Source organism: Motacilla alba, chromosome 3, assembly GCF_015832195.1.
Source record: "Motacilla alba alba isolate MOTALB_02 chromosome 3, Motacilla_alba_V1.0_pri, whole genome shotgun sequence".
In the NCBI taxonomy this organism is placed as follows: Eukaryota; Metazoa; Chordata; class Aves; order Passeriformes; family Motacillidae; genus Motacilla; species Motacilla alba.
The window spans coordinates 48,880,866-49,007,762 of record NC_052018.1 but is presented as its reverse complement, the minus strand read 5'-3'; the positions used below and the strand labels follow the sequence as shown (position 1 = coordinate 49,007,762).

General features: G+C 41.2%; 2 protein-coding genes across 6 annotated transcripts; one reads left to right on the top strand and one right to left on the bottom strand.

Annotated features, from left to right (window-relative positions):
• The first annotated feature begins 10,785 nt into the window (after nucleotides 1–10,785).
• ROS1 (ROS proto-oncogene 1, receptor tyrosine kinase) lies at nucleotides 10,786–79,508 on the top strand. 2 transcript variants are annotated; one of them, XM_038133005.1, is made up of 44 exons: nucleotides 10,786–11,075; nucleotides 12,779–12,832; nucleotides 14,691–14,750; nucleotides 15,438–15,464; nucleotides 18,618–18,678; nucleotides 19,253–19,401; nucleotides 20,559–20,697; nucleotides 21,176–21,377; nucleotides 22,047–22,123; nucleotides 24,229–24,351; nucleotides 25,315–25,499; nucleotides 26,591–26,688; nucleotides 27,242–27,753; nucleotides 28,342–28,554; nucleotides 29,395–29,505; nucleotides 30,007–30,188; nucleotides 31,154–31,345; nucleotides 35,830–35,930; nucleotides 37,496–37,710; nucleotides 38,120–38,277; nucleotides 38,849–39,011; nucleotides 39,774–40,036; nucleotides 40,851–40,914; nucleotides 41,488–41,690; nucleotides 42,157–42,368; nucleotides 42,781–43,067; nucleotides 43,983–44,159; nucleotides 46,000–46,217; nucleotides 46,641–46,782; nucleotides 50,737–50,969; nucleotides 51,797–51,973; nucleotides 52,981–53,155; nucleotides 53,632–53,749; nucleotides 55,741–55,928; nucleotides 56,557–56,649; nucleotides 56,988–57,123; nucleotides 57,536–57,698; nucleotides 57,950–58,014; nucleotides 60,699–60,828; nucleotides 61,632–61,729; nucleotides 62,348–62,551; nucleotides 63,670–63,804; nucleotides 68,955–69,118; nucleotides 79,214–79,508. In XM_038133005.1, exons 1-44 carry the CDS (start codon nucleotides 10,953–10,955, stop codon nucleotides 79,357–79,359), a joined length of 6,936 nt encoding a protein of 2,311 aa, XP_037988933.1. In that variant the 5' UTR covers nucleotides 10,786–10,952; the 3' UTR covers nucleotides 79,360–79,508. The 2 variants fall into 2 exon arrangements, with proteins under 2 accessions (XP_037988933.1, XP_037988934.1); XM_038133006.1 differs by lacking the exons at nucleotides 10,786–11,075; nucleotides 12,779–12,832; nucleotides 14,691–14,750; nucleotides 15,438–15,464 and having other exon boundaries at nucleotides 20,669–20,697.
• Nucleotides 70,407–98,640, bottom strand: VGLL2 (vestigial like family member 2). Of its 4 annotated transcripts, none has more exons than XM_038133007.1 (6): nucleotides 98,428–98,640; nucleotides 95,951–96,242; nucleotides 93,743–94,261; nucleotides 89,525–92,823; nucleotides 73,105–73,162; nucleotides 70,407–72,988 (listed from the first exon to the last, which is right to left on the bottom strand). In XM_038133007.1, the coding sequence occupies exons 1-4, from the start codon at nucleotides 98,506–98,508 to the stop codon at nucleotides 92,780–92,782; spliced, it is 936 nt and encodes a 311-aa protein (XP_037988935.1). In that variant the 5' UTR covers nucleotides 98,509–98,640; the 3' UTR covers nucleotides 70,407–72,988; nucleotides 73,105–73,162; nucleotides 89,525–92,779. The 4 variants fall into 4 exon arrangements, with proteins under 4 accessions (XP_037988935.1, XP_037988936.1, XP_037988937.1 ...); XM_038133008.1 differs by having other exon boundaries at nucleotides 89,525–92,661; XM_038133009.1 differs by lacking the exon at nucleotides 98,428–98,640 and adding an exon at nucleotides 98,143–98,298.
• Nucleotides 98,641–126,897: the final 28,257 nt, after the last annotated feature.

Sequence of the window (126,897 nt, the reverse complement as noted above, 5' to 3'; positions counted from 1 at the left end):
GCTGTGGATCACAACTGTATATATAGTTTAAAGATTCATTGTGAATTGCTTTTGAAGCCAGGCTATTTATTGAATGTAAAAGCCTGATCAAATGTAATCTGCCTCTGTAAAAAACTTTTTACCTTTTTGCAAATAATTAGAAAAATGTGAGTTTGAGTGAATATTTTTCTCATATTTTAATTACTTTAATTATATTAATGTACTGTTGTGCTTGTTTATGAAATACAAAAAATTAGAGCCTGCTTTAGGTTCCTTGTCAGAAAAAACTGCACAACAGAAGGTAAATATATCATGTTGATGAACACTCAAATCAGTTTTGAACATTCTTTCTTCATAAGATAATAAAAGAACACTAATTCATATTTGTTGCCACCTAAAGTTAGGTTTATGTGGACAGTATAATTTTTCAGATATTCCTTCCCGAAGCAAGAACTTTTAGCTTTCTTCTGTCTTCTACTTTTCATTAAAGATACGGTATTCTTAGTTATGTCAGACATGCATGCTGGTAGCTGTTCTTCGCCCGGGGGTTCATAAATGGTCCTAAAGGCCTTTTTCCAAACGTGATAGACATAGTTGAGCTCGAGTTAGGTCTGCCTCCAAGACTTAAATTCAGCCTGTATTTTGATTTTTTGCTCTATATCCAGTATGGCATTTGTCCACAAAAATCAGATGTTCTTACCCTCTTTCCCTTGAGCATGATGAAGGTTTTGGTGCAGGGTGGTGGGGTTGGGCTGACTGTCCATGTGGATTCAGCCCAGGCATGCTCCTCCTCTGGGCTGCTTGCCTGCACAGGTGGAAGATGTAAGGGCCAGGGCCAGGCATTCACTGTGTGAGCAGCTCTGCTGCCTAACCTTAGTTTCTATCTCCTGCTGCCTGGGCATGCTGAGTTCCCACACTAACATTTATCTATTTCATACACATTTGTCCTCAATAGCTTAAAAAGTTTGAGTGAACCCTTCATGGCTTCATTCTCCAGTGGATGAACAGAGCATCTGGGAACAAGAAAACCTTCATCTGGCGTGAGCAGCCATGGCAGAGAACAACTGTTTGTGGCCAAAGTCCCTGTAACAACCCCCACCATCCAGCCACAGCTCCTCATGTGTGCAAATAATCAGGCAGCTTCACAGAGGAGATGCCTTTGGGACAGTTGGGATTAGTCTGGCACAAAAGGATTCAGGCTGCACACCCAGAATGCCAAATGGTGAGCAGGGTGTTGGTGAAGTCAGCCTCAGCTGAGACTGTTATCGACTGCTCCAACCAGGCCAAAACTAACCCTGGTAATAATTACCTGCTCTCTGCTCTCAGAGAAGATCTGAGTCCCTGCAGTTTCTGGCTTTCTCATGCAGCACCCTGCTCGTGAGCCATTTACAAGGACTCAGCACCTTTTCAGGAGTTACCATAAGCTTTTAGGCTTAGACTTCTGCTGTGTACATTTGAATACTGTACCATTTATTGGTATTTGACTTCCTGTTTCAATAAAGATGAGCATGGTATAGTAATCAATCATTTGGATTCATGTTAGCATGTGTAACTGTTTCCTAGCTGACTTAAAAACTTTTACTTGGAAAAGAGAGCAATCAAATGGATTTTGATTAATTCTCATGGCATGATCTGATTCCTCTCCCACACTCCCACCAATTTTCTCCTGTTACCAGGGATCTAGAGAGGCAAGTCCTGTCCTCTAAATGAGCAGGAGCAGGAAGCCCAGCTGCTCTTCAGCCTGCCTCTCAGTTACAAACCACTCTGGATGGAGCACATGCAGGTAATTTCACATTGGCTTCTGCTGGTTGTAGCCTGGATTTGGTGGAACATGAACTTTCACTTACTTCCTTGCATCTTATGCCCAGTATTTTTTCTTGATGTTCCTTGTTCTATGTTACTGTCCCAGGATTTTTTTTGTTGTTGGTGCTTTGATCTGTAAAATTACATTAATGCAATAAAATAGCAAACACTGAAGCAAAGGAAACAAAAAAACAGCATGACAGAGATACCATAGTCAGAAAATAATTATAACATCTGCAGACAGCCATTCTATCAAGTAAAGGCTAACTTGTTGCTACATAAAGGAAATATTTATAGCTGTTTTGTTTTACTAGCCTTATAAAGACACACTTTTAGACAATTTCTCATGTGTATTACATTTATCTGAAAAGCTTGTGTGAAAATGCAGTGAGCTATTTTTACTGGCATACAAATATTGGAGTAGATCTACCTGGGCACTCTGTGCACCTGGAATCTCCACTAAATGAAATATTACCGCTGTAATACAGCGGTAGTCCTGTAATAAACAGTAGTCCTGTTTGGGCTGAGTCTCTTTCTTCAGATTAGTTCTTGGACCTAATCTAAAGTACCTTGAAATTACTGGGGGAGCCTCTCTTGACAGCAGTGCCAAGTGTGTTTTGGGCCCATGCTTTCTAGATTCTAGTGCTGTAACATTTCAAGAGGTTGCTGTATGCATAGCTCTTCACTCTGCTCAACTTCTGCAGCTTGCAGAGCAATGGAAGACAGCATGTGTCTGCACCTAATTTAAATTGCTGTTAGGATGGGTATTCCCCAGGACACTGGGCTGAGAACACAAATGCCCAGGGAGGTTGAAGGATATGGTCTTTACTTAATCTCTGCATTACTGAAAAAAAGCACATTAACCTTTTCAGAGAATAGTCTTTCTCTGGTTTGTGATTTAGTAGAAATCCAAAACATGGCTGGAAAATAAATTTTAAAAAGACCAAACAAAAAAATTGCCAAAACCAAAAACCAACAACAAAAAAACCCCAAACAAACCCCCCCCACCCAACCAAGCCAAAAGAATCTTCTCAGAAATAATTGCTGTAGTTATTGTTTTAAAAGAATTCATTCTCTTATATCTGTTTTGGTATAGAGATTTTTTAGTGCATCCCTTTCTTCTCTGAGGTCCACGGAGTCCTTTCAGCCGTAGAAAAGGCACATAATTGTGTTTGTGTGTGTAAGTAACACTGGAAAAACAATGTACTTCTCATAAACCAATTTAGATCTTTAATCTTGGGAGCATAAGCATATGAACCTGTATGACATCCCTTGTTTAATGTTTGTCCTGTCTTTGCATTGAGGTAGTGTTTGTCATTACAGCTTAAGCATGTAATTGTTCTGCAAATCTTTTAGGAGTCCAGATGCACTCGCAATTAAAGGCCACCTCTTACTATTTGTGTTATCATGGTGCAGAGAGAGGTCACTGCTCTGTTGTGCAGGATCACGAACATGTCATGAGCAGCAGACCCTGATCCCCAGGCTTCCCTCTATTAAGAGACAATGATAAATCAGACCTAAATTTAGTTAACAATAGCAGTTGTTAGAGTGAAGGCTCAAACCATCTGGGTCAACGAGTTCCTTTCTTTGCCTTACTTCCCCTCTTCCTGGAGCTCACCTGATGTTGTGTCGAGCTAATTCAATTTGCTGAGGTAGCAGAACTAGCAGAACATTTTCTTGACAACAAGGTGGATGGCTTTCCTCTGTGCTGGGGACCTGAATCAGCTCAGCAGAGGATCAAAACAGCGCCAGAGCCCGTGCAAGGGGGAGGGAGGGACCGCACTGCGAGGGCAGGAAAGGAGAGGAAAGCGGGTCTGGGACCATGTCAGCGAATGCCAGGGCTGATGTCCTTCACAGGTGATAAATGTTCTCCGCGTTGCGATGCACCCTCACTGGCCGTGTGCGGCTGTGGCTCTGTGTGCCTGTCCCCTCCTTGCTCCGGCATCTGCCCGGCTTCCCAGTAAAGAAAACTTCCTGAGGAAGGAAACTTCCCTAGGCCTGAAGGAAATTTCCTCAGCAAAAGAAAATAAAAAAGCTCGTTTAACACCCAAACCGCCATCTTGGTGTGATTCCGGCAGCAGGTCTGTGCCAGCTTGGGGGTCAGCACATATGGCTGAGGGCAGATAATACTCTGGCTGTTTAAAAGCACTGCAATTAATTTAAAATCAATACATCTAAATTCGAGTGCCTGCTGCTGCAGACTCAAATCAGTGACCTTTTGAGATTCTTGGATGACCCCTCTGGCTCCTCAGCTACTGGTCCAGAAGGGCAGGGGTTCCCTGGCTCCGGGGTGACACCGGCCAGCCCGGCCCTGAGGACACACCTGGGATGGGCTGGCTCTGCTCAGCTGCACCAGGCTCCCCCATTCCCCCAGGGACCCGGGCCCCATGCCGGCCCCATAAGCCATCAGCCCCTGCCCCAGTGGTGCCACATCAGGGCCACTCTTCAGCCCTGGGCCACATCCCAACCGTGGCCTCTGTGTCCCCAGGAAGGTGCTGGATGATGGCCCTGGCTGCCCTGCTCTTGGCTGGGGGTGGGATGGGCTCTGCCCTGGGAGCCCCTGCCATGGTACCTAAGCGCTGCTCGTCCTGGGTGAACATCTGGGGCTCCCTGCAACAGGGAGGCTGTCACTGGGGACCTGTGTTTAGGGAATGGGACCAAGCCCCATGTTCCCCATAACAGGGGACTGGGTGCACAGTGGAGGAGCTCAGCAGGGGCTGGCCCTCATCCAGTTAATCTGAATTTGGGGGCTATGGAGGTGTGCGCAGGCTTTCCCCTGCACCAGAAGGGCAAGGAGCAGACTTGTCTAAAGTCATGGCAGCTGTCGGTGTTCCAGAGGAGTTTGTTACCCTTAGAGGATAAAGCCTAAAGCTGACTGGGTCGCCTGTGGTTGTTGGTGCATGTTAGCAAGTCGAGACAAAGTGTGTCTTGCCCACAGCATTTACCTTCTTAGCAGTTATTGCAGGTGGAAATGATGTGCTGGATTGCCATCCCCAGGATTTCTCCTGATGGTAGATCCCAGCTAATTATGGTCTTCCTAGGGAATGTTTCCCTCTCCTTCAGAAAAGAAGGGATTAGAGATATCTCCAACTGTTAGCAACAAGCCTGTGTTTTAGGGAACATCCTTATTTTTTTATCCCCCACTGTGAGGAGGTTTGCTCTTGCTTACATGGAGAAAGAGATCTGCTTCTTCCTGTGCACTGGGATCAGTGCCTGTACCCAGTGGTGCTGCTCAGTCAAGAAGAGGAGGGTGGGAATTTATGGGGGGAGGAGGACTGGGACTCTAGATACGTACCCAAAGGTTAGTGAGCAGTCCAGCAACACACTTTCTCAGGCTGGTAATTGAAATGGTCAAATCCAGCCCCAGTTAATTCCTGTCTCCACAGTGGGCACTGTTGCTTCTCAATCTGTAAGGAGCGCAAGGCAGATGGGCTCTCTCCTGGATTGCTGGATAAGCAATTTCTTTTTTTGGAACTACTGGGTGATGAAATGTTCAGGTATTTGGGAATGCCATGGAAACCAGGAGGTGTTAAAGGTAGGGCCTTTTATGGGAGATGTTTATGCAAACTGAACACCTGACTGTTCTGAAGATCTTTACAAAGATTGAAGGCTGTGTAATCTGCACTACTGCTTCTGCACCTTTTGTCTTTTTCTCCTAATCTTGATTTTATATCTTCTTACACACTGATCTACATGCTCAGAGCGATAAGTCACTCCCTCTGTGGTATGCAATCTTCTTTCCTTCTGTTTCCCTCTAAAACCCTTTGTACATCTTGTTCACGCAATCCTCTTCAGACATCCTGCATCATGCCATTTTACACTCACACTGCTGCATTGCCTGCTACTTGTGTATGTTGAAATTTGGTTTTCTTCCAATTTCAGGGAGCACATTTGATTAGTAATAATCAGGAGATATCTAATAGATAACACAGTTGAACAAATCACTAAATAGCTTTGCAAACACTTTGCCAGCTCACCCTCTTTAAAGCAATACAAAAAGAAGTTCAAGCTTTACCTACTTAACAGCAAGGTTTTTATTGTTGCTTTGTGCTTACTGTGTCTCCTAATGTTGTGTATGATGATCACACAAACATAGTTTAATAAGCTCTAATATATTATTTTTCTTTTAGATTTGAATTTTAGCAATGTATTTATAGATCTATGTTACCCTTTAGCATTCCTTATTTTTACTATCCTGGCCTAGCTTTTACATCTCCTCCTGTTAATCTCCACAGCTCAAATTTGCCTAGTCTGAAATCCATCATTGTGCATCGTTTAATGAGACATTTCTCCAGTCATCATTACTGCAGATCAATAGAAGCAAATCCCTGTCTCCTGACTGGTTTAGCTAAGGATCTCATGCATGACTGTCTTTCCAATTTGATCCAGTTTAACAGTCTGTTTCTCCCCCCCTCCCCAACCCCACTTTTCTAATCTGCAGAGACAGATATAAATCTTGAGCCAGACTCCAGGGGGTTTCTCTTGTATGGCCTTCCCTCTGTTTGTGCACAGCACTCCCTGACCGACTGGCTGCTATTGCCAGACAAACAGCTGTGTTAGCAGTTGCACCAACAAATAAAAGGGGAAGGAGGGAGGCCAAGGCAGTGGAGGGAAGCTTTTTGCCCTAAGGGTCCTTGTTCACTTACTTTACTAAGAAATTCAAAATTTAATGGGGGCCCATTGCTGGAGGGAAAATGAGAATAATCTATGATCTTTGGAAAAGAGTGAAAATCCATTATCACTTAGTACTTCACATCAGCATACCTTTTCACTATGACCTCCCCAAGACAAAGAAGATAGAAACTGATAAGTAAAAGCTGAGATTTTCCTTTTCATTGCTCTGCCCTGTAGGCTGGTTGGGGATTGACAGTCTCTCCTTTCTCACCTCTCCCAACTTTCTTTCTCATCAGGATGAGAAGGACTCACGAACGGTGGTCTACCTTCAAAGAATTTTTCATGCTGTGTGACTGGACACAAACAGCCCAGATTAGACACAAACATCTGCAGGCCTTTGGGTGCTCCTGCCTGCCTCCTCAGCCATCTAGTGTTCAGTTTTTGTTGTCCTGCTGATTCCTGCTGTGCACTGCTGTTTTGTGAAACTGTGCACAGCTGTGTTCAAATGGCAGCACATGGACGATTGTTTCATTTGATGAGATTTTAGGTGTCTGACTCAAACGTGGGAGGAGATCAAAATTAGATTGCTGGAGTGGGTATTACGTTGAGTTTTTTGGCCAAACTTTGTGATGGAAGTTGCAGTCACAAGGGCGGGAATGATGGCACAACTCCAGGTCTGGATCAGCTGGGAGCTGACCATTTGAGAGCTTTTGTCCTGTACTATTAAAATAAGCTGAAGTTGCCATCAGTTTATGTCCATGTGTTGGGCTGTAACCTTTTGGCAGGCCAGGAGATGTTTCCCAGCTGATCTTTCTGGCTGTATGTGCAACAGCCTGTGGCTGTGCACTGGGGTGAATGGTAGAGGAGGCTGCCAACCCACCTCGAGCCAATAATTTTAATCTTCTGCTGTAAGTGCAGCAAAGCACTAAAGCTTTGTGTCTTCGATCCTTGGTCTGCTTATATTATACCATCCATGTGTACATATGCACAGTCTTGTCCATGTACAGGAAAGTTTTGTTTTTATGGATTGTGATAATTTCAGGTATAAAGAAGCTGTTAGTTGCTCACTTTACTGACAGTAATAATGTATGTGTTTCTTCTCAAAGTGTGATAGCCCTTACCCCTTGCTGTCAGGGCTGACCATTTGTCTGTACATAGTTCTATTTCTCTTACAAGAGACTCGAAAGAACTTGAAAGATGAATCCATAGTTTGTAAAGAGCTCTGATATGGACTTCTGTCCAGGTAGGAAATTATGATTAAGTTTTCTTTTCCCTATTATTTCTCTTAATTCTCAGTCTTCTTCCTTGCAGATGTGCTGGTCTGCAAGCACATCTTCCTTGTGCTGCTCTCTGAGATAAAGGAAATTATATTCTGTAAGGAGATCTATAATATAAAGGACTAGGTTTTTTTAATGATACCTCACAAAATCTGGATCCCTAGTTCCACATCAGGGTGTAGTGTAATGGAAGTGATTTACTTAAAAATTACACTTATTTCTTTGTTATTTACAGATATTGCAAACAGTCCTTTTAAAGTTCAGCTTATAAAGCCCATAAATGCTCTCTACTTGTAGAATTCCTGAAATTCAGGCTAAAAACCTAAAGGCTCAGGTGACTGTTACTATTTGTTCTCCCAATGTGTTCAAAGGAAGGTAAACAAAAAAAGAGAAATTTCAGCACTTTTTTTCTTTGAAAGTCGTGGTTTATGGGATGTTACAGTGACACCTGGTGGAAAACGGTGTTGGAAGTTTAAGAAAAATTTCTGCACCATTTGAGTAGTTCGTTTGTGTAGTGTCTTTAATATTACTATTTTATTAACTAACTGCAATGGTTAGAGCCCATTTGTGCAAAGCATGTGTGCACTACCCCTATATGAGTGTGCAAGGACACACACTCAAAGACTGACAAGAATTATCCTCATCAGTAACAGCCAAGCTTTCTGGTCACAAAGGGTTCATTATGTGTATTTGATAGTAACCAAATTTCCTTGTCCGAAAAGCCAAATACTGTTTTGTTATTGTTACGGTGCTGTTGACTTTTTCTTCAGACTAAGATGCACTCTGATTATATTCCTCACCAGGAGTTAACCTGGTTCTTAACCTGGTGGAGTCACTGTCCCTGGAAGCATTCAAGAAACCTGTGGACATGGCATGTAGTGCTATGGTTTAGTTGGCATGGTGGCGTGCAGTCGAAGGTTGGACTCAGTGATCTTGGAAGTCTTTTCCAACTATAATGATTCTATGATTCTGTGTTTCTCATCTCCCTGTACTTCTCCCTATGCATCCTGAAAAAACACCCTAGATATCCTAACAATCAAACAGTTCCTTAAAAAAAAAAAACCCAAAACAAATTTTAAAAAATATTGACTATTTAAATGCTATTAAAAGATTTTTTTAAAAAAGTTTGAATTTAGGCATATTTTTTTTTACCTGTGCTACATCTAAGTTAGTAATTTAAATCCATGCCAGACAGCACTCTTAAGCCAGACATCACTTAATCCTGAGCGACCACATAGATGAATTGTTGAACTCTGTCTGATTTTGATCCACATCAGCACTAGCACAAATAATACGCAGGAATAGTTTGGGATATGGTAAATCTAAGAGCCACTGATCATAGGTATTTCAGCTGTGCCTATCTTCTCTTGGATTATGAGAGATTTTTAAAGTGTGGATGCGGGTTATCCCATGCCACTTGCTGCGGTATTGATGCGTGTGCATTGAATTTACTAGTATAGACCTAAAAGTCCTAGAGACCAAATCCTGAAGGTCCTAAATGTCCTAAGTATCCAAAGCCAAAGTTCTTTGCTTAAGGAAGAAATTGCAGCCTCCATCTGCCTGTCACCAGCTTCCTCTTCAGTGTTGCTGGTCACGTGAGCTCTGATGAAACTTCTTCAGCCAAGATGAGCTGGATTAGCAGAGACCTACTATTTAAGCAGTCAGACTAAACTGCCTTATTTTGGCTGGATCTAAGGAGCTCCTCCTTGGGCAGCTTTGCTTATGGGCTGGAGTGGGAGCAGCACCCTAATGGAAGTGGAGAAGTGACAAGCAAATTGGGCAGTAATTCCCCCACACCTGCATAGCTGAAAGCCCTTAGCTGAAAGCAAATGAGCCTTACTCTCATCTGGAAGCTGCCTTGAATGGTGGTGAGGAGACTGAGATAATGCACAAGGAAACCCCCCAGTGCTTCCCATGCAACTGGAAGAAAAGGAAGGAACCTACAAGCCTTTCCTTCCTTGGACCATGTTGACCCACGTGCTTCTCAATATTCATTGTCTGTCTCCATCCTGGCTTTCCCTTTCCTCCTGCCTTAGTGCATTTACTCTTTTCACTGCATGGACAGAGCAGCACAGGGGATTCTCCTAGAGCCTGAGCCAGAATAAACCAGCATCAGGTTAATGCCAACCAATTCACCTCTGCTGTTGCTGGGTTAGTGTTAACCAGGTTCTAAGCCTGTTTTATTGCATGACTGCAGAAATGTTTCCTTGGCAAGTCAATGGGGCTTGGAAAGGTATGGTGGAAAAGCAGGTACCCTTTCTAAGCAGTAATAACAGGATGTGCCAGCCTCAACTGATTATCAAAATGCTGTGTTATTTATAAAGTAGCACATTTGATTTATAATGAATAATACACATGCAGAAAATGATGTAGCATTTGTTTATATATATATGTGTGTGTGTGTGTGTTCAAGCTGCATTGATCTTCTACTACAGAATTACTCTGTGGATATCTCTGCTGGTACAGCACCAATGTGCCACAGACCAGAGCCTGGATGTGTCTTAAGCTTGACTTTCCGTGCACCTCTTTGACGTGAGTCTTCAACTTTCAACTTCAACCACTCTTTAAATCAGTCACACCATTTATCTATCAGCTTCATTTTTCTTCCATGATATAGATTCAAACTTGTACAATTGTGCCTCCTCATCTAGAGAGCCCCTAGCAAACTGGCTGTGGTTAGTTTGTGTCTAGATTGCATCTGAAGGCAGACACAGGTCTGTTCTGTATGGTATTTTGGTGTGGAAACAGCACATTTGGAAACAGTCATTCAAAAAACGATTAATTAAAATTTTTGCCATGTCTGATATGACCAGTGATGTTCTAACAAAGTTATTCATCATCACCAACAAATTTTCTTAGTTACATCCACGTACAAATACTTAGAAATAGCTTGATCTAGTCAAAATTGACATTAGGCTGGGTTTTTCCCACCATTTCCTGGTTCCCATGTGGCTCGGAGCACCTGATCAAGCATTGCCCTTAGTTTCCTTTTTACGTTAAGCATATTTGTGTAAGTTGATACACTGACTTTCATTTGTCAGCTCTTTTGTTTCAGTGGCTTAATAAGAAACTATGAAATAGCAGTTGCGTAACTTCAAGACAAGTGCTCCAGGAAGCTGAGAAGTTGTTGAAGAAGCGGAGTGTAAACGAGGATTCAGAAAATATTTTAATGATCTGACATGCAGAAATTTCAGTTGTATCTCCGTCACCTAAACTAAAAGGAATTTGTAAGGCCGAGTCAAGGGAAGAGGCAGATTACCAGATGAAATTGTTTAAGTTATGAAGAACGCTTGCCTGTGGGTCTTCCCCCTAAAAAGGCTTGTTGTTCTTTGCTGTCTATGGATTTCTGCGGTGTACTGTGCTTTCTCAAGGAACTGTCAAAACTTATGTACAAGTAACCTGGTAAGTTTTCAAAAACCTGTACCTAATCTTTTGAAATACAGATTGTTGTTAGCACTGTTAGAACTTTATATTGCATATCAGTGTTTTCAAAATTTCTCTAAAGAATGTCTTTTATTAAGAGCAGAATTTGAGAATTAACATATAACATTTAAATTTGTGGAATCTGGTAAGGAACAAATTCCGCTACTCTGACTGTATGCAATTACTACAAATGCTAAAGACCCTGGAGGGTGGGGAAGTTAAACTTTGATTCTTTCAGTTTATTCACTTTACTTATTCATTTCAGTCTAGTCCAGGGCTTTTGTTAGATAATCGAGGAAAACTGTAAAGTCACAAGAAATTTTCTTTCTGTGACACACAGCTATCCTGAACCTAGTTGCAGCTTAATTTTTAAGTTATCTGGTTTAAATTGTGGGTAATTCTGTAAGTATTAAAATTGTGGGTAATTCTGTAAGTATTAAATGAGATCCTTAGTTTTAGACTTTTTTAATATTCCTTAGAATAGTGTGCAATACATTCTACAAATGCAAGACAAAGATAAGCAAAACCTCTGAAATCTAGACAGTTATTATACCTTCAGGAGTTGCATCCTTTCTTCTATTTGCCAGAAATGTTGATGTGTTTTAGAGTACTGTGTGTCTTTGCTTTGTAAAAAGGACATTTTGTGCCTTGGTGCTAATTGTGGAAACCTGCTGCAGAGAACTATCACCTGCTCTATTTTATTTCATACACTTCCCTGACAGTTCCTTTAAAACTATTTGGAGCTCTTGCACCAGTGAAAGAGTTAATTGCCTTCCCTGATGGAAACCTATCATGCAATGATAACTTTAATAGGAATCCTTTGATTTGAGTTTAAATTAATCCAGAATAAGAAATAAGCTGCTCTTCCTTTCAGTTTTGAAAGACAGGAAAATCACATTTATGTTCAGTGAATGTATTGATTCAGGTGTGAAAAATGTAATCTTTGAGTCTGAGAGTTGTAAATATTATTTTTCTTCTCTGGTCTACTTGTTGTGTTCAATTTTTTAAATTTTGTGACAGCTTTGATTCTCACTACTGTCACAGTGTATCTAGCGTGCTGAAAATTTCTTCCTGAGAATTGTTTTATTAAGGCTGCTCTTACCTGGTTTCAGGTCAAAAATTTAAGAGCTGCTTTTCAGCTTCTCTAAGGTTGTTGCATACATCCTCAAATCATTTGCACTTCAGTGACAGTGATAGGTTTTGCACACTTTGAGTGATGTGAAGAATCAGGCATGTTTGCTGGAGAGCACTTTTGGCAGGAGAGGAAGGGTGGTGGCGATCACCATATGGCTGCATAAAACTCCTTCAAAAGGTGGCCAGACAAAAGGCGTTTAGCTTGAAGGAAGGTGTTTCCGCTCCCAGGAGGTCAAAGCCACTTGGCTTTGTCATTTCAGCCCAACATATTTGTGAAGGATTTGTTATTGACTCAGTGAACCAGAATGGGGAGGTAAGAGCCAAATTCCTACCTCAGACAAACACCAGCTGATTCTGCCAATGTCTTTGTTTGATGATATCTTGGAAATCAAGTGAGAAGCTACTTCTCAACAGTAAATTTCTCCAGATGAGGAAACATCAGCCAAAGAAAATTTGGTTTGCAAGAAGCCAATGACTTAGTGTGTTTTAATCAAAGAATTTTGGGGAAATATTTTGATACTTTTTAAAAATTACATCTTTTTCTACAGGAAGGAGAACTTGGAATTACTAACCTTTGCAATGTTAGTGACATCACTGGAGCAGTGAGTAATGGTTTACTTTGTTAATTACTGACATTTTATGTTCCTGGTACTTGAATAGAATGGGTAAATGATCATATTTTCAAAGAATTCATGAAAAAGTGCACAGATGCCTGTCTAGCATAAGTAACTAAGTTGAGTAGGTAGATTTGGTTCAAATTATTTGAGACATGGCTATATTTTTTATTTAAAGAAAAGGTGTAAAGGGTGATGATCTCTGCTGTGAGTTATGTTCCCATTTGTGATCTACAAAGTTCATAACCTCTCATTTTTGAGACAATTAGTCAAAACTAGTGTTCTGCCCAACATGCAAATCATTAAGACTGTCTTATTGAGTTACCTCTGTACAGTTAAGTAGTTTATTTTATTTTCTCAGTGATTCAGTGTAAGAAAACTTATAACTGTTGAACATTTAGAGTTCTCTAAGACTTCAAATGGTTGTGTCCGTCATGGGGGTTTAATGTGAGCTTTTCATGGGAGCATTCTTGGAGGACTTTAGCTGATTTCCTAGTTCAGATTGCAAATGCGATTCAAGCTGGTGGTGATAAGTAACATAGAGAATAAAAATTTTCAACTCTCCTGAGGCTGCTGAATAGAGCTTAAAGACTCACTGGCAAAAAAAAAAAAAAAAAAGATAAAAGAATATAAAGGTATGCATGCAGGATGATAAGCATGATTGGAACCAGTGGAGAAACAGATAAAGAGGACTACAGTGGGGGTTTTGCAAGTTATGTAACAAGAAGCAACAGTGCATGCCCAAAGAAAAAGTTCATGGAAGGGTCACCTTTAATATTGAAGCATTCAGTGAATATGGTCACCAGAGACCCCTCTTGATAAAACTTCAGGACCATAACAAGACTTCCAGTAGGAGGCAGATACATGGAAATTAGTTCTAGGATTAGACAAGGAACACAATTCATAAGTATGATTATAGTGGATAAATTCTTTGTTGTAAACCTCACAACACACACAGAAATAAGGAGATGTCCTTCTGTGTATCCTGTACAGATAAAGAATGCCTGCTTTTTAATGGCCCAAATTGTGTTAGGAGGCTTTTTCCTGCCAGTTTCAGTATCAGTGATTATTCACATTCTTTGAAGAGTGGTGGAGAATTCAGTCTCCAGTATTTGCCACAGACTAGTGTCAAGCAGCCTCTCAGCACCTGGTATCAAACAAGGCTGGGCCGTTTATGATGCTGGGACCACAAAAGTCTGTGTTGTCAGTGACAATACACAGCAAGGTTGACTCACCTGTTTAAGTTACTGAGTATCTTTACACAGTGTTATCAAGTATTCACTATATTTTTCATGAGGTTTTGCAACACTCAGTATCAGTCTTCTGCTTCTAAAGTTGTCCCAGCTTCCTTTAAAAAGAAAAACCCTCACAATCACTAAGAAGTAGATGGGACAGCATAAACAAGAGAGGTCCAACATCAAAACTGAACAACATTATATTTATTACCTCTCTGAAAACTCATGGTTTTAAAGCCAATGCCTATTGGCATGCACGTGTGGGAGGGCTTGTGCTGAACAGCTTTCCTCTGGGCTTTGCTGTCCTGCACACTGCATATCTGCTGCTTCTGCACAGAGAACAAGTGGTAAAACAAAGCTGGGATGGTGGGAGCACTGGCCACATCATAGCTGGCTGAGTAAACTCATTCCCAGAACAAGACTGAATTTGTTTTGCTTTGTATTTGGTTTTACATGGAGAAGGGCACTATACAACATAACTCTCTTACTGTAGGATCTGAGTACTTATAATACCCATGTGTACCTTTAATGTATTGCTAATGCTGGAGTAACCCTTGCCTTTGGAATTCTGCTTTCAAAGTAATTTTTAGAGCCATCCTCTGTCTTTGCAGTGTACGCAGGGATGTCAGTTTTGGAATGCAACCGTGCAAACTGACTGTCCACTGAAATGTGTGAGTATCACCTGAGTGTGAGTATTACCTGAGCTTTGACTCTAGAGCACTTGTCTCCAGCCTGTCAAGTATCCTATCCAATGGCAGATGTTCAAAATCCAATCACAGCAGTGTTTCTGTGAAAAGATTTAATGCCAACATTTTTGCTCCGTTCATTATAAGTTCTGTTGTGGAAAATTAATAATTCTTGTTATGCAAGTTGCATCTAATATCAAAGGTTTTCAATTAGTTAGAATATATGTATTTTGCAGTTCATTAAGCTCAACACAGGTTTTTAGACAGTGAGAATGCACTAGTGCTTTTCAGGATTTTACTCTGCTGGAGCTGTTTCAGAGTTGCATGCAGATGTAAATGAGGCACATGGCCCTCAGTAAACTGATTTCTTGTTTTTACTAAACCAGGTGGCTGAGAACTAGCTTTGGTCTGGGAAAACTGCCATGATAGCTTTCAAACTTCTAATTTTTATGCATCTCTTGAACACCTGAGTCTTATTCAACCTTAGCATCACTCTAATGTTGACTTTCTGTTTTTCAAGTGTGAGTTTTCCTTCTTTCATTATTTGCCATTGATAAGGTTTTGTAATGTACTTTCACTGTAAGTAATTCTAATAAATTGGTATTATCTGTTTGAAATACTCTGTGATTATATTTTGCTAACCCCACATTTTATTAATTTGTTTCTTGGCAGAATGAGACGTACACTAGGACATGTGAGGTAAGTTAAATGCCATCAGAGCAATACAAAAGAATCACTATTTCAGTGATTGCTGTGTCCACACAGTGCTAAGAAATACAAGGTAGATACACAAACTTATCAGTTCAGGTCTAATTGTTTTGTACTCCCTAAAGCTGAAGAATGAGTTACCTACCTTTTCGGCAGGTGACCAGGGACAGGTTTGCATTAAGAACTGCTGTGTGACAGAGAACATTGCTGTAAAGAAAGCAGATTAATCTCAGTATTAAGAAACAGGACAGACCTATGTAAACAATGTTTTAGGCTCTCATTAGAGTGTTGTTCATCCAGTTTTTCATTAATTCCACCAAAGACTATCCAGAGAGTGTTGTGATGCACTATATAGGTATTTAGACATGATTCTCCTTCCCCTCAGATGTTGTATCCCTCGGATAAGGTGGTCTGTCCCCTGCAGCTCCTCCCTTTGCCCTTCCTCACTGGTGTCCCCTTGGCTGCGGCCTTCCGTCCCCACCTCCCATTCCGCGGGTATAAATGTCCCTTGGGTTTGGAGTTCTTCCTCTTTTTTCACCTGGATGGTCTCCGATGCAGATGTCCCTTTCCAGCTAATAAAACAGGACATCAGAACCATGTGGAGAAAGAGCGCTTCTCGTCCTTTACTTCGTCCATGTAGGATCCGTGCAGGCCTAAATCCCAAACTAGCCGGGGGGATTTATAGCCCGAAACCCACGGGATCCTTCAAGAGAGAATTCTTTTTAAGGGCTGGTATGATACCAGCTTGGCAAGAAGTGGAAAGAAAGTGGGAGCTAGAAGACAAAACTTTTGCCCGGATAGAGTCAAAATGAAACAAAATGCTATTCCAGTAGGGGGCAACCTGTGGCCCCTTAGAAAGAGACCTCAAGTGGGGAGTGCTGTGGGTGGACTGGTGTTCACCGTGATGAGTTTGGGTCAGCAAAGTGCTGGTAAAGAGATGGGCGCTTTCAGCATGAATATAGAGTGTAGGACAGGATAGGATAGGATAGGGTGGGGATGACATGATTGAAAGATTGTGTTTGGCACTGTTGAGACCTCAGGATGAACGTTGATCCCAGATGGAAGCAACACATTTCAAGGAGGTGATGGAGGGGTTGGAGAGAGTCCCAGGTAGAATACAAACCCATTGGCAACCTGGAAATTTGATCCAAAGGATTTTTTTTTTTAATGCTTTTTAGTCTGTCCAATTGTGATGATGACAGAGATTTACTAATGCATGAAATGGTGGTTTTTGGAGTGTAGGACCAGTCCAAGAAGTAACCCTTACTACTTTTGTAGAAACATAAAATGAGTGTAGGGGTTTTGTTGCTTTTGTGTTGGGGTTTTTTTCTTTGCCAGTCTGGCTGCACAGTATGTCACTTAAATGTGCTGACTCTGCAAGGGCTTTTTGGGGATTATCTTTCCACTGGATCAACTGACTTCACTACCCACATGTCAGGCACAAACTGTGTCACTGCATCCCGAGGATTAGGTCATTGCAGCCTGCATAGCAAAGGAGTGGGAGTAAAAGTGGGACTTTTTCTTTGGCATTAGCTCAGTTCTGTTGTCTGAATACACCTTGTGACTGAAATCTGGCAGTATTTCTCCTTCCACCTAGGAAAAGGGGATTGCCGCTAGATTTCATGGGAACAGTCACAAGAAAAGACATCAGACTGTGGCTTATATAAGAACATTGGTGATGGATGGAGAAAATATGAGGATTTATTGTTCTCAAGTAGAGAAGCTGGCAAATTTCCCTCAAAATTTAAGGTTAGGAGCCTTAGCAATCCTCTTACCTCAAGCAAAAATTGGATTTATGGTTCAGGTTCAGACAAAAATCAGAAGAAAGAATAACACAACAGATAACAAATGTTCAGAAATACCTGTGTTGAATGAAGCAGAAGGCACTATGAATCAGCGTGAAATCTGGGGACACTACCCCTTAAAACAAATAAGTATTAGTCATAAATTAATGCTCCACTAGGTAACTACTAATACCTGAATTTTCACCTGCTAACAGTGGTGATAATTTACCTGGAATTATTTTATTTCTCTGAATATGAAAATATTGGAAAAAAATTATAAGTGGTTGCACTTGGCACTGAATGCCTAGATGTGACATAATGTACATAGGAATATACAGCTAAGCAAGTTTTCAAATCTGTCTTGGTTGCAACTGTCTCATCTGAAATAACATGTCTTATCAGTTTCCATAGGGTGCTGGAAGTGTGTTGCCTCAAATCATAGGAAGAGCAATTAAAAAACTTCCCTCACTTGCCATAATGAATTGCTTCTGAATGTTCTAAAGGTTGATTATCACTTGAAAAGTTGCTGCTGTATGGAGCAAACTTCAAGATTTTAAAGGCTGAATGAACTGGCAGAATAAAATGAGCCCAAATAAGCCTCCTGCCTGGAAAATCTCAAATCACCACTTCTCAAAAGGCTTGGATTTCCAGGAGACTATGTAATTTTAAAGCTACTGAGACCCACCTAGAACATGTTTCTACTTCTTCTTAAGTTCTCTACATAAAGAGCAGGATGGCACTATATTTATCTTCCTTACCTGAAGTGAAAACTCAGGAATTTTCTGTTCTTAGGATGTTAGTGTGGAGCTCACTGCCCTGGGGTATTTGTTATATTTGCAGCTTGTAGGCACAACTGTAACAGAAGGAGTACCTGCTAAAAAGAAAGTGTGAATTAGGCCCGGCTGCTCTAAAAAAATTGCTGATTTCAGCTATTTTGAAAATTCACTGGTAATACATTGTAAGAATGTGCCTCATTCATAGGGAATGAAGCAGGAAAGGGTGAAATGCTACATGTGGAATATATTACTAACTAGTCAAAAACCTTGTCTTCCTACTCCATGGTCATTGCTGAAGTCTATTTCCAATGGTAATGTAGCCCCGTGTTCATGCTTTCCACAAAGGGACAGTGTGTAAGGAGGAAACCTTTAATTCAGGGCCCAGAGAATTGATAGAAAGGCTTTCAAAAAATATTTGGAGTGAGTTCATGGTATTTTTTTAATTTAGTGTAATTATTTCCACTGGGTTTGTGTATGTGCAAAATGTCCACAGAAATTTTATGTATTTAAAATGTGTCTGCATGATTCTGGAAGGAAGTTTGTCTTCACACAAGGCTAACCAGTGAGTTCTGTGCCCTATACAGACAGTTTCCTGCAAGTTTGGCTGCAGCTGTGCAGAGGATGCATATGGAGTTGAAGCACTAAGTAAGTCTGAATAGAGTCCTGTGTCCAACTGACAGTCTGATAAATTCTTAGTCTTGTTCTGTGATCTATATTTATTTAAAAAACAGGAATGTCTTGAGTATTTTCATTAATCAGAAAACTACCACTCTTTATCTTGGAGTAAAACATTTTCCCCTCCCTTTCATGGACGTGAGACTTTTTGAAACCAGCCTCAACTGTTTAAGATGATACCTTGGGTCAATACAGTGCTATTGAAATAGACCCCTTGAAAATATTTTCAGAAGTCTCTCATGCCTTCTCTATGTTTCTTTTCAGAGAAATTTTACTAAGTAGCTGTAACTAAAAATGCACTTAAACAAGTATGGGATAGTAGTCGCAACTGCTCACATTGAACCTGGCCCATTTCTGTATGACTTATCAAACTGTCTTTAAAATGCCATGCAAGTTACTCAGCAACATTTTCAATATATTCTTTTATGTGTTTTTATGGGCTTTGCAGCTTTTAGGTGTGTGAGGTGAAAGGTTTTTACCTTTGAGATGTGGGGATTCCCATGAAAGATTTTTTTCTTACTGTTATATTGTATTTTCCCCTCAGACTACTTGAACAGACCTAGTCCACCATTTGCATCTGTCATTGGAAACCACAGTGTCACATTAGGGTGGAAGGCAGCTAACATCTCTGGGATGAAATATGTTATCCAGTGGAAGTTCAACAAGCTCCCTGGTGACTGGAGGTACACAGAGGTAAGGGAGGACACCTCCTTTTACTTTTCAAGGAAATTGGCTCTTCTCTGCTCTCTTTTTTATTTTTTAGAATGATATTGGATAATCTGTCAGGTACATGAAAGAGATTTTCAAAATCATGAGTGGCATGGGGAAGCTGAGAAACTGGAGATTATTCCCCATTTCCTCCAGCATAGGAACTAGGGACCTTGATGGAAACTAGCAGACAGCAGGTTCAAAACTAGCAAGATGTATTTCCTCACTGAATGGGTAGTTGAAATGTTCAGCTACTTCCTGGCACGTGCGGATGTTAAATTGCTAAATTTAAACTCGTGAATATTAAAATTGCTTAAGTTACTAAATCGGGTTTGAAAAGTGACTGGAAAAATTAGCAGAAGAAAAAATTGAGTTCTACTAAATGCAAATATTCCCATTGTTTCATGTTGAGTCATACTTGTGAAATGCCAATGAGAATATTCAGGAGAAGTATGGCTGTAGGCTTTCTTCTCTTTTTTTTTTTTTAATACCTTTCCCTAGAGAACTTCTTTTTGCTTCTTGTCAAAGCACAATACTTGGCTAGAAAGACCTTTGTTCTGACTCAGTAGAGTTGTTCTCATAATTTGTTCTTTTACGTCGGCTGTACACTTGTTATCTTGCCATCATCTCTATTGGACCAATTTACAGGGCATGACAAGTTGGTGCCACAAATCAAAGGTAAAGATAATTTGCTAAGCAGGAAGTAATTCTGAATGAATCATTGATGAAATAATAGGGAGCAATTACTTCAGACAATAAATATTTCAGTGTAACTAGGATCCTTTGTATCTGAAACCTGTGGTATATATTTAAAATACATTGCTTGTAATATGCTACTATTTCAGTTTTTTTTTTACTTTTTTATTAAAAGATACTATTATATTGCATCAATCCTTTGATCTACCTGCTCATTGTTGAGATTTGGTGCCATGTTCTGAGGAAAGAGAAGAGAAAATGTTCTGAAGAGATGGAAAATCAATGTCTATGCTGAAAATAACTTTCATTACTTCTTAATTAAACTTAGGATGCTGACCTTTTTTATCCTGAAATATGTATATTGTTGTATGACACCTCTTTTGCCCTCATGAAGTAGCTGCAGCTGGAGGAAGGAAAAGCCCAGTTGTGTTTGTGCATTAATCTAGGTAGTATCTGGCACTTCATATACTGTCAAAGATCTTCAGGCCTTCACAGAATACGTGTTTCAAGTGGTTTGGATCATTACATCTCAGCTGCAGCTCCACTCTCCACCTAGCCCCAGCTACCGGACCCATGCTTTTGGAGGTAATGAATTGCACTATTAATTCCATCTTTCAGGACCTTAACAGAAACATTTGAGTTTCATTGCTGTTTCTTTGGCAGAAGACATTGGTGCCTAATCTTTAGAATCACGTGTATGTCGTCTCTTGGGTAGCTGCAGAAAACCAAACTAAAAAAACTATTGGTTCTTTTTGTTTGACTGAAAAGATTTAGGGCTTCTCCCTGCTTTTGGTTTTAAAAACAAGCACAGAAACATGGACAAAATTGTGAGGGCACATGAGATGCTTTTGTACATAATTATGCATGTATTTGATTGAAACACGGTCTTGTTTTCCTGAACATTAAAAAAAAGCTGAAATGGTGCTGAAATGTTAATAGTCCCTAATAATATTTATTGGTGTATAAATGAATTGACAGGTGTGAAACCTGAAAATATATTTAAAAATCAAAATCAATTAATATCCTAATCAAATACTAGAGTCACATATTTTCTGTCTTGCAGTTCCTGCAACAGCTCCTGTCATTAAAGACATTCAGAGTTCAAGTCCAAACACTGTTGAAGTTAGTTGGTCTCCACCACTTTTTCCGAACGGATTGATTATTGGATATAACTTGCTCCTGTCCAGTGAGAATCATGAATTGCTGAGAGCCTCAAGAGGGCACAGCTTTCAGTTCTACTCCACCTTCCCAAACACCACTTACAGGTACAAAAAGAAAAGATACCAACGTGGCCAGGTGTGAGGTCACACTTCTTGCCCAGATAGCACCAAGTATGCCTTAATGCCACTTCTGCACAATTTTGCTATTTACTTACACCCTTGCCAAAAGCAAGGGCACCTTCCTTGAGGTAGCAGAGTTATCCCAGGTAACTTGGCTGCTTTTGCAGAAGTCAGATGGTAAGGAAGGAAAAGCACCTGGATATAGGGCTGGGAGGCTCCATTTTCTTAGCTGATGTTTTTAATGTTTTAGGCTTGTGTGGCATGTTTTTAGTATAGAGGGAGAAAGATAGAGGGGTCTTCTCTAGTTCTGTAAGCATCTGGAAAAAATCCTTCATTTTTATTAAATGCATAGGTCTGCATTCTGCTTGCACTGGTAAATACACATCTTCATTTGAAATGAAGGTGAGTTGCTCTTCTGAATCTGAAAATTTATTTTGAATTGAAATTTAGAAGATTCTGTTGTTAGGCCTTTGGGCAATTCAGATTTTGGTTGGTTTTGTTTTATTCTGAATTTTCCCAGAGCATTATATTTAAACAGGCATTTTCTGAAAGTCAAACACTTCTGTAGCAGCTTCCCTACTGGATAAAATGTTTCTCAGGCAAACTTTCAAAAGGAACCTGCCAACCAAAACCTGTCTCTTTGGTGTGCCATAGGTTCAGTATTGTAGCAGTTAATGAGGTTGGTGCTGGACCCCCTGCTGAAGCCAACATCACAACCCTGGCATCCAAAGGTACAAGAGCAGCAGAGTCCTTACTCCTGTCTCTTCCTGGGGACAAACTCATATTCCCTGGCCTGCCACATTCCTGGCAGAAGTACAAATATTAAGACAGTTAACGTGTCAAGGAGTTGTACACTGAGCAGTCAATAGCACATAGAAATAGAAAGGGTCCTGTTCTTCAGCTGTGGATGTGGTAAGGCAGCACAGCATGGGAATGATCATTTAATGGGAAACTCTTACATTAAAAATTCTCAGTTATCTCAAGTCAAGTATGAGAAATCATACCAACTTTTTTTTTTGCTCTTCCATGGGGGTATTTGTTTAACTATATCAACTAATTAATATTGAAGGTAATGATGCACTGTAGCTATTACTCAAAGAATTGCAGAATTATTAATTAATTGGCAGAGAAAGATACATGTTGAGATAGAACACAAATAAGAGTGAAATCGATGTCATCAAAATGTTCTTTTAGGAAAGAAAATAAAAGACTTCCCTTCTCAGGAAAAGATTCGGTTGTCAAACACCTGGAAATGCTTCAGCTTTATGAAAACACTTCAAGACTGTCTCTGAATTGCCAGTTTTCTGCTATTGGTTAGAGAAACTGAACTTGCTTCTCTAGTGCTTTTAAAAATATCGGCTTTTTTTTTTTCTTCTGTGTGTATTAGCTCATACACACTGATGTTCCCTTACTTACAACTCCACAGAGATTTGCTCTAGGGTTGGCTGACCCTGAGTTATAAATATTTGTGTCCTTTTTGAAAAGTCTGGACTGTGTTCACTATGTCAATCCAATTAATTTAAGGTAGAAAACAAACAAACAAATAGACAAACAAGCGCTATCGCTCCCCCAAACCCCCACCTTATGGGGGAGGGGAACACAAACAGGAACAGCCCTTCATCGTGTATCATGTCCAGAAATGGTGCTACTACATCAGGCCCTGAGCTGTGTAGATCTGAGCCCTGAGAAGAGTCAGGGAAAGAATCTGATTGCTGCTGTAGATTGCAAGAAACGTTACTTGAAAGGAGACAAAGAGGTAATATTGGCCTCTTGTACTTTGCTCTGAAGGCATCATTATTGAAATTGCTCACAGTGCATCATGTGAGAAATACACGCAGCTCAATCTATGCAGATTATCAGAATAAATTAAAACAGCATTTGATCCCAGTTTTGTGATATCCATATGAGGAAATGATATCTGATTGCAAACAGCTGCTTAAGCTGGAGAAGAGAAAAAAAAGGGAAGGATTGTTTGCTGATGGAAATGAGCCAAAATCATACTTGAAATAATACAACACCTTTAAAAATGAAGGTAACAGTCAACTTAGCAGGGTGTGTGCTAGATTTCCAAGGATCTGAGATTCAGAAGCGAGGCAAGCTATCTTTCCCAGGGCTATGTATAGCCCAGACAGAAGGTACAGATTTACTGCAGAGGTTTTGATGTAAATTACTAGGGCCTTTATAAGCATGAAATCAGTTTATGTTTATAGACCAAAACTATCCTTGTTCACCTTAAATTCTGTGACTTTATTAGAAAACAACCACATTAGTAAGTTTATTGCCTTTGAAACAGATGATATTATCCCATTATCATCTGTATCTGTAATAAGTACTTGTTTTTGAATAAATCACTAATCATTACAATAAAACACCCGAAATAAACATACTTGCCTTGCTTTTCTCCAGCACTGTGGGATAATATTTTAGTTTGACTGGGGTTTTCAAAGAAGTCCGGAGGGGTTAAATATCCTATTTCTGCTGGATCTTGAAGTCACATGGATGTCTTAGTGCCTTCATTTCCTCGAGTCAGTAAGGCTTCATTTACTCCAGCTTACTTTCCCTCACGAGGGAACTGACTGTTGTTGCAGGAATGATGGTGTGAAATTCACAAGGCCTGTTCTCACCCTGTGTGAGGAGCCAGAATCAACTGTGATGGTGAATAACTCCGTATACTTTCAGCACTCAAAGAGTTTAAGTTTTGGTCGCTGCTAATGCAAGAATGTATTCATACCTACAGACATACGTGCGTTTGGGCACACATGCAAGTCTACTAATGATGTATCTGAGTTAGTGATGTGCAGTGGTCATCTAAATTCTGAATTTCTTTGTTTGCTAGTTAATGAAAAAGCAGCATGGCTCTTCCTATCCAGAAAAGAGTCTTTAAGGAAGAGATACATGGGACATTTCCTCGAAGCTGCTCGGTGCCTGCCAAATGGTGCTATACACCACAACATCACAGGTAAAATTGGATTGGGCTCTCTCCTTTTCTGTCAAGTGCGACTAAGACCTCTTTACACCAAGGACAGAATGCACCTCACATAGCTTGAGACAGTATCTAGTCTCCATTTATATCAGTCAGGAGAAATGGGAACTTTCAGGACATAATTTGATGTATTTGAAGTGGCAGGCATTAGGAAGCGATAAATGGTTCTCCCCAGTGCAACCGTTTCTTCTGGGTATCTAGGCAGCTGGTTCATTTTTTACATTGTAGGTATCTAAATTGAGGTAAGATGAATCCACGTTTCCCCGTGATTAATATCTACTTGTTCTCAATGTGAATATGGGGAAATGAAGTGGTTCAAACTTCTGAATAAAATAATGCCAAGTGCTAAAAGATAGTGCTAGTGTGTTAGCATCCTAATGAGGCCTTTAGTAGCCGAAGTCAGCAGATAACCATGTTATCTCAAATTACTCACCACTCCAATGTTTCTTATCTGCACTGGTCCTTGGTGACAGTGTGGAAATCGGACTTTATCTACCAAATTTTTCAGAGCCACAAAGGCTCCAGGGAAAGAATGTTGCCCCTGACTAAATAGCCTTGGACAGTGCAGAGGTGGCACAGATTATCTCAAGCTTGAATTCTAGAGTGCATGGTGCTTTGTGAGGAGATGCCAGCTGCATCTGTTTGACCTGTAGAGGGGCAATCAGTGTCAGTTTGCATATTACATGTCCTCTCTTTGTCTGATTACCTTTCTGAAGGGCAATTCTCTATAATAATGTCACTCACATAGCAAATGGGAATGTTTCCTTGTTATCTGAAAGAAGACTAGAAGTGAGCAGAAAAAACAGTTAACTTTTCTCTGATGATGATGATGGTAGGTTGCAGACTGAAAAATATATGTTTCAAGGCAAGGAGAAAAATTAACTGAAAAATGGAAACCTTTCTTATATTATCTGTGTGCACATATCTTTCTATTTTTAGGTATTTCTGTGAATATTTATCAGCAAGTCGTCTATTTTTCTGAAGGGAATTCTATCTGGGTGAAAGGAGTTGCAAATATGTCTGATGTATCTGACCTAATGCTCTTTTATGCTGGCTTGGGGAATATTGTGTCCATCTCAGTAGACTGGCTTTATCAGAGGATATACTTTGTCATGAATGAAAAGGTAATGCTCTAGTGCTTAATTAATTTCTTGCTTAATTTGAACCATTACATGATTAATTTTACATTAGAAAAATATGATTTATGTATAGATAAGTATGCACAAAATATGATTGTTAAAATATATTTTAATATAACATTAATATTCACATATTTAGTAATTTAAAAAAGAAGAAAGGCTTGACTATCAGGTCATATTTAAAGCAAACACCCTACGTGGAACTCTGGCTCCTTGCCTCATTTTTCTCCTTAGGACATAAGTGTTTTGGTTTTAATTTGTTTTTGAGACTTCACACCCTCCTCATACCCAGTATTGGCACACTGTTTCTCTTGGTTACCCATCTACTCTGCTCATTTCCTACTCTGTGTCAGGAAGGAGGTCAGATAACTAGATAGTGATTTTGCTGTCTGTCATAAATGACAAAATATGTTAAGTGTTTCATACAATAGCAACAGCTCAGATTACAGCTGCTTCAGTTTGAAATAAAAATGGAGATTAACCCTGAACTGGATTTCCTACTCATAAAACATCAGTTACACTAATGGTCAGACTTTGCATGTACCCATGTAATCCTCTAATACACAAAGGACTAGAAATCTGCCCATAATGGTTAGTGAGGGATTTTTATTTTTTTAATCCTCTTGCCATGTTTGATTTTTGCTTACTGCACAGGGAACAGGGAGCAGAAAAAGCAGTAGTGATGAAAAGATACAAATGAGCTGTAGATGAGCAGACCGATGGCAGAGATGTCTGAGTTCCAAGGTATTGCTTCCAGGAGCAGAAAAGCACTTCCCTTCCCTGCCAGATCATTTTCAAAGTACAGCTTGCCTATACCCTCCAAACTGAGTATAGGCAGTTGGATAACCAATTTTCCCTCCAGCTTAGAGGTATGACTGACAGCTTCAGGGTAAGCTGTCATGGCTTTGTGTACAAGGGTTGTACTTGGCTGACTGAACACTCAGGAGCCCAGAAGGACCTAGGACTGTGAGAGGTGTTTCACTGTCTCCATCCCCTGAAGGCATCTCGGGTCAGCTTGCCTGCTCATTAGCAAACACCCTATGAATGCATCACCCATTTTTCTTCTCGTTGCCCAGATACATGTCTGCCACTTAGAGAACTGCACGGTGGCTGAAGACATCACTCCCCTTTACGTGACGTCCCCTAGGAAGGTTATAGCTGATCCCTATAATGGGTAAGTGAACTCCTTTGAGCACTTGCTGTCAAAGGTGCTATAAAGCTCCTCTCTAGTTTTCTCCATTTCATTAGTCATCTAGGCTCCTGTTTCAAGCACTTAAGTTAACAAAACAAAAGTGGAACTACAAACAAGCTACAAAAGTAGAACTACTAACAAGCTACAAAACAATTGGAACAAGAAAGATGCCATGCAGTATTGTTTCATTCATTTTCTTCTTTAGGGCATTAGCAGAAGAGATAAAGCTTTTCCAATACAGAAATTTGAGTTTCAGAAATTTTATGCTTTTATGAATATGAAGCTCTATGAATTTTAAATGTTCGTGCTTAGCATTTAAGGTATTATAGAAGAATATTCTCCAATAATCTGCTATGCAAATTCCCAGAAGGTAAAAACTGATGTGTCTACTTCCCCAGCATATATATACTAATAGTGCCAAAAGCATTTTTCTATTGTGCATAAAGACAGGCACATGTCTTCGCTGCTAAAATATTTGTGGCTCTGCAGACTTCTTGCACTGTAGTTATTTGAGTTTATTTTGCTCTATGGCCAGTTATATCTTCTGTCTCCTGGAGGATGGCATATACAGAGCAAACCTTCCACTCTTTCCTGGCACTGCCTCCTCAGCTTCACCAGTGGTGAGATCCAATGCTCTGAGAACCTTCACAATCAACTTCCAATCTAAGAGACTCATTTTCTTCAACACAACAGAACAGGCCTTTGTGTCAGGTTTTCTTGATGGTTCAGAGTTTCACACGCTGCGATCACACGTGCCATTTAATGACATGGAGAGCTTTGTTTATGAGGATAACACATTTACAGTCACAGATGGCTTGGCAGTTTTCCATGAGGAGGTCTCTCCAGTGGGAAGTTCCAGCTTCAATGAGTACATTGTGGACTGCTATTTGGTGTACCCAGAGTACTTTGGCATTGGCAACTTGGTTTTGTATGGGCCATCAACTCAGCCTTTTCCTTTACCAACTGCTCCTCATCTTGTCACGGCTCTATTTGGATTGGACCAAGCCGTGATCAGCTGGAGACCACCTGAACACACCATTGGAACTAGTAAGTTCAGCTGATTGTCTCTGAAGGCCCACTTCTTTTCTTTCTACAGAAGTAGCTTTCTGGCTTCCCTTTTCTTGATTTGGGCTTTAGTGACTTCAACAGCAGATCCTGATGGAAGTTATGGAATTACCTCTGCTTCAAAAATTCAGCCCATAACTTGCCAGTAAAAGAGCTAAATTGTCTAAATTAACACAAGTTTGTGTTGGCAACTCATATGCCCCCTGCAAGGATTTTAAGCAAAGCTTGATCTTAAGTATGTTATGGAGTAACTGTACACAGAAAATGCATGGCAGAGATGTGATGACTTTTGATCAGTGACTATGCTATGGTTTCTACCCTCTGTGCATGTATCTTTGAATACCAGAAAATCACCTGGCCAGGGAAAATTTTGTTCTAATTTCATTCTTCATGGGGGATTGAAGCATGGGGCCAAAAGGGAAGACTGTAAATGTTTAATGTATCCCTTTCCTAATTCCACTGATATTGGCATTTTTGAAAGGAGTCTCCAATATACATCTTTCTCAAAGGATGTGTGTCACCAGTTACAACCATTTACACTGTACTAACATGATTATTTGCTTCACACAGGTTTATCTGCTTGGCAGAACTGGACCTATGATGTGAAAGTGTCACCTCAGCACGCATTTGAGGAGGAATGGGTTGTCTCAAATATTAGTGACACAAGGCTTACAGTTAAGGGGCTGGCCAGCTTCACAGCACACGAGGTGTCAGTCAGAGCTGTGTCTCCTGCTGGTGCAGGGCCATGGTCAGAGTCATTTAGAGGTACAACTTTAGAAGAAGGTGAGAATTGCTTTGTCACACGGGAAAAATGAAGAACAAAGTGTGTATAAATCTTTCCACCTAGTGAGGCACACACTTTTGGCAAAGACTGCAAAATAAGGGGCGCAAAAAGGTTTTTCTTAAAAATATTAAAGAATACAAGTAAATTTGCTTTTATTTAAAGTAGTAAGATTTTCAAACTAGCCTAATGATATTATTTATGCATTAACATTGGTACTTATCTACATTTTTCTAATGCAAATACTCTGTCAAAATATTATTTGATATGGTAAAAGAGGTGTTATCCCTTTTCATTGCTCTGTAAAGAACTTTCTATAATGAAGTGGTTTGTGCAATGCCCGAGGGTTAATGACAATTCATGGAAAAGTGCAGCTCACCAAATGCTGAAAATCCTTGGTTTGGGCATAGATAATCAGGGGAAATGGATGTGTGCAAAATATCTGAGATTTCCATGTCTTTGGAATGTTTTTTGAAACCTCGTTCACCCAAATTAACCTGTGTCTGAGGGGAAAATTCTTCCAGTTTAAGGTGGTGGACTGGCTTAGGGGTGACTTTTACCTGGCTTTGGTAAGGACAGGTCCAAACCCACAGTGCTTTTTCAGCATCTAATAGGATTCCAAATTGCCTTATTGTTCTGGATCTGAAGCTGCCCTGAATGTCTGAATTTCTCAAATTATGATATTTTCATGCATTTCTTCTTTGTCCTTTATTCCTTAGGACAGGGACAGTTTTAAAGGTGCTTTTGTAACTTTCCAAGAACAGGAACCACTGCTACTGAAATACAAATATTAAGATAAATTGCTTGTTGGTGTGCACAACTGTAGTTTTCTTCCTTTGTAGCTGAAGAAGAACCATACATATTGGCTGTGGGGCCGGAGGGTCTCTGGAAGCAGCGATTGGATAGCTACAGGCAAGGAGAACTCCTCTATCCTCATATAAGAAATGTTTCAGGTACATACTAAACAAATTGCACGCTGCTGCTATGGGCTTTTTGGCATCTGTTAGCTCTCCATAAATTTCACCAACAGCACTGAAAGACAAGTTCTGTAGACTTGATTGTTGTGCAGTGCAGTACAGCAGCTTCACTGAGCCAACACTTTGGGTTCATCCCCTTTCTTCTATTTCATGAGTCAAATTAATCCTTAATGAAACCCTTCTAACACCACCACAGTTACAGCAGAGCTAAAATCAACCCTCTGAATTAAATACGTCTGTCTCTAGCATCCCAATATATGTCATACATGTATAATAATCAGGGCTATATATGTACAATACATGTACATTATTTCCTCTAACAAAGCATCTACCTGCACATTAGCTGAGCCTAACTCTGCATTTGTATTGATTTTTAAAAAGCTGAAGTGCCTGACTGCTTTTTATTCTCCAAAACAATGGAGTTTTTAAAATTTACCTGTTTGTGTAATGCTTCATATCTCTCTTTTTTTCTTCAAGACCTCGACTGGTATAATAACACTCTTTATTGGATTAATTCCATGGGGGAAGTTCAGACCTGGACATTGAACAAAAGAAAGGGTACCAATGAGAACACTTATGTATCTGACGTCAGAAATGCAAGGATGTTGGCCTTTGATTGGTTGGGTCAATGCTTGTATTGGGCTGGCAAAGCAAATACGGTAGGCATAGCTGCATTTCTTAAAAGAAAAAAATCCCTTAAGTCAACATTAATGACTGTAAGGCAGTACATGGGGAAATAATCCCTGCTTCTTGCAACCTGAGATACATTTGGAAATTTGCTATTATAGTGTAGAACAAGGAGGTCTTTCTTTACTTAAGTGATTTTCCACAGTTATACAAAAGTTTGGGGTAAAATATTCACTAACATTCACTAATGCAGGATACTGAATTCACCAGGTGCAAAACAGGCAAATCAAACATGTTATCAACAGTTTTGTTGGATTCAACATTGTGAAAATAAATGAAGATAGTGAAAATGGAGGCTGCCCTGTTGATCTCAGCCAAGAAGTAGATGGACTTAATTTTAATCAAATTTGGCACTATTTGTTTACACAGAGATTTTCAAGATTGACCTCTACTCTGTGATATTTTGCAGATCATTGCAGTTAAAAAATAATTACAATTGCACTTTGTACACTCTCATATCAGGAACACTGACATGTGAATTATTTAAAAGGTATCTGACTTCAAAATTGTAGTGCTAATTTATGCAGTGCTGTCAAATTATGCCTTTCATTTCTTGTAAGTGCAAAGTCAGAAGCTGTTTTAAAAACTGGAGCTAGGAGGCCAGATTTCACACTGCCTTGCACCCTCATTTACACTTGTGAATAGTGAATATGAAGTGGGTGAGAAGTTCTGTCAGACAGAAGGCTGCCAAAGCTGGGAAAGCGAAGGGAAAAAGCTATTTCAGCTTTTTTCTTTTGTTACTTTCTGGCAAAAATGAACTAATAATTTTGCATTATTCTTCATCCTTTTACTTTGAATGCAAAAAGGTTTAGGCTTCAAAAGCTGAAGGCTTGCACAGTCTTTTGATAAACAGCTGTGGAAAAGTCACTAATGTACACTCAGCTGATCATAGCTGATGATTTAGATGTGATGCTGAAGTCAATTCTTTTGTCCCTAGATCTACAGAAAATCACTGTGGGGAGGCCATATAGATGTTGTGGCTCATGTTGTGTTCCCAGTGAGGGATCTAGTTGTGGATTCAGTAAATGGCTATTTGTACTGGGCCACGATGTATTCAGTGGAGAGCTCAAGATTGAATGGAGAGGAGTACCTCATGTTACAGGAGCAGCTACAGTTTTCTGGTAAACAGGTGACTGATTTTTTACTTTTCTTTCTTTTTGTGAGAGATGGGGTGGAGAGGTGGTGTGTGTTTTAGTATTTAGATCTCTTGAATATAGTCAGTGTCCATAGCTGTCAAAATTGTGGTTGCAACGCTGCTCCTTCCCACAAGTGGAAAGTTCTTTTTTCCCAAATGATTTAACTCTAATGGTCACTTCTGTCTTTCACATCAAAATATGGATCCAGAGCTTCATAGCATCCTGCCTCTTTTGTGATGATCCCCAGCTTACAGGACCTGACAGGGCCAGTTCTGAGGCTTGGCACTTGCCAGGGATACCAGGGTTGCATTTGAGGTTGCAGAGGACTGTTACAGAAACAGGTTTTACCCATGGTGATGAGATGGGGGGAATGGCATCTGCCCCTGCTGCAGCCTGGCACTGCTTGCTGCTGCTACTGCCACAGTGCAGGTGAGGGTGCCACATCTGCCACTGACGGTCTCCATCTTGCCTGATCCTGTCCCTTATGTGGTGGCAGGAGCAGCAAGTTCTACACCCTGAGGATTGTCAAGGCTCTCCTTTCCCAGCCCACCCCTTCCTTTCCCCATCCTGTCTTTATCCCTTGCCCAAGTCAGACTCAGGCCTCATCCCGGCTTGGCCGCTGTTGCTTTGCCCCAGGCTCACGAGGAGCTCCAGAGGGCTGTGAAGAGGCTGGTGCTGACCAGAGCAGCTCCTCAGAGAGAAGGGGGCTTCTTGCAAGAGTGGTAAAGACACTGGGCAACATAGAGGGGGAAAAAGTAATGGGGGATTGTTGTTTTAGCTGTATTAGGGTAGAGAATGGGTCCCATGCAGAAGTAGAAAGAATAGGGAAAATAGAGATGCTATTTCCACCAATAGCTCACCAAAGATCCTGTAGTATGTGGAAGCTCACTAGCTCCCTTTTCCTACCTGGAGACATGTTGTTATGCTCTGAGGCCTGCACAGACAACCTCCATACCTCTGCTGACCTCTCTGCTGCCTTTCTTCTACATTCACCCCCCTCTGATGTCCTATCAAGTGTCTTAAAAACCTGGTTCACTGCTGGCTCCTCATAGGTCATTGTGAATTTCTCCAAATCCATCCTGCCTCTGCTACCACGTGAGATTTGACCTCATTCTTGGTAGGTGGAATTTGGTGTTGCCTACACAATAGAAGAACTCTGAGACTGAGTAGTCTCCTCATCAAAATATATGTCAGGGTCTTAGAATATTCCTTCCTCCCTCCCTCCCTTCCTTCCTTTAAAACACAGCCTTTGCTTTTATTCCACCTGTCATACAAATTGTACTCCCATTTAACCTGAAGCCAGGTTGTCCATTAAAGACCTTTTCCAGTTTTAGAGATCTATATCTCTTAGTTAGCTTTGTAGCATTCCCCAGAACATTTAACTTTCCTTTCCCCAAAGAAATGAATTTGGTGTTTCTTTGACTAAAAAAAAAAAAACCCAGCATAGTTTAGTCCATGAGAGAGAATTAATATTCTGAAAGGCCCACTAATCTCACAGGTGTTTTACTTTCATGAGGGCTTGGGAAGAAGGAAGGCAGGTTCTGGTGTGCCACCTGCTATACTTGTAGTTCTGCATACAGAGGAACTGTAAAACTTTAGTACATGAGAGAAAGGTCTGTGCTGCAAAGGACCAATCTATCTTCCAGTACTAGCCTCCCTACCTCTCTATGGAAGCTGGCTGGTGTGGACTGTCTCCATGGAAAGATATATGTTTTCCAAGCTCAGTGGCACACTTGGACTTGGCCATATCTTCTGGATGATCTGTGGCAAAGGCCTGACATGTTCCAGTTTATTCTAAGTGGCAAGCCTCAACTTCCTTGCCCTTCTCTTTTGATTCTCTACTTGCTTCTCTGGATCGCCTCATGCTAACCTCAAATTTCTTGTTCTTGCTTTCAAGAACCTTGGCAGCGGTAGGACTGCTTGTCTGGTCCTGTCATTTTTTTTTCTGCACCTTTCCCTATGTCAGTGATACCAGCCTTCAACCATTCACTTATTCACACCTCCTACAAACAAATATCTCCTCTCCTGCTTCTCTGCTGCCCTAATCTATGCACTGACTTCTGAACTCAGCCTCCTGCTGTGATGCACACAGGCAAAAAGCCAAGCACAAATGTCTAGATGGAGAAGTGACCAGTTGTAGCTGACAGGTGTTTCTTTATTAAAGTAAAACTCTGAATAAAACTGTCAGAAAAAAAAGGACAGCACAACAGTCTGTGATGGTGGAATTGTTGAGCTGGTTGTTACTGTCTCAATATCAAGAGGCAAATATATGTTTGCACGGGTACTAATATGTATCTTCCTTGCACAGTGAAGTCCTTTACCTGAAAAGAGCATGTCTTACCTCAGTGTTAAAGCACAGATGTAATAGTTAATTGCTGTTATCCAACAGTTAAAGTATGTTCTCCATGTAAGTGGTTCTTACTGGTATTCACCATCTGTTTTTCTAATAAAGAATTGCTGTTCAGCTGGATCTTCACCAGTTTATAGCTGAACTTCCTTTTAGCTTGAAATCTGAATGCTAGGAATAGGACTAGAAGAGCCTACTGTTAAAATGGCAGGTTTCCTAAACAAATACAAAGGCAGAGCTTTAAAAGTCTAATTTCTTTGGCAGGAACTAAATCCTTCTATGGCAATTATTTTATTTTCTGATCAGTTGTTTAGCTCAGCTGGTGTGGATTGACGGAGCTTGATTGATTTTAGCAGAGCTCCTCTGATTTATTCCAACTTAGGATCTGGCATAGAATTTCCAAAGCTCTTAGTGAGTTGTTTACCCTGCACAATATGACTAGAACAAAAGTAATTTTATAGGGGAGCGGCGAAGTGCATTATATGGAAGTGGGGCCAGGACTCTTTAGGTGTGATTTCAATATTTTAAGTCAAAGGGTATTTCAAATAGCTAAGTTTATCCTGCATCTCGTGATGTTCAGTTACATTGCACCATCACAAATACATGTTGTGCCCAGAAACTAGTACCTCTCATGAGCTGGGAAGTGCTTGCCTGTTTTTGAAGCATAACAGAAGGGAGGTGTTAAACTGCTGTCTAACTCCTGAAAATGAATAGTACAAATATTTATTTGCCTTTTAATAATGGTGATACAGGGGTCAGGACAAAGAAGATGGACATATCCATAGGAAAATGTAATAGCTGCAGGAAAAAAAATGGGGCAAGGAAGAAGGACCCAAATGTTCAAAAAAGCAACATAAATTCAGGAAGATGTCATTTAGTGTGGAGCATGGGAGGGAGAATAGGTAAATGGGATAAAATATAGCACGGCTGACTAAATATACACTTGGGCACATACACGCTGTGAGATATTTTTAACAGGACAACCTACAGGAGCAATCATTCAAACCTTGATTTTCTGACATACAATGTCAACAGAAATATGTCAAGAATGTGATTACATAAGGAGCAACAGACAACTTAGTGATATAGCATTTGCTTTCCTGTCATCATCTTCTGCAGTTTATTAATGAAGAGTTAGGAGAAAAAAAGGCTGTTCCACTTACATACATAATGGAAATTTAAGCTAATAAGAGAATAGTTATGACTGGTGTTTGCATGAGTAGTTTGAGAGCTGCTGGAAAACATGTTCAGAGAGGCCCCAAACAACTTGTTAGCAGTGCTAATGATATAAAATAGACTAAACTTGATAACATTTAGCAGACTAACTTATGGAAGCAAATTCTATTTAATTCACAGAACAGATTATTAAATATCTGATTTTTATTACTGTTGCATATGGTATTGAATCTGTTGTTTACTGCAGAAACAAGAAAACTCTATTCTGAATATTAGAACCTACTAAAAAGAAGCAACAAATCTTTCACCTCCCTTAAAGGAAGATGAAACATTAAAGTAATGAACTGGAAGATTGCTCAATTTCCTCCCTCACTTTATTTAATAATAAATTATTTACAAAAAATTAAATATTCAAATGTCCTGCTCAATCAAATAAATGAATTAAAATTTTGCGTCTATTTTCCGTAAGTAATGCAATATTTTAACTGTTTATGTATAAAATCAAAGCTGGAAAACAAAGACAAAAGACCTGAAATGCTTTTTTCGAAAGGTGATTCTGACTTTCAGACTGGATATCACCCACCTGTTTCAGACAAAGAATGTTAAAATACCAGAGATATTTTGGAGATTTTGATAGGTAGTTCCACTAAGCACTTGATACGCTATTGCCATCATATCTGAGGTACTCAGATACTCCAGGGATGAACACTGTGACAGGTGTTAAAAAAATGTTATCTAGAAAATCATCAGCTGCTATATATAGGTGTCCACTAGGGACCTGATTATTTTCTAGTGCTATTTCTTTTTGTGTTAGAATAAACATTCATGGTAGTAATGCTATTTTTGCCAATTAAGAGGGACTCATGGTGTTGTCTAGACAACTGTTATGCCTAAGGGTGCTTATCTCAGAAGTGAAGATGTGTTCAAATTGCTATTTGGACTGTTTTTTCTTAGGTGGTTGGTGTAACTTTGGATCTCACCTCTGGTTTTCTTTACTGGCTTGTGCGAGATAGTCTATGTCTAAACCTATACAGAGCGTCTCTCTGCAAAGAAGGGTAAGTGAACATATAGCAGAGATAAGAAAGTCTGTGTTCTCTAGTTTTTGTCATACTCTTTAAGAATAAAATGTCATCCAGTGCTGGGCACTATTTACTATTTTAACAATAAACAAAAAGAAGAGCTAATGATCACGGCTAGCTGATGGCAAGCTACATGTTGTGGTGGTTGGTAACACAGTTTTACAGTGAGAGAAACAAGGTATGGAGCCTCAGCTGAACTGAGGTCATGCTCATCAATTTTTAGACTTAGCTGAAGGAAATAATTGCTGCTTATTGTCTGTTTTATCTTGGCATTTACAACACTTGACAGTTTCCAAGTGCCTGGAGCTCTGTAGCTGGCTCATCTTTCATGCATCTCAGGACTTGAACTGACACCACTTTCTCACCTGAGCAAACAGTACTCAGCTGGCTTTTCTCTTGATCATCCTGAACGTGAAATGGCTGCATAACTCCAGAAAGACAAAGTTCAATAAGACAAAACATAACAATGTTAGCTTGATTATGTACTAAAGCCTTGAGAAAAATGGTGGTTTGTTCTCTAAGTGCAAGGTGTATAATGCATAGTAGTTTGTGAAACTATGTTTTTGCTCCCTTCCATGTGGAGAATGTGATTATATTAATTTTTTTTTTCAAGCATCAGATTAAACTGCTTAAACTTAATTGAGCAGCATCTGTATTTATATGTGCCCATAATGTTGCAGGCTGGCTTTGTGTGGAATCAGATGAATTTTCTGACTGACTTTAGACTTGCTATGATTGGTAGTAAACACTTAAAGAATCAAAATATGTTGATTAGTTTTAGCTGGAACATACAGCTCCATTATGAACCAATTGGCAGCCATAAATCATTGTCCCTGGCATGCCAGAATACAGAGATTAGAAATGATCCATCCTAATGGACATGGATTGTGTGTCAAAGCTTTTCCAAATTTGTTTTGGATGGCATGTGTCTAAGCTCAAAAACATTTCTGAGATGGCAAAATGACACCTCTTACAGCATATTTAATCTCTTACTAAGATAAATTGGGATCTAAAAAGGCCTGTAAATTTTGACATACCACATGCAAGGCAGATGAAATCACCAGTGATCCCAGTGAAGAAAAATGTTAATAGGTCTTAGTAAATAATGGAAGAAAACTAGCAGGGTCAAATAAATCTGGGTTCCTGATCTAGTGAAGTAGAATGAATCTCATGCTCTGAGGTAGACTTCACTATTTCAGTGGAATTGCTGAGAGAAGGTGGGCTGATTTTTCAAAATATTCATTTTTCTGCATCTGTGCAGCAGAATTTTAAACAATTTTATTATTGTTTTCCAATGAAATAAAGGGAATAAAGGTCTTTTTGTTCTTTCTGCAATATCTCATAGTCTGAAAAGTGTTCCCCTTCAAAGAGCTTAAAGAAAAATTTTTGATTTGACTTCCTGCCTCCTACATTTTAGATTTTGAATTATAAGTATTAAGAACTTGAATTATAAGAAACTTAACAATATGTCAAACATTGCATAAATCTGTTCCCTCTACATGTGGTTTATCAGTTTGCTAATTTCATGTATGTTTCCACAGTTGTAGCAATGCCATCATCACAGAATTTGCAGCATGGAGTGCTTCAGAAATATCTCAGGGTGCACTGGAATACTACAGTGGTCGTCTGTTCTGGATTAATAGGCTTCACTTCATTACAGTCCAGGAAGTCAATCAGAGCCTTAGCATTCCCTTCTCTCAACCAGCAGAGTTTACAGCCTTTACCCTTGTTCAGGCATCACTTAAACCTTTGCCAGGTACGTTATCTTCTTTATCTAAACTCCTCAATAAAGATATTCACTGTCAGCCTGAATTCTTCATTCTTGAAATTCTTTAGTCATTTGACAAAAGATAAGGACAAGAGCAACTTATTAATAAATATATTAATAAACATATCAGGATACACCTGATATATATATATATATATATATATATATATATATATATATATATATAAAATACCACCTGATAAATATATCAGGATAATATGTAATTATAAAAGCTGATGGTATACGTATGGAAAAAAAGAATATGTGGTTTTGCTATTTATTGCTTGTATTTAATGTTGCCATACAGGACTTACTTTCACATTCTAAGTCACGTTTGAATAGTCTACCTTTTCCTCACATTCCTTAGATTGTTATTACTTCTTCTGTTTATGGACAGGAAATTTTTCTTCTATGCCAAAAGCGATTCCAGATTCAGTGCCAGAGTCTTCTTTCAGAATTAAAGGAAATTCCACAAGTTTCCACATCAGTTGGAGTCCCTCCACAAAAGTGGAATGGGGAACTGTCTTTTACTGCGTGGGATCAAAAGCTCTACAAGTGAGGATATTGATGTAATCCCTCTGTATTATCTACATGTATTGCTGCATCTACTTGCTGATACATCTATTTTTTTAAAAAATGGAGTTTGTTTCTTCTCTGGCATTTAAAAATTGGTCAAGAACTAAACTAAATTGCAAACACAGTGCAAGTTGTCCAGTTTCTCCACCGCTACACCCAGAAGTGGCTCTGAGCTAGTGGCTGGGATGTGAATAGCCAGGCAAGGAGATCACAGTGATCAAAAATTCATGAGAAAGCCTCTCAGTTACTCAGAGAAAGAAATGTCCCCTGAGATGACAGTGGGACAGGCTTTGCCTGAATGTGAAATGTAGCTTTCATCCCCCCTTTAGTGCATTTGGCAGGCTTTACTTTAAATTCAAAGGGCAGATTGCTGGCACATCGCTACCCATCACTACAGTGCCACAGGAGCTAGTGAAACAGCGACCACTCACAGGAAGAGAAGCTGTGTTTTGATTTAGTTGACCAATTTGGTGAGGGGATTTTAGAAAACTGAAGGCCTTTTGCGCAGGGGAAAAGTCTTGCTTTTTGTTCTGTTTCATTTCATTTGCAGCCTCTGGAGAGTGAAGGATGCCTTCACCCCCATAATCTGACAGTGCCGTCCTACCGCGTGGATTGGCTGGAACCATTTGCACTCTTTGATTTTACTGTCACTCCATACACATACTGGGGCAAGGCACCAATGACATCTGTATCCCTTCGGGCCCCTGAAGGAGGTACTAAAATTTTATATCCTGTTCCTCACGTGTAATGGGTACTGGGAGCAGCTCAATGTCAGCAAGTGAAACCCTGGTGAAGGATGAGCAGCTTCAGAGCTAGTTAGCTGCAGGCAGAGTTGCAAGGACATGTTTCTGAGTATCTTTGGCAATCATCTATTGCATACATAAATGCAGACAATTGAGGTAGTTGAATTCAGAACAGAAAATGCAGGACAATATATCCAGCATGTGCGTGTGACTACGAGCAAGAAAGAGAAACTGAATTCATTACAATGACCACGAAAGGCTGCATGCAATATCTAAACCACTTAGTATAGTTTAAAAAAATTATGCACATTTTACTCTTGCTTCAGTGTTTATTTTTGCTCTTATGCATGTCAAAATTAAGTTAGCTAAAATACAGTGTTGAGTGACTGAAGCACTGAGAAAGCTTATGAGATGCAGTAGATTTTGAAGTGAATAGGAGAGGGAATAGAATATGCTCTGTGTTGTGAAAATTTTTACAGCCCCATAGTTACATACAGTATTTGGCTAAATAGATATGTCCCAATCTCAGTGCAGGAGTTCATTTTTTGCCTGTTTATACAGCTCTTTCTTTTGGCTAGGCAAGCTAAAATCAGATAGTTTCACATCAATGAAAAACAGAAAGGAATAACCATTAAGTTTTAGATAATCTTCTGTAGAGTTACTTATGAGGTAGGGTTTGTGTTTTAACAGGAGTATTTTGTTCTGTGTATTTTATCTTTATTTTTTGTACAGTTCCTTCAGCCCCTAGGAACCCTAGAATATATGTGTTACAAAATAACCTGCACAGAAGCGATGGAAAAGTGATTGTGGAGTTCAGGTGGGACAGACCTGAAAGGGATAATGGAATATTAATGCAGTTCAGGGTTTACTATCAGCTAGTGAATCAGAACAGCACTGCTGGCACTTTCATGGAGTGGATTGAAAGCAATGTTAAACCCACCCAGATGCAGTTTTCTCTCAAGGATGTGCTTCCCAGCCTCACAGTAAGATTTCAGGTATGAAAAATTTCTAGGCTTGTCTCGTGCTAGATGGTAGATGTTATCTGTGCAGTCTGATGTGTTTGCCTGGGAGATGTTTTTTTGGCTTGGGGCAAGAGCTTGTGGTTTCTGCTTGTAGAACTGCTGATTTGCTGACTCACCCATGGATACCTGGCTTAACCTCTCTTTGTATCATGTTGTTCACTAAATGGTGGAGCCCAAAAGAAATATTCTAGAGGTTTTCCCAAGCCATTGCTAGAAACTGCAAGTTGAACACAGATTCAACTGACCTGGTGGAGAGTGACAGGCCTTTTGAGCAGAGCTACAGTTTGAGAAAGTCAAGGACTCATGTGACTTCCATGAAAAGAGACTTTCAGTTCAAAACTTGTCAAGAATTCATATTTTCGTTGGGACAAGAGTTTTGGAACAGAAAGAATGTGTGCTTGAAAGACAAGTTAAAAGCAAGAGAGCATGTACTAGACCAGATACTAATAAGAGAGAACACCATGTTGGTTGCAAGGTCAACAAGTAGCAGAAATTGTTTCTGGCTGGGAAACTAAACAAAAAGACTGTCTGCAGTGCTTTGAGCTCTAACTATTAGATGCAGCATGGATCTTTGATCTCTGGGCCACTGGTTAAAGTTCTCTTCATAGCCACAGTCCCGACTTGAATATTGCCTTTGAACTGACCAGCCTAGCCTTGCATCAAACAGAGCACGCACTTATGTTCCTAGATGAGCAGACAGGGGTTTTGTCTCTATTGACTCCACAGGCTCTCAAATGCTGTCATTTATGCTGTTAGTTAACATAAGTATCAATCTCCTGTCCCACAGGTGCAGGCCTTCACCTCTGTAGGTCCAGGACCTTTGTCTGATATTGCAGAGAAGAATTCATCAGGTACGGATGATTTAGTTGCCACCTCATGGTTTGTGTGTAATAGCTGGTGAAATGACAGTACAAGAATTTGGCAATCTGATCAATAGCGTCCAACATGTTATGTAACATACAGCAGGCACAACAGAGGAAATGGTTGCATCCTCTGATACGAAAGATTAACATATTCCTTATTATTTGACTAAATTTTGGGAATTTCAAGCCTTTCCTCAAAACTATGCTAAATTAGCTTTTCTGTACAAGTCCAGGTTTGCATGGAACAGTAGTTTTTCACCTGTATACTGCTAGAGATCATAACATATTTCTAGTTTGGCTGTTAAAGATAATTAAATGAGCAAATCTGTTTTACTGTGCTCAAATTTGTTAGGTAAGCATTCACAATGCCACTGTAAATATCTCAGTAGTTTGAATGTGATGACAAGAGGGCATCTCATTGTTTTGTTTATTTACTGTTGCAAATACAGTAAGTTCAGACCCATAATTTATTTGTATCTTGTACTTGCTTTCCTTATGAACGACTGTGTTTATCTAGGATGGGATTTTTTTGTTAATTGTGCTGCGCCCTTTTCCTTCCAGATCTTTTTCCTATCCCAACTCTAATAACTATTTCTGCCAGCAAGTTGTTTCTTAGCGACATAGACAGTGGTCATACCATCTGGGAACTTTCAGCAAAGACTAATGTAAAGGACATCTGTTATACTGCTAATGATGACAAAGCATACCACATCACTGAAGATTCTCTTTTTATTCTCAATATACAGAATGCTTCAATGTTTCAGGTACTCCTTTGGTCACTCCCTTGCTCGAGAGAATCTAGGAAAATTATCATTACGTGACCTTATTGCCATTATTTTATGGCCAACTGTGTTTTTTAAAAAGTAAAGATGACCAGAGTATGCCATTGTTAAAGTTGTCCTATTAATCATAAATGGTTTACTGACATATACTTTGTTGATATTTTTATTAGATGTTCAATTAAAAATTCATACTAGTAAATACAAGAAACTTGTATTTTGTATCACATTTAATTTAATTTTACTTTATTTACATCATTCTATTTCAAGAATGTGGAAGCAACAATTTATATTTGTGAAACAATAATTTTGATTTGTCTAAAAATATTGCCAATCTTTGTATTTTGACTTCCACTTCCCAAGTAGACTTTTTCTTTCAGAAATAAATTGGTTTTCATAATGTCTTAACATGAGGTAGGACAATTCTGTCCTTTTAAATTTTTTTCTCAAGTTTTTCAGAGATGTGCATCTTCACAATGTCACAGCCATTACAGTTGACTGGATTGCAAGACATCTCTTTGTTGCCCTGAAAACACCACAGAATGAAACTCAAATATTTTTTATTGATCTTGAGCTCAAGAAAAAATCTCTAAAAGCCTTGAACAAGCAGCTCAGCAAAAGCAATTCAATTGTATCCTCTCTATTGTCATATCCTTTCTTAAGGTAAGGCACATACTACTAATAACTTTTTAAAAACAAATTTTAGACATGATATTCATTACAACTTGAACTGTTAAGGACTAAAAAAGGACTTTTTTTAGTGGATGAGTTTTGGCATTATGGAAATCACAGAAATTTTTGAATGTAGTGCCACTTTAGTACTGCTAGTTGAGCTTGGACATACCTAATTTCAAAAAGATATTTTTGTTTGAGAATAAATTTTAAATTATGGTTAAATACTCATAAGTACTTCTATATGTGTAATGTAAATGAAAGTCAGCACAGATAACAGTTTTTTTTTTTTTTACATTTAACATTTTATCCAGAATATCCAGTTATTGTGTCAGACTAGGATTGCATTTAGATTGGTCAGGTTGGAGTTTTCCTACTGAAAGCAGTGCATTTTCTTTGATAGCCGCTTGTACTGGCTGGAAGAGCTTGATAATGGCAGCCGTGTGTTTTATTATGATATTCTGAACAACACCGTGCACCACATCTTGGGACACAGAATGGTAGAAAAACAGATGAGGAACTACTGCACCTGTAATGTCACAGAAGCAGAGCTGGGAAGACCTTTGAGTATAGATCTGTCTGACTCCAAAAATCCCCAGCTGCTTTTCACCAGAGGAAGAGGCGAAATATGGGCCTCAGATGTGGATGGTTGTCACTGCTGGAGAACTATCAAAATACCAAATATTCAAGGTCTGAGTGTCTTTTATTTTTCTAGGTAGTTTGTGATTCTTGCTGTCTCTTACTTCGAGCAACATTCATTTCAGAAAATAGCATTCATGAAGCACTTTGTTTATAGAACTGACTCATCTATAGTCAAATGTTTGTGTTCTGTGTTTCCAGTTGTATACCCTGCTCATACAAACTAGAAGAGCAGTGTGAAGATGTTTACTGATGCAAGTATGTATTCTAGTAAGATATAAAAGAAATGCTATGGCCTCAAGTGCTACTTGTCAATAGATTGCACTTAGAATATTAACACATTATTTTGCTAGGGTTTTGTATTAGCTACACTTTTTGCAGTTTATCTCAATAAAAAGATACCATAACAACTTATGCCTGAAAATGGCGTTGCAGACTTCATCATGTGGGGAAGGTACTTCACGCAGGTAGATAATTTGTTTTGTATGACAAACTACCCATGTTTCTCTTCTTGTGATAATAACACTTTCTCTTGGTTGCTCAGTTTTCAGCTCAGTTCTGGAGGCAGGCTGGTAAAGCTGCTCTGTTACCAGACGAGCTGTATTAGTTGTTCCTGAGAGATGGCCGATCAAGGTGGTTTTCATCTTGGAAAAAAGAGCAAAGTTTCTTTAGACAGCTCTTGCTTTCGTGTTTAGTTTTTGTGTTTGTTAATTGAATAGCAGTTCTCATAATTATGGGTAATTAAACACCTTCAAATCTACACCTGTAAACTGGAATAGCAGTGTCTCAGCTTCATGAGGCCTGCTGGAAAATATCAGAAATCTCTTGTCAAGGGGGGTCATTGGGGATATGGTATGGCCAAAATGGCTGCATTGACTCACTGTGAATACAAGCACCCATCTACTCTTGTAAAGTCATTTGCCCAGGGTTGACTATAAAACTTATTTATGCAATGTTTTCCTACAGGTAATAAAATTGGCAGCGTGACTGCAGATAAGAAATTTATATACTGGACTGCTGAAACAAAGGAATACACTGAAATTTGGCTAACAGATAAAGAAAGCAGAAGACATTTTCTTCACAAGAGAGCAAACCACACACTGAAAATCTTAGCTTACAGCTCAGCAGCACAATCATATCCAGGTAGAGGGGATTTGGGTTGTTTTGTGAATGTAACCAGTTTCTACCAGAGCGTGTATTTAAATTGCAGATGTGTATTTATGTAAAGTACGCTTCATGGATTCAGGTACCTTCTACGGAGAAACAATTTGCACGTTTTAAAAAGGCTGAATATAAGGACTGGCTTTATGTTGGATACAATGGAAGGTCATGATGATGAATATTTTCCCTGTTTGTTAATGCTATGTCTATAACTATGCCTATTTTCAAAGTTATGTCAGACATGGAGATTTAGAAAAGGCGGTGCATGTTACAGCACAGAAAAAGAGCAAATATGTTCCACAGTGTTGTAGCAAGAGTTTGAAAGCAATCGCAGTTGTGACCCAGATTTCTGAGTTTATTCACAAGTATATAAAACTAAAATAAAAGTCTGTCCTTCCAAAGATAAAGAGATAAGAACTCTGCTTATTAAAGTGATTTATAATGAGGTACACAAGAGACAACTACAGGTTACATTATAGTAGACCCAGGTTTCACTTAGAACTCCTGATATTTTAAACAAACCATTTTAGAATGATAATGAAATAAATAAAATATTAGTTTTAATAGAAAATTAGGATTCATAGTACCTATAGGGATTATCTTTGTAAATGCAGAGGTTTAGAACAGCTGCTAGCATGATGAATATATTCAAAATAATTATTGAACTCCAATTTTGCATACAAAACCTGGCAAATATACAACTGAATATTTTAACAGGATGAACTTCTTTGGAATAAAAAAAAAAATTACATTCTTTTGGGTAGTTGGTACAGTCGTGCCTGCCTGTGGCTGCTCTGACCATTGTTCAGGCTATTCTTGCCAACACTCTGGGCATGTTTGTTCTCATGAGATCTGTGTGGGCTTGGCTTTGATGTAGGAGCCTGGTTTGGCCCTGGTACAGAATGTGCCAATCCCTATCCCCAGGGACAGGGTTTCCTGCAAGAGCCCCAGGCTTGGCTGGTGCAGAAAGGGAAGAACCAAATTTCAGTCCAAATGGATTATTTCTATCCAGAGATCCCCATGGAGATTTTCTAATTTACATTGACAGCTGCAAATACATTTGGAAGAATATGCATGAACCTGACTTTGGTAGCAATGGCAGAGTTGCTCACTTAGGGAGAAAATATCTTAACTGTGAGGTCAGTTGTTGTGGCCTAAAGGCAAGAATTGTTCCTTGTACTTCTTCCCTGTGCACATGCCTAAATTTCTTCCTTCTTAGCAGGAAGTCCATTTAATATATTTTTGTTTTTGAAAGTACAACAGTTTTGTTACTTTTCAGTAACTGTCAGAGTAGTTTTCTATAGTTTTCTCCCTCCAGACTCCTTTTCTACCTCCCAAATTATCTCATTATCTGTTGTTACATTACGCATGGAAAGCTGTTTGGAAGAAAAAGCAGATAACATTTGATTGCTAGAGAAAGGCAATGTCTATGCAGCATATCTGTCTTTCCTGTAACAGGCAAGAATGAGCTCATCAATATATGCTGCCCTGACAACACAGCAACTGCAATTTGCTACATCTTCTACAAAGATGTAGCAAATTGTGCAAACTATATCTTCTACGTCAAGAAAAACCTAAATTCTTTATTACAGTTATATCTTGTCAAAGATAAGTAAGAGTTTCTCTGAGGCCACTATTTTTGTGTCCATGAAAGTAATCAAATAAAGTAGTTTCAGGGGGAATTTTCTTCTGTTTCTCTTTGTGAGAGCAGAAAGAATACTTTGTAGTTATACTTTCTCATATGAATGGTGGCAGAATCCCATGCAAGTTTGGATTGGTACAGCCATAATTTTAATTTCTAATCTTTTAATGTCTTTCCTAGATAAAAGATGCCTGAATCTCTTGCCAGACACTGAGAAACCTACTATCCTTGCTAGGACTAACACCAGTTTCACATTAAGCTTGCCATCTGTCACACCACAGCATCTCTGCCCTGGCATATCCCAGCCTACGCCGACGTACCTGGTATTTTGCAGACAAATGACAAACATCTGCAGGAACTCAAGACAATGTTTGTCTGCTCCACAGCAAAAAACATTGGTATGGCTACTTCACACAGAAATGCATGTGATATCATCTATAAACAGGGAATGTGGTGTCACTTCTAGTGATTTTATGAACCATTCTATAGCTTTCTGTCAGCAAGTTTTTCCATTTCTACATGCCAACAGTAACTGTCCTTTCTCTATGGTATTTGGTAAGTGGTAGATTCCTTAGTTTTTCCTTTGTGCAAGAGCCCCCCTACTTTTTGTCTTGTTTTTTGGTATGTGCTTTCTTTTTTGTAGGGACCTATTACCAAAACTGTGATTCTAACATTCTTTTTTTTTAAACATTGGAGTATATTGAAATGCAAAAACACTACTGCATTACTTTTTAACCACACATTTCATTGACAGATGATTGGGTTGACATATGACTCTCTTTTCTAAGAATGCATGTTTATTATCTGATTTTGACTTACAGGAATATCAGGATCCTATTGCTGTCTTAGAGAACCTACAGCCATTTTCGAGCTATGCCATACAAGTTGCAGTGAAAAACTACTATTCAGATGAAGAAGTGCTGCCTGTGGGAGAAGGCACAGTTGGCACAACTCTATATGGAGGTTTGTTTCATATTTTTTTCTGAATTTTAGCAGAGTTCTCATCTCAGTTAGAGGAAGATGTATGCAAATTTGGGCTGTAAATCAGAAAGTGGACAAATAGTCTGCTTAAAATATAACCTGTGTAGGTCTTTGCAAGGTTTTGGCAAGAAAACTTGATGAATTTGAAAGAGTCATTCAATATATTTGTATATATTCTTTAAAGCTTTGGCTTATTTGCTTCCTGAGGAAAGATAAATTATGATTAAAAATGGCTAAACAGTTGCAGTTTCTGCCTTGGACCACATATTTAAGTAAGTTGTATTTGAATGTGTGTGTGGTTATGTACGTTTAAATATCTGTGTTATGTATTCGTTCAGTGTTAAGATTTTTTCCCTTGGCTTGAAGTCACTCTCACGATTGCTGTTTCTAGGGGTAATGCAGATTTGTTTTGTTGTGAACCAGGCTGAAAAGGCAAGGCTTCATTTTCACTTTTGGCCTGAATGAAAACAGCTCATTTTCAGTTGATTTCGAGAATTTTGATGTGCCCTTTCAGTCCTTGTTCTTTGAGAATACTACAGTCTGAGCTGGATGCCTCCTGTGCTTGTAAATGCCTCATTTAGGGCAGGAAGATGCTTCTACTCATTCCCTGCTTCACTCTACCTGTTTGCATCTGTGGGGCAGCTACTGTGCCAGTTTTCTTGAAGCTCTTGATGTCTTCCAGAAAGAGAAGGATCATGCAAAAGGTGCATGTTATGCTTTTGCACGTGTTGCAGCCCAGCCCAATTGAACTACCTTGCTCAGCATTTTTCCTGTTTTGCATGTGCAATTTTGTACATGAACACTTGTCTTTATGAGGGGCTGCCTTTGTGCTCCTCTTCAGATAACTTTCTCTGTGCTTCTGCTGAACTCCCTTGCTGAAAACATGGAAAGCCATTACAAGGTGTAGCTATCCCCCATAGTATACATAGTGCTTGCTCTTCTGCTGTGTCAGTTTTGCTCTGTTGTGCCTGGTGTCACCAGCTGGTGTCAGCTTGATCCCCATAAACTCTTCACTTGCCATCAGACACCTCTCTTAATTCCTAAGTCAGAGAGTCAGAATTACAGCCAAGTCTGCATGACAGCATATCTGTGTTTGGCTGAAAGACTGGGGAGGTGGTACCTAGGGGTACTTGGTGTTGAGCTCACTGGGATGTGGGGATGCTGTGGCCCCCATCTTCATTAGTTTTCTTGCCTGGGTCTTGTCCTGCAGAGTTGGAGCAGTTCTTTTTTTGAGGGAGGGTAAGGGAGTGAAACTGAGAGGCACAGCAGCCTCTGGCCCTTGGGCACTGGCTCCCTTAGCCTGGCTGCATCAGGGCTGGCTGTGGCTGGCACAGAGCCGTGCAGCCTGCACAGCTGTGCATGTGGATATTGCTGTGACATGCAGTGAGGGAGCCACAGCAGGACTCCTAAGGTTTTCGTTTACCTCTTTTTACCTCTCTGTGGATTTTGGCTGCTGCAGAAGTTGACGGAGTAACTGGAATTAAAGTATGGACAGCCACCACTGAGTTTTTCTTACTTTCCTCAATGTCTCTTTCCCCTAGTGATCAACTGTGCCCAAGGAAACATTTTATCCAGAATATCTGGCAACAAGCACAAGCCAGGAGTCCTGATTTCCCTTTTTCTTTCCTTAGGGATGCATTCTTTAAAGGTTTCTTTAAGGGTTCATGCATAGAATAATCAGCCTCTCTTTTTTGCCACCATTGTCCAGAGGAGAGCATCACCTGTGAGCCCCCAGTGGCTTCTCTTATGCACAGAGCATTCCCTGTTCTTTATGCTGGGAGCAGTCACATTTTTCCCCTTAAAAGCTCTCTGTTTAAGGTGAACTTCTTTTCATCTTTCAAACGGAAGTGAAACAAGAGGTGCAGGCACATTACCACCCTTCTTATGGAATCCAGACATGCTATACTTTGAGAGTTCTGTCTTAACAGTCAGATCTCTTGGCACCTGCACCATCAAGCAAATAGGCTCCCATCCTATGTGGATCTCTGAACATTGTGAGCTGGTCTCTTCTACCATGCCTGCAGTGAGAGAACTGGAGGCAATGGCCTTTATTTGAGATGGGAGATGCAGATTAGATATCAGAAAAAATGTTTACACTGTTTGGGTGGTCAGACACTGGAATCGGTTTCCCAGGGAGGTGGTGGAGTCACCATCCCTGGAGGTGTTTAAGAGGCACCTGGTGTTGGGTGCTGTGGTTTAGGGGTTACAGTGGTAGTTTGACAGTTGGGCTTAATGATCTGAAAGGTCTCTTCCAACCTTGATGATTCAACCTTCCTATGCAGTCTATGGAGAAAAACAAACAAACAAACAAACAACCCCCCCCCCAGACACCAAACAATTCTAGCCTTCTATCAGTAGATTTCAATTCTTAGCATGGGATTCCACATCTGTAATATAAAATTTGTGTGCTGCATTGATTTAACAACATTACATACTATTGGGATGTGGAAAGAATTGACACAACTATTTTTTGTATGGAAAACTGTGCTATCCTGCAACAATGTGTATCCTTTAAGTGATGAAACATAAAGGTAGAGTATAAAATGGGAGACTGGATTGCCCCACTCAAATTGAATTATTTAGTCTCATGTTAAAATGAAATATGAAACTCAGAACACATATCTCTAGTTGGGACAAAATGAAAAATCTGGATGAAAATCAAGTGTTAGACAAAAAGCAAAGCAAACCAACAAGAAACCCTGACGCCACCCCAGCCTACAAACCCTGAGTATTTTGAATAGATATTTGTATCAGCATTCAGAGCTTTTCAAAGTTGTTGAAAAACTTCCAGCCAGCTGTAAATAGAAGGTATATGTGTCCTGACACTTATGTTCTCAATTTCATGAATGTAACTGCCAGTTTAAATTGTAATCAGATGCTGCTAGAGCCTCTTGAAGTGTGTACACTATTTAACACCTCTGAAGCTGTGTGAATTCCCTCAATGCCTTTTTCTCAATTCTCTAATGAAGTGAAAGAAGCTTGGAATAATTTGTGCTTTCCATCAAATAGCAAGATAGAGGGAATGAAAAAAGAGGAAGACAATGCATTGCTCTTGCCACAGAGTGTCACTCTTACTCCACATATGTTTTAGCTAGACAAATAAGAAATATGTCCTTTCCTAGTCTAGTTTCTGTATATTTCATTAAATAATCTGTAGTCTTGCTACTAGGATATGAATTAAAACATAAGAACTCTTCATTTTGATATGTTGGGAATGTAAGTAGTGTAATGACTTGTTAGCTTTTTACCTCTCTGGACAGCTCAATAGGAAATAAAGAAATTTTTACACAGATTAGGGACATGCCATATACCGATACAAAGTCTGTGATCTCAAAGCCTCAAAGGAAGGCTCAAGGAATTCCTCAAAGGAATTAGTGAGTAACCAGCTGGCATGGACATCTGAACAGCAACCCTATTTCTTCCTTACACAGCTCAGCCAGACTCTATTTCTGAGAAAAATTTTAAATTATGTGAAATAATGGATTTTCTTCCCTCATAAGTTTCCGTTCAAGAAAAGACTTTCCAATTGGAATAGTGCAGAGGTATTTGTTCTTCTGTGTGTGTGCATATTCAAGTAAACACCATATTAAACTCACATCTGAGACCCTCATTAGGAAGCTAAGAGGGAGCAGGAATTCAGTGATATGAATATAAATGTAGAGGTGTGTATATATATATATGTTTTCCTGTTGTTGTTTAGTTTTTTGGGGTTTTTGTCTGCTTGCGTATTGGGATAACCGAGAAAATACTAAAAGTCCCTGAAAATATTTTGAACTTGCCTGCAGCTGACTGACTATACCAGAATATGAGTTTTAGATATGTAGAGTTTCAGTCCTGTGAATGAATCATATTAATACACTTACACCATTCTTCTCTTTCCTTGGTGACATTTCTTGACTACTCTAAAAGGGAGATTAATTTTTCTTTCTGTTTCAGTACCAGAGGCAGTTAACACTATTAAAACATTAGTTTTGTCTGACACCACCATCAACATATCCTGGAGTGAACCTCTGAAGCCAAATGGACCTCTTGAGTCCATCCGCTATCAAATCTCTGTCAATTTATTGCCTCCTGTCCCAGCGACACCGTTGCGAAAAAGTGAATTTTCAAATGGGATGCTTGCCTGGTCTGTCAGCGGGCTCCAGCCTGGAACAAACAATTCATTCAAGGTATAATTGCAAGTAGTTTTACTGCTCTGTTCAACCTGCAAATCTTTAGACTTCTCTTCTGCAAAGTAGAGAAATAAAAGTATGCAACGTGGATTCATAAGAACAAAATGTACTGCTTCTCCCTTTACAGATGAAGGCTTAAAAGCTAATAAATGATGTATCTGGACAGCAGGTCTATGATCAGAGTGACATTTTCAAAAGTAATCAAATAAACATGTTGTCTGCAGAATGTGCACTGGGTATCACAAATAGAGTGATTTACACAGGTGGGAGAACTTTCACATGATAGCAGGAGGCGGATCTCTAGGTCCTAATTTGATTTTGGGCTTCTCTTAATGATTTGGATAATATAATGGACACTATATACACACACACATACCTAAACATCTGTATGTGTGTATGCAAGTATGCATACCTAACAGGTCGTATTTGCCTGTGGCTTAGTGAAAAGCAATGTGCTAAGGCACTTCTTGACTTTGTGTTTCTGTGATTCTAAAACACTGCCTAATATGTGATGTGACATCTTCATGGCTGTGTAAGAGCGTGTGGCAAATAAGAAATATCTAGAAAGAGAAGAGACTTGGTAGGAATCTGAGATGAGAAACTAAGAAGAGTCTCTGAGGAAGGGTACTCCTGGACACGAACTTTCAGCCTGAAGGTATATAACCTTGCAGCTATGAGGGGCAAAAATCTTTCTACACCTTAATCTCTATTGCCTGAATACTGTCTTGTTTGAAACGCTGGTCTTCCAAACACTTGAGGCTGCAAAAGCAAAGCTGCCTTTCCAACTGCTCTGGTATTGTACAATTCATCCATTGCCTTACTAGGTTCTTGCTTTTCATCCTGATGAGAACTGGTTTTCTGAAAGTGTTTCTGTCATTGCAAAAACGTTTGAGACTCCAGCTGCACCTATCAACGTAGTCCCCAGAAACACCAGTTTCCAGCTAGAATGGAGAGCTCCTCTGCACATCAGTGAAACCAGTTTCTGGTTTGAGCTGCATAAGGTAAAAATACCTCTAAGTTTTGGGGTGGTTTTTTTTCAGATCAGAGAAAATTTAACCTACTCTGCCCTGGTAAGCAGGACAGGGTGGGTGGCAGGATGTACATGAAGAGACTCAGTGGATAATTTGGGCATGGTGATGTCAGTCTTAGCTGCTCAGCAGGGGCAGGATGGAGTCAGCATTTGCCAGGAACAAGGAGGAGTGCAGCTGTAGCATTTAGTACTCCATAGTGCCAAAGGACATCCTGGATGACCTCACCAGAATTCCTTCTGAGTCTCCTGTTTCAGCAGTCCTATCCCTGTTTCCTCACTGCCCTGCCCCAACTGGGTTTGCGGTTGCAAATCCTATGTCTGCCCTGCACAAGTAAAGGAAGAAAAGGGTTTTCAGCAATATTTATTTGCTACAACCTAGTATCTGGATTTATTTTCCTGTGATAGAGGTTAGGAGAAAATGCCAGAGAGAAGACCAGGTCCAAGGAGTAAGAAGTAAGCGCTGCAGTGAGAGCAGCATGCATGGAAACTTCAGACTTCAACACCTGAACCACTGGACGCAGAAAAATTCATGTCCTAAACTGGATCATGCAGATTCTTTACTATAGAGAATCAGATTCAATAGACCTACAGCAAACATTTCCCTGCCCTAAAATAAATGTCATATCACAGTTCAACTAACTCACTTCCTTTCAATTGCATCATGGCAAGCTGAATTCATGGGCACGGTGATCCAGAAATTTAAGGGGAAGGCTCCTTTTGGCTGTGTAAAGCAGGCACTTAATCTGTTGTTCTTTGTTACTGCCAAGACTTGTAGGTCTCCTGAACACAAAGAAGAAAATTAGGGTTTGTGTCCTTGGTCTCTGAGAGGACAAAGTTCCATGGTTGAAAAAGCACCTGCGTCATATTTCCACTATGATATTAAGAGGTGGCAAAATAGTTAATCTACCCAGGAATAGAACTGTGACACACTTTCAGCAGAGCAAGGAAGTTGACCATAATGATATTTCATTTCTCTAGTGGCCAGCAAAAAGTGACTGGTTTTCTCCTGCGAACACTACATGCATAGGAAATCTTGTTTACAAATGCAACCTCACAGGAACTCTTCCTTGGACCAACTACTTTGTAAGAGTAACAGTAGTTTATGTCACAGGAGTGAAAAGCACTTCCTCTTCGACGAGCTTTAGAACTACAGGTAAGCACTTAGCACAGCATAACAAGATTTTAAGACTCTTTGCAGGATGTGAACATTAAGCATAGTATTTCCAAAAATTTAGCAGGGAATTTTCTTATACTAAGACCCAATAGTTCTCCTTGTTTGAAAAATGAATAACACAATACCATAACTTAAGAAGTAATAGGGGGAAAGAAATGAGATTCATTTTCAAGTGGAGCAGAGGAAAGAGTGAGGGGAACTGAAATGAAATGTCTATAATGCAAGTGAACTCATTACTGTTGACAGGCTGCATGTGGGTAAAAATTTTAGAATTTATCCATCACAAAGAGGAGGCCAAGGATTCATTCTCTCTGAGTACTATTAATATAGATTCTCCTTCCTTTTGTGTGTCTAAACACTCATGTGTGCATCAGATTTTTCTCTGTGCCTGTTGGCCCTTTGTCATGCTACAAACACATTTTAAGGATTCTGTTTCTTCCCCTGTTTGGCTTAAGCTGGTGTTCCCAGTAAGCCAGGAGTTCCTAAAAGAGCTGAAGACTCCAAAAACTCTCTACAGTGGGAAAAGGCTGATGACAATGGAAGCAAACTGACATACTACATCTTAGAGAGCAGGTAAGCAATGCATGAGGTGCTCTTCCCATAGGTAACAGCCCAGAACAAATCTGAGTGTGCAGGGCTTTTCAGGTTGGCTCTAATGGGAAGAATGAAATGCATATGATCAAAAAGGCTCTTCCAATTGGGATCTCTTTCTTAAATAAACCAAGTACCCATAATTTCCAGAAATTCTGGAAAACAGAGAAGGAAAATAAACACTAACAACATTTTCAGAGTAATCTTGAAATACAATTATATATTTGGATTTATGTCAGTGAACTAGAAGATTTGGAGAGAAATTCAAATCACAAATCTTACATGTAGTATGTATTTTTGGCTAAAATATATGCATAAATATATTAATGTTCAGAGGACCCAAAGAATATTGCCATAAATAAAGTATTCCCACCCATGTGTGATGACTGTATCATTTTTAAACTGCTCTGTCATCAAATACTGATTGCCTGGGCTATTGATGTTACACTAGAGTGTCAGCTCACTCTTTTTCCTGCAGTGGCATTGGAAGGGCTGATTGTGCAGGTTAGAGTATATTGCTGTGGGCAGTGACTTTGAATTTCTAATTTTTTGACCATGACTCTGGAGAGATTCCTTTAAAGCAGTCAGTGCAAACTTTAATTAATGCATTATTTTAAAATTAGGAGAGTCCATCTTCTGAAATATTCCAGTGATTGTTTGAAGTCCTTACTGATGGAGGGAAGCAGTTTTCTAAAAACTTGCATTATTTCTCTCTCTGTGCTTATGAAAGCTAAGGACTGACAATTCTGACACTGGAGCTGGAAATGCTTTGCCTATATAAGTTTTCACCCAGGCATATTTTTCTGGTGCTGTAAGCTTCCTACAGCTCTGTGAGCATGCAGGAGCACTGACCTGCATGGTCTGAGAAAACAATAATTTTGATATGCCAGGAGACAATCTGTACCTGACTTGCTGCAGATGGGTAAGGAAAGGTCAGTCCCTTGGTCTGTGCCAGGGCTGTGCATTAGCTGCTGTGCTCTCCAGACTCTGGCTTCTTATTCATCTCTGGAATCATAATGCATCACTGAGATGGTCTTTTAATGTAGTCAGCTTTTCTCTTGCAGTCTGAATATACACAGACTAAGGGTTTTGACTGAATTTCACACCAAGTAGAAAAATGTTACCTCACTTGCGTAGCATTCTAGAAAATGCCTAACCTTTAAAAGCAACCTCTGTTTTTTCTACAGCTGTAGTGGCAACATGTTCACACAAAAGGCATGACTTTTCCCATGTCTTTCTGGTTTAGAAGTGTTTGGCCTTTTTTCTTCATTAAAGTGTGTTGGAAGAAAGGGGGACTTGCTCATGAAGGTCATTTCACATGATGTATTACGGTGTTGTGTGACATGAAATGATATTTCAGATATGGCCTTTCAAGTTTAAGTACATGGTCTTCTTTTGGTTGGTGAATAATCAGGTCTGAATTTATTGTGAGCAATCAATCTCAGTCCAATGGGGAAAGGAAGAAATACACCCAGCAGTCAGCAGATACTATGGGAAAGTGGCTAGCTAAAGAATGGTATCTTCACTGCCAATGACTTGCTTCCTATTTAGCTTGTGAAACCTGATGCACAAGAGACACTAAATTACTCTGGGTCTGGAAGGGCAAAAAGCTCTAGCACAGTAGAATTTTTTTTTCCAGAAAGCTAAATAAGAACATTTTGAAATCTTGGCTGTGAGCCATATAGTGAAACAGGTGAATCAGGCATATACAGAACAGGTTTTTTGTGTCTGAAGTGTTCTAGTATTTAATTTCCAATGCCAAGATAAAGATGTTTGGTTCCTAGCACAGCTGAAACGGCATGGCACAATTTTCTTCTCTGTAGCCAGAATCCCATGACCAGATTGAGCTTTTATATGTGCAGAGAAATGCTGTGAAAACCATGAAACTGAGGCAAAGAATGGGGTGAGGGTGAAGCAGTAAACTGCCCTCGTGACATTAATGACATTCCTGTGTCGTGCTGTGCATGTTGCAGGAAACAGTCTGGCAACAGCAGCGATGTGAAGTCCATGTGGGAGGTGGTTTACAATGGCTCCTGTGGCAGTATTTGCACATGGAAGGCCAAGAACTTGGAAGGAACTTTCCAGTTCAGAGCAGCAGCTGCAAATGCACTGGGACTTGGTGAATACAGTGATGTTAGCTTGGATATAATTTTGAGTGAAGGTATGTCTTGTGCTTCTGTATTCTGTTAATCCTTTTTTTGTTATTCTAAATAGTTATACCAATTTAGGAACAGAGACTGGCTATTTTAATAACAATAATCCTGCAAAGATAATGTCTCTAATAGGTAATAAATGGTGATGTTTTTATGGTGACCCCTGCTGCTAGTGCTTATCCAGACTCTTTTGCTCAGAACAGTGGGTCTGAAAAGTGCTTCTGCTCATTTATAGCACTTTGTCTCTGTGGCTCTGCCACTCTGCCTTATGGTGTGATTCTTGAAAAAAGGCAAGCTCACCCACTGGGTAAAGATATCAGAATTACTTCTTGCCTTCAGTGAGAATGTTAGACTTACACTTTGTGGGTGCTTTTGGAAATCCCATCTTGAGTAGTCAAACAGTTCAGCATTTTTTATTTCTGCATACACATTAGGTCACAGAAATGGCCCAAGTCTGGGGGAGAAGGATTAGTCTGACCAAATACACATCCACATAGAGCCTACAAGAGAACTTTGTGCAGTGGAAGGCTTTTACATTGCAGGGAGCTGAGGGTTCTCTCAGGTGTGCTCCACTCCATGGGATTGACGCTGCATGCATACACAGTAATTAAACAAATTTCCTTTTCTCTTTAACAGATAATATGATGTCCATGGATACCATCATTGCCATTGCTTCTGTGGTTGGAGTTGTTGTGCTGTGTTTGGCTGTGGTCATGCTATTTGGTTTTGGTATGTGATTGATTTTTTTGTTTACCCTTGATTTGCCAAGCCTCGGTGAAAAGCTGTTCAGGTGGTGGGAAATGATTGGCCTCCAGATTTAGGGAAATGCTCCCTCCCTAGGATGGGAGCTGGGAGGAATTTGTATAGTCTCATTCTTTGAGGCCCTAGAGATGGCTTAGTATGAAGGACAGGATAGAAATTCACTCCATCCTCAGGCATTTCTTGCTGTTGATTACCTGCAGGAAGAGCACAGGAGCTTAAGAAGCTCTAATACTTGTGTGTATCCTTATAAAAACTTTACCTTACTTTCAGAGTGAAATACTTAATGGTCTCCTTTTCTATTCCAGTATGGAAACAAAGATTGAAATCCAGAAAACCAGCCTTGCCTGGACAGATAGTGTTTATCAAGGAAGATAAAGAACTAGCTCAACTCAGGGGGATAGCTGAGACAGTGGGACTAGCCAATGCCTGCTATGCCATACGGTATGTCCTTAGAGCAAATATATTTTCAGGACAAAAACATCTAAGAGGATGGTCTTCCCTGGACCAGTTTACATCAGGGCACTCATCCCTGAAACCTCAAGGTGGAGTTGAGCTGCATGTTTGCTACAGGGCAGGTCTGCTCCAAAGGATGCCCTGCCATGCTGCCCCTCTGGCACACAGCCCAGCCTGGATCCCCCCCAGCCCATCTTCCATGTCACTCTGTCGAGAAACACAAGTGCACAGGGAAGGAAGAAGACTTGGTGTTTTCCAGTAACTTCCAAAACATCCAGGCCTCACCTGAGCTCCCCTTAAATATACCTGATGAGACAAATAGTACCAGCTTCATTTGAATTTTGATAGAATTTCAGACATGCTTAGGTATGAACAAGTGACTAGTATTGCTGTTTTGTAGCACTCTTCCTTCTCAAGCAGAGATTGAATCACTGCCAGCTTTCCCTCGGGACAAACTCAACTTACACAAATTGTTAGGAAGTGGAGCATTTGGAGAGGTATATGAAGGGACCGCAGTAGATATCCTGGCAGATGGAAGTGGAGAATCCAAAGTAGCAGTCAAGGTAACAATCTGCTCTCTTGCAACAGAATGGGATGGGCAGAGAGATCTGTGTCAGAGGTTTTATCTTGCTGGGCTGATCTGGGTATTTCCTTGCAGTGTTTCTTGCAAATCTCTTAAAGCTCAGCCTTGTAATGATTTCTGGAAAATAATGTGTATTTAAGGCCACATCTATGTCTGATTGTTTTACTTAAGCACCATGTAGTAACAGTGATGATGATCAAATGTTTGTACACTTCTGCTTTTGTTGAGCAGACTTTGAAGAAGGGTGCAACAGACCATGAGAAGAGTGAATTCTTGAAGGAGGCACACTTAATGAGGTAGGGACAGCTTTGTCCCTGGGCACACTTCAAAGCTGGTATCATCTGAGGGTGGTGGCTTTCCAGGGGAATGAAATCAGCATTTTCCTCTAAACAGATTATTGTGGCATTTTTGGGGTGTTCTCATGTTTCTGTCAAACAAGTAAATCAATACTGAAGAATATCATGTAACTAAAGCTATAAATTTGACAAGCAAAATTTAAGATATAGACTGCAGGTTCAATATGCTCATAGAATGGATTTATTTGGGATTGTACTTGTGTATTTCAGTATCTTTGCTCCCCTAAACCAAGTTAGTTGCTAAAGGCAATAGTCAGAATTCAACTTATCCCATATTACTGAAGGAAACAAATCAGAATAAACTGATGCCTTGAAGCTGTAATTTACAGTGGAAAATATTTTTAAAAAATGTGCCACTAGGGGCTGCCACATACCCCTTCTATGTAGGTAGTGTTAAATTATGCATCTGTCACCACTACAAGAATTTCACATAACAAGGTTTGTGTTTCAGCTGGAAATCTTATTTTTTAAAGTGTCCCCAGAAACAAGAAGTTCAACTGAAGTTTTCAACTGGTACTATAACACTAAGAGTGTAGTTTAGTTTTCAGATGCACTTTTGCACTTCTTTGACTTTTATTTCATCCATGCAGAAGTAAAAGCAATTTTTTAAAAAATGAAGGATTTATTTCTGTGCAGAAAATGTGGTGTTATTAAACTGGAAATTGATTTTCACAGTGTTCCAAATTTTTTTGTGGTTACGCACTTAAAAGATATGTCTTGCATTTTTTGCCTTTTAGGACACACTGTAACTGAATGAGGTAAAAAGCTTGTTAAAACCAAAATTTGACCATGTCATTAAAGTGCAAATTAATGATAAAGAGTAAGAGTTGTGTGTAAACTCTTTACAATCCATCTTCAGTCTACCTAGCAGTCATAAACACAGTTAAGGTCTTTTTTCCTGTGTTGTACGGAAATTATATTAACCCATAGTTAAAGTTTATGAGGTTCTGTCAATTCTTGTTGCAGATAATAATCCAAACCCAGGAATCCTGGAGAAGTATATGACTGAATTTTTTTTTCATTTGAATGTAAACATTAACATGGGCCCATATGTACACCAATAAAATGAATCAGAAATTAAGAGAATAGAAAAGTTTAGGTATTACATAATCCCCACAGCCATTAAAAACAGCAGCAGCAATGACAAAACCAGCAATAACAATAATGTATATTTTATATTATTTGAATATATTCAAATATATGTTATTTTTAATTGAAAAAAAGAATTATTTAATTCCATGATGGAGGGTTTAATGATTTCACTTGATGTTCATCTGTGAGATCTCATAAATGAAACCAAGGGTAGAAAGGAAAAAGAAGTGCATTTGAATGCTTACAAACAGATAAGGTATATAAGATGCAACTCGCAAGATAAATAGGTGCAACTTTTATTATGCTTGCCTTTTTGAATGTTCATTAAAATTTGGCTTGTAATGTTATGCATGTTGGCTCAGTTAAGCCAAAACTATTTGTTCCTTTTTATTGCTATGCAGCAAAGGGAAAATTGAGTTAATTCTATTTCAAAAAGTCATTTGATGTTGGTCATTTGTGTGCAAATACATGTAGAAAATTCTTGTGTCTGTCCAGTCCTTCGGGAAGTAAGGCATGGTAGTTCAGTGGAGAAAGGTCTGCACTGGGTGCAGAGGAAAGTGCCAGGTGTTCCTTCCCCTCTTTTTGTTCCTGAAAGTGCCAAAGTTTGTCTGATTGAGAGGTATGTGCTAGGGGCCAGGGGGAACTGTCAAATTCTAAATCACACTTTTTGCAAGAGTCTTTGCCCACACCTGAGATTAGGTGAATTGAAAGAGATTAGAAGGAAAATGTCCCTCTCTTGTTTGTTTACACTGCTGCGTTTGACAGCATTTTGGACACCATCAATTCTCCCAATAGAGTCAAGTTTCTCTGACTGCTTGTGCAAGTGCTTTCACGCAGCATGAGAGGGGAAAACCATCTTCTAGCACAAGTGAAGTGATTCAAAAAACACAGGCACTGTCAGAGGCAATAAATACTCTTCATTCTTTGAAGAATACTTGCAATACTGAGAGTACTGATTGCTCTGTGGTAATCCCTGTCTTAGACACACACACAAACAATTGCAAGTACACTTAGAAGTATTACTCATATGTATTTTTTTCCTCTTGTAAATGTACTGTGAAAAACTGTCCCCTGCTGAACTATGAAAATAATACATTGTGCCTTGTGCTTTTACGTTTGTGTATTTCTCTGAATCAGCAGTTCTAATGTGACTATAGTAGTAAAAATAGTCTATTAAAATAATGTAGATACCTTTAGTGTATAGGTGATGAATCATCTTATTCCTAGAAGAAATTGCCATTTGGCTACTTTTCCTTGCTTCCTGGAAATATGATGAAGTGTGCTTTTTAATATGTGTGCATGCATTAGAGTGCCTGTCAAAGACAGTGTAAGCCTGTGTTTTGGAAGGATGTCCCTGAACTCTACACATGACTGAGCAAATCCAGGCACCAAGAGCTACTGAATCATGTTCATAGAAGCAGGATTGTAAAGGCCAAACTGCTCATTCATTGCTTGCAAATATAAACACTCTGTTAGCTATCAACCAGCTGAATTTCTCAAATGTCATCTTACACTTATTTCCTTCTGTTTAGCAAATTTGATCATCCCTACATTCTGAAGTTACTTGGTGTGTGTCTGTTAAATGAACCTCAGTATCTTATACTGGAGCTGATGGAAGGAGGGGATCTGCTTAGCTATTTACGAGGAGCCAGAAAGAAAAAGGTGAAGACCATAAGAATCATATTCTTAACCTGTAACTGCCCACAGTTTCTCAGTTTTTCCCTTTCTAAAAGTCCATGCTGATCTTTAGCTGTTTCTGTACTTGCAAGGTCTGACATGGCTTTTCCTTAACACCCTGGGACCTCAATGTTCAGTGCTGACCTTGCAATCAGTGATGCTGTGAAGAAGATTGAATGTCATTAGATCACTGACCAAAATTGTGGTTTCAGTCATGAGATGCCTGCTGATTTCTCACTGTGAAAATCATAAACTGTCCTTTTGAAAGTGGTAATAAATAATGGTGGTCATGTATGTGGTTTATTAGGAATCATAGAGGGTTTTTTTTGTCTTTGAATAACAACAGTATCCTTAATGTGAGAGGCATAGCTCAAGCATAAAATAATATACTGTCCCTGTGCCTATGTCCTCAAATTCTTTAGAAGGAAAGAAAAGAATAAAGAATAAACAATTTCAAGTAAATTTTTCTCCAGTTAGTGTGCAGACTGGGAATACACATGGTATGACGTGAGGCCAAAATGAAATTTTATAGCATTATAGCAATTGCATAGTTCATTTGCATAATGAGATCAAATCCACAGTCAGTGTTGATTTCTACTGAAATGCATATACACATGTTCTACTAGAAAAATTTATTACACTGATTAATACAGGTATGCATTTCAAATGGGGAAATACATTTCAAATGGGGAAATACATTTCAGTGAGGAAGTCTTGCATAGGAAGTTTGTCATTCTGAGTTAGTAAAGCTGGAAGAAAAAGCTAACTTCTGTCTTCGTTTCTTGTAGCTCCAGAGCCCTTTACTGAGTGTCACTGACCTCTTGGATATATGTTTGGATGTTTGCAAAGGCTGTGTCTATTTAGAGAAAATGCATTTTATACACAGGTACAGAACATACTTCCTTAGTCTTCCCAGGTTTATCCACAGTATTGGGACTCATTATCTTACCCAGGAAAAAATGTCTAGAAAGATGTCACAATGTGACATGACAGAAGAGAGTACTGGAGTAAAATCTAAGGCTATGCTTTTCTGCTAAATATCACTCACAGTTCTCTCCCAAAATGGTGTGGTACTCTAAGATCTGAACCGAGGACTTACTGCCCCATAGGCAGCATCATATCCTGTGCAACAGAGAGAAGGACAAGTGAAGATCCATGGAGTGTCTTTGTCTGCCTAGTGGGTAGCTTTAGAGGACACAGAGCCAGACTTTTCTCAGAGAGGTACAGGGAAAAGACGAGAAGCAACAGACACAAATTACAGCAAAGGAAATTAGACAATATTGTTCACAACATCCCAGAACAATCACTGAAACAGTTTGTCCAGGAGGGCTGTGTCATCTCCAGTCTTGAAGATATGCCAAACTTCACTGGGTGAGGCCTTAAATCACTTGATCCAGCCTTGGGGCTGGCACTGCTCTGAAGAGAATGTTAAGCCAGATGACTTACAGACCTGAGTTTTTCAGCAATGCCAACTCCATCCTCTTTTCTTTGCCTTACAAATCAGGGACTTGGCTGCTCGCAACTGCCTTGTGTCTGAGAAGGAATACGGGCATTCATCCCGGATAGTAAAGATAGGAGATTTTGGACTTGCCAGAGATGTCTATAAAAATGATTATTACAGAAAAAGAGGAGAAGGTCTACTCCCTGTCAGATGGATGGCTCCTGAAAGCCTTATTGATGGTGTCTTTACAAGTCGCTCTGATGTCTGGTGAGTTGTAGCAGCCACAAAGCGGTGGTTATAACTATACAAAATTCTGCAAGAAAATATTGGTTTAGAGGAGGAATTACAGGGTTGTATGTTGTCATCTCTAATAATTTTTAGGCTCAAGCAGACTTCCTTCTAAGTGAAATTTTAAGGATATAATGAAATATTTGACACCACGACAGTATATTTCATGGGTATATTTCTTTATGCTTTAAGATCTTTGGATTTTGGCTGGAAGGAACTAGTGTCACTCAAATAATTTTACAGTTGTATCAGGCCCACAATGTGGTTTCTGCTTGATTGGGCAGTGAATTGACTGCCTGCATGCTATTCCATTTTGTTTTCCATTAGGTTTATTGAAATTTCCTTCCAACAGCCAAATACTTTGCCTTTACAGTGTCACCCTCTTCTAGTGACTTCTTTATTTTGAAGACCAGAATTTGCAGCATTGTCAGGAGAAGGTCACAGTACTTTTTTTGCGGAGGTTAGCTAAAAGTGTGCATTTGAGTGGCTTTGAATTTTTTGTGAAGGAGCAGAGTGTCTTCTCCTCTGTCAGGAGACATCACAAAAAAAACAAACAAACCCAGACTGAACCAGATCCATGAAACCTGGTATTCACACAAGTTTAGATTTCGGTGGCCACACGTACTCAGCCCATGGGTCTTGTCCCAGTGCCTGCACCTATCTATTTGTCTGCTACTCTTGCTCTTATCTAAGAAAGTAGATTAGTACTCTGTGCCAACCCAAATGAGATTCTGATTGCTCCACAAGTGGTGCTTAGAAGAACTTGTCTTTCTCCATTTTAAACCACACCTCTAGAGATTTCAGAACACTTGTTCATATGAAAACATGCTCAAACTGAGTGTTTCACGGGGAAGATGTGGGCACTCAATCTCTTCTGAGCTGTACCACAGTGAGTCTGGGAAAGCATCTCAGTTCTACACATTTATTTTAGCTGTTCCAAGGCTGGCTTTGAGACAAAACTGAGTTATGTCTTCTTACTCCTAATTTTTCTGAGTCTTATTCTTAGGTTAGACACAATCTAACTGTTGATAGGGTGATTTCAGGATGGTTATGGTTGTTAATTTTTCTGTTTTTCTTTTTTTCATGGTATTTCTCAGGGCTTTTGGAGTACTAGTGTGGGAAACATTGACTTTGGGTCAACAGCCATATCCAGGTTTCTCCAATACAGAAGTTTTACACCATGTACGATCAGGAGGAAGGCTGGAATCTCCAAACAATTGTCCTGATGACCTGTAAGTTAATTTTGTTTAAATGTTGCTGCTAATATTTTTAAGAGGCAAGAGGCATTTTGCCAGCTGGTTATCATTTTGAAGGTTGGTCATCCCCACGAAGAGCCCAACATCCTCCACTTTTGTTTCCAATGAAACTGGACAACCTGCTAATTCATCCAGTAGACAAACCTGTGAAGAAGAATTTAAGGCATGGGTCTGGTAGTACTGTGAGAACAGGCTGAGAGTACCTGAAGATATTGGTTAGAAGTTAAGTTGGCTCTAAGAAAGACTTTACTGGTCTCTGTAAATCATGTGTCTGTGACTGCGGATAAAACTCTCTTTCTTAATGGTAGGTACAGGAATAGGCTAATATTAGAACAAAAGTGAAAAATAAACTCTGCCTTTTGTAGAGAGAACTCAAAAAAGCCAATAAGAAAAGCTGAAGCAGTACAGGAAAAGGGAAGTCTGCACCTCTGGTTAGTCTTTAGCTGGACTGGATAAGTAAATCCTTCCATTTCTGTTTGTGTCTTGAGCCCAAAACTCAGGTTTAATTGCAAAATTCTTGCAATTGACAGAATAAAATAAATACATCAAGTGGATCAAACCCATACTGTCCAGGGGTGTATGAAGGAGGAAGCAGAACATGAGCTTAACAATCACTCAGTATTGTCTAATTTCATCTCTCAATTTCTTTATCACCCACTCAGCAAAAGCAGTCACAGTAATGCATTTGACAGCTGGTCCTACAAATAGGAGAGGCTGCTGGAAGTGAACAATTCTTACTCCCAGGGCTGAGGAAAAGACTTGAGAATAATTCTGTGTTTGGCAAGCCAATACCTCCATGATAGATCTTATACCAGTAACCATGTTCTGAACTTCAGAGAAGGTGACTATTTACCATTATGTACCATAACATTTACCATATTACCGTAGCTGAAATACCATGTTAGTAATAAAGAACACAGAAAAACCCCAAACCAAGCTTTAGCACTTGGAGGAACTGAAGAGATTAGAATTTTACTTTAATGACAGAGGGAGAACTGGAAGTCACAGAACAAATGAAAGCCCAAAGAAATTTTAATTGCAATATTTTCTTCTGAGAAAGGTTTCCTAAAAAAAATTTCTAACATCTGTCCTGTGAATAAAAAAGCACAGGAGGCAGCTATATCCATGTACTAGTCTGACATTCAAACTTAAGCAAAGGCTCATAAATTGCCCTAAAACAAGTGACTAGATCTTCAGAAAAATCAAGAAAACTTTGCTTGAAATAATTTTTAAGGTCCCAGATATTGAATTTAGCCTAGGAGATAGGTCCTACATACTGGTCTGCCTGTTGTAACTTGTAGGATCAATGCCTAATAGCAGTTTCTGAAAGCCAAAGAGATGATGAGCTTAGACTCTTGTACCATCTTTTATCTCATTTGGTGAACACTCAGCACCTGCATGCAGCTTCTGTCAGTAACATAAACAGCTTTTTGCTGCTTTGCTAGGTCATTAATGGCATGCCGGGATTCTTGACATTCCTGCTTCCCTCCTTGTGGTTTTGAACCTGCATCAGGACATCAGCAGTCAGTAATTGTCTCCTCAGCACTTTGGCTTGCTCATTGTCATCTGACAAAACAAACCATCACGGATAGGAAGAGAGTTCAAAGGCCAAAGTACTTCAGCTGAGAAGTGTTTAGGAATCTCGGATGGGCTTACACTGCAAGTGCAAGTAGGGCTGGCACAGAAACCTTGAGGTGTAAAAGCATGAAGGAAGTGGGTTGTTTGTTTGGTTTTTTATTTGGAAGGATGGAAAAATTCTTCCCCTTGCCTCCATAACTTGCTACTCCAGGAACTAATCACCTGCTTTTCCCCAGGGAACTGTGGCTAGGTAAAGCTTGGTAAAGAATTGAAAAAGGGTCCTGGGGATGTATAAATGAGACACATATATTGAAACATGAATTAGATCTATGAATGTAAATGCATTGGCAGTCAGAAATCCACATCTGGCACAGCCAAGTGGGTATGAGGCTTGCATGCAAGAGAATGCCAAGGTTTGGACTGAACTGAGCTAATTTAACAAATCCTCAAAGGCTGTGGATTGCAGTCTAGAGAACTTGTACAAGCATCAGGGCATTTGCTGACTTGAAGTTGCAGTTTCAGGAATGCTCAGTCCTTTGCAAACTCGCACAAGTGACTGATAAGAAATTTTAATTTGGTAACTAAAAGCTTTTTGCATTTTTTTTCTGGCAATGATCCATCCCCTGGAGGGATTAAGAGAGTGAGAGAAAAGAAGGCCTTGCACAGAATGCATCAGGTGAAACCAGGGGCTCTTCATCATGACAAATTTTCTCATATTCTAAGAAAATCACACATAAATTGTATTTCCCATTTGATGTGAGAGAAGAATTGGTAATGCCTGTAGCTTCTGTACAGTATAGTGCATTTCAGGAATGTTCACATTCTGCCTCCAATATCAGATACTGAATATTAGTTCTTTACTTTTCCAGGCTCTCAAATTCTAACCAGCCCCACATAAGCAGCTCTGTGGACATTCAGGTGTTGCCCCCAGATAAAACACAGGTGTGAATTGTGGGTTTGTAGGTGCACGTCTAGTGTAAAGGTTAGCTCTTGAACCTGACATAAACCTTTTGCTAATGTTGTGTTTGGAACTGTCATTTTTCATTTCTTCCTGACAGGCTTTCCCCATGAAGCAGGGGGATGCTCTGGGTCTCTTTTTCATGATGAAGTGATGCACTATTTTCTAGCCCATATTTGGTTCCCCAAAAATATAGGAATATGTTCAATGTGTCACTTACATGTGTCTTGGCATGTTAAGCTGTCTTTCTCCCTCTTGACTGGTCTCATATTCATGCATTTCTGAGCTAATGAAGGTTTGTGCCATATGACTTAAAACTTTGGATGTCACAGCATGCCTCAAAAGCTAAATGTCATGCCAGAAATAGCTGTACATGTAAAATTTGCAGATATATTCTGAGAGAGCATGAAAGTTTTTGTCATTAGAAACCTAAAGCCTATCTGAATTAAACACTTAGTGAAAAATACCAGTACTGATACTTTAAGCCAATCACCAAGTAATTTGATTTAGGAAATAAAAACATGGAATATAATTAAAATGAGAAAATTACAGTACTGAATTACAATTTTGGCAGAAGTTAATATCCTTACTCCATAGCAAAACTGAATGGCTTTATAAAGCAGATTGTCCAATAAAAATAGTTCTTTAGAAAGGCAGAGATTGGTCATAGGAAACAAAACAAAAAAAATTCATATTCCACACTCACGATGTTCTTGTTTCATAAATGAAAAGAGGGCAAATTTAGATTGTATATAAGAAAGAGTTATTTTACAATAAGGGTGGTGAAACACTGAAAGAGATTGCCCAGAGAAGCTTTGGATACCCCATCCCTGGAGCTGTTCAAGGCCAGGTTTGGTGGGCGTTGAGCAACCTGGTGTAGTGGAAGATGTTCCTGCACATGGCTGGTGGGTTGCACTAGATGATCCTTGAAGGTCCATTCCAACCCAAAACATTCTATGAGTCTATGGCTTGTGTATCATTTCCTGTTTCTTTCTTAGTCAGTGGCTGGCTGTTTCTTCCACAAGGCCCTGCTCATGAGAGCCCAAGCGCAAACCTGATGAAGCACAGCACCTGAACTCATGTTTGTTTGCCTAGATATCCTACCAACAAGCATGACCAGAAAGAAGATTGTTTGGCTTCCAGCATCCAAGGCTGGAATTCAGTGTGACAGACACCTTGCTGGCAGCAGAAGGAAAACTAGTAATTTAACCTTATTTTGAAACCTATTCAGTGTTTTCCTTTCTATATTTCCGGTGTCATCAGTAATAACCAATACACATGAAAGTAAGCAGATGAAGTGATTCATAGTGTTAGGAAGCCAATACCACTTTTTAAATTCTTAAAACGGATTTTCAAAATTTCATGGAATCCTTTTGAAAAAAAACCAGTTACTCTGTTCAACTTGAAAACCACAAGAATACCGGTTGATGAAAAGTGGCTCTGGAACAATTTTTCTACTCCCATTCTCATTTGACACTAATATTTTAATAAAAAATACCATTGAAAAATCAGAAGCCGAGCGATTCCTCCCAGCTGTCACTGAGGGCTTTTTGAGATGCCCAGTTGTGGTGAAGGACAGCAGTCATCTTTTTAAGACGGATAAGCGAGGATCTGAGCAAGGCAATTCATTTCACATAACAGATTAACGCCTGGTATCACATAGCAGCAGGTCTGGGAAGATGTTTGTCAGGGGAGGGTTTGAACTTAAGGCTTAGAGGTAAATGCTCCACATTCCAGATGCAGCTTCCTGAACCAGCCTTTCACTGGCTGCTCTCTGGTTTTGAGACTCTGAGACCTCTTTCCACTCCCAACACTTAGCATGTCCAGGTGTTGACTGTGTTTTGGTTTTCAGCCTGTCTCTCCCTGGCTTTTGTAGGATTTGGTTTTGTGTAGCATAAACTCACCTTGAGCAAGGAATAAAAACCAACCCTATCATTTAGACAAACAGAAGGTAAATTTTCCACTAATGGTAGTGATAGAATTTTTCAAGGTGGGCTGGAATCCCTGCACCCAGAGGAAATTCATACCATGCTTGCCTTTGGGAAACTTATTCCTATTTGTTTTGGTCTGGAGGTAGAAGTTAAAATTAACTGTCCCTGTGCTGGAGGGTTTACCTTGAACTTCTCCTAAATGTGAAGTAGCTTGGGTTGAAGGAGGATTAAATAAGTTGAAAACTTCAGGTTCATTTCTGATTTTACACTTCCTTTCTTTTGGTTTTTTTGTTTGGTTGTTTTTTTTTTTTTTTTTTTTTTTTTCCCTGTGAGAGAATTTCCTCATCTGCTTTCTTAGAAAGTATCCCTGACTTCTTCAGTGAAAGTAGATGCTCATGGCAAATGTGTCTTTTTGTTTAATGTTGTATCTGCTTCCAATCTCAAAAACATCCATCTTCAAAAAATTAAAATGTTTTATAGTAATTATTACCGACTTTAATTTGATTTAATTTGTTTTTCATTGCCTCAGCAGCTGATGATAATCTTTGTACCACACAGAAAGTTTTCAGGCCAAACTTGCTTCCCAGATGTTTAATGGTAAGTGTTGAGATGAATGACTCTATTATCAGTTTTGTTTGCACTTAAATTTTCTTTTTCAGATGTGATTTAATGACAAGGTGCTGGTCCCAAGAACCTCACAACAGACCTGCTTTTTCTTATATTCATGACAAGCTGCAAGAGATAAGACACTCTCCACTGTCCCTCACCTGCTGCCTTGAAAACAAAGAGGCATCAACTGGAGTCATCAATGAAGCTTTTGAAGGTGAGTCTGGGCCAGCACCCGCTACTCTTGTGGCCTCTGCCCTGTAAGCAAAGTGCTTTTCATTGCATTTCTCACTGCCTCAAGTTCTCTGGCTGTTACATGGAAACAGCAAAGATTTACCTCTACCATACTGTACATGTAAAGGTTCATTCTGTGCCTGGGAGGTACAACAAATTAGATGAAGGTTGTATAAGATTACCAAGCAAAAAGGCCCAGATGAAGTTGTAATTAAGCCTGACTCACAGAGACATCCAGTTTACATTGGAATTCTGAATAGTTCACAACCCTGTTCCACTAGAATAGATGCCTAAGTTCCTTGCAGAGCCAGGAATAGCCTTAGAAGGCCTCCATGTGGAAATCTGTCCCAATTTCAGAGACATCTATGACCTGTCCATGAGCTAAACACGGCCATTAGGCACTTCCTCTAGGAGTACTGGTTCAGCAGCCACCTACAAGTGGGGCATCATTTAGGCACCCTAGTGAGGTAGCCTTTATCCAAGCCCAAATCCTTATCGATTCAGGCCTTGCCTGTGCTCTGCACACTGTGAACAAATAAACTGAGTGATATAAACTAAGGGAAGGCATACTTAAGATATGGGACACAACAAAGCTCAATTATATAAGAACATTATTAAGGTTGTGAAGACAGGAATTAAGATAAAACTAATGCTAAATTTGAAGTTGTCTGTGCAACGGGGATTTAAATCATCTAAATATGGAAATTAACATCCTGGCTGGGCCAGAATAGTAATCTATTCACATCCTGCAGTAGTTCATGACTAACGAAATATTGAGAAAAAGTGAACAATATTAGTAAACAATGTGATCCGAATTCCAGGAAAAGAAAATTTTTATCAGTTGAAATATTTCACTTTTATTTCACAGATTATTTTTTTCATTTAATCTGTTTGCGTGCCATGGTTTTATAATGAAAAATATTGAATGGTAAAAGAACTACTTTCTGTTCTAGAAAAACCAAACCTGACTGTTTCTAAAATATCTAAAGGCTTTGTTTGGGAAGTGATTTTTTGTGGTTTTTTTTTTCCCTTCACAAATTGTTACTGAACTAGGAACTCACCCGGATTCACAAACAGTTTTGATACTTCAGTACTTCTTGTTTTCCTAAAAACTTCCTGGTTCATCCCCGGAATGACACAGTACTCAATTACACAACTACATAGACATTTTTCTTCAGGATACTCTCTATATTCAAATCACTGGCATTGTTCAATTGTCACTTAATTTGATATTTTGCTAATCTTTATCATTTGGTGAAGCTTTACAAATGTCAGTTTATTATTTTATTTATGTCAAATCCAGTCTATTCATGGCATGTTTACATTACAAGACTAAAAAGTTTATAAAGACATGAAGGGACCAGGACAGATAATCTATCATTTCATGCTTTTTTAGCAGCTGATTTCACACCCTTATGCAATAATGAAAAACAATTTGCATACAGTGTAATTCTTTAGTTTCTTTAAGGGTATCTTAGCTCTCAATAATGACATTCAGGAAAGAGATACTTCGTCTGGCACAAATGTAAGCCTGGCATTAGCTTAGGAAAGGACTACAGCCAATTAATTAGGCACTATGCCCAAGCTAATAGGCCTTACACTTTGGATGGACTTTATCTCACCTAAATGCAGCTGTCTACAGGCTAGGAGCCTCATCCAGGATACTCTTCTAGGTAGCTCTGCTGTCAGAAGCAGAAAGTGACAGCTCCTGTTTTTTGGGCATGTATCACAGCAAGAAAGGGGTCACCTTTTGCCTCATTCTTCACTGATGATGGTTGGCATCCAGGTGACTTGCCTTATTTAATTTGGTTCACATAGAGTCACAGGGTGGTCAAGGGACTGGAAGGGACCCCTGGAAGTCATCCAGTCCAGCATCCCTGCTCTAGCAATTTACATTACTCACAGGACACTCACCAAACACATTACTCAGAATAGTGTCCAAAATAAATAATCTCAGCTATAGTATTTCAGACTAGATGTTCAATTTTCAGATGGCTACAGGAGCAGAGCATCCACTGGGCACAGGGCTGTACTGATTCAATTGCTTGCACCCACTCCTGAGCTAGTTTGGTTTCCTGGCTTAGACATCTCTTCTCTTGTGTTCCCTAACTCCACAGGCAAGAGAGACATGAAAACTAACAGAGTTAAGAAGTTCTTGTAGCATTACATCAATATCTGTCAAAATCTTTAGTAGGGCTGAAATTTCTGGAGAAACCTACCTTTCTGCTTCTTGGAACTGGGGAAAGGGGCTGGAAGATTGGTTACAGTGTTTGTGGTAGAATAGACCTGGCACAGATGTAACATGAAAGAGTTTTAGCTTCAGTGCAAGTCTCTGCTTAGCATGATAAGCCTGATCTTTCTCCAGCCGTTAACTTGCTCAATCAAAGCAAATAATTACTTTCAATGGGAGGACAAATACATATTCTTAATGTAAGAAACTATTTTGCCAAAATTCCAGGTTCTGCCACACAGCAGAGGTCACAGAAAAAAAGCCATTGTTTTGTTTATTTATCAGGAAAAAAATATGCATTCTTAGAAATTACCAAGTTGCAAAGGAAAACATGGATTGAGGCTTCCATAAAAGCATCAGTTTGTAGGACAAAAATTTGAAAAAAATCAGTTTAGTGCAGAAAATACAGTAGAATAATAGACTTTAAGGGTGGTCTTAATAATAGCTCTGTACTCCGTAATGTAATTTTAGTCAGAGAATCTGTTGACAGCAGTCACTTTTAAAATCAGACTCCATTAAACCTGTTTATAACAACTTGGTAAAATCTGGCCCACTGTGGTACGCAGGGCAATTCAGTGTAGGCAGAGCTTTGGCCTTCAGAACTTCTACTTGGCACACTCTTCTCCTGAGCCTTGGACCTTTCCCCACCAGCTGTCATGTTCCCTCTTCTGGCTTCCTCTCATTCTTCCCTTTCCATAGGTTCTGCCCAGCTGCTGTTGCCTCAGACCCATTGCTGGATCTGCATTGGGAGGAGAAGACAAAGCAACTGTTTTCATGCTTCCATTCAATGTTTTCATGCTTTAGTTCTCAAAAGTCCTTCTTAACTTCTCCTCAGGTTCATTTGGTGATTCTCATATAGGAAATACCCTTCAGGAGACAGGGTAACTTGAATTTTATTCATCTGCATGTCATCCTTCCATTTAAATGTATTTTAAAAGACTAAACAGTTGACTAGCTCTTTACATGTATAATGCCATACTAATTTTCCTGTATATTTATAATTGACCTGTAGGTTAGCTCCCTCTTTCCCCAAGCACAGTCTTAATAAGCCCGTTAAAATGTTATGATGTTTACTTGATTGAAGTTCTAGAGTCCCTGTGACATCTTATTGTTGCTGGATTTTCTCACCAAGGACGCATGCATGTCAGTTTTCTGTAGCTCTCCAGCCTTGAATTAATTTGACAGCTTTTCTGCCTGCCATGTTAATCTCATGCCATGGAATTCAGTAAGATGTGGGCTCCAGAAGTGAGATTGATTTAAGCAAGAAAAGGCCATTCAGGTTCTACTTGAGTTTCCAGACTAGAATGTGTGTTCCACTATGACCCTGTCAAAAACAGTTTGGGGCATGCAATATGTCTCAGACTGCAGTTTGTAACACATTATAATAAGTTAGTGATTTTTAAAATTTTTATTCATTTATAGCTGGGACTAAGTGAAGTATTTCTTGTGTTCATAGTAGTAGAAGAAAGATGACAGCCAAAACAAATAATCCAAAAGTCTGTTCCATGATGGATTGTCCTCAACAATATTTTCCAAAAATGTTACACGGTCATTGGCCTTTGTGTGTAATGAAACTCCAGCCACTAGCATCCAGCCAAGAAATGCTTGCTCTCACCAGGTGACCTAGTTTCAAAAGAAAGAGACAAATGTCAAGCAAAGTGAAATTACATGCCTCAAAATATCTAAGATACTTAGCCTTACAGGGAATCATACATCTTCCAAATTCTGTTGTGTCTTACCTAGCCACACTTCTAGCAGATCCGTGCATGCTGTTGGTGATTTTCATAGGTGGGAGAGCTGAAAAACATTAGATTTTCTCAATAACCTTAATGCCAGTACAGTGTGACACAGAGATGGAAAATGTGGGTAAACCAATACAGACAGGCTGCTAGTGGACAGCATAGGGATAGCAAGAGGGGCACATGCTGTGTTATTGCAAGAGTTACCCTTCTAAAGCAGGCATCAAGTGTCAACAAACACGCCTGAGTAATACCAGCACCTCCTGGCACTGCTGCATTGGAAGGGAGGGAAGTAAACTCAGGACCAAGGTCTACCAGTTTAGAGTTTTTCCTTCTTGCTCTGACAGGCTTTCCCAAGACATTGATTTTGGGCTTAAAGTAGCAGTGACAATATTTATTTGAGTCAGGGCAGCACTACCCAGCCGGAGGACTGAGACACGAGTGGGTTTTGAATTCAATGGGAATTTCCTGAGCACAGGCCCTGTCACCAGAATTCCCATTAATTGCTGAAAGATAGTCTGTTCTTCCCCCAGTTCCAAGAAGTGCAGCATGCTAGAAGGACAGCCCTGCATTGCTGTAAAAATAACTGGACCATCTATTTTCAGACATCAGTTTTTACATTTGCACATATAAGACAGCACTATAGCTTTTCAGGTCCCGTGAGTGCCCCTTTACAGATGGAAACACCTGTTTGATTTGGCAAACGCCTTTCCTGACATCAGACAACTGGGCTTTGAGCAGCTGGAGAGACTTCTTGCCTTTATGACCCAGAAGGACTATTCTTATCAGAATAGCCTTCTTATCGGGCTACTCCTCACTATGCCTTTTGGACCTATATGGAAAAGATGTCTAATTACTCAGAAAAAGAGGCTCCTCTGGCAAGAGGAGATGCCAGGCATCTGGAGAAAATCCAGGATAAAAAACTAAAGACTGAAAGGAAACATATTTGGCCTCAAAACCATTATTTTTAAATTCCTAAACTGGAGATATTGCTTGAAAAATGTGGCAAGATACAAGAGTTAGAATTTAGAGATGTTTATCTTTTTCATTTTTATTTCCAAAGCCAGTGTATTTCTTTCTTCAGCAGTTCAAGTACTTGCTAAAACTGTCATTTGTATTTTTTTTAAATCTCTGCACAAAATTTTGCACTGAGAGGACTTGATATTAAAGCTAGAATCAGCAATTTCATCATTAATTATATGTTTGCTCTCTGTACTGGCTGAGTACCTGGGGGTTTTTTTCGCCATGTAAGAGTCATCAGTTTATTTTCCCAAACCCAACTGCCTTTTAAAAACTACTCTACACACCTCTCTGAATGTAAAATAATCACTTGGGCAAATGGAAGCTTCTCTAAAGAAGATGTGTTGATAAGCAACATTTTTAGAACCTTGTATCTAGTCTCCTTTGTATTTTTCTGAAATTCAGTAATCCTCTTCCCCACTTAGCTTAGTGAGCGGCTGACCCAAAGCCTGCAGAGGTCAGGGAAAAGGCTGCTTCCAAAAAAAGAGTGAGTGATTACAACACTGCAAGAAAAGGGGAACTTGGTGGTGTAATAATTTCTCATTTGTACTCCAGACAAATGGTGTTTGATTCCAGAGAGTGCACATGAGCCATATGATGCTGCAAGTGAAGTCACGTCAGCACTTTGCCATAGACCGAAGGAAAAAATCAGATGGTGTAAGACTGTAAGAGCTGAAGTTTGTGTAGACAGATGTGGATAGATATAGGCAACTAAAACATAAAAACTGCATTTACACTGGGTATCTAGGCTGTTTGACAATCACCTGAAACTCATGGACGTATTCAGAGGATGTTAATGTGTAAAGGCAAGGATGTGAATTAAGCATCTTCACAAAGTGATTCATTCCTCCTTTCTCTGTTGACTGTAAAGACAGCCTAGGCAAGGAGCTTAAATTGGACATGTAAGACTTGGGTGGTTAAAACTTGGTAAAATGAATCCTGTTTTGTAACCTGGAGAAAGGGAGTGCTTTCCTATTTGTATAGTCTTACTGCAAATGTAGAATTGGGGTTTTTTTGTACAAATATATTATAAATTTTAACAAGCTAGGTAAGAAGCAGGTTTATATCTGTAATAACTAGGACACAGAGATTTCAGTACACAGGTCTCTAAAAATACTTTAAAAGAAAAAGAGAGGCACTGCTTCAAGCAGATTAGTGCAGGGGAAATGTAGGGTGAACAAAATTCTCACTTTTAGCACCTTTAGTGTCTGACAGAATAGCAAAGCTCAGTGAGTCACCCTCAAACCATGCAAGATCATATGCTTCATTAGGCAGGAAACACAGATATATCTCCACTGATACATAATACAGAGTGGAGTATTAAAACGGATATATATTTGTTCTATTTATATTCTTACTGGCTATGTGCAGAAACTGAAACACGGCTCCTCCAGCTCCAGGTGGCCATCAGGTATCAGGAAAATATTCTCTACAAAGGAGCTGTCTCCTTGAGCTAACCAATGTGGCTGAAGTAAAGAAGTCAAGGTTCAATAGCCACTGTTTTCACCCTTAACAAAGATATGTCATCAGGTGTTTCTCTTGAATGTGTTTGCTGGGGGGTATATCTTTCATCCATGCCAGTAAGTCAGCCAGTCTCTTGTTTACTGCCACATACATTGTGTAGCAGTGACAAAGGACAGAGTATGTACCAGAAAAAGAGGAGGGTATTACTGAGAAACAGGAAATGTGGCTGGACTTCTAAATACCTTACCATACTGAAGGTGCTAAGCATCATATGGGATTATGTCACCCGGAATTAGTAACGTCTCAGGCTGGCTACTTAGCTGGTGTAAATTGGTGGCACCCTACTGGTTTCAATGGAACTTCATTAATTTATGCTAGCTGAGGGTCTGGCCCTGAAATAGCTGTAATATAAGATCAGCATCTCTAGATGAGTTTATTCAGTCTCAACCAATCAGCTTTTCTACTGACATTCTTTCTCTTCTTAAAAGTTGTCACCTTCTTGAATTTAAACACCAAAACCCCCTCGTCTGCTTATCAAGACATCACAAAAATTTGCACCCTTCTAGGCAGGACTTCAAAACATGTTGTGAGCCCCCAGAGTTTACCAAGCAGGCAAGGACAGGCACTCTGTGATCGTGAGGCAGGACCCACGGCCTGGCTCGGCACTGCGGCTGCCCTGTGACAGGAAGCAGCCGACTGAGGTGCTGGGATGGGGAAGGGGAAAGCACAGATTTTATCAGGTCAGGGCTGGTCTTCTCAGAGGAGGCTAAGCAAGCAAACTCTATTCCTCTATAGTATGAGTCAGGCGATCATTGTTTCGTGAGTCAGTTAACGTGGGGCTCTCTAGAGTAAGATTCTGCCTGTCCCCAGAGAGAGGTGTTGTAATTCATTTACCTGCAGTTTGGCTCAGATGTGCTTTAAGCACAAGTTCTAAGCACAGCTCTGCTAGGAAAAGTGTACAGCAAGGTCAAAGCCACATGCATTTAGGACCTGAGACGTGTCTGTGCAAGTACAATGCTGAGCTTTGAACTTGCCATTTTAGCTGTAGGAAGCAGCCTGGTACAGCACAGAGCTCAGTGGGATCCTGCTTCTCAGTAGGGTACTCCTCTCAGCCTGTACAAAGCTCTGGACTGACAGGGCAAGCCTGCCTCGTGCCCTGAGGTAGGTTGTTTAAAGCAAATCTGGGTAACTCTATACTATGCAGCAGTTCACAGTGTAGACAAACCCTCAGAATTCAAGCCTGTAGAGCTGGCTCTCCGGCATGACTTCAGATTTTATGAAGGTACTCCTTGGACGTCTCCTCTTGGGGTGTTTTGTTGACTCAGCCTAGCTTTGCTTGTGAAATCTGAGGGGATCACATCACATGGTTTATCCTGCATTTACTCACGTATAACCCAGCATGACTGTACATCAATCAACTAATTTTAGCGATGTTAAAACTGAAAAGAAAATAGTGATATCTTATAAATATACCAACCTGCCTCTCCACTCCGGTTTCTCTCTATATTCCTTCAATTTCTTAACATTTTTTAGGAGGACCTTTCAGAGGTTATTCAGAATTCTCTGAATTGACTTACGGCTTCCCAGGGCGCTGGTAGTGCTTCTAGTCCTCACATTTCTGGGGAAATTTTACAACGTAACATGATTTTTTTTCTTCAATCACTAATTTTTAGTATTTTGTGTCTCCATCCATTCTTCTGCTCCAACTAAATGAGTAAAAAAAATTTGCTTGCTTTGCTGACTTACATAACAGTCAAGCATGGTACTATATAACTTGAGGTCTTTGTGTAGCTTTGCCTTATAGAGCAGAATGGTGCTAAACTTTCATCAGCACTGAACACTGCACTAAGAGATGACTCAACAGTGAAGGAAAGGGCACTTACAGTCAAAAATGTCACAGTCAAAGTGGCAATGTATCTTACACATGTCATGTCATAGGAGAAAGGTCATCAATATTATATTCTTCCTCCATCATTGGATATGATAAGAATATTCTGCAAAAATAGTATTTCTTCCTTATTGCATTCCCACAGCTCAAAAAGTAAAACCAAGGCAAGGTGTTTGATTTTTTAGCTCTTTTTTTTCTGTAATGAGAAACACAGTGGCGCATAAGCTGAAAAAGGATTATAAAATTTTATATATTCTCTAGTTCTTCAGAACTGTTGGGGAAAGAATTAGTAATGTATCTATATATCTGGTAAAAATATCTCAGTGACCTCATACTCACATTTGTGTAAACATCACCTCATCAGTTCCAGATACTTATACAGGAAACAAATCTGAATGCTCCTCTAGTGTTCTATACTTAGGCAGGTCAGCCGGCATATGTCTGGTCTGTAAATACCCAGTTTTACTTGGGTCCTTATTTTAAGGTTTCCCTCTTAAGAGTTTGCTGCAAACGTCCCCTCAGCATTTGCCTGTGTGCCTTTTCCGAAGCAAATTGTCCCTGAAGGTTGCCATTAAGTTAAACAAAAAAGACAACTACAAAGAAGAGCTGAATTGGTTGGTAAAGGCTTAGTTGGAGCTGAATTACTAAATATGGCCATAATAGCCCTGAACTGACAAAGTGAGTATCAAATGATTTCTCATTGCTGTCAGTCACTGTGGTATGCGACCACAGTTTGCTCTGTGCCCCAAACCCCATCTTGCTAACAGGTTTCTAAAATCAAAATTCTCTTTCAGGCTTTTCCTGATAATATTTCCTATTCTAATGGACTCTGGCATGTGGAATAAATTTCCGAATTTATAGCTTGGGGAGATGTGTGATTATAGTGACATAATAAATTGTGTGTTGCCCGGTGGAATAGCACAGTGCTTGTGATTCCTTTGAACAGATAACCCTGAATGTCACATGCTTAATTTTTCAGTTATGAAGTAAAATAAGGAGGGAGTGTAATAAAAGAGGGTACACGTTACAAAAATAAATGCAAAAGATATTTAAAATATTTAAAATAAATATTTTTTAAAATGCAAATTGTTAACTAAGCAATCAAGTTATAAGTGCTACCACTTGTAACTTGATTGCTTAGTTAACAATTTCTATATTTTAAAAAATTTATATCCCCTGCAATAAATCTCAAGCAACTATGTATAGGTAAATGCATCAAATTAAGGAAAAATTGAAAGTTTTTTAAAATGTGAAAAACACAGTGGATTGCCAAGTTCAAGTTTCTAGAAGGGCAGAATACTAGAGAGACAGAAGTCTAGACTACTCCTCTAGAGAGACCATATATAATGATTTTGTAGATAGAAAACTGCCAATGTTACAGGACTCTGTTCAGATTAAAATCACTCTTGCTTTGTGCTTCTTTGCAAGGAAAAGAAGCAAGTCATGCATTCATGACGATACTGCTGCCTCTGGAGGTATGAACACTGATAAGTAACCTTTCCCAAGTGATTTACCTAAAGTTCTGGTCCACACAGACAATAGCAGAAAATAAATTTGAATCATCATTCTTATGAGGTCACTAGACCAACTTTCTCCAACAGCTGTCTGATTTTGTGTGCTTTCTAATACGGCATGTATATTACTGAGCTGTTGTATTTACTTTTTAAAAAAAAATTAGAAATATTTTTCCATTTTGTTTTCTTTTCTCTTTCTTTTTTTTTTTTTCTTTTAATGCAGATAATGATATCCCATGTGCAGATTCAGACAGCATACTTTCAGCCACACTAATGGAAACAAGGAATCAAGAGGGCTTAAATTATTTGGTACTAGTCAAAGAAGGCAACCCAGATGAAGAAAGCATAAATTCTGCTGAAATTAGTTAAGTCTGGTTACTGCTGTTTAAGAGAGTGAAAGAGAAAAAAACTCTCACAAGACATAAGCTAAGGAAAATATTCTGCATGTTATCATACTTACAGAGGTGTCTGGAGAAAAAATAAATGCAACTCTTTAATAAAACTACCAGAAAACATAATAAGGTGCTGAATGTTGTGTATCAGGATAAGACAGAAATGACATAGCCTTTGATTTTCTACACGTTATCTCACAGGAGATAGTTTACAGCAAAAAAACTTGCATCAGACAGTAAGGGATTTTACTGTGGTATTAAGTTTATACACTCACATATGCCTCAGCCACAAGACAGCCCTTCCAAAAAGGGAGTACTGGTATGCTGCTTCAAAAAACAGACCAGCTTCTTCATGAAGAAAACCAAACAGTTGAAGTCTAACTTCTCTGTGCACAAACAGGATTTTACAAACTGAAAAAAGCAACATAAATATCAAACTCTAAATCAGAAACCAACTGAAGAAAGGTGACCAGGTTGCCCACTGCTGCAGGTGGTCCATTTCACTAATTAATTTAAACAAATGTTTGCAATCATCTTGCATATTAAGTTGCACAGCAATTGATCTGACAGTCTGGACAGTCCTGTTTTCTTACATTTCTTCTCCTTTGCTTTTTTGAACGTTCATCGTCCCTGTTTATTTTTTTATCATACTGGGTGAAAGGAGGTACTCTTCCTTGGTGTGTTTGGAGATCAACTCAAAGTATATAATAAAATTTCATACAAATAATTATTGAATAAAAGACAGCAATAAGCTTTTTTCCAACCTTTCATTGTGAGAAGCAGTTTGCAAATTATACAGAGCTATTCACTGACATCTTTCAGGAAGCTAGAAACATGCTATAATTTTATGCAAATATTTTATAATGGGGCACACTAGAGAGTAGTTAAGGGTCTATCTGATATCAGAATGTATACATTTGTAAGAAGCAACTTCACTGCAATCAAACTTCAAAAGTTTCTTAAATGGAGATTCAATGCAGATGAAAAAAATTTGGAGTCTCAACATTTTACTAAAATGAAATAGAAATTCCTAATTTTGAATTAGGATTCTCCAAAGTCCCTGAAAAAGCTCTTTCAAGCATTATATAAATATTTTTCTTCATCTACAAATCAGTGTAAAAGACAGATTTGCTAATAAATACAATTGCAGCTCTTCGTTATGCTCACCAGACCATGAGCAATTGATAAACAAATAAATACTGTATTATGTTTCCTTCCTCTTCGAGTGCTGCTTGATTGGTTGTACAGTGATTCCTTGCATTTCAGTAATTTAAAAATTACTAACGTTTGCTAACCTATGGCATGTGGTGGCCAGAAACCAGGAGGATCCCTTTTCTGTAGCCACCACACCTGAATATGTTCTGTGTGCATGGTTTGACTTAAGTCAAGAAGACTGCTCAGTCAGCAAGCCACAGACAAAGGTTTTGAACAACAGGACTACATACGATAGCTTTTTCTTTAGCAGGAGAAACCTTCAATACTCCCAAAATTTTGTCAAGACAATACCTTTCAGAGGCCTCATGAGTGCCTGTGATGTGATATCCTGAGTCAATTCAGTTTTGTGTAGGTCTGCATTAAAAAAGAATCGTGGAAGAGCCTAACCAACGTGTGAAAACTGGGTTAGTGGGAAAGATGAGCACGAGGGACAGAGAGCAGTCAGGAGTAATGCCCTCCAGGTCTTGAAGCTCTCACAAATACACAAAGCAGTACAGAAGGAAAAAAGGTAAGGTAATTCTTGTGTTCACATTTTGTAAATGTTGCAAGGCAAACCTAGTTTTAATGAAAAAATTAGCACAGCAGGATGAGAAAGAAGTGTCAAGTTTAACACACTGCCCATAAATGAAACCTTAGGATACGGACCAGCAATCTATGCTTTTTGTACCTTATAGTATGAAAAATGTATTGGACAGGATAAAAAATTACCTTATTGATCCAAATTTGAGGATCCTGATCTATAGCTTGTTGAATTCAGTGGAAGACACAATACCTACCTTTCCCAGTAATTGCAGTCATCTGAGTCATGCTCGGTGATACAGTGTGAGCTCTGACCATGGCTACTACCCATACACTGGCCAAAACTCCATTGTCCTTCCCTCATTTTCCTGCCTTAAAGAAGTAATTATGCAAATGCAACTATTCCTTTGAGTTATGGTAAAGCTGAATTTGATGCAGGCAAATAGCTTCATTTGCATCCACCCATGATTCTACTTGAAGAGAGTTTCTTAATCCCTCATACTTCTGTATCACCCTTCTCCCTACACGTCTTCATGATTTCACCTTCTCTGTCTTATTGAAGTGTTGCTTCCTCTCTTCATTCAAACTCTTCTTGATTTTTCATGTTTATCTCAGCAGCACTTAGTCACTACCAGGAGATCACCACTTGCCTTCCAGCAGACAGGTCTGATGGCAGTTTTCATGCTGCTTTTTGACAGAGTAGGAATGAGAATGAAAGACCTCTTGAACACATTCTCTCTTGGGTAGGGAAATGGGTACTGCCTGGCCTATGTTAGCCTCTATTTTTACCTCCTCCTATCACAGACCAAGGGAAAGAGTCAAGAAACCCTTGAATTCAAATGTCTTGACCTCCCTGGCCACAGGTTTTAAATAAGTATAGATGGATTTAAAGGTGATAACATCATTTAAAGAAAGTAAATATTTATCAGAAAGATTATATGTGAGATAAGGGTAGTATAAGGAATGTGAACCCAGTTTTCAACTGCTGTAAATCAGGTTAGGTATGTTAAGCTAAGCTGATGCACAGCAGTATAAAATCTGTCTCCAAGTATTTAGCTTAAATTAGTCCTGAGACAGGTAGACCTATGCCCAGCCAGTTCCTCAAAAAAGGAGGACTAATCTCTTTAAGTCTCCTCCATTTTATTGCTGAGCATGACATTTCATGGCGTGGAATATCTCTTTGGTTAACTTGAGTCATCTGCCTGCTTGTGTCCCCTCTCAATGTCTTGTGCACCCTCAGTTTATTCACTGAGCAGGGGGCACAAAGTGAGCAGCAGAGAAGGCTTTGATTCTGTGCAGGCACTTTTTATCAATATCTAAAATATTACTGTGTTATCAGTATTGTTTTGGTTGCAAATCTAAAATACAACACAAGATGAGCTGCAGTGAATAAACTCCAACCCAGTACAGTCTCTAAGCTGCTGGGGAGAAGAGACGTGCTTCCAGGCAGCAACCAGGAGATGCCCCAGGTGAGTCTCTGGGCCATAGCCAGTTTCTGTCTCAGGCTCTTCAGTGTTCCTTGATGCCAGCACAAACCCTGAGCAGCAATGGTGAGCACGCTGCACAAATGATGCCACACACACAATCCACAAGTGCTGGGCTCCCAAATGGCCATGGCTGAACTCTGAGCTGTGCTTGCATAGACGTGGTTATATCATGTGTCTGTAGCTGGTTTGTCTGCAGACTTGGCATGCATATGAATGGGTGAAAAATATTCTACTTCTGCCTATGATTAGAATTTCCTACAACCCAACACAAATGCTGAGGTGATTAATTAATGTTTGCAAATTATTCTGTAAATGCAAAGGCCATTGGCAGATGTTACTAATTAACTAAGACAGAATTTTCAGTCTTCTGAATTTTAAGTCTTCTCTCTTCAGGTTTACAGCAGGTGGTAGCACCCAGCCATCAGTACATTTCTGTTTTTTAGGGTTGATTGCAAGAGCTTTTGAGCTGGCACATACTGATGACCAGAGCTATCCAAAACCCGTGTACCTCATGCTTTCTATTTGGGATCCATGATCAGGATACTATGAAAGAAAAACAAATTTTTATGACAAGAATATTGAGTTCTTAGTAGATCAAAGATTAAATTATGGAAATGTTTATGTAGCTGAGAGATATGCCAGGCTCTAGCAGGATCATTCTCTGATTCCCATGTGCCACAGAGGGAGGGCCCGATGACATAAGCTATGGGAATGTGGCTGCCAAGAGCTCTGAAGAGAAAATCTATACAGCTTGAAAGGATAATTTGTTGAGATATGAAAGGCAAAAGACATCCTTGGTTTTATCACATTGGACAGAAAAACTTGGGGTGTCAAGATGATTTCTTTGGTTTTTTTTATATTTATATATCAGGTCTCATCTTCTCTGGGAGACTTTGCTGTCATTCATTCAATGGCATGATCACAGGATTTGGGAAACTTAAAAATGACCACCAGAAAAGCAGAAGGTTGTATAGCTACGCTGCTAACACAAGTTTTTTTCTGTTAGTCTTTGTTACCTGCAGAAACTCATTAGTGGTGAGGACAAGAAAGTCAAGGACTAAGTTGACCTCAGCCTAACTTGTCTGAGAACCTCAAGCTAGGGTCCAGCACTGAGACAAAAGTTGTTGTTCCTCAGCTTTCCTGGTACCCTAGATAACAGAGCCTAGCAACACCCTCTGGATCAGTGTCCCTCAAAATTTGCTTCTCTCACCATTTGGATAGAAGGGCACAAATATCCTGACAGCAGAGTCACTGCACCCTTGCTTTCCATGACAGTTTTCAGCAAAGGAAGTTTAACCATCTATTTGAATTGACTAATGTCTCCAGGTTCTTTCCTCTTTTTAAAAATTTTTCTTTGACATCTCTGGCATGCTGTCTGTGATGATTTGAGTCCTCAGGTGTGGCTTTACTGAGCATAACCAGGTGAAATTGATCCCCTTTAATTTGGGTTTAGGACTATGCATTTTAATGGTGAAGGCAAGATTTAGATTCAGATTTACCTCTTTCTACACAAAGTTGATATTAATTCAGCTAGACCTGAAAAAGGATGTTGCAGAAAAGAATGTCTGTAAAATAGCCCTGGCAGTTCTGTTAATGGTTAAAAAATTCTAACTCAGTTTCATTTAATTAATTCTTGAAAAAATCTTTGTTACACACATACTTCTAGTTGCAGAAGCTTGCAAATCAGATGGATTTTTCAAACAATCATGGCTGCATTTATAATGACACTTAGCAACTCTAACTGATATTATGTTCTATAATGACACTTAGCAACTCTAACTGATATTATGTTTTAACTCTAAAAAATAGCTAGAAACCCAGGGTATCAAAGCCAAGAGAAGATGCCAAAATATTGTTGTTATTGCTACTGACATAACTGATACTGCTGTATAAATAACCCTTTTTTATGATGTATTAACTTCTTTGTATGACATCTTCAGTTTGGAGGATGTTCATCGCTGCCTTCAATATTTCACTGTAAGAACAGAGTTGTAAAATAACCACTCTCTGTTTGGATATTAATTCCTTTTATAATTCTGTTGACATAGCTGGATTTTCTTTCTGGAATAGAATAGAATCATTTAGGTTGGAAAAGACTTCTAAGATCATTGAGTTCAACCATCAACCCAGCACTTCCAAATGCATCAGTAAACCATGTCCCTAAGCACCACATTTACATGTCTTTTAAGTACTTCAGGAGTGGTGACTCCATCACTTCCCTGGGCAGCTTGTTCCAATGCTTGACAGCCTTTTTTGAGAAGAAATGTCCCATAAAACCCAACCTAAACCTCCCCTTGTGCAACTTGAGGCTTTTTCCTCTCATTGTGTCACTTGTTACTTAGGAGATGAGACAGACCTCCACCTTTTTATAACCTCCTTTCAGGCAGTCATAGAGAGTGATAAAGTTACTCTTGAGCCTCCTTTTCTCCAGGCTAAGCAAGCCCAATTACCTCAGCTGGTCCACATAAGATTTCTGCTCAAGACCCTTCACCAGCTCTGATGCCCTTCACAGATTCACGGAATCAAGGTTGGAAATGATCTCCAAGATCATGGAGTCCAACTTTTGACTAATCACCACTTTGTCAACTAAACCATAGCACTAAGTGCCATGTGTGGTCATTTCTTGGACACTTCCGGGGACAGTGACTCTGCCACCTCAGCAATCCATTCCAGTGCTTGACAACCCTTTCCATGAAGAAATTCTTCCTAATATCCAATGTGAGCCACCTCTTGTACAGCTTGAAGATATGTCCCCTTGTCCTGCCACTCGTTGCCTAGCACCTCACTACAGCTTCCTTTCAGGCAGTTGTAGAGTATGATAAAGTCTCCTCTAAGTCTCTTTTTCTCCAGTCTAAGCAATCGCAGCTCCCTCAGCTGCTCCTTAGAAGACTTGTGCTCCAGACCCTTCACCAGCTCTGTTGCCCTTCTCTGGTCATGCTCCAGCACTTCAATGTCCTTCTTGTCATGAGGGGCCCAGAACTGGGCGTAGGTTTCCAGGTGTGGCCTCACCAGTGCTGGGTACAGAGGGACAATGCCTTCCCTGGTGCTGCTGGCCGCACAATTTCTGACAGAAGCCAGGATGCCATTGGCTTTCTTGGCCACCTGGGCACAGCTGGATCATGCTCAGTTGGATGCCAACCAGCACCCCCAGGTCCTTTCCTCTGGGGAGTTTCCCAGCCACTCTTCCCCCAACCTGTAGTGCTGCCTGGGGTTGTTGTGACCCAAGGGCAGGGCATGCCACTTGGCTTTGTTGAACCTCATCCCACTGGCCTTGGCCCATGGATCCCGCTTGTCCAGATCCCTCCATAGAGCCTTTCTGCCCTACAGCAGATCAATACTCCTGCCTAGCTTGGTATTGCCTGCAAAGTGACTGAGGCTACACTCAGCTCCCTCATCCATATCACTGATAAAGATATTAAACAGGACTGGACCCAGCACTGAGCCTCGGGGGACACCACTTGTGACCGCTGCACACTGGGCGTAACCCCACTGACCACTGCTCTCTGGGCCCAGCCACCCAGCCAGCTTTTTACACAGTGAGCTGGGTAAAACCCCAGCCAAGCCATGAACAGCCAGACTCTTCAGGAGAATGCTGTGGGAAACAGTGTAAAAGGCTTTGCTGAAGCCCAGATAAACAATATCCACAGCCTTTTCCTCATCCACTAAGTGGGACATCTTGCCATAGAAGGAGATCAGGTTAGTCAAGCAAGACCTGCCTTATGTAAGCCCATGCTGCCTGAGCCTGATTCCCTGATTGTCCTGCATGTGTTGTGTGATGGTCCTCAAGGTGATCTGATCCATTCAGGAAATGCTTCTGTTCAGAATTTTTTATTCAGGAAATGCTTTCTGGAATGCCTACCTATCTACAAACAGAAACAAATTTCTGGGGAAAAGTGTTACTAAAAATCTCTTTAGAATACTTTGATTCAGTTTTATATTATGAGTAAAATACTCAATCTTGATGGAAGCAATATAAGAAAGAGTACTGACAAAGTGACTATAGCTGCAAACACCCTATCATTACCATGTTTGCACAGTTGTGTTTTGGCTCAGATCACAGAGTCCTGCAGGTCCTAAGTGGAATATATGTTACTGGGGCATGGGAAGCAATAAAAGATATATGAGTTATAGGATGGCTTTTAAAAAACAAGCCTATGTACAAAGAGGTTGGACTGTGAATTGTCTTATGACTGTTACTCTAAGGACTAAACAAATATAAAAATTGCAGATTTTTTATCTGATCTACTTTTTTATTTAATGGCATAAGTGTCAAAGGAAAACAATAACATTCTCTTGGAAATACACTCCGAAAGAGTGTAAACAAAATCAAATAAAAGTGCTGTCTTAAATACAGGATTTGCATTTTCTTAGCAGAATAAACTCTCTGCCTTGACTCCCTGTGCACTCACTGAAGTGGAGGTCATGGCTAGTGACAACTGGGAGCTGTTCCTGGAGGCTTTCTTGCCTTTTTAGGTTATGAGGGTCTCTGTGTGTTTAGGATAATATGATTGACGGCTCCACTCCGGCCCCAATTAGCACCCTATAATTTATTAGCTTCTGCTTTCAGATTATGCGTTAACTTCACAAATATTTCAACCACGGAAACAGCAGCTATCAAGTGTCTCTTTCCTGATCCAGCTCACTTGGACTGCAGTTAAATACAAGGAGGGAGCTGTGTAGGTCTGTCAAGAGAGAATAATCATTTGTGTCTCTGTGCAACAGGGGCTGTCACAGTTCTTTAGGACCCAGCTTCTGGAAAAAAGGAGTTGTTCCACTGGATCAGAATCAGGGGCTAGGATTGGTTCCTGCCACAGAGGTTCACTGCAGGATTGAGACCAATTGCACTGGCTATTCCTGAGAAGGCTCGTGTTTGTCCAACTCAGTTTATCATGTAAATACTGACTCCATGCAAACAACATCAGCAGGAAAGTTTGTGTCCCTCCTAACACTGCTTCTTTGCTCCTTGCTGCTGTAATGTGGGGCCAGAGTACTAAGTGAGGGAGGCAAGAGCCTGGGTGAGGCGGGAGAATAGAGGAAATGAGATGCAAAGTTGGGGTGGGTATGATGAGGGAGGAGGGGCACCTTGCAGCTGTACCCAAGCCAGGTAGGGCAGAAGGAAATGTGCCATGCCACAGGGAGATGGAGAACCCTCAGTATATCCAATGTGGTATTACGTCTCCTAATGGGACAGCACTCCTGCCAGGTGTTTACCCTGCCTTTACCATGAATGAATCAGCAACTGGCACATACCTAAAGAAATGCTCCCGTCCTTGGCCAGCCTGTTCTTTTGTGGGCTGCAGCTGACAAATGGCAGTGCCCATGCATGAGACTGGGGGCCAGGAGAGTGCACATCTGCACCTTACAGCCCAATGCTCCTGCACCTCTGCACCCCTGCACAGCTGCACGCCTATGCTCCTGTACCCTGCACACCTGCACACCTGCACCCTGCATCCCTGCATCCCTGCACTCTTACACTCCCACAGTCTTGCACCCTGCGCACCTGCATCTCTGCATTTGCGCTCTCTGCATCCCTGCACTCCTACACTCCCACACTCCTGAATGGGCTCTTCCAGCACCTTCCCTATCTCTTGCGGGACCTGACGCAGAGAGGGCAGGTCCAGGAGGATGGGACATAGCACCCCAGGGCCTCTTTTCTGCAATTTGCACTTACAGCTTTGATGCACGTTGTTCCTGGGTTATACCTGGCTAAGGAGGCAGTAGAAGATGCACTGCAAAAGTAACTCCTCCTTTGAGACTAGAAATGGACACGAAGAACCCAGGCTGAGTGGCTTGTCGCTACATTCAGATTAGATAATAGTGTTACCATGCTGGCAACTAAATTAAGAGTATAGTTCCCTAAGCTGTAGTCCCAAAGCTTGGCAAGTGACTGAAGGAAAACTCTTTTTTCTTTTTTTTTCTTTTTTCTTTTTCTTTTTCTTTTTCTTTTTCTTTTTCTTTTTCTTTTTCTTTTTCTTTTTCTTTTTCTTTTTCTTTTTCTTTTTCTTTTTCTTTTTCTTTTTCTTTTTCTTTTTCTTTTTCTTTTTCTTTTCTTTCTTTTTTGTCTTCTCTTCCCCCTATTCCTTTCTTTTTTTTTTTTTAAATTATCTTCTACTTGCATTTCCCCATTCAAAATTGCCGAGCATACAAAATCAATGTCTCACTCCTGAAAATAACCATAGGACTCTCTCCTTTCCCTGCTGCAACTGCTCCTCTGGGTGGCAGGCCCGGGAAGACAGCCAAGACACTACAATCCTCCACAGGAGCTGGCTCATCCTTCTGTAATCAAAAGGGCACGTTAATTACAACACTTGCCCAGAAAAAGATGCACAGCAACTGTCAGTTAGAGAACGCTGCTGCATCCAAAGCCACCAGCAGCATTTTCCTCCCTTCCAAGAAGGGCCCAACATTTAAGCCCTAGCTAGAGCTTGTCTTATGAGCCTAAATATGACTTCAAAGGGAAGGCGAGAAGGGTCGGCAGCTCCTGACCCAAGGAGGAGACAGGGCAGATACATTTCCCCAGAGGCAGCAGCACACAGTCTAGGGGACGCAAAAGGGATTATTCAACCTCTCTTTCACCCTTTGTCCCCTCCCTTCCTGCTCCTCTGCTGAGGGTTCCTACGGCAAACACACCAGAAAAGTAGGTAAGAAATAAGCAACATTACCCTAAAGCTCTCTGACACTAGACTCTAAGTGTAGAGGCACATACATGCATTTGCATCATGCTTCATTCTTGTGACTGCAGCTGTACTGAAGCAAAGACCTCGTTAAAATAAAGCAGAGACTGCACCCACAAATGCCATGCTCTATCCTCACCTCCATCCTTCCCTTGACAGATCACTTTTAACCTTAGAGATCATTAAAACAGTATACTCCTTCAAACTTTGCTACTTTTCAGCTATTTCCAGAAAGGGAAATAAGTACCTGTGGTGAATACATCCAGAGCTCATTTTGAAAACTCCTTGTGGAGAAGACGCTCTTGCTATTGGGCAGCAGCAGATACCCTTGCTGTGTCCAGCACTGCCATGCTCTGCAGCAGATGCTGTCCCTCTGCCTTCTTCGCTGAACACTGCACGAATGTGTCTGAAGCTGTTTGTGTCTGTTTGTCCGTCCCAGCTGGGCTAGTCTGTTTGTCAGGTGGGCAGATAGAGAGCATGGTGTGGTGCATGACATTCAGAAAGGGACAGCAGGAGGATCTGCTGTCCAGGCTGCAGAGATGGGGACTCACATCCCTTTCAGTGCATGACAAGCATGTGACAGGTAATATTTATGTAACATCTAAGAAGGGTTTCTTTTGTAATTCCAGATTTCCTACAAGCGTTCATGACTAAGGGAGTAGTGACCTATGATGCAAAGAGGAATAAAACAGACTTGAGAAATGGCATGGAGGTCACGCGCACTGTTACTGCATTAGGAGCTGTGGCCCCAGTCCTGCAAAGACTAATACACAAGCCTTAAAGCCTGGTGATCCTTCAGGAATCAGAATAACACAGACTGAGTAAAACTGCAAGGATTAGCCAAAACAAGGCATGTGTGCTTTCAGGCTGCAGTCCACCCAGAGCAGGACTGTTTTTAAAAAGTTGTTTGTACCTTTAGCACCTTGAGCCACTGTCTTGGCTTTTGTGTTTAGATGTTTTCATCATAAAGCAGCAAAAAATGTACCCACAGAACAAATGCCAAAACCAATATTAATGGGTTCATTGCATAAATTCTTGTGCTTGAATATATTCACAGTCAAAATGAATTGTAAATGCCAATGTAGCAAATGACTCATTTATGCTTATATGAATATTTCCAAATGTATTTGGGCTGCATCACTCAGCCCTCCTTGGTAAGAATTGCAGAGAAGAGGGGAGGAAAAAAGAAAGAAAAAAGAAATAATTGTGGTGAAGCACAACCAATCATAGAATCAGATTTATCTTTTAAAAAACCCAAAAAAACAAACTTAAAAAACAGCTGAAAAGCCCTCAGGAAAATGCTCACAAAATGACCCTGCTAACTTTAAGCTTCTGCAGTCAGACAGTATTTTTAATTACCTTTCTGCTGCAAAAAGCTGGTGCCTTCTTCCTTGATAAACACCTTGGAATGCTTTTGGTTTAACAAATAATGTAAATTCTGGGGTCATTCCCTTGCCCCTCGCAGCTTGTCTGGGATCTGGCTATTTGGAGGCTGAGGGAAAAACACCCTTCATTTTGTCTGGCTGAGGGAATCACTGCAAGTCTTCCCTGCCGTTTGCTGAGCTCTGGCTGGAGGTGCTCCTGGTCAGCTTCTCACAGTATGTACTCACACTGCTTTGTCAAACTCTTTCTGTTAGGATTCCTATTCTTTCCCAGGAACTGAGTTATCACCAAACCTAGGAGAAGCAAGTTTGGGTTATTCATAACTCCACTCCTGACACACGGTGAACATTATGCCAAATGTTGTCAGAGTTTGAAAGGTAAAAACTCTGATCTCAGCACAAAAGTTCATTTTCTACTGTTTCTCCCAGTGTCGGGGGTAATGTTAGGAATTTCCTACTATATGCCTTAAAATTTGTCAGCTTCAAAGACATTACATTAAGGAAAAAAACCAAAACAGGATAGTATTGGGATCAGATGTTTTGTCTATAAAAAACTCAGCTTTTAGATATAAAGTGCCATTTCTACCCTGTTTCAGTAATTATTCATCACTTGGTAGTAACATTTTAATTTACCACCTCAATAGCAGTTCTATATGCTACAGTCCCCTCTTCTAGACAAAGAAATATGGAGCAGCTCCCTTTAACCAATCTTACAGCCACACCATACTCTAAAATGTAGCACTGCAATGGTCTCATATTATCTTATCTTTTGTATTTATCTCTGTGTATTTGACTCACCAAGAAAAAATTTTCAGCTGCTAGGATTTCTATTTATCTTTCATGAAAAATAATAAAATAACTCACTTCATCCAAGTGAGAGCTGTGGTTTCTGGTTCACCCTGGAGTTTCCAGTTTGCCTCATTTCTCTTATTTAGCTTTAATTCTTCATTAAAGTACACAGGATGAATGAAGGAGATACCTTTAATACAGCTTTGCTACTGTTAAATATCTATTTGCCCCTTTCAAAAAACCCCAAACAAAACAACTACTAAAGTGGCAAAATGACAGCAACAAGTAGACAAAGGGAAGTGTTAGAGGCAACTCAGAACTAATGTCCACCAAGTGCTTTTTGTTCTGGTGTTCCCTTTAAAGGCTGTTGGGTTGGAGGTGAGCCATTCTTCATGACATTCCTTTCTCCCCCTGCTTTAAGAGGGTTTAACTTTCACCAGAAAATGTTTATTGTAAAAAGAAAAAAAAGAAAAAAAAAAAAAAGCCACCAAAAAAACCAACCAAAACCAACCAAACAACCCTACCCCCAACCAAACAACTGTTATACAGCCAATGCAATGTGCCAGACTTTGAGAAGTGCCACCTTGGTTTTCGTCTTTCTGGGATTTAAGCAGTTGTGAGGGGAACAGCTGCATATCTGTAAGTCCAGGGCAGGTGGCCCCAGTCAGACACTTGCCACTCACAACTACAAAGCTGAAAAATCTGACTAGTTCCTTGATAGTCCGAAAAAGTTCATGAGTTCCAGTTTCTTCTCCTTTTACTTTTCTATAATGCAAAAAAAAATCCAGTTCAAAACTGCTGAGTATCTTTCCCATTGTTGCATTCAAGAAATAACTTTCACTGCCATAAAAAAATATTCACACCACCGAAAAACCCCCACAATTTCCCCTGTTGCCTGTATGAAGGCCAGTGGTTTTGCATCACCATCCATGTCATTTGACTCTTTCAGAGTAGTCTGGCTGCGAGTCTGGGTGTGGGGTCTGTTTAAATAGAAGTTCAATGTCTTTGGCTCTCTTCTTGCAACAGAATGACTTTTCTCTCCGAAAGAAGTCTAAAGTATCACCCTTGCAATGCCAGGTCCTTTTAAATCCCGTTGTCTTTCCCCGAGCAGCAGGGCCACGGTGGGCTTGGAAAAGGGCAAGGGGGGATCTGAGAGTCTTTGAGTCAGCACATCAGCTCAGAAGGGATCCACCACAGAAGGAGTAACGGCGAGCTGCAAACCAAGATCAGAAGCTGTTACAAACTGACCCGATTTCAGCTCTGAATGCCACCATGTCTAACGGGTAGAGAGCTACAGGGGAGAGCCAAGGGAAGAAGAGTGAAGGACAGCTCTAAAACCAGTACAGATCCTTGCTTTTATCCTGAGGTTGCAAACCTGAGAATGGAGAGAAGAAAAAAAAAAAAAAGGAAGAAGAAAAATAGGTACAGGCATTTAAGAACAGAGGAAAACAAATTCTATTTCTTGCCAGCTGAGATCAGTCTAAAGCATGGGATCTCCAGAGCCCCAGAAGGCTGTGAAACAAGAAGAAGAGCCCAAGCCAGACTGGAGAAAGTCCCTCCTGTTTAAAGTGAGGACACCATAAGGAGCCATTAGTGGCTGCAATAATGAAACCGGCATGAAGCAGTCTTTCCTTCCCTTTATAACCACTGACTCGGGATCTGTCACTGCTGACTGTGCCTGCGCACCCATTTTTGTCAGCACTATAGCCACAGCCTTGGTTCCAGACACCCCAACAGGCACCAGGGGAAGGCCACTGCCTTTTTCACTCAGTAAATGCAATTGTGCTTTCATCTCAAAAACTGGAAGGAGAAGGTAATTAAGGAGAGGAGCTAGTTCATGAACCCGCATGGTGTCTAGAAAAGACCCCTCAGGGCAGCACATGGACAGGGCCAAGCAGTGACCTTTGAGGCTGCTCCATTCTGCTCCTAGCTCTCTCTGCTCAATGCAGGACCAAGTCCAGGGCCAGGACAAAAGTACCTCAAAGCAACCTGTAGCCTCAGGGAATGTTTCAGGGCATCAGAAATTCAAATAATGTCGTGGAGATATGATGTGTGGGCCTGCCCCATCCTTCCTCTCCATTCTTCACTTGCCTGGCCTGAGAGCCCCAAGAAGAGCACCCTGTGCAGAGCTCAGGTGTCACACATGGGGCTTTCACCCTCACTTCATTCCCCTACAGCAGAACCTCAGCCACCCCACCCCCGAGTCCTTCCCTACTGCTATGGACAGTGCGGAATCAGGGAGCAGGATTGCAGCTGAGCCAGGGGACCTGGAGGGACCGAGGGCAGCTCATTACCTGTGTCCACATTGAGGCCAATGCTCTGTGCCATGTCTCCTGTTGCATTGGGGAAGGGGCCCGGTGTCGTCCAGGCTGCAGCAGCACCTGCTTCACTCTTGCCCAGTTCACAGGGGGGGCTGACTGGTGTGGACACGGAGGCGGGGGTGAGGCGGTGGGGGCGGACAGAGGCGGTGGGCACCAGCAGCGAGCCGTAGCGGGGGTCAAAGTGGGGCCCGTAGACCTCGTGCATGGCGGTGGGGCGGGGGTAGGCAGTGCTCTGTGTCCCAATGTAGGGGTGGTGGTGGTGGTGGTGGTGGTGGTGGTGGTGGGCGTGGTGCCAGGGCTCGGGGCCGCCCTGGTGCAGGTGGCCGTGCAGAGAGGCGGGCGCGTAGGGGTCGGTGGCAGCGGCAAAGGGCAGCTCGCTGTGGGCAGCAGCTGCCAGGGGGCTGCTCAGGCTGGCTGGGACCGAGGAGGGCTGGTACGTGCTGTTCCAGAAGGATGGCGGGAAGATGCGCTGGCTCATTGGGAAGGATCCATCTGGGTGAAGGAAGTGGGAAAGAAAGTCAGCAATGAGCACACCCCACAAGACTTGATCTCCTTTCTCTAGGGCTCTGTCCCTCCCTGATCCACCCAAACCAGTCCTTTCATTCCCCTTATTCCACGAAAAACTGGCAAGCATAAGAACTTGCTCCAAACAAATACAGATTTCTCTCCGACTAAACATCCAACACACCTATCCTATGAATTATCCATGAAGCTGCAACTATATCCTACAGCTTTTTCTAACTATGCAGATGGGCAAAAGGTTGTTACTTAAGGCAAGAGAAACATCTCTTTCCTTCAGTATTGGAAACTGAGAGCTACTATACACCACTTAAATGTTCAGGTTTGGGTTTTTCTTGTTTGTTTTTGTAATAATCTCCTTGTCTAAGCATTTATGCCCAATGCTTCCAAGAAAGCAGCTGCTGCCTCAGTGCAGTAGCAAGGTGGGCAGGAACAGTGAGAGACTAAAGGCAAGTTTGAATTACTGAGATATCTGGGGGCAATTCTATTACAGCTGTCTGTTTCTTAGGTATATTGTCAGCCTGTTTGGGAAGCCCTCAGCAGAACTTTGGAGAATGGCAGGGCAAACACAAAGACCCTACATTTTCTTAGCCCAGTTAGCAACACGCAAGAGGGACTGGTGATTATTAATATCACAAATAGATGTTATGTATGATTAACTGGGATCGCACACTGTTCTTGAAAGAAATAAAACTATGTTCCTAATACTTCTTTGCCAGGGAAGTATGTCAGCTCTGAGCCTTGGCATTGCTTGCGAGAAGGGGAAGCAGTTCATGATGAGCAAAAAAACCTCCTCTACTGCCATCAATTCCAGCACTGAATATCTCTCACCCGTGAAATATTCTTAGACACTACAGACAGCAATCCGTGCAAGGTCTGGGAAACCAGCCCTGGCTGAGCAGGTGGCCCTGTGAGGGAGGGTTACTAAGACTGCCCACAAGGAAGTGCCAGCCCTAACTCTCTGGCAGATGGAGTGTGGAGAAGATTATTCCTCTCTGCCCTGACTACCCTCGTGGGCCTGTCCAGTGTGGATCAGGCATGGATACGGAGAGCTGTGCATAAGCCACAGCCTTGGCCTTGACAGCACATTGCCATGGGCAGGTCTGCAAGCCCTTGTTTTCAGAAACTTAAGAGTCCTTGTCAGCACTCAAGCAACAGTCAGGATAGTGATACACGCAGGGCAAGATACAGGGACACACACAATCATTTCTTTTAGAGGTGGGAAGCTGATCAGATTGTTCCCGCGTTTGGTTTTTGCTTTGCTCCCACCACTGTGACCACTCTAAACTGAAAGTTAGGGTCAACAGGGAGTACACTGGTCACAGTCACAGTTTCAGAGTCGCTCCGTGGCTACTCGGGTGTAGCCCTCTCCAGGTAAAGTACCTGCAGTGAAAAGACAATTTGTTTCCCCGACCGCTTCTCAGGCTGCTTTTTCTCTGGGCCATGCCCCTATGCATAATCCAAGGGATTTATTCTTTCCTTTTTACCCTAAATGGGCCAAGCAGCTGGCAGCTCCTAGCCTCGGATCCCAGGGGATGCCCGCCGGGCACCAGCCGCTGGTAGGAGGGAGGAGGGAGCCGGGGTGCGGAGCCGAGGCGGGGACGAGGTGCCGGCCCAGAGGGGGCCCCCGCCGCCCCCGCATCCCCCGCGCTGGGCGCTCACCCCGCCAGGAGCCCGCGTTCCGCGCCGCCTTCGCGCTGCCGAGGGAGAAGCTGCTGGGCTGGCTGAGCGCCCGGCTGAAGTGCTCGTCCACCACGGCGCTGATGTCCCCCTGGAAGTAGGTGAAGAGGACACAGCGGGAGCTGATGTACTCGGCCTCGGGGGGTCGCTCCTTCTCGGGGCTGCAGTCCTCCTCCTTGATGCTGGCCGCGGCGTGGCTGGAGAAGGAGCTGCCGGCGCTGGCGCTGCTGCCGCTCTCCGGGGCTTCCTGCATTTTGGAGTAAAAGGCGAGTTTCTGCGGGGAAGGAAAGAAAACGGAGCGGTCACGCAGCACGCCAAGGTGCGCTGGTCCGCCCCGTGCCATCCGGCGTGCAGAGCCGAGCCCCGTCCCGCGGCCTTTCCAAGGGGATGCCAAAGTCTGGCCTTCGGTTGCCCGCCGTTCCCTCAGCGTCCACCGCAATCCCCACACCCCATACCGCCCACTGTAGTCCGGGGGCAGCGAAGGGACTGAAAACAGGGCTGGGGGACCGAAACCCACAGGTGCCGAACGGGATGGAGCAAGACAGCCGCCGGGTGGGGAAGGCGCGGCCGGGCGGGGGTCATACCGCCGGGTGCCCCGCACCAAGCCCTGCAAAAAAAGGCTCTTTGCAGCTGGCTTCAGAGCGGACGGCGGCCGCCAAGGGGCTGCCATGCGGGGGCACGGGCGGGCGACGGCCGAGCACCCACCGAGCAGCGCCGGCAGCTGGGAGAAGGCGAGAGCCCCTCGGTCCCCGGCTCCGAATATCTATCTGGTGCAGAGTGTCCTGTAACCCACAGCGGCGAGGTAGAAGCAAAGAGGGGGGGAAAAAGGCTGACAATCTCAAACACACTTCAGGGCAAAACTCAGCATTTCCCTGGACACCAAGAAGCTCCATGTATTTACTGCAAGATTAATCTCCTTTTACTATACTCCGCCGAGTGGGAAAACAGCGGGCGTTGTGAAGTTTGCCGGATGTTTCCCGTCTTCATGCGCGTTAGTGTGTCTGCAGCTGCTGAGAGTTTCTTAGCAATAAGCGCTGGGACGCGGAGCCCGGGCTTGGCCGCCGCGAGCAGAGCCTTGGGGCGGCCGGCGGGGGAAGAACCGAGAGGACAGGGCAGAGTCTTGGGCCAAGACACGCGGTATATTTGATAATGTCACTCGTCGCGACGACCGCCTTTCCTCTTGGCTCCCTGTTCGGCCATTGAGGTAATGATCACCCCCCTTAGTAATGTCATAAGCCGGGCTTGAGAGGATGGTGGGAGGGAAGGCAAGGTGGGGAAAGACATTATCGGCTATTTGTGACGGGTCCTGGGCCCCGCTGCCGGGCGCTGGAGGGGGCACTGGCCCGGGCCCGCTGCAAGGCGGGGGCTGCACCCGCCTCGGGCCCGGGGCGCCGTTCTCTATATCCATCCTCTTTTTCGTTAAGCTGGGGGAGGAAGGCATTAATTTCTGGAAGGGGTAAGGGCGAGGGAAAAACTGGGAACGCAGAGGGCTTAAAAGGAAAGCGGTGTGCAGCAGGTGCAGCCGCGGGAACCGAGCCTGACCCACGCGGGACCGTGCGCGTCCCGGCGCCAGCAGATCCCCGCGCCCCACGGGCCGTGCGTGCCCGAAACATCCCCGCGGCCGGAGCCATCCCTTCTCCTGAAACCTCGGGATTAGCTGGGACCCGCGACCTCCCGGGCGGAGCTGCACGCAGCGAGGCGGCGGGACGCGGCTGCAGCTCACGAAGCACCCGCGGGTCCCGCGGGCGACTGCCGCCGCCGGCAGCCGGGGGAGCCGAGGGACGTCCCGGGGTCGCGCCGCCGCCCAGAGCGCCCCGGGAGAGGGGAGCATCCCGTAGCCCCTTGCTCGCCTTCACGGCCGCGGCTTCCTCCGCCATCACCAAAACCGGGAAAACCCCGCAACCTCCCGTCTCTCTCGCCTCCCCCGCTTCCAGAGCGTAACTCCGGAGCGCCCGTCCGAGGCGGCTGTAAAATCTCTGCACCGAGCGGCTTCCGTGGCAGCGGTCGGGATGCCGGCGCGCCGGGGTGAGCGATGCCCCGGGAAGCCCGGCCGCGCAGCTCCCGACGGTCCGCACACATATCGTTACCCCGACCGGCCGCGCTCGGAAGTAGCCCGTCCCGGTAAAGAAAACAAACAAGCAAACATTTTAAAACAAACAAACAAGCGAACAAACCCCCTAAAAATCCTTCTGTGGGTTAAAATCGTCCCCTCTCTCGAAAGGCATCCCGCAGTCCGTCGTTTCCCAACGGCGTACGTACCCTGCCGAGCCCCGCGCCAAGGTGGGATGCGGTTCTGCTCCGCTCACCATCGCAGGCTCCCAGATCTCCCCCCCTCCCGCCCCCCCTTTCCCCTCCCCTTCTCCTTTTCCCTTTTTCCCTTTGGTGAGGCCCCAGATGGCCATCCTCCAGACGATACCCCTCCCACCTTCTGCCTCTTCACCGCTGTCCCCTACACGTACCTGGTGGTAGGGGCTGTAGGCTGCTGCGAAGTAGGGCTGGGAAGGACCATAGACTTGGTACATAACATCCAAACAGCTCATGGCTGGCCGCGGCCGAGAAGTAATTTTTTTCTCATCAACTCGTGTTCTGCAAAGTGGAGTAATGCTTCGGGGGAGGGAGGTTCCCGGGGGTTAAGAGGCACCACGCACTGGTGGGAGGAGTGAGGGGGGATGAGGGCGCGCTGGGCTGTGCTGACACCCCCTCCCTGCCTTCTTTCCCTGCCTTCCGCCCTTCCTATAGCGTGGCTCCCTCCCGCAAATACGCCGGGACTGGAGGGGCTCCCCGGCCGCCGGATGAATTTGAGCCCCGGCCCCGGCGGGTGGCAGAGGCGGAGGGAGCAGGGAGACCCCGGTTCCGCAGCCGGCACTGCTCGGGAGCAGCGGGGCTCGAGGCGCAGGGGGAGCTCCGGCCACGCAGGAGGCTGGCGGGGTGCGGGGGGAACCGGGGGTCGGCGGAAGATGGGGGCTTAGCCAGCGGGTCAAACCATGTCCCGCTGCTTTTGGTTTTATTTCATTTCTTCCGTTACGTTCCACGTGCCTCCTGTGCCGGGTGCTGCCCCGCTGCCCTCGGGGAGGATGCCCCTGCCGCCCCCCACCCCGTCGGCCCCCGCTCCTGGCCCGGGCGAAGTGGAACTCCGGGAAAGGCAGGGATCTGGGTGACCCCATCCAGATTCCACCAAGTCCGGCGTCCGCCGGAAAATGCCACCTCCAAAGCCACAGGAGTTGAGAGGTCTGATAAACCGAAGGAGGAAAAACCAGTTGCTCCCGAGGAGGAATCTCCCCAGAAACTTTTAAATCATTACAAATCCCGGGAACGGCGATGCTTTTGCATTTAATAGAAACTAAAATAACGCCGAGGGCAAAGTCACGTCAAAACAACAAATTATCGTGAAGGTAAACTGGATTTACTCCCTGGCTTTCTGCTGAGTATGACGGGCAAAGTTGTAAATAGGTGAATGTATCTTCACTGCTCATTTTAAAGGAGTTGCATAGGAGGCAGATTATTTTTTAACAGAGACGTAAGTTCTCATTTCAATATCAACTCTTTGAAATGTTCAGCTTCATGGTACTGGTCACAACTACTGTGAGAAGAGACCCATCTTGTTTTCTTTTAAGTACCTGTAATAAAGCAGAAAAATATAGAAAATGCAAGGGAAATAATATTACTCAGTTTTCAAATGCTGATTGGTTACAAAAGTATTGGGGGAAATCTGAAAAGAATGAACACTTTGAATTTTGAAGACCTGGAAATATTCAAACTAATTTTAGCAGAAAAACCTCATATTTAAAACAAAACATTGACTCTATTTTGTTTTCTTCAAAATACAGTTTTTATATTCCAAGTGCTAGAAATTGTTTTAAATGCCTGTCATTCACCAAAATCATATTTCAGTGCCTGATAATCACATTTCAATGTTTTCTGCACAAGGTGCAAGATTTAAAATTCATATTTAAACAAATTTCTTTGTCCATATTCTTGGGAGAATTTGTTTTTCATACTGCAGTGCAGCCTGAAACACCGCGGCTGTGGGTTCTGCCTCAGTGCTGCTCCTTCCCCCATCAGAGCCAATTTTGTGTTGGTGGTCAAGAAAATGAGGGGATGACTTCTGGGTATTAGGCTTTAAAGGAAGAAATGTAACTTATAGTCTACATTTCTGTTTATCCAGAGCAATAAGCAAATAATCACAGTAGAGGGAAGGACTCACTCTGTGGCTGGTGTCCAAATTAAAGCAGTCAGTTAAAGAACAGCCCTTCCCTCCTCACGGAGAGAGAACGAGGGATCTCACTTGGGACAACGAGATCTTACTTCTCTTCTGTGTCCCTGCTTGTGAGGGGTAGGGAGCTTTCCCGGCACACACAGACCTGTGCCTGTTTCAAAGGTAATACTGTGCTGGGCAAGGAACAAAAAAAAAAGCCCGTTTCTCAGAGGGTAAGTCCAATGAACACCTGCTCCAAAGACACAGCATGCCCTCCTGCTCTTCAGACCAGCCCTGTACCGGGACTCTGTGCCATAGCAAAGGTAGGACCTGACACTGGCCAAGGCTGAGCATTCACTGGTGTGGGAAAACCCAAAGTGTAACAGCAACATGTGTCACTGGGTGCCGTGATGCGGCAGATGGTCTGGCTTCTGCACCCTGGAGAATCTCTCCTTGGGGGCTGAATTCAGGGGTTTTACCTCACACTCAAGTATATGCTAGGTGAATCTTGGTATGAATCAGGTCTCTTGTATAGACAGTTATTTGGCTGTAAAACTGTGCAGTCTAAGACACAAGTAAACTTCAGTGTCTTAATGCAGAGTAATAAAAACATTCCTGCAAAAATGCTGGCAGTATTTTGCCTCTTTGGTGAGTCTGTGAAATTAGTCCTGGTATAGGAAATCCTCCTGGGAACCCAGGGTCAGAAACTATATTCCCTAATGATCTCACTGTGCATTTACAATTATATAAAAACAATCTTCCTTGGTCTCAACTAAAGAATTTTAGGTGGGTTGAGTCACATAAGGAGTTACAAAAACTTGGAACGAAACAGCTGAGTTGCCTCAGAGAGAAAATTATGACAGCAGTAAAGGAAAGCACAGTTTTAGAAAGGACATGGGTTAAGAGCTGGCTGTGTCCCATCACAGCACTGGCATGGGCCTACTCCTAAGCCATACCCTGGTAAATATTTCACAGCAGTAATATGAAAAGAAAATCTTGTTTGGAATAAAGAATGATAGGTTCTGACAAGCAGCGAGATGCAGAAAGTTACAACTTGCCTCAGAAAACATTCCTATAAATCAAGTCACCGTTATCTTCCAGCTATACTGGAATATTTTACAAAACAAGAATTGGGTACTACCATGAATGGTTCACCAGACAAGCAAACAGGCCATGAAACAAGACATCAACATTCAGAAAGACTGGAACAAAAACAATGTAGCACTGACCACATTAGTTGCTCACCTTCCCTGGAAATCCTACATCCAGTGCCAGCCTGCCAGCCCCTGGTGTGTGAAGGTTTGAGCACTGAGTATCACGCTCAATTAAAGGATTAAGTGTTTATCATCCAGAAGGGAAATTTCTGGTTTTTCAATCGCACCACATATATCATTCTTGCTGTTCATAATACACTTCTTTAGAAGCTCAGGGAGACTGTCACTGTTTCCAGTAAGGCATGCTTTTCCAAATAGAAGATACCATGAGGTGGGTGGAGAATCTAGCCCTAGCTGCAGCAATTTGCCACTCTGCTGAGCAGCCTTCAGTGTTTTTCTCTTCCAGCTTGGGTTGGCTTAGCTTCAGCCTCCAGCTGTTGGTTCATGTAATGCCTTAGTTCACTTATCTAAACAGTCCTTTTGTATGTAATATTTTCTCTTATGAAATTGATTTTTATTCCATATACTATTTTTTCCTGCCAAAATAGATGGAACTCCTTAACTTCTTACTGCAATTCCTCTAATAAGTTTTGTACCCTTTATTTGCAACCTATGCAATTTTTCAACATTGTTCTACAAATATTGAGATAAGAATTTGTTATTTTTCTAATGTTTTTCTTGCTGAGAAGTATTTTTGCAACTGATGCTTATAACTATTGGGGTTTTTTGCCATAACACAATTTTAAAGACATGACACTGATGTGCTCTCCCACTGTGATGACCACTGTATTTTCAGTTTTGATACTACAAGTAGATGAAAGACATGGACTGCTTGGTGGTGAGGAGCCAATGGCATTGAGAACCTCCTGGAATTTCTTCTAAACTCTTACATATCTGACTAAGATTACAAGTAACTAGGCTGAAAACTGTGATGACCCCATGTGAGCCTATGACACCTGCTCATGATGCCTTGTACAGTCATCCTTTCTAAGACATTTTCCATCACTTGTCTTCCCCGGCCGTAGATGTGCAACTCTTCAAACAGCTCCATTCATGTGCTGTTTGCTCTTGAGAATGCCAAGAGGCTCAGCAACGGGCTCAGGTATTGCCAAATGTCCCAAGTCTCGCTTTACCCATCAGCCTTCTTGTTACCATGTTACCTGCTAAATCTATTGGTGCGATTTAATTTCAACTTCCAAGTTACTGATGATCTTCTTGCACAGTCCACAAAGGAACTAATACAAATATTCCCATACGGTGTTCATACACTGTACGCCTATGTGGCAGTAGTCATATTTCTAAATACTGAAGATTGTGTGTTGACTTGTTTCTTGTATTTTTCTGTCTATTTGCTGCTTGTATCACTTATATTGAGCAGTGACTCCTCCATGAGATGATAAGTTCAGTTTCACTAGTCTTCCTATTCCCGCTCTCTACTTTACTCTCTAATGCCTCAATCTGCCTGTAGGACTCACATACTTTACTTCAGTTGAATGCACTACTTGTGAGTTTATGTGGGTCAAATTTGGCTGAAATAAATTAAGATAGATAATGCTGTCCCTCTTTCTTATCTTGTCAGTCTTTGTGCTCCTCATGCCTAAAAGCTTTTTGTTTTTTAGGGCTTGGCAACAGTTACCATGGTGTTCTCAGGGATGTTTTTGAGGTCCAGCCTCTGGGTCTGTATTCATCCAGAAGACTTTTGGCTCAAGAGCTTCTGGCTTGGTAGTTTTTGTGGATATTGAATTAACTGACATTAAAGATAAAAATCTGTACTATCAACACAGTAAAACACAAAGTAAAGATCAGGGGACACATATCACTAACTTCATTGTCTCCTTTACTGTCCTGAAAAATCTGTGTTTCAAGCTCAGAGAGCTTGGATAGTTAATTTTGATCTTCCTTTGAAGGTATGATTTTTTTCTCCCCTTTTCCTTTTTTTCTCCTACCCCTCTAAGAACTAACTGTTAGCTGCTCATTAACCCCACGCCTGGATACTGCTTGGTGTGCGTTTGTACGTGTGACAGCACGTCTGCTCCAGTGACACGCTGTGCAGCAGCTGGAATGCACGCCGTGATTTTTACTCCATGATGTATTTCCAGGGGAGCTGCAGCCCAGCCCAGGGTGCAGCATCTGGCACATGTCACTCACCCGTCCTGCCCAGCCCTGACGGGCCAGAGGCATCACCTGTCTCTCCTCTACTGATGGCGGCAGATGAAGAGATCATTATGCAGGGCTGGAAGGGAAATCCAGAGCTGTCATGAGGGAATACATTCACAAGCGTGAGAACACACTGAATGCATTGAATTTAGGGCTTGATTTTGTGACAGGAAAGTTCATGGAAGTTTTTTCCCAAGTCAGCATAGGAACAGACTCCAGTTTGCCCTCAGAGGCAGAGGCAGCAGCTTTTCTGGCGCAGGTGTTTTGGCACATTCAGATCTGAGCTGAATTAGTGGGCACCTCTTTCCCCCTCTCAGCAATGACCCACCAGAAGATGACTCTGGCTTGTTCCGAGATTAATTCACCAAGATATATACTTTTCGTATTTGTATGCAATGTCTACAACACATATTTTTTCTCTGCTCCGAGGAGGAAGGTAAGTTCAGAGAAAATTTTCCCTAAAAATCACCACCATGCACAAAATAGGGGGATTTATGTTTTATTTTACTTTTTTAAAAAATTGCTTTTGTCTGAAAGCAGAAAAAGATTGTGTCTGCACTCTTTTCAGATTTCTCAAGCACCAGCCCTATTAATACAGGCACTAAACTCTTGATGTAATTGTGATACATAGATCCCCTGCAATGTCCAGTCTCAGTGATTCAGATTGCACAGCCATACCTTTGCACATTTTGTTTTGAAAACGAAAGTGGTTTTTTACAAAGGCTTTAATTCCTGTAAATGCTTTGGTTTTAGAAGCATCTTTCTTTCCACTCTTTTAGGCAATATTTCAGACAGAGGGAGGTAGGTGGCAGAGGAAGACCGCAGCTTGAGAGAGTAAGTGGCTCGATGCAAGGAGCAACAAGAAAATCAGGTTTTCAGCAGAGCACAAACAGATAAGGTATGTGTCCTTTAATGTCTGTACAGAATTTAGTATACTGCCAGCAATACGAAGCTGGGATGAGGAAAAGAAAGGCTCTCATTTACTTCTGTGATTAAGTCTTCCTCAAGTGGAAACTTTAATTGCTCAGGGTGGGCAATATTATATCATACAGAAGGGGCTCACTGCCTCACTTCTGTTTTATTCAGTGTGTATTTGGCTAAGCTTTGAGAGAATGCCACTAGAAAATGGTAACAGAGTATATTTTAAGCAACGATATTACAAAATAAAATAAAAAGAAAATTCATAGCAAAATACTGGAGGTGGAGCCATGCTACAGGGAATTGTCTTCTCATTGCCCGGAATTGCCCCAAATAATGTAGCTCCTGGGTAAAGTGTAAATAGGGGTGATTTCAGGGCCTGGAAAATATCCTGACTTTATGAAACTGCACAGACCCTATACTTAATTTTTTTTAATGGTAATATTTAATAGAGAACTTAGTCCTCACAGCTGCAAAATCCAACTCCATCTTCAGAAATGAGGCTTGAAAAACAAACAAGAAGGAGTGAGGAACACAGTAAGAAAAGAATGACCAAATATACTGACGCTACAGGTATACACTGTGTGAGGGAGAAGGGGACAAAAGGATATGTCATATGATTTTCATAATATCTAGGTATTGCAGTCCAGTCCACTGAAAAACAGTGTATACATAATCTTATTGTAGCCCGGATGGGAATTCTGACTTAGTTTCATATTGGTATCTGTGTAAATGTACCTCTTTTAACACGGAAAGATAAGATATTGGTATGTAGATGACTTATTTGTAATAAATAGCGAGGCTCCAGACTATTGAGGACATGTAGTTTGTGCTCCATGCCCTTGCTTACACACAAAATTATTAGAATAAGCATGAAAGAAATAAAATCCCATGCCAAAAGCACACCCTCAAAGGCAAATTATAATGCTCATATCAGGGCTTGTGTGCAGGGATCTTCATGCAGGATGGTCCTACTTTTTAAAGAAGAATCTCTTCTCACACTGAGGTGGGCACTTCCCTGAACTGCCAAGAGTTTTACACATACATATGAATCAGTCAGTGATCTGGCACAGCAGGTAAGAGCTTAGAGAAAGTAAGCCATTCTCACACCTCTGCTGAAGAAAGCTTGTGTGCACCAAAGGACTTGTCTACTGAGTTAAATCGATGGAGATATTATTCCAACAAATCAAGTTTTGAGATGCAGATCCAGTTTTTGTAGCAAGGTAACAGAATGCAATTTTCATTTCAGAAAGATAACACAACTGAGGAAAACATTAAAAATTACCTTTCAGTTTTGGTTGGGGTTCTGTATATAGCTGGTAAGAGCCAAGCACATGGTTTGGCACATGCTTGGAGTTGCTGCTTCACAAGAAATTAATAGACAGGACTCATTTAGCCTCAGTATTTGGCATAATTTTTGAATGGCATTTTTCAGAAATTGATACAGACAGTTCTCTGGTAAGATGGGAGCATGGTTTATTGTAAAGGAGACTATGAAAGATGAAGAGCTGGCCAAATGCAGAGGGCAGCAGGAAGGTAGCTCAAACCTATTTCTGCATCCCTGTCTGTTGAAATAATACATCTCCTGCATTAAATAAACTGGCTTGTCCACCATTAAGGCACCAGTTTTTGTTATACCGTCTACTGCTGGTCACAGGGACAATTTTGCCAGTCTGTGTGCCTCTTGTCCTGATTTGCTCCTTTACTTTCAGCCTGGGAATAGGCTGGGACCTGGCTTTAGTGGTTTTGCTGTGTAGGGATGCTGCTGCCTGCAGGAGCCCTTGTGCACCTTCCTGGGGAAGGCAGGTAGTTGCTGAAGCAGCGGCCGAGGGTGATTTCCAGGGCAACCAGAAACACTGAAGAAAAAGCTGTTGGGGAAAGCCTGCCATCAGCTCCATGCTCCAGAGAAAGATGAGGGTACTCAGGAACCCCATACAGCTCTTTTCTCTCCCACATGCACTGTGCCCTGTCCCAGCCCCCTGCACGCCCAAGGACAGGAGCTTGTCTTTCAGCGTGTGGCTCCAGCCGGCACGTGCCAAACCATATTTCAGCCTCTCGCCTTCCAGCACCGAGCAAACTGCACAGTCCTCGCATTCCTGCCGCATGGGACACCCCACTCCTGCCTCTTCCCACATGGAGCACAGCTTGCTGCCATGCTCTGGGGCAAACCACACACCCATTGTTGGGTGTTGTGCTCTTTCCCAGGTGAGTGTGTTCTCATGGTGGAGGACAAATTTTATCGTTCAGCAAAACGCACCAGGTGCCACGCTCCAATCACCTGCAAGTGCATTTACAGTGTTTGAAGCCAGTGTCAGAACAGACGTCATATAACCTATTTGCTCCTATGTTCTCTCTTGCCCTGCATTCTAAATGTGCAGAATTATGGTTACACTGCTTCTTTTCTGCTTGCAGCCAGGTTGGGGCGTGTGTCCTGCTCTTCACTGGAGCTTCAGAAATTGGTTGCAAGTTGTCTCTCGTGTTACTTTTATGTGTTGCCCTGGCACAGTGTCAAATGTCAGTTGCCCTGGAGAAATAGGGTCCATCAGTTCAGTGTTCTCCAGTTTGCCCTGCTCAGGGATCCTGCCACCAGGATCCTAAAAGCAACTGCCTTGCGGCATCCTTCTGTATGCTCCTCTTACGTGAGAAAAGCAAGATGACTCCTACTCCACAAATTGTATGTGTTAATCTCCTAAATCAGTAATGCTGCCTCACAGCTTTTGCATAGATGAGAGAAAGCTGGCACAAGGGTAAAATGAATTTTCCAAAGGGTATTCAGGGCATCCTGACACTGCATGTTTTTATCCAACTAGTTTTATGTGCTTTTGCCGCAACTATGTTTTCTTCTGCATCTCAGAGAACACATGCTAAAGCAGCAATTTCACACTTACATGAAACACTAAGCAGAAAAAATTACCATCCTCACTGACTTAGTAAAAAGGCAATTATCTCATTACCAACACATTTATTTCTTCAGCTGTGTTCTTCTGTACTCACAATTTGTCCTAAAATGCAAATCAGTTACAGGTTTATCAACAAAAAGAGTCAGTACTTTTGCTTTTAAGAAATAAAAAATATTTAAAGTATGTGTGAAAATATGCCCAAAATATTTAGTGTTTTCCACACTGAGGAGCTTCAAATGTTTTGAAAGGTGTAGTTTATGTGTCTGCTAGACTAATCCTACCAAGATTATTTACCCGTTTAATATATCTTACCTGCCTACTAGCTTATTATACAAATTTCTCAAAATTATCAAATACCTAAGCAGAAACAATTTGAGAGGGATGTCATGGAAAGAGAAGCTGAGCAGCTAATATCTATAAGCTAAACCTTCAGATCTAAGGGAAATGATTGGGAAACTTCTAAACCAAAACTGGAAAGAGCATTTTGTCTTTTGGGGGCATTGGGCAGCCTGAAAGTTAATTTGCAGCAGCTTCATGGACAAAATTCACCTCCAGTCTCCTTGAGGGACTCGTAAGATTTCCAGGTTGCTGTTGTCTTTAGTAGAAATACTTGATCAAAACCCAAGACACTAATTTCCCACAGCTCAAGTGAGTTAATACTTTTATCTTGTTTTTTAAAATTCATTTTCCAGAAGAACCGGAAATCTCCCTGTATCTGGAACTTTTGGAACACCCTTGAAAATCCCTTAATTACTATAAGCCCTGTAACTGATCACTCTTTAGTTCTGTTGTATTTGATAGTTTTGACAGAGATTTCCCTGATGTTGTTGATTTTTGGTGATGATCCTTCTGACACAGGGGGAAACTTTCAGCTTATGTCTCCCTACTCTGCCAGAGTCCTCCTTTCCACCCTTTTTGCTGGAGTCAGCTGATGATCCCAGTGTGGTTCCTTCTGTTTCTGTGGTGAGACTTCACTCTGTGTGTGCCTTCAGCAGGTGTACTTCACTCCTGCAGGCCCAGTTTGGATTTGGACATTTTCCTAGGAAGCTGCACCCTCATCTCAGCCCTGCATAAGCAGCATTCCTGGTGTGGATGGCCAGCTGGCTGTTACAACCTTTTTTCACACCACGCTATGTAAAACTACACAGGGCAGGTCTTGTTGATGTGTGAAAAATGCTTCTAACAGCCTGCTCCCATGTGCACTGAGGTTTCCAGCTTCACAGACTCCCTGACCCCCAGCGAGCAGCAGTGCTGGGAACAAGGAAATGCTTTGCTATAGGCAGGAAAGGGAGAAGAAAATGAGTGCAGGAATAGGCTTGGTTTTCAGAAGGACGGAAGTTTCCAGAAGCGTGCTGATTGAGGGTTGGCACTGTGGGCCAACAGCAAGTGCAGTAAGAATGAGCCTAAAGAAACAGTTGTTATATGCACAGCTCTTTTAAAAGACTGTTTCACTGATTGGTTTACATGTATTGACTACTTTCCACTGATCAGCCCGCGTACAATACATGTACATTTGGCTTTTCTGGGTGAATGGGGCTTGTGACTGCCCAGAATGGCACACCACTGGTGTATCAGTTATATGGGATGTAATGCCAGAATAACATGTTCTGACATGCTGTCACAGAGGGACAGCTGGTTGTGAAGGAGGCAGTAAAAGGGGTTAAAAAGTGCATGCATGTTCACGTATGCAAATATACATGCACACACATATGTGTATATAAACATAATAGAGAGATAGGGAGATATACACACAAACATTATTTTTCCTTCTTTGACAACCATAATGAAAGTCTGAAGATGAAGATTTTCAGGAACTATGAAATTATTTACTAAAAATTGGGAAAGGGGTGCTTTTCTTAAAAAATTGTGAAATGTAACATTCAGTTGAAGAACTGCCTCAACATGAGGAGTGCGGCCAGGCCCCCAGCTGACATTTCTCTGAAACTAGAAGATGCCAGAAGCAGGTCTTTCTTTCTCTCCCAGAGGTCATGGAAAGTAGGTGTTCCTAGAAAGTCCCTGCAAGGGAACGCTTCCAATCCCTTCAGACTGCAGCTGCTCCTGCACCACATACAACTGGATGATTGGAGACTTTGGCCAAAACCTGTGTGGAAAAACCCAAAAGCACTGCTCATGTTCATGTGGCAATGTCTGGTGGAAGTGTAACAGTGGCACATACTTTGGAGGAAATCTAGTCTCTGTCTGTTTTCTACAAATCAAATCAGATGTCTATGCCATGAAAAATTCGCTCCCAAAATCTAATTTTTTGTTATTACAAAATCCAAGGCAACTGGGGCTAGAAATATTTGCATCTGCTCATGAATATTCTGGACTTTAAAATGTCATTAGTCTGTTGAGATAAATTTTTGTTTCTTTTTTTTAGTTTTTGCTTACCTCTAGAGCAGGTTGGAATGCCTCAGGTTTTTTCCTGGGCCAAATTTTTGAACAAATAGGAAAATACTGAGGAAATATGGAAATATTGAGGAAAAAAATATTCCATGCTCATTTCACTTCTGGAAAACCCTTTCACTGATCAGTCTCACCTGTGCTAGAAGATTACATCTGTTAGCGTGTAAAGTTTTTGGAAATAAACTCTCAGTGCATACGGCACAACCTTAATCTAAAAATGAACTGTTAATTGAGACAGGAACAGGGGAACATGCTTAGGAAAGAAATGGGATTCATTGGGAAAGGGATAATTTATAGTTAATGTGGTGGAGTGTCATCCAGTTATAAAAATAGTCTTTAGTCACTTCTCCTTACTCCAGTTTTCTGAACCTGCCTGTTTGCCTCTGGTGTGCCGTGGGTGTGGTGTGAACTGATCTCTGGATGCAAAATAGAGTGGTTGGGCAATTGGTCATGGCACGGGACAGCTCTCAGGGAGCTGTTCCTCTGGCTAAGCTTGTTGGAGAGAATATGTTTGGATTAAAACCTCTGGTGGTTTATGGTAGTACTCTTGACTAGATCTCAGCTTCTTCTCATGGTGGGAAAACCACCAGATCCAAAGAAGAACTATGTTTCTGCAAACCTCCCAAATCATCCAAAGGAGGTTTCAGTAGGGTATAGGAGGTATTCCAGTCATCTAGCCTGGCATCTCTAAATACTCACATGTCAACTGGAAGCTGTGAAACATGATCCTGTTAGATCTGGATATGCAGCAGAGACAGACCTATCAAGGATTGATAGGGAATACACTGTATGGTCCATAATCGTGCCTCACTACAGGCTTTTAAGAAATTATGATGAGGAGATTTCTGTTTCATTACTACTCTGGAGGTGTTGAGAATAAAAATGTTTTGACTCTTTGCTCTGCTTTTGCCATTGGGGCAAAATCAGGAGCAAAGAGAAAAATTTAATCTAGATTTACTTTAATTCTAGATATCATCCCGTGTTTTATGAAGTCCTGGTCCTATTTGAAGTCCTGTTTTATGAAGGCTGGATGCAGATGTGACTTGGAAAGCAATCTGCAGCCCTGGATTTACCCCCAGTGAGCAGAGTCTCATCCACTGACTCCCCAAAGGCTATTTTAGAAAGAAATGCTTGAAGCAAGATATAGAGATAGGGATCCTTGTAAAATGTGTTCCTAAAGACAGTCTTGTATACATTGGTTTCATGTTATATAATGGCATGTCAGACACGGTCTGTCCCAGTCTGAGGACTGAGCCCTTTTCACTCAGCACACACAGTCTCAGGCTGGTAACAACCCCATGCCTTGCATGGATGACATATTTTGGTAGACAGTGAGAGGCTGGACTCAGAGCTAACAGAGAGAAAATAAGAGAGACGTAACATGTAAAAGAGTATTTCACGCACGTCCAAATTATGCCTGTAAAAAATATTCTTGTGAGAAAAATAGCACAGGGCAGGGAGGAAGGAGAGTGCAGTGTGGTGGGGTGGACAAAGAGCCAGCTCAGGCAAGCCTGGCTGAACAGCGGTTACTATGCTATAAAAAATGGACATGGCAAATGTACTGCATTTGCTAAAGGCTCCATGAAACTCCAGGGAAAACAGAGCGTTCACAGAATGGCTCCGCCGACAGCAAGAAAGTTTCATTATTATTAGTCATATGCTGAGGATGTCAAGGAATTTTAAGGCCGCACTCTTTGCATTTTTAGAGGTTATTAATGAAATAGCATAGCAAGGTGAATTACATTAAAATATTTTTCTAACCATTCCAGAAATCTTGGTCCAAGTTGGCATAGGGGGCTGGCAAGTGGTGAACTTTTGACCTAAGCTCAGATTGCTGGGAGACACATCCTCCTTGTTAGTTTCGGGTGACAGTTCACTGTACTAGAGGGATCCACTTGTGTGTAAAGAGGCAAGTGGGGGAGGAAGATTTAGCACTGCATTTTCACAGTGGCAAGAAATTCCATCCAGCTCAAATGTGTTTTGGCCCACTGCCCAGCTCCTTGTCAGACATATGACCATCACTCGGCTTCCTATTTCTGGCCCAGGATAAGCAAGCCCCACTAGTGGTTAAAATTAGGCAACTGACCTGTGACAACACATGTTGACTATCCAACAGAGGGTAGACATATTTAAAAACCAGAAAAGAGCTAGACACACCAAGATTTAATGTCAGCGCCATATGCAATTCATCAGTTTGGGCTACTATAATTCAGATAGCAGCTGATGTACTTCATGGAGAAGACTTAGAAGGATTTTCTGGCTTCCTTCTGACCAAAGACTTCCTATAATGATCTCTAAAGAGAAGATTATGCCATTATTTTTTTCATGGTAGAAATCCACAGCCCTGGCTCCTCACCCTGTCATTATGTAGTTGTATGATGGAAAATTTCTGAGAATAATAAACCAGGAAATCTGGTTTACACAGAGCTATACTTTTGTTGGGAAAGTTTATTTCCAACTGAAACAGCAACAGACTAGGTGGTTAACAAGGAGTCATTTTCCATTTGTCAAAAACAAGTCAGTCAAAATGTTTGTGCACATTTGGATGACTTTCTTGAATGCAGTACTCTTACAGACATTATACTTGTTTCTGCTGTTATCACACCTGCCTTCATCTGCTTGGCCAATGACACTGGTCATGGTAGCTTGTCTGTCAAGATCTCATATAGTTCTCTGGGCTTTATTGCACTTCCCTAGAGCCTGAGATACCCTCCTTGAATCCATTAATGAAGACCACTGGCTGTCCTTGAAATCCCTTCCTAAGCCTTTTCCACATATTGAGGTATATCCAAAAAATCAGCCAGGGAATATTAGGCTGGGTGAGCAGGATGTGGTGGTGGTTGATGTCTTAATAATTGCAGAGAGCTTAGGAAATTAACATGCATTTTCATATAAGCACTGTAGCCTTCCTTCATCACCCTTGACATCTGTATTGCTCAATAACAGCGCTGAACCAAGGAGTCTGATGGTGATGTCCTGCAAACTGATCCCTTCTGTCATGTAATAGGGCCCTTCTGCCCTTGCATTGCACAACTAACCAATCAAGTCAGCCTTTTAAATCTTTGAATAGCTGAATTTAATACATTCTCCTCTCCTCTCCTCTCCTCGATACATTTCTCAAGCAGAAATTTCCAAGAGAACTTCAGTTACAGCACAAAGCATGATTCTTGAAAATAGTAAGAAATACACGTACTAAACAATAGAGCAGTAACAAAATGTGCTTCTGCAAATGTTTGTTGCTATTAACAGTCCAGAATTTTAAATTATTCCAATCTAACAAAAGCTTTGAATCCACTGGAAGTGCATCTGTTACTCATGGACTGCTTACTCTTTGTCGGTGTAAGTGACATTGCAGGGGAAGGGAAACTCCAGGTGCCAACTCAGGTGTGACAACATGTGCTACCCTTTGGATGGGAGGGTGCCGAGGCAGATCCATGTCAGACACTTCAGCACAGTGTTTCCAGCCCTATCCTGGGCTCAGGGCACAGTGAGATGCAGCTGACTCCAGGTCTGCACCCAGTGTGGTCCTCATGCTAACTAAGCCCAGGCAGAGCCAGATGGAAGGATCTGGGGACTAAAGCACTAGCCACAACCCCAAGGAAGTAATTTAGACTTTTTGATTATCTGGGATAATCTTGCCTTCTACTTGGCACCATGAAGAAGTGACTGTTGGCACCCAAATATACTTACTGCTGAATGTCAGTGCATGTGTGGGTGTTTTAACACCTTGCCACTGCAGGTTCATCAATATGGTCCAGGCAGAAAATGGCTCATGGGTTGGCTCATTACTATTTGTACAAAAAAAAAAACCAAACATTAGACCTTCAGGTCTGGTGAAAAACCTCTTTCCTCTTCTCTCTCTTTACAGTGCTCTTCACTCTCAGTTAGCAGGATCTCACCTGGCTTTTCTGCTCTTCTCCATCATGTTCTCTGTCTGACCCACAATATGCCAGCAAATTCCCACGCTTGCAGGGTGCCAACAGCTGTCACTCAGAAGAGAAGATCATGAAAATTCCAGGCAAGGCAGAAACAACCTGTCCGGTTAGCAAAGGGATTGTGACCAAGTGGAGCAGGGTTAGAGGACTGACAGAGTTGGACCTGGTTTTTGATTATAATTACATCCTCACTGGTGACATGTTAAATCTCAAGATTTAAACATTTTGCTCTGTATGTTTCAATCAAGTCATATAAAATGTTTTAATAGAATAGAATATAGAGTTTCAAAAAGTGTGTACAAATGTGTATGGTTGGACGGGACCACAGTAATCATCTGGTCCAACCTCCCTGCTCAAGCAGAGTCATCCTAGAGCACACAGAACGGGATTGTGTCCAGGTGATGCTTGAATATGTCCAAGGAGAAAGATTCCATAACTTCTTTGAGCAACTTATACCATGCAGTCACCTGCACTAAAGAAGTTCTTCACATTCACATGGAACTTCCTGTGCATCAGTTTCTGCCCATTGCCTCTTGTCCTGTTGCTTGGCACCACCCAGCAGAGCCTGGCTCCATCTTCTTGGCTCCCCCTTCAGATACTGATAGACATTGATGATGCCCCCTCTCAGCCATCTCTTCTTGAGACTTGGGCCCAACTCTCTCAGTCTTTCCTCATAAGACAGATGTTCTAGTCCCTTTTGTAGCTCTCTGCTGGGCCAGCCCCAGGAACTCGACATCTCTCTCCTACTAAGGAGTCCAGAACTGCACACAGCACTCCAGATGTGGTGTCACCAGGGCTGGCTAGAGCAGCAGCTTCTTCTTCCTTTGACCTGCTAGGAGTGCTCTTCATAACTCAGCCCAGGATGCCACTGGCCTTTTTGGCCACAAGGACATACTGCTGGCTCATGAACAGCTTGTTGTCCACCGGGATCCCCAGGTCCTTCTCCTCAGAACTGCTTTCCAGCAGGTCAGCCCCAGCCTGTGCTGGAGCATGGGGTAGTTTTTCTCCAAGTGCGGGACCCTGCTTTTGTCTTTGTTGAGTTTCAGACAGTTCCTCTCTGCCCATCTCTCCAACCTGTTGAGGTCCTGCTGAAGGGCTGCCCAGCACCCTGGAATATTGGCCATTCCAGGTTTGTGTCTTCAGAGAACTTTCTGAGGAAGCATCTCCCCTTCATCCAAGCAGTGGATGGATAAGTTAAACAATACTGGGCCCAGTAGTGATCCTTGGGGGCACTACCAGTGACAGGCTTCCAACCAGACTCTGTGTCACTGATCACGACCCTCTGGGATCTGCTGTTCAGCCAGTTCTCAATCTTCCTCACTGTCCACTCATCCAGGCCACACTTCCTGAGTTTGCTTAGGATAATGTTGTGACAGCGTCGAAAGCCTTGTGAAACTCAGTATCCACTGCCCTCCCCTCATCCATGCAGGTAGCTGCCACATCGCAGAAGGCAATTGGGTTGGTCAAGAGGGATTTACCTTTAGTGAACCAATGCTGACTACTCTTGATCAACTTGTCATCCATATGGATAGAGATGGCCTCTAGGATGAGGTTCTCCATCACCTTTCCAGGGTTTGAGGTGAGGCTGATGGGTCAGTAGTTCCCTGGGTCATCCTCCTTGCCCTTTTTGAAGGCTGGGACTACATTTTCTTTCTTCCAGTCCACAAGCACCTCTCCTGTGGGTCTTCAAAGATTGTGAATGGCCTGGCTATAGTCTGCCAGCTCTCTCAGCCCTCGGGGATGCATCCCATCATGTCCCATGAAGTTGTGGATATAAAGTTTGCCTAGATATTCTCCAAACCAATCCTTCTTGACCAAGGGAAAGTCTCCCTTTCAACACTCCTTTACGCTGGTTTCCTGAATCAGAGATGCCTGAGGGTTGGTCTTGCCAGTGAAGATTGATGCACAGAAGGCATCAGTAATTGCTATTCAGCAATCCTTGTTACTGGGGTCTCCCCTCCACTTAGCAATGGGTCCACATTGTCCTAGTTTCCCAACTAAGATTAATTCTTCCTTAAATACTATAGCCTCCACATTAAGTATTGGTTTTGAGATGCTAAATAATTTCAAACATAGAGGGCTTAATTGAGTAGGAGGGCTTTGTACAATTTTTTTTAATCCATGCTTGTTGCTTTTGGGTCTCACTTTTCCCACTTTCTATTACCAGTTGGCCTGAGTAGTGTTGGCTCAGGTGCTGTTCCCTGACACCTCTGAGTTGTTCCCTGCTTTCTCTTGTCTCTCCTATAGCAAGAGTTTAATGTAGACTGAGTCTGCTCAGTGGATTAAGCAGCACACTGATTGTGCCTCCCTGAAATGTCTAAAAAATGTCTACCAGTGTAGATGGCCAAACTGTCATTAAGGTGCTCTTATGCAGACATGAAGATCCTGCTCACACACACAGCTATTCATCTCAGTCTCCACAGTAGTAACAAATGTCATCTATATACAGAAGCTACTCACATATCTCTTTTGGCTGACATTATTGACGCTTGTCTTTCTGGATACATATATTGACTAATTGCAACTGCCAGTGTTTTAAGAGTCAGATCAAATAATAAAAGTTAGTGGTGGCCAAGTGATAGTCTGAACTCCCAGGGCCACTTTGAAATTATTTCCATTGGGAAATAATGGGACAATTATTTCCATTAGTTTGATAGAACAGTATATTATACTTATCAAGGAGTCAGTGTTTTAAAAAATGTGTTCATTCTCTACATTTGCTCCTGCAAACATGCCATCAAGAGAACCCTACCCTGAAAAAAGCCCTTACCTGCATAATTCCTGACAAAAGGAGCTGGTGAAATGGAGGAAAGAAAAGCAATTTTAATACAGCACCTGCAATCTGCTGTGAATTATTATCATAGTTCAATTCTTGCTTAAATCTTGTGCAGAGTGGAGATCTTTAATCAATTCTTGCTCACTGCCAAAGGAACTGTTCCCAAAAGGTGACAAGATTAGGTTGACCAGAGCAACTTCTTCATGTTCAGAACTGTTCATGAACCTTTCTGTGACTTTCACTACTCTGTAGCCCTGAAATGTAAAAGTGATTTTTCTGGTACTTGAGCTCTTCCAAAAACAAATTCATGGTTAGGTAGCTAAACAGTATTTTCAAATCGATTAATAAAACATTAGAATCATAGAATCCTAAAGCTTGGAAAAGACCTCTAAGATTATTGAGTCAAATAAAATTGGGATATCAGCTGTCTTCCCTTTTAGAACATTTCTTTTGGAAAACAAGAACCAATTGTATGGTGAGAAGTGTTGGTTATCCATGAGCTTACCATGGTAATGCAGGCTTTTTGAAGGAATATTACAGCACTGCATCTTTGGTGTTAGAGAGCAGGTGAATGAAGAAACAATACATTCTAAATTCTAGTGAGCAGGAAGGCGAGCCTAGATGTAATCAGGCTGTATTTTGCCTGAGGGGAGACATGGTGTTTCACCACCCATTTTTCCTTAGACTGCACTCATGCACTACATTTTACATCAGCTTTACCTTTTGATAAGTTTTCTATTACAGCAGTCATTCAAGTCAATAGTGTGACTACTTTGATTTCCTATCCTGCAATTTCAGTAACAGACTCCATGGTTTTAGAATCATAGGATTGAAAGGTTTGGATTCTAAGGGATCTTAGGATCAACTAGACCCAACATTCCCAACCCCCCCTCACCATGGACAGGGGCACTTTGGGAAGTTTTCCCTGTTTATTGTTCATAAGGCCTAAATGTGCCTCAGAAAGGCATTGTAACCATTACAACATGCAAACCCTGTCTCTTGCTCTAAGTGTCCAGGCAATACAGTCATCTTGCTCAACCCCGTGGAACTGCTTTTCAAGAGCAGCTCTAAGTTCTTACCCCTTTTGCTGACACAGGCAGAATTAACTAGCACTCACCTGACCTGGTGTAGAAGACACTTTCATTCATCTGACATTTAATAACTTGTTATCTAACACCTTGCTTCTGTCCTCCTAGGTATCCTGTCTATTCTAAGCTTCCTAATGGCATATGCATGTCATGTTCATATCGCCCTCATGTCTAACGCTTTCTCTGCCAGGCCCATGCAGCAGCCCCATTCTTCTTCTCCCCTCCTCTCTGATATTTGCTTACCCTGAACATGACTTCTGAGTCACTGCGGGTGACCTTATTTTCAGCTCTTCTGCAACACGGTGTACCTGATGAGAAGATTGGCAAGGATGTGGAGCAACCCTTGTCTTTCTGGATTGCCCAGACTACAATGAGTACAAGGTAGTTGTCTGTCAGGTAGGCACAGAAATGGGTCCACTGTCACCGTGACTGTCCCTGCCTCCACATCACTTTTGATCCACAGGATGGAATACTGTGAAAGGCAGGGTCTTGGTCTCTGCTTATCAATACAGACTTTTTGTTAGCAGAAAAGAGAGATGGTGTGATCTCATTCTCTCTCCAATTAATCTGTAGCAGTAGCTCATTAGTGTTACTTTTAAATTTTGGCGTAGTGAACATGGAGAGACTTAATCCATTTTTTAATCTTTGTTTTCTTTTCTCTGACCAAACATGAGCAGTACTTGCATTGCTCTTCCAGAATGTTGAGTGGAATAGGAAATAGGAGAAAACAGAAGACATGGCTGAGGGGAAGAGGCACTCTGTCTACCCTCATCGGTTTCTGGGGCTCTTCTTGGTCCACTTCGGCTATATCACCAGGCAGCACTCTCTTTTCTAGCCTGCAGTCCAGGGAGCATATACTTTATTCCAAGTTGAACCTGTTTAAGTAGAAGGTTTCCATCTTCCTATTCACAATGGATTTGTCTTTTCCTAAAGTGGACAGTCTTGATCCTGAGCTTATCACCCACACATTGCCACTGAGGCGCTGCCACCAAAATTCAAATCTCATCTTCATATTTGAGATTTCTGTCAGAAAGATACTGTCTTTCTGGAAAAAATATTCTTTCCTCATCTCTCTGTTAAATGAAGTTATTAAAATCACAAGTACTTATATTTGCCTTGCTCTTTCATTAAGGCTTGTGTAGGCTCTTCACAGCACCGAGAGTTGCTGCCAAGAGGAGGAACTGCAGTCCAATTTTGTGCAAATAACTCTGGGCTTACTCTAACAACACCTTTGTTTTTCAAAAGTGCTCTTTAAGTTGGCAGATGCTATTTGGTTACCCTCCATCAAGCACCTGACTCAGGCTTGCAGCCTGGAAAATATAACCTCATGTTAGGCTTTGTGGATTGCCTAAGAGCCTGATATTCCTAAACTCCTTCTGCAACCATCTCCTGAGATCTCAGGGTGGTGACATATAATGATTGCCATATAAAAAGGGAACACAAAATAAGACTTAAACACTGCCAAAGAGGCCATGCCTCTGAGACATGAAAGAGAAGCTAAGGAATGGCACAGTGTCTGTCCTCCCATGAAGATTATAGAGGACTCTTCCCTCCCATTCATCATGACATAACTTTCCTGTGGGGATTATAGCATTTGTTGACAAGGAAATGTAATAGTAGGAAATTATCTGACGCATTTTGATATGTCTAAGTGATATCTAGCAGGTGGAAACATGAACAAAAGCCTCCATGTACAAAAACAGAAGTCCCATGCTTGTGTTCTATTGACAAGACTTTATTATTTATATTCTGCAAGGACAACGAGTAGAAATGCCAAATCTAGGCCGGGGTTGAGAGAGCCAAGTCATCCAGCTGGACAAAGGAAGGACAGAATACTTCAGTAGTCACAGAGGGGGAGTAGGGGTAATGTGTTGGGGAAAGTTTCAAGAAAAATGAGAAGGAAGAGGAACAGAGATCATGAACCATATCAGGAAAGGAAGGTAGATAAACTATTCCATCCTGGTAAAGACAAAGATGATGACCCTCAATGAATTCAGGGAGTGTGGAAGCTGCCTGTTTCATCAATGTCAGATGTGAAATCATACCTACATTCACAGTTTAAAGTTCTTTCATGAAGGACTGTGGCAGGACGACTCCCATATTCAGCACATCCACTACCAAGTGTGAATATTGGACAGCAGTTAGGTTTTTATGCCCTTCTCAGCAATCCAATCTTTTTTTGCTTTCAGACTCTGACTGAAGTTAGGAGAGGACGTGGAACACACAAACAGGTGCTTCCAGGCCTGGAAGTAGATGACTATGGGATGCTGTTTTGGTTACAACAGATTCAGTAGTGATGTCTACAACATGCTTTGCATCTGAGCAGTGCATTTATTGTTCATAGCATTGAGCACCGACATATCAGTGAAGCCCAGATGAGATAGGACCACCTTTTGTTAAACAGACATGTCAGCATACAATGACTTGCACCTTTCCCTGTTTAACTTCATAAGTGGCATTGTCACTGTACATTGTCTTGCCTTGTAAAATGCAAATGACAAAATTCACTCTCATCCTAATTGGCCTGAACACAAAGAAGACATAAGGTCTGCTGAAAACAGTGTAACTCAGCTACATCTTCTTCTTATTCAAAAAAGCAGGAGGAATACTGAATGATTCAGGTGAATCTGGAAAAGCAATCAATGACATCTTTATGATAGGAAGAGTGTTTTATCCTTAATAGTCCTGAAATCCTGCTGCTACATACCTTGCTCAGCTTCTGTTTTCATAAAAACAGGGTTTAACCCTGATGCAGACTGTCACAAAGGGGTCTTTGATATGTGCATTAAAGTAATAAATCTTGGCACTGGCAGCTTCTGTACTACAACATAGCAAGCTCAGTTATTTCAGGTCCATTTTCAAGGCAGATCATGTAGATTCTTTTAATACTTCATGTTAAGGCATAGTTGTAACCTGTGGCTACAGAATGAGTCATTTTTTTACCCAGATTGGATCTTCTTTTTATATTGAAACTTCAGCATTGTAACCTTTCATTGAATCAATCTTGAAGATGAGTTTGATAAGGCAAACAAAATTTGAGCATGTGAAATAGCAGGCTTCTCCATAAGGAATGGCATTATTCCTATGACATATTCCTATTATTCCTATGTATGATATAGTGGTATGATGGCAATCCACCTCCCTCCAGACTCCCAGTAATAGAGAAAGCTCTTTCCACTGCAGTAGGTGGGTGTCATCTGACTTCCTGAAAGCAGTCTGTCACTAGGTTTCCAGCAAAGAACTTTCCAGTACTCAGTAGTGTTGATGTGCAACACAAAACCACCATGGGAAAAGCTGGCATCAAGCCTGAACTATACCTGGTATTAGGGAAAATGCCTGTACCTAAAGAGATACAGGAATGGCAAGAATCCCTTTTGAGATATGATTTGTTTGCTTCTGCCTCAGAATTCCCATTAATGGTCCCACAATATGCAAGATCTCAGGTATTCCCTCACATCAAGTGGCCACAGTTAAATACTGTCTGTAAATTTGGGACTGTGACACATTTTCACACTTAGACAAATGGTTCCACCCTGAATCACATCATAGCACTTGCTCTTCTGGTCATCAGGCCAGCTCTCCATTTTTTAAAATTTTGACCAAACCTGGAAATGTTTTCCCCAAATTAACAAAATTGTACAAACATGCCAGGCTTTGCGAACACAAGAAATGTTCTTGTCTAACAGCAAACCGTGTTGGGAGGTATCCAGCGTAGAACTTCTCCTATAAATACAATCATATAGGCTGAAACTACATAACTAGAGATTGTAACCCCAGTCCTCCAGAGGGATTAGCTTTCTCTCTGCAGACTCTGACCATATGTCCTGGCGTCACATCACAATTTATTCACCCTGTTCATCATGTTTTAAACACATAAAATCAAGCATATCTTCCCTCAAGTATGTACGTAAACCAAACCACAATTTGTCTGGCACCGCTCACATAAGGAGAGGCATCTCTTTGTGCTTCCAGTGTGCACCCAATATACTACGGGTGTGTGTTTCACTGTGAAAGTGAAACTAGACAGAATGCCATTTAAAGAATAAAGTGAGGTGACATCACTCCATTTGCTTACTTGAATTAGAAGATTACTCACTGCATCTTCGAGTCTCAGCTGACCCGATTTGGATTTTAACCAACGAGTAAACAAGCCCTATTAACAACACTATTCAACACTACTTCTAGCAAGATGCCAATAGGTTTATAGTTAAACAGTATTTCAGACCATCAGCACCCAGTCACTAATTTAAAAACTGACCTTTTGAATTTACCACGTGGATGAGCCTGGGAAGTTAAAGGACAAGGAAAAATCTTATAAAAAAGAAGAAAGACAGCTGCCAAGGGTGCAATTGGATCAACTTCAGAGTAAGTCTGTAGAACAGAGTGGCATTTGCAAAGGCACTGAAGAGCTCTCATGGCATCAGGCTGGTGGTGGTGACAGAGCCATCTGTCCTGTCTTTTTTGCCCTTTCCTGTCTGCCATTAATTTTCCACAAAGGCTCCAAGCGACAGTCCCCTCATAGTGACCATACTTGGAAACAAGGTGTATGACAGGCAGGGGGAGAATGGCAATAATCTCTAAGAGCCCCCGTGTTATGGCTCGGGAAAAAATAGCTGAGAGTTTGCAAAGTAGCAAAGAAGAAGTGAAAACCGAGAAGATCTGCTGACAGGAGGATTGGGCAGGCACGCACCCCCTCGTTACACGCGGCGCAGGAGCGGAGGCGTGCGCTCTATGTGCGCGCTGCCGGCAGTAAACAAGGGAGTATTTCTGGAGCAGCTGCCCTGTGTAAGAGGAGAGGTGCCTGTTGCTGTCCTGCAAAGTTACACTTTTATAGTAGTATGTGTCTCACACTTCTGAAACACTCTCATTTCTGGCATTAATTGTGCCAGGCTTTCAAACAGCGAACTGTTTCTTGGGGTTGAAGCCCATGTTTAAAGATAAGACATTTTGCTGAGCTGGATCTGTAAAACATAAGACTACATGCCAAACTTTGGCTTTTAAAATGAATAACTATCAATCTGGTCTCTACCACAATATGTGAAGAAAAAAATGTTGTTTGATTTTTGTTCATATTGGTGCTGGGTTTTTTTACCCCACGATTTACTGTGTGTGATTTATCCATGGAGCGGGTGAGAACTGGGTGTTTAACAAGACTGTGACTGTACCCAGTGATGGGTACCTCCCCAGCCCTTATTCCTATTCCAAGTTACTGTTCTCAGGACCCAGTAGGATAACTGACCTCATATGATTGAGCTCACTTTTTTATTTTACATTATTTCTGTTACTTGCGATTAGGTAGAACGACCTGCCTCCAAGTGATTTGTGTAGATATTCTTGACAACAGACAAGGCCTAGTGCTTCTTGGAATCAGTGACTTAAGTTCTTGTTTTCTTTCTTTCTATCAAGAAAAGGAGGGTGATTTCTAAGTTCTATTACCCTGGCAATGGTTGCTTTTCTTACAGAACAGGAATCTTTGATTCGTCTTTCATTTCAACTTTTCAGATAATCTCTGCATCATGAAATAGGACATTATCTCTCATATGCAAGGTTAAACCAAGAGGTCAAAATAGCGTATTTGTCGAGCAGCTTATTAAATGTAATTTTGATGCCCTGGGTAATTTCTTCTGGCTTCTAGTTAGAGCTGGAGGTGCAAAGTTTCTGTAAGTTTTGAAGCCCCATGAAGTAGCATTCCTCCATGAGGTTTTTCAGGTTTTCTTGAAGCTATTTGTTTTTTAATAACTGAAGGTTGAAATACCAGTGTGGGCTACCTACTTGTTACTAAAAGAAAATTTTCCTAATTTTGAGAATGTCAATTATACTGTTTAGTTAAAAGAACAAGTTAAGTTTAGTTAAAAGAGCAAGTGTATGTTTCTACTGGAAGTAGTGGAAATACAAGTGCTTTATCCTGGCTGGTTTAAGAATATAAGAGATTAAAGTTTTGCAAGAATAGTAATCTCTTTTATGTGCTTGTCTAACTACATTACACCTTCCTGAGGACTTCACGTTTGTGTATGTGTTCTTCAAGTTTAAATAATGAAAATTGATCTCATAGCTAATAGCTTTATTTCATGAACTTCTATGTGGAGACGTTTTTGTATTGCTAACACTACACAAGACTAAGCCAATTGACCTAAGAATAGAAGAATTTTAATAACTCAAAGCCACAAGTTTTTCATTGGAGTAACTTCATGTGGAAGGCCTAATTCTATAGATAGATTATTAATTGTTTGAAGTTCAGCAGCTACATCCTTAAAGAAAAAGACACTAGAGGTTCTCTTACTGTTTCTTCAAGAAAAATTACCTTTTCTGTGTGGAAAGTGTTTCCTTCAAATTTTTTTCAAAGCTTTCCAATTTCTTTTGGCAGACATCCACAGGAAAGAAAAAAAAAAGAAAAAAAAAAAAAAGAAAAGTGAACAAAATAGTTTTGTTTTGTTTTTTTTTTTTTTCCTTATAGTTTCCAGGTTTTCTCCCAGAACCTCAGACCTTTAAGTAGCCTAAAGGGTGTCACTGGATGGAAAGTGTGGCAGCTGTAAGAGAAGGAAAAAAACAGTGGTGTAGCCTTGCCTCTTCCCCTTCACTCATCTGAAAGCTGCTGTAGAAATACTCCTGTACTGAATAAATTCTGACTGTGCTTGGCTAATGCTCAGGATTCACTCAGGTGAGATTTTTTTTTTTGCATGATCTTTATGTTTGTGAACCTGCTCACCTGAATTCAAACTTTGGTAGTGTTGAGATGTGTTGTTTTCTTCACAGCTGATATCTGGGGATGCCAGGGACTGGGTAGCTTTGTAAGTAGCCTCCAATGGAAATAATTAAATTGCAGATGGTAGCTCTGTCTCTGCTAAGGTAGACTGTGCTTTAAACCTTCTTCTAACGTTTTAACAGACATGTGAGAGAAGTTCAGGGTAGAATCGGGTCCAAGTAATATGCTTGCTGCTGATTCTAGGCCAGAGTTGTTGGTGCTACAGCAACAAAGATGTCTGGATGCACAGAACCGGCCAGAAAGATGCAGGTGGGGTTTGGGTTTATGGTCATATGGACAAGCATAGGCATGTTGCTCCTCATGTTCTGGACTGCGTGTTGGCCATCAGCTGGAGTGAATCACCTTGGTTTCTGAAAGGATTTTTGATATTCTAGAGAATCCAAATTGTTTTGAGTCACCAAAGATGGAATGTGAATGTTCAAAGGAAATCTCTGAAGGATGATGTCTGGAGAGCATAATACTTGGATTTATTCTTCACCAGAACAGCCCACTGAAATCAAAGACATGGAGAGTTCACAGAGTTCCAGTGGCAGAACTCCTCACATGACTTTTGCCAAACTGAGAATTTGGGACAGTTTAATCCAAAGAGCATTTGCTAAATTAATTCCTTAAACATTTTCACTCAGATAGATGTGTGTGTGTGAGGGAACCCTGTTGTTTGATTGTAATTTCTAGGGCTCTATTTATTTTGGTAGAATTAGAGAAGCAGATTAGGCTAAGGTGGTGGAAGTGCACAGTGAGGGGGTGAAGCTGCATTTGCATAGAATGAATGTAAACCTCTGGTCAAGGCTATCCATATTCACACCATGCTCACTTTCTGGGCTGGCCAATCAGTTGGAAGCAGCTTGAAGCACCTCCATGGCTTGAGACACCAAGAAATTATGTTGTGTAGTGTGTGTAACAAATTCAGGACCATAGTCCAGTAACTCTCATGTACAAGTGAACTGAAAAGAGATTTAGACATCCTGGGTGGATACAGTGATGCATAAATAGAAGCTCATGAACACATTGCTTCATGGTTATGTAATGGAATTGGTAGCCATCTATAATTGTCCAGCTGGACTACTTAAATGAACTGAATAACTAATTGAATCTATCTCATGTTATAAAATTTCTTCATCTATCTGGACTTTTTGTTTTTTCATTGCATCCCTGTAATGTCATTGTGGCCAATTTTGGCTGTTGTTTTCCCCTTGAAGGCATTTACCAACAGGGTGCCCTCAGCCTCTTGTAGTACAGGAAGTTGGGGCTGCAGGATATCTCTCCAGGCTGAATGCTTTCCTGTCAATGATATCAAATTATAAGTAGCTGCACTAATCTGCTTATCATTAGAAATAGCCAAAGAAAAATGCACAAATGTAAACATAAAAGGCAACTCTCATAATTTTCATGCTTGTCATAGTTCACCATAAATCAATGTAAATATCACAGGGCTTGTTCTTTTTGACATGACCCGGAAGCCAGTTTTGCCTGTTGACATCTTATCGTCTCACAAGATACTGTATATTAGTAAAGTTAATTGACTAATCATTTTCATCACTGGAAGTGTAAGTAAATAATTCCATCTATTTCTACCTAGGCTTCTGTTTACGGTCTGAGGGTGCCAAGCATTCAGACTAAATGAAAATATACCCTCTGGTAACCATGCACGGCATCCCCCATAACAAGCTGCAGAAACTCTCTGAAGCATTGCTGTTATGTTGTGGGGAATCCTGAGAATCTTAGGCTTAACTCACCATGCTGGCCAGCCTCCTGCAGGGGCGGCGAGGCAGAGGCTGGGACAGCAGGGGGATGAATCCAGACAGACCTGTGCTAGACCACCAACATCTGTCATTTTTAGGGAAAGGAGACAGGTTTGACAGTAATTAGTTTTTGGTGGCTGGGAATGTGCATGAGACAATGTGGGAACGTGTGCTTCTGCTAGAGGACAGGAGCTGGAAGGGTTATCTAATAGCCGGTGCTTTTCACTTTTTGAGTGTCCCTGCATAATCAGCCAAAACCATTTTGTTTCTTTCTGATAAAAGAAATCAGTTTCCCTTCTCCCTCAGAGAAAGGAAATTTTCTGCTGCTTCTTCCTTCCATATCTTTGCCATCTGGTGAATTAAAGAAAAATTGACTGTGAGTTAGCCTTTGCAGCAGTTATGCATTTGCAGATAAGACTTCAGTGGGGATGAAAGTTGGTAGTCCTGAACTTTTGCTTTAATTTGTGATGACGATTTTCTAGGTGATGTAGGAACAAGTTATTAAGTCACTAGCTCCCCATCTGTCCCACAGGAACACAGGACCAGTTTTTTCTTTTGCAACTGTACCTCAGAATTTGTTAGAGAATGCTTACTATTTCCAGAATGCCCATATAGTGGGCTGTGTTCTGTTTCTCTCCTTGTGCAAAATGTAACTTTGTCTAGAGAAGTGTCCCCAGTTTTCTCTGGACGTTGTGCATCTAAAAAATACAGCCTGAACACTGTCACTCATTCCTACCATGCTTGCTTGTTTGTATGACTTGCTACAGAAACTTTTCCCTTTACTCCTCTCCCTCCTGTTTAGAGGAGAGTGGGGTCCTGTGCTGGCCTGTGTATTTTCCTTCTTAATTTTATCCTGGCTCTTTCTGATGTGACTTCTGCTATCAAGGATATTACT

Bases quoted from the DNA above. Each gene is read 5' to 3' on its own strand.
- ROS1 (XM_038133005.1), top strand. From the start codon at position 10,953: ATGAAGAACGCTTGCCTGTGGGTCTTCCCCCTAAAAAGGCTTGTTGTT. The intron at 35,931-37,495 runs GTAAGTGAACAT...ATGTTTCCACAG, and splicing joins GCGTCTCTCTGCAAAGAAGG to TTGTAGCAATGCCATCATCA. The intron at 39,012-39,773 runs GTACTAAAATTT...TTTTTTGTACAG, and splicing joins CCTTCGGGCCCCTGAAGGAG to TTCCTTCAGCCCCTAGGAAC.
- VGLL2 (XM_038133007.1), bottom strand. From the start codon at position 98,508: ATGAGCTGTTTGGATGTTATGTACCAAGTCTATGGTCCTTCCCAGCCC. The intron at 96,243-98,427 runs GTACGTGTAGGG...CCTTCCCCGCAG, and splicing joins CCTACAGCCCCTACCACCAG to AAACTCGCCTTTTACTCCAA. The intron at 92,824-93,742 runs GTAATGAGCTGC...CTCCATTCTCAG, and splicing joins TGGCCTCAATGTGGACACAG to GTTTGCAACCTCAGGATAAA.